Source organism: Haematobia irritans, chromosome 1 (genome assembly GCF_050003625.1).
Source record: "Haematobia irritans isolate KBUSLIRL chromosome 1, ASM5000362v1, whole genome shotgun sequence".
Taxonomy (NCBI): domain Eukaryota; kingdom Metazoa; phylum Arthropoda; class Insecta; order Diptera; family Muscidae; genus Haematobia; species Haematobia irritans.
Window position 1 is genome coordinate 157,299,737 of NC_134397.1, and position 144,179 is coordinate 157,443,915.

At 32.4% G+C, this 144,179-nt stretch overlaps 2 protein-coding genes across 2 annotated transcripts; both read left to right on the forward strand.

The window, feature by feature from the left end:
• The first annotated feature begins 16,944 nt into the window (after positions 1-16,944).
• On the forward strand, positions 16,945-17,673 carry LOC142242869 (uncharacterized). The gene is made up of 3 exons (XM_075314379.1): positions 16,945-17,027; positions 17,106-17,432; positions 17,512-17,673. Exons 1-3 carry the CDS (start codon positions 16,959-16,961, stop codon positions 17,671-17,673), a joined length of 558 nt encoding a protein of 185 aa, XP_075170494.1. The 5' UTR covers positions 16,945-16,958.
• Positions 17,674-27,859: 10,186 nt separating this feature from the next.
• On the forward strand, positions 27,860-98,440 carry LOC142232734 (uncharacterized). Its single transcript, XM_075303384.1, has 5 exons — positions 27,860-27,908; positions 30,773-30,915; positions 36,129-36,296; positions 36,370-36,489; positions 98,342-98,440. Exons 1-5 carry the CDS (start codon positions 27,860-27,862, stop codon positions 98,438-98,440), a joined length of 579 nt encoding a protein of 192 aa, XP_075159499.1.
• Positions 98,441-144,179: the final 45,739 nt, after the last annotated feature.

Here is a 144,179-nt window from a genome sequence, read left to right on the forward strand (position 1 = left end):
CTGGGACAGTTTAAAAGGACCACCCCATAGACAGGACAAGCCCTAAAAACCTGTTTAAAATTGAGCATCTGTTTTTGCACAATATAGTTGTAGTTTTATATAGTTTTGTTTTGATTAAAAATTATCGAATCAATTAAATTTGAATTGAATATTTGTTAAAATTCGACTCAAATTTTAATAAGAATAATATTTGTTCTGTGTGTGTATCAAAGTCCATCATAGACATTATAGTATGAATCATCATAGTCAATTAAAAAATTAATTGTAATAATTAGTCTTCTGATTGATTTTGATTTAAAAAATTAGTGAATCATTTAAAGTTTTTTTTTTTTTTAAATTCGACAAAAATTTTAATCGGAATAATTTTGGCAATATTTTTTTCTGTATATCAAAGTCTCTAAGTATCTACAATTTGCTATAGAACCGATATTAACCGAAGTGTTTTCAAAGGTAGTGGTCATTTAAAATTCGGCGCAGCCGAACTTTTGCCGTGTATACTTGGTTTAGGCTACAATGGTATTTGCACTACTCAAGGACGGGATCTTAAATTAGTTAATACAAATATTGGGAGTCATGAAACCTCGTTTGCCATCTGATGTTTATATATGACAAACTTCTGTGTCAAACATGATAACCGAAACTATAGTGCATCTATTGATGCACTCATACCGTCCTCTGAGATATTTGTGGGAAATAACTATGAAATCCCAATAATTCTACAATAACCACTGTGCTCTTCCGATTGAAGGATTTGCTTTGTGTACACGATAAATCTGAATACATTTCAATGAGTTTCAGTTAAATTATTTATAACAAGGCGATACGCATACACTACGCTAGCAAAAAAGGAGCCTTGGGATCAACGGACAGACGCGCTTAAGCCACGAAACGAATCATGATTTCTAAAGCATACGCAAACACGCATACCTTCATCTCTTTTTGCAGTATTTGGAAGCAAGCACCGAGGTATTGGAGCATAGATGATGGTGGTATCGGCGTGAACAACTCTCTCATATATACACAGTAGGATATCCAGCACCAAATTTGATTTGGTTGGTGGTTCTCCTTATCGCAATTTGGCAATCTTATCGTAAATTGATTGCGTAGGCTGTCCTCTTATTGGATTTAAAATGGTTTGCATTCGATTATTTCTGTTGAAATGCTATTATTTACCAAACATATTACACACACTGCACAATGGCATGGTGTTAGAGAGAATTTATGAAAAGCTGTCATGAAAGACTGATCTAGAGGTTTAAGCCTGCGAAATTTGTCCATAACTTGGTTGCATTCTCTTTTCAGTACACTGACGAACAATTTGTCCTGTTCCAGAGATTTATTTAACCAACATATTGCACAATGGGATGATGTTAGAGAGAATTTAGAAAAAGATGCCATGATAGACTGATCTAGAGGTTTAAGCCTGCGAAATTTGTCCATAATTTGGTTGCATTCTCTTTTTAATACACTGAAAAAAGTTTATCCTGTTCGAGAGATTTTATCTTTATAGCAATAATTTTGGTATTGATTCCGAGACAAAGAAATGGGTAATTGCAGCAGAAAAACGCAATTCTCTTTTTACTTGATACCAAGAAACAAATGCCAATAGTTTTTTTCAATGTGAATTCAATAATGCATAAACTAGTGATCCTATAGCTTTCAATATTTTTATATTTGAAATAAATATGATTTAAATAAAATAATAATAATATAAAAATTACCCATTGTGCTAAAGCATGTATGGTGATTTTCATTGTCGCTATTGCATTTATTGGCTTTATTTAAATGACTTTATTGTACCGTCTTACAAAAAATGGGCCGTGCTCCGAAAAACGAAAGGATGAATTTGATCAAGTTTAAGCCACCGTGTTGCAATGATTGGCATGTTTGTCTTGCATACAAATGGCCGGTCATAGGTTCAAACCCAGTTTCGAACAAACATCGAAGGTGGATTATCCCACCTCAGTAATGCTGGTGTCAAAAGCCTCTCTTAGTGGCTTTACCAGGGCTGTGGAGTCGAGTCAATTTTGGTCGACTCTGGCTCCGACTCCAGTATTTCTTATTAGCCTTGAATCCGACTCCGGAGTTGACTCCAGGTGGTGTACCTAAATCTCATTTTATCAGTATTCCAATTGTAATTTTAAGGTGTAGTGTTCCAAAAATATACCGATATATATATTCTATTTTGCCATATGTTAAACACATACGGCCTAAAGAACCTTAATCTCAGCATTTCAGGGATGTAAAGAACTCTACATTTTAATGTCAGACAAATAAATTAAAATACGTCACAAGACTATAAGGAGACCACATCAAAATATGGGTAGATAACACCAGAATATGTATTTATAAAAACAAAACATTTCAAAAAATAATTAGGCTTCCAGAAGTTTAAAAAGTAAAATCCTGGTATTACTTTATATAGGCATTTAATAAAAAATGAATCTATATAAAAACAAGTAAGGAAAGTTTAAAGTCGGACGGGCCGACTATATTATACCCTGCACCACTTTGTAAATCCACATTTTCGATACTATATCAAATCTGTCAAATGTGTTGGGTGCTATATACATATAAAGGTTTTTGTCCCAAATATATACATTTAAATCTGACTCCATTTGAACAAAATTTAGAATCTATAGACTTAAAATTTAAGTCGGCTAATGCCATGGGATGGTACACTATGTTAGTAAAAACAAGTAAGGAAAGTCTAAAGTCGGGCGGGGCCGACTATATTATACCCTGCACCACTTTGTAGATCTGAATTTTCGATACCATATCACACCCGTCAAATGTGTTGGGTGCTATATATAAAGATTTGTCCCAAATACATACATTTAAATATCACTCGATTGGACAGAATTTAATAGACTTTTACAAAATCTACACGCAAAAAAATAATTCTTTCCTCCCAAACGAAATTTTAGACAAACAAAGTTCGTTTCTCATTTGCTTTTCGTTGAAAGGAAGTACATTTGGAAGAAAAGTATATACTTTTTGTGATAAACGTTTATTCTTTTCCAGGATGTAAAAACAATTTCATAAAGACTAACTCAAAAAAAATTTTTTCTGGCTAATTGCATTTTCCCTCACATCTTTCTCACTTCCACGAAGTTTTTTAGTTCTTAGCACCTTTTTCTGTAATACCAACAATGTAGAAGAAATTATACGATTTTATAAATTTTTAAAATTTTTTTACCTTTCGCCTGGACGGAGAATCGAACCGCGGACCATGCACTTTGTAAGCCAACACACTAACCACTGAGCTATGTACCTGTTATGGTCATCAATAGATAAATATCCATATAAGTTATATTTATATAGCATAGCTTGCGGCGCCCACGAACCGAATAAACAAAGTTTATTTAACAGAAACAAACATTTAGTTTGGCACCGTGGAGCAGTGGTTGCTACGTCCGACTTGCATTCCAAGGGTCCTGGGTTCGATCCCCGCTTCGACCAAAGTTTTTTTTTTGTTTTTTTTTTACATATATTCCAGATATGTTCGGAAGATTCCGAAAAAATGTTCAACATTACATTGTAGTATATTAAATTTTGAACTGTAAACTGTGTCTTATTAAAGACCTAAAGTCGGAAAAGAACAGTGTTTGATATAAACGAAATGGACTGTGTTGTTGTTTCAAAAATAACATTTTTTATTGAAAAAATAAAAATTTTGTAACAAACGAATTTTTTTGGTGATAAAAGTTTAAAATTTTCGAAGCAATTCAAAAAACTCTAACAAAAGAAAAACGTTTTCGGTACACGTTTTCCAAACGTTTTTTTTCTTTGCGTGTATAGACTCAAAATTTAAGTTGGCTAATGCACTAGGATGGAACACAATTTTAGTAAAAAACAAGTAAGGAAAGTCTAAAGTCGGGCGGGGCCGACTATATTATACCCTGCACCACGTTGTAGATCTAAATTTTCGATACCATATCACATCCGTCAAATGTGTTGGGTGCTATATATAAAGGTTTGTCCAAAATACATACATACATTTAAATATCACTCGATCTGGACAGAATTTGATAGACTTCTACAAAATCTATAGACTCAAAATTTAAGTCGGCTAATGCACTAGGGTGGAATACAATGTTAGTAAAAAAATCTGGGAAACATTTAAATCTGAAGCAATTTTAAGGAAACTTCGCAAAAGTTTATTTATGATTTATCGCTCGATATATATGTATTACAAGTTTAAGAAAATTAGAGTCATTTTTACAACATTTCGACTAAGCAGTGGCGCTTTTACAAGGAAATTTTTGGTATTTTGACCATTTTTGTCGAAATCAGAAAAACATATATATGGGAGCTATATCTAAATCTGAACCGATTTCAACCAAATTTGGCACGCATATCTACAATGCTAATTCTACTCCCTGTGCTAAATTTCAATTAAATCGGAGTAAAAGATTGGCCACTGTGGTCATATGAGTGTAAATCGGGCGAAAGACATATATGGGAGCTATGTCTAAATCTGAACCGATTTCAATAAAATTTGGCACGCATAGCTACAATGCTAATTCTATTCCCTGTTCAAAATTTCAACCAAATCGGAGCAAAAAATTGGCCTCTGTGGTCATATGAGTGTAAATCGGGCGAAAGCTATATATGGGAGCTATATCTAAATCTGAACCGATTTCAACCAAATTTGGCACGCTTAGCTACAATGCTAATTCTACTCCCTGTGCAAAATTTCAATTAAATCGGAGTAAAAGATTGGCCACTGTGGTCATATGAGTGTAAATCGGGCGAAAGCTATATATGGGAGCTATATCTAAATCTGAACCGATTTTAACCAAATTTGGCACGCATATTTACAATGCTAATTCTACTCCCTATGCAAAATTTCAACTAAATCGGAGTTAAAAATTGGCCTCTGTGGTCATATGAGTGAAAATCGGGCGGAAGCTATATATGGGAGATATATCCAAATCTGAGCCGATTTCAACCAAATTTGGCACGCATAGCTACAATGCTAATTCTACTCCCTATGCAAAACTTCAACTAAATCGGAGCAAAAAATTGGCCTCTGTGGGCAAATGAGTGTAAATCGGGCGAAAGCAATATATGGGAGCTATATCTAAATCAGATCCGATTTGGCTGATATTTTGCAAGTTTTTCGAGACTCATAAAATATTCGGATGTACGGAATTTGAGGAAGATCGGTTGATATACACGCCAATTATGACCAGATCGGTGAAAAATATATATGGCAACTATATCTAAATCTGAACCGATTTTTTCTAAAATCAATAGGGATCGTCTTTGAGCCGAAACAGGACCCTATACCAAATTTTAGAACAATCGGACTAAAACTGCGAGCTGTGCTTTGCACACAAAAATACACCAACAGACAGACAGACGGACGGACAGACATCGCTAAATCGACTCAGAATTTAATTCTAAGACGATCGGTATACTAAACGATGGGTCTCAAACTTTTCCTTCTTGGCGTTACATACAAATGCACAAACTTATTATACCCTGTACCACAGTAGTGGTGAAGGGTATAAATATGGGGAACATTTTAATCTGAAACAATTTTGAGGCAACTTCACAAAAGTGTATTTATGATTTATCGGTCGATAGATGTGTATTAGAAATAAAGGAAAATTTGAGTAACGTTTACAAGTTTTCGACTTAGCAGTGGCGATTTTGTAAGGAAAATATGGGTATTTTGGTCATTTTTGCCCAAATCGGAAAATCATATATATGGAAGCTATATAGAAATCTGAACCGATTTCAACCAAATTTGACATGCATACTTAGTATCTTAATTCTACTCTCTGTGCATAATTTCACGTAAATCGGACTACAACTTTGAACTCTGTGGTCATATGACGGAAAATCCGGCGAAAGATATATATGGGAGCTATATCTAAATCTGAACCGATTTCAATAAAATTTAGCACACTTGACTACACTTCTAATTGTACTCCTAGTGCAAAATTTCAACCAAATTGGGTTAAAACTGTGGCATCTGGAGCCATATATGTTAAGTACATATTGGGCGAACACACAAAAAAAATAAAATATGAATTTATACATAAATTGGTACATTTTTATAAATTTATGGACTTTTTCATAAAAAATATGTAAACTTACATAATATGTTGTTTTCTTAAATACTTGTTGTGAAATTATGAATTTTTTAATAATATATATGAAACTTTACTTAATATATCAAAAAATACTGGTTTTCTCTTAGCGTGAGAGAACCACAACATAGAGTTACTCTCATATGTAACAATACAATCATATAATACGAGACAAAAAAACAAGTATATATGGCCGTAAGTTCCGCCAGGCCGAAGCTTACACTGTTAGAAAAATATGTTTTTCATATGTTCCGATATAAACAAAATGTGTTTCCGGCACAATTTTTAAACACAATATATTTAAGTGCAAACATGTAATGTTCCTAAACTAACACAAAATGTTTGGGACACATATGTTAATATGTTAGAATATATTATGTTTGGGGCATGAATGTTTCATAAAAATAATATGTGTGAATGTATACATATATAAATTTACAAATTTCGAGTAAACATATATATGTTGTGATACTTTATTCAGAGAGCGACAGAGAGAGAGAGAGAGAGTTAGTATAGAGAAAGAAATAGAGATGGAAACCGGGAGGGTTGAATAAAAAGATATCAACATAACACAGCGAGAATGAAATGAGAGCAATTTCTGTGAAACCGTTTGTATGTTGTTTCGGAAAACTGTTTTATGATAAGGCCAAAACTTTGATATGCTTAAGTCTAAATATTATTTAATTTGAATATTAGAATGAGTATTCGGAATAGAGAGAATAGACATTCGGAACCAAGAGAATAGACATTTGAAAAAAAACAGCATATTTGTATTACAGAAAAAGATGCGAAGAACTCAAAAATTTCGTGGAAGTGAAAATTATCTGAGGAAATGGGCACAATCTTCTTTGAGGAATTCTTCCAAGCATATACTATCTGTGGATTCAAAATGCTTCCAATTATATAATATGCTCACATAAAACAAACATATTAATGTTTCGGCAGTATCCAATAATATATGTGCTTCCTGCAAAATATGTTTGGAACATATGTTAGAGAAGCGTTTTTTTTTTGAGGGTGTAGGTACCCTCCACCATGGATTGCGTAGAAACTTCGACTGAAGACTGTCATCCACAATCGACTTACTTGGGTTGCGGTAACACTTGCCGATGGCAAGGCATCTTAAAACTTCATAACCGATTAAATACGTATATAATTAAGTTTGACAACATTTTCTATAGAAATAAAATTTTGACAAAAGTTTCTATAGAAATAAAATTTTGACAAAATAAAATCTTGACAACATTTAATATAGAAGTAAAATTTGGACAACATTTTCTATAGAAATAAAATGTTGACAAAATTTTTCTATAGAAATAAAATTTTGACAAAATTTTCTATAGAAATAACATTTTGATAAAATTTGACAAAATAAAATCTTGACAACATTTGCTATAGAAGTAAAATTTGGACAAAATTTTCTATATAGATAAAACATTTTGACAACATTTTCTATAGAAATAAAATTTTGGCAACATTTGCTATAGAAATAAAATTTTACAAAATTTTCTATAGGAATAAAATTTTCTATAGAAATAAAACTTTGACAAAATTTACTGTAGAAATATAATTTTGATAGATTATTTTTGGCTCGAATGGCAACCATCATTATGAATCGATATGGACCAATTTTTGTGTGATTGGGGATCGGCTATATATAACTATAGACCGATATGGACCATTTTTGGCATGGTTATTAGCGGCCATATACTAACACCACGTTCCAAATTTCAACCGGATCGGATGAATTTTGCTCCTCCAAGAGGCTCCGGAGATCAAATCTGGGAAACGGTTTATATGGGGGCTACATATAATTATGGACCAATATGGACCAATTTTTGTATAGTTGTTAGAGACCATATACTAACACCACATACCAAATTTCAACCGAATCGGATGAATTTTGATCCTCCAAAAAGTTCCGGAGTTCAAATATGGGAATCGATTCATAAGGGTCTATATATAATTATGGACCGATATGGACCACTTCTTGCGTGTTTGTTAGAGACCACACACTAACATTACGTTCCAAATTTCAACCGGATCGGATGAATTTTGCTCCTCCAAGAGGCTCCGGAGGACAAATCTGGGGATCGGTTTATATGGGGGCTATATATATTAACAACCATGCAAAAGTTGGTCCATATCAGACTTTTGCATAGTTGTTAGAGACCACATACTAATACTATGTACCAAATTTCAGCCGGATCGGAAGAAATTTGCTTCTCTTAGAGGCTCCGGAAGCCAAATCTGGGGATCGGTTTATATGGGGACCATACGTTAAAGTGGACCGATATGGCCCATTTGCAATACCATCCGACCTACATCAATAATAACTACTTGTGCCAAGTTTCAAGTCGATAGCTTGTTTCGTTCGGAAATTAGCGTAATTTCAACAGACGGACGGACGGACCTGCTTAGATCGACTCAGAATTTCACCACGACCCAGAATATATATACTTTATGGGGTCTTAGAGCAATATTTCGATGTGTTACAAACGGAATGACAAAGTTAATATACCCCCCATCCTATGGTGTAGGGTATAAAAAACGAAACATAACGTTTTGAAGGCAAAACCTGTGTTTGAATTTTTCAGTACAGTTTGAGTCGCCGTTGCGATTCGAAGAATTTTTGTTGCTGTAAAAATTGACAAAAAACAATATTAAATGGAAGCGTTGGTGCTCATAAGTACACGGATGAAAAAGACTGTTTTTCATATGCTTGGCTATAAACATTATATGTTTGGAACACAAATTTGTAAACACAATATTTTTGAGTACAAGCATATAATGTTCATAAACTAGCATAACATGTTTGGGACATATATGTTAATATGTTAGAACATATTATGTTTGGGACATAAAATGTTTGTAAATATAATATGCTTGGATGCAAACATATATTAATTTAGAAATAGCCTATAAACATATATGTGTTTAGTAGCTTGGAGCGCTATTTAACAGGGAGCGATATTGAATTAAGTTGGTGGTTGTTGCTTGTTATTACAAAATTAACATTTTATTTTTCCTTGGGCAATTGATCAGCTACTTCTTTGATCCTTACAAACTGTGTGGTCCGCTGTTCGAATCCCCGTCCGGCAAAAGGTAAAATTAAAATAAAAAAAATCATACAATTGAATAATTTCTTCTACAATGTTTGTATTACAGAAAAAGGTGCTAAGAACTAAAAAATCTCGTGGAAGTGAGAAAGATGTGGGAGAATATACAATTGGGCAGAAACAAAATTTTGAGCATTCTGGTCGAAAACCTATGTTGTTAGCACCTATATTACCTGTTTATTTTCATAATTCATTATGATTGTAAATATATAAATAAATAAATAAAAATTTGAGCACAATATTGTTTGGGAGAATTTTTTTTAAGCATATAATATTTTTGGGTGCAAAATGCTTCCAAACATATTATATGGTCACATAATAACATATTGTTTTTTGGAAGACAACATTATTGAATTTGGATGCAAAAATACAAAATGTTTGGAACTTAGACTACCCAAACATATATTGTTTAGACCAATATGCTTTCAAACATATTATATATTGGAAGAGATCAAACATATAAATGTTTGGGCAATACCCAAAAATGTATATGCTTGAAGCAAAATATGTTTGGGAGTATATGTTACAGAAGCGATTTTTTGTGAGCGTGTAGTATAAAATATTATAAAATTATGTTCTTTATTGGTTGGACTATAATGCGGTTTTTAGTAAATGGGTTCATGCATATTGACCAATTATGCAGGCATTAAGAATCAGGGGAAAATGTAAAGGAAAAGTTACATGCATTGCATGACGTGTTTAATAAAGGGTGGTTAAATTGTAAGGGCCGATATTGAATGTGAACCACAACTAAACGCCAAGTTTATTCCCGAATTTTATTTGACATTTCTCTATTTCAGACTTACTCAATGTGAACCATGGAGAGATACACAATCCAACAACGTGTTAAATGGTTCCAAGAAATGGCAACAATGGATGATCAATTTTCGAAGAAAATCATCTTCAGTGATGAGGCATATTTTCACCTCAGTGGATTCGTCAAGAAACAGAATTGCCGCATTTGGGCGAATGAGAATCCAAGAGTGATTGTCGAAAAACCAATGCACTCACAAAGAGTAACTGTTTGGTGCGGTTTATGGGCTGGCGGCATCATCGGGCCGTATTTTTTCCAAAATGAGGCAGTAACTGTGAATGGTGTTCGCTATCGTGAGATGATAACGAACTTTTTATGGCCCGAAATGGAAGATATGGATGTGGACGATATGTGGTGTCAGCAGGACGGTGCCACTTGCCACACAGCTAACGAAACAATGGCTCTTTTGCGCAACAAATTCAAGGGCCGTGTTATCTCACGTAATGGCGATGTCAATTGGCCGCCAAGATCATGTGATTTGACACCGTTGGACTTTTTTCTTTGGAGTTATTTGAAAGAAAAGGTGTACGTCGATCAGACAGCAACAATTACAGAGCTAAAGGATGAGATAATTCGGCACTTTAATGGCATAGAACCTCCATTATGCTTCATCGTCATCGAAAATTTGGACCATCGGATGAAGGTGTGCCACCGAGGTCGCGGGCCCCATTTGACCGATATTTTGTTCCATACATAATTGAGTAATACCAATATATCATAATAAAATAAAATTACAATAATTTCCTAAATAGTTTGTGTTTTATTCAAAATCAACATCGGCCCTTGAAATTTTAACTATGGAAAAGTACATATTTTTCAATGACGAAAAATATGTATATTTCATTTATAATATTAAAAACTCCATTCATATTATGTATACATTCGTATATGAATTTATATATGAATTGTTTTCATATAATTTATGAATCCCTGGTTTGGAAAATTTTTGTGAAGACTATTCATAAAAAAATGTATTATTTTTTTGTGTATGTTTTAGTCGTCGTCACTCTCCTGTTATATCTGAGCAGTGTTGCCAGTATTGGGGATTTTTCCCCAAATCGGGGATATTTTTTCGTGGATGGGGACAAAATTTTTGAGTTGGGGACTTGGGGATTTGGTGGGGAATTTCCACAAATTTGGGGATTTTTGCGGGGAATTTTCGATATTTGTTCAGTATACGAGTAATTATCACAGTAAGAACTATTGTTTATATGAAATTCTTTACATGCTTAAAAAAAGGCTTAATGAAGTACAGAGATTCTCAAAAATATAAAAAAACTTTCCTCCTCTTTATTCCACGGAATTTATTTGGGTGGCCCAAGAGCTTCTTTACAATTTACTCTTTTTCCTAAGAAATTTTTTACTATTGTGAAATTATTTCGTAAGGACTCATATGCGTACATCACTGATTTTGAACATATATCCCATATCCCGCACATACAGAGTAGAGTTCATATCGGACAGCAACGCATTTTGATCGATAAGTCAATTTTATTTCTTGACTATATGTTGACCGAACTCCCATTTTTATTTCTCGAGCGAGGATTTGCATAAGATGACTCGATGACTCTTTATTCCAATAATTAACTCTGATGGGGGCTGGTATCGGATGATATTTTGAGTACCCGTCTCCTGGCTTTGTGATTTGAAATCTTCATTCAATTGCACATTTTTATTTTACTTAAAATGTTTTCTTTTTTTTTTTTAATTTTGTACGGATTTTCTACAGCAGAGTCTATTCGTTTACTTTTTTTTTCAAAAAACTTGGCAAAAATTTCTTGGGGATTTTTATGGGGAATTTTAAATTAAATTGGGGATTTTTGGGGATAAAAGCGATCCATTTTGGGGACAAGAGCTCGGAAAATACTGGCAACACTGTATCTGAGTATTCTATTACTGGTAATCGTATTTATCAAGTCAGTGAGATTTTGGATCTCGGTTTTTTTATACCCTGCGCCACAGTGTGGAACAGGGTATTATAAGTTAGTGCATATGTTTGTAACACCCAGAAGGAGACGAGATAGACACATGGTGTCTGTGGCAATAATGCTCAGGGTGGGTCCCTGAGTCGATATAACCATGTCCGTCTGTCCGTCCGTCCGTCCGTCCGTCTGTCTGTGAACACATTTTTGTGATCAAAATCTAGGTCGCAATTTAAGTCCAATCGCCTTCAAATTTGGCACATGTTCCTAATTTGGGTCAGAATAGAACCCTATTGATTTTGGAAGAAATCGGTTCAGATTTAGATATAGCTCCCATATATATCTTTCGCCCGATATGCACTAATATGGACCCAGCAGCCAGAGTTTTATACCGATTGTAAGTTGTGTTACGATTTTAAAGGCGAGTGCTACTTGTTCAAAAAAAAAAAAAACAAAAACAAAAAAATGAAAAAAATAATTCCGATCTAGTAGTATTTGCGTAGAAAATAAAAAGTCAAGAGAAAAAAAAAGAAGAAAAAAAATCGACAGAGAAGAAGAGGAACGTTAGACACCATTGGAAGAATACGAAAAAAACCGATTTTGGTGTTGGACGCTGCAAACTGAATTTCTTTAAGAGATTAAGGGAAAAGAACACCAGGACTCTCGAAAATCCTGGACAAAAAAATATAACGATTTGGTGTGGAACGAAGACATCTTCTTCTATAGATTGAAGGAACGAGCGGGAATTCATAATCTAAACGAGAATATAATTTGTGGGATAATTCCGCTGTTGATAAAATTTTCAATCCCATCACTCACGCAAAAGCCATATTCAAATTTTTTCAATGATGGATGCAGATAATTTGTAAAGTCTGATGGTAGCAAAGAAAATTGTATGAACTAATAAAAGAATTATCTGCGTAAACCTATTGGATAATGTTTGGCTAATGAAAATGGAAGTCTCTAACTGTGAAGCAGAATACTAAGATCGCAAACTATCACTACGTCAATTTATGAATACCTTAGTATAGTCTTAATTTGCCGTATTTTCATAAACATTGATACATTTAATCAACCTTATTTTAATCAACACACTTTTACCTTGATTGAGCTAAGCATTTTGGAGGCCAATTAATTTTCTTATATATTAACATTATGATGGACCAGAATCCCAATCAACAGGCCTGTGGATAAGGAGGATGTCTGTCGGTAAGTTTCAATATTTCTGTTTTCCTTCCAAATTGTGTTAGCTCAACATTTATTTTACCTTAACAACATACTTAACTATAAGTGTACTTAATTTCCATTCTTCACAAATTATTATTTAATTAATGAAAAAAAAAAATAATTTGATTTCCACTAAATTGAATTGAACCTCTTATTAACTTTTTCAAAATACTATATTAGTTCATATAAAGGGTGATTTGTTAAGAGCTTGATAACTTTTTTTTTAAAAAAAACGCATAAAATTTGCAAAATCTCATCGGTTCTTTATTTGAAACGTTAGATTGGTCCATGACATTTACTTTTTGAAGATAATTTCATTTAAATGTTGACCGCGGCTGCGTCTTAGGTGGTCCATTCGGAAAGTCCAATTTTGGGCAACTTTTTCGAGCATTTCGGCCGGAATAGCCCGAATTTCTTCGGAAATGTTGTCTTCCAAAGCTGGAATAGTTGCTGGCTTATTTCTGTAGACTTTAGACTTGACGTAGCCCCACAAAAAATAGTCTAAAGGCGTCAAATCGCATGATCTTGGTGGCCAACTTACCGGTCCATTTCTTGAGATGAATTGTTCTCCGAAGTTTTCCCTCAAAATGGCCATAGAATCGCGAGCTGTGTGGCATGTAGCGCCATCTTGTTGAAACCACATGTCAACCAAGTTCAGTTCTTCCATTTTTGGCAACAAAAAGTTTGTTAGCATCGAACGATAGCGATCGCCATTCACCGTAACGTTGCGTCCAACAGCATCTTTGAAAAAATACGGTCCAATGATTCCACCAGCGTACAAACCACACCAAACAGTGCATTTTTCGGGATGCATGGGCAGTTCTTGAACGGCTTCTGGTTGCTCTTCACTCCAAATGCGGCAATTTTGCTTATTTACGTAGCCATTCAACCAGAAATGAGCCTCATCGCTGAACAAAATTTGTCGATAAAAAAGCGGATTTTCTGCCAACTTTTCTAGGGCCCATTCACTGAAAATTCGACGTTGTGGCTCGTTAGTAAGTCTATTCATGATGAAATGTCAAAGCATACTGAGCATCTTTCTCTTTGACACCATGTCTGAAATCCCACGTGATCTGTCAAATACTAATGCATGAAAATCCTAACCTCAAAAGAATCACCCTTTATTTATCCTTTGCTTCACGAGTGTAAGACACTGTAAAATCTATAATATATGTTACTTTAAATTTATAATGTCTTATTAAACATTGTCCAATTCTCGAAAGGTGATGAAGGCTAAGTAAAAGATATACACTTTTGGGCTGACCATAATATCATCATAGATGTCAGCAAGGTGGGCGGGTACAGAATAGGGACAGCAAAATTACATCATATGCTACCCTAAAAATTTCACTGGTACATTCTATGCTATATTCTTTCACCTTATTTTTCATAGCTACCTTTAAAAAAAAATTCTTTTATGTTGACTAATCATATCTTCTCTCTGATGGACAAGAACTGCCCCAGACTGAGCACGGCCAGGGCCACAAGGTAGCCAAGTCCAAACGAGAAAGGAACCTTTCGGTAGATCGTCACACGATTTGCTTGAAATTTTGTACAAACATAACACTTAGTCGTATTGTCAAGTGTGCAAAATTTGATTGAAATCGGTTCAGATTTAGATATAGCTCCCATATATATCTTTCGCCCGATATGGACTAATATGGTCCTAAAAGCCAGATTTTTGGCCGAATTTGGTTGAAATTTTGCACAGGGAGTAGATTTAGCATTGTAGCCAAATTTGGTTGAAATCGATTCAGATTTAGATATAGCTCCCATATATATCTTTCGCCCGATATGCACTTATATGGATCCAGAAGCCAGAGTTTTATCCCGATTAGCTTGAAATTTTGCGCAAGGAGTACAATTGGTAATATAGTCATGTGTGCCAAATTTGATTGAAATCGGTTCAGATTTAGATATAGCTTCCATATATATGTTTCGCCCGATATGGACTTATATGGCCCCAGAAGCCAGAGTTTTGGCCCAATATGGTTGAAATTTTGCACTACGAGTACAATTAGTAATATAGTCATGTGTGCCAATTTGATTGAAATCGGTTCAGATTTAGATATAGCTCCCATATATATGTTTTTCTGATTTCGACAAAAATGGTCAAAATACCAACATTTTCCTTGTTAAATCGCCACTGCTTAGTCGAAAAGTTGTAAGAATGACTCTAATTTTCCTAACCTTCTAATACATATATATCGAGCGATAAATCATAAATAAACTTTTGCGAAGTTTCCTTAAAATTGCTTCAGATTTAAATGTTTCCATTTTTTTTACTAAAATTGTGTTCCACCCTAGTGCATTAGCCAACTACAGATTTTGTAAAAGTCTATCAAATTCTGTCCAAATCGAGTGATATTTAAATGTATGTATTTGGGACAAACCTTTATATATAGCACCCAACACATTTGACGGATGTGATATGGTATCGAAAATTTAGATCTACAAAGTGGTGCAGGGTATAATATAGTCGGCCCCGCCCGACTTTAGACTTTCCTTACTTGTTTCTAATTATTTTTATACCCTGCGCCACACTGTGGAACAGGGTATTATAAGTTAGTGCATATGTTTGTAACACCCAGAAGGATACGAGATAGACACATGGTGTCTGTGGCAATAATGCTCAGGGTGGGTCCCTGAGTCGATATAACCATGTCCGTCTGTCCGTCCGTCTGTCTGTGAACACATTTTTGTGATCAAAGTCTAGGTCGCAATTTAAGTCCAATCGCCTTCAAATTTGGCACATGTTCCTAATTTGGGTCAGAATAGAACCCTATTGATTTTGAAAGAAATCGGTTCAGATTTAGATATAGCTCCCATATATATCTTTCGCCCGATGTGCACTAATATGGACCCAGCAGCCAGAGTTTTATACCGATTTGTTTGAAATTTTGTACTTAGTCGTATAGTCAAGAGTGCAAAATTTTATTGAAATCGGTTCAGATTTAGATATAGCTCCCATATATATCTTTCGCCCGATATGGACTTATATGGCCCCATAAGCCAGATTTTTGGCCCAATTTTGTTGAAATTTTGCACTAGGAGTACAATTAGTAGTATAGTCAAGTGTGAAAAATTTGATTGAAATCGGTTCAGATTTAGATATAGCTCCCATATATAACTTTCGCCCGATATGGACTAATATGGTCCTAAAAGCCAGAGTTTTGGCCCAATTTGGTTTAAATTTTGCACAGGGAGTAGATTTAGCACTGTAGCTATGCGTGCCAAATTTGGTTGAAATCGATTCAGATTTAGATATAGCTCCCATATATATCTTTCGCTCGAAATGCACTTATATGGACCCAGAAGCCAGAGTTTTATCCCGATTAGCTTAAAACTTTGCACAAGGAGTACAATTGGTAGTATAGTCACGTGTGCCTAATGTGATTGAAATCGGTTTAGATTTAGATATAGCTTCCATATATATTTTTCGCCCGATATGAACTTATATGGCCTCAGAAGCCAGAGTTTTGGCCAAATTTGGTTGATTTTCCCCATATTTTTTTACTAAAATTGTGTTCCACCCTAGTGCATTAGCCAACTTAAATTTTGAGTCTATAGATTTTGTAAAAGTGGTGCAGAGTATAATATAGTCGGCCCCGCCCGGCTTTAGACTTCCCTTACTTGTTTTATTTCAATATCAATGGAACGTACAAATGCCACTTAAAATAAAGTGGCCCAAGAGACTTTTAATGTAATCACCCTGAATTTCATGATCTGCTGTCATAATTTTAGTGTAGATCAAAACTTTAATTCGATCGGTATGAATACCAGACGAATTCCCTTTATTGTTTCAATAGTCACGATTTGTTTTCAAAATGTAGTGGGTTGGGTGAGTGTGAAATGTCATTGAATCAATTTACGCAACCTTTAATGACAACATTGACTAATCGAAAATATTTTTAAATAGCGTTCTTATATAATAGAAATTGACTCAATCCGTTATGAAGCAGATCGCAACACATTTCGAACACTTTCTATGGACCTAATTGAATCCGACAGTCGTAATAAAATAAATGGATCATTTTCATTTGTTGAAGATATGAAAAAAATAGTTCTCATCAATTGGCTTAAGAGTACAATAAATCGTGGAAGCAAGAATTTGTACAATGTGACTCTAGATGCTTGTCAGTTTTTAGATAAATCTATGCAAAAGGTAAATCCTTTCTACGCAGGCCTATTGAAACTCCTACAAAGATTCATACCGGAAATACCTTCAAAATGCCCTATGAAAAAGGTAATATATTTACATAAAATCAAATATAAAACTTTAAATACTTTTTGTAAATTATATATATTTTTTTTATTTTTATTAGAATCAAATCTATTCACTTAGGAATTTTTATTACAATGAAGAAGTATTTCCACCCTTTTTGCCTGAACTTAATTTTAGTACTGTATTTGGAATGCTTCACAAAAATAAGTATGCTTTTAAAATTTTCATAACAGGTCATGTTGAAGAGAAAAAGAAATTCTGAATCTGAATCACACAACCTGACACTATTATCATAAACTTTATCGTTTTAACATTTGTTTGTGTTTATTCGAAAAGTTTGACATATTTATCTGGTCAAAAATAAAATCTTGCAAAAATAATTCAAATACAAAATACAAATTCTTCTAATGCAATTTGATACCTAAATATAGGAAACTTATATAAACTAAATATTAAAAAACAATAAACATCGGTTTTATGAACCATATACTGGAACGGTCCTATACACTGTTGGTTTGGTGATATTAATGTCATTTTTGGAAGATACCGCCCTTCTTATGGGGAATACGTGGTGAGGATTCGATTATATCTTTTGTCAAAATTTTATTTCTATAGAAAATTTTGTCAATATTTTATATGTATACACTGAATATTAAAGATTATGCAAACTAAATTTTAGGATGCGCAATTAACAAAATATTAAGGACAAACTTCTTTAAAATAATGACCTTTTAGTTAAAACAAAGTTTATAATTTTAACTTCCAAAATTTTTTCCATTCAATTTAGGACACAGATTTTGTAAATTTGCGTCCCTCCGTTAAAGTCGCATGTCTTTGAACTAGGGCAAAATTTCCTTAAAATAAAGAAATCGTCCTTAAATTAACTGAAATATTGAATCTGCACATTTAAGTTAAAAAAATCTTCAAATATAGGCTAAAGGGTGATACGGTCAAAATTTGGTCAATATTAACTTGACGTATTTCTTTCAAGTTTGCATTTAAAAAACCTGAACACCCCTCATTTTGAAGGTGTGTGTGTGTAGAATGTTGCTCCTATTTTGATTTTGGAATTTACTCTTCAGTTGTCAAAACGCCGTCCAAGCAAGAAGAGCAAAGCTGGCTCGCAAAGCTGGCAAAATCGCTAAAAGTTGCCAAATCAACCGTTACAAATGTAATTAAAGTGTTTGGGGAACGTTTGTCGACAGCCAAGAAGTCTGGATCGAAGTCTGGAAATCGAAAACCGGAAGCCGCTGAGACGACAAAGAGAGTTGCCGGTAGTTTCAAGCGAAACCCTAACCTCTCTCTCCGAGATGCCGTAAATAATCTGGGTGTATCGTCTACAACCGTGCATCGAGCCAAAAAACGAGCCGGCCTATCGACTTACAAGAAGGTAGTGACTCCAAATCGCGATGATAAACAAAATACGACGGCCAAAGAGCAATACCGGAGGCTGTACACGACGATGCTGACGAAGTTTGACTGCGTGGTAATGGACGACGAAACCTACGTCAAAGCCGACTACAAGCAGCTTCCGGGACAGGAGTTTTATACAGCAAAAGGAAGGGGAAAGGTAGCAGATATTTTCAAGCACATAAAACTGTCAATGTTCCCAAAGAAATATCTGGTTTTGCAAGCCATTTGTACCTGTGGCTTGAAAACCAGCATTTTCATAGCTTCCGGGACTGTCAACCAAGAAATTTACGTGAAAGAGTGTACGTCTGCTGCCTTTCCAGAAGAAACACGGTTGTTCCGTACTGTTTTGGCCGGATTTGGCATCTTGCCATTACGGTAAAAAGGCCATGGAGTGGTACGCCGCCAACAACGTGCAGGTGGTTCCCAAGGACAAGAACCCTCCCAACACGCCAGAGCTCCGCCCAATTGAGAAATACTTGGCTATTGTCAAGCGGAACCTAAAGAAGACCAAAAAAACTGCTAAGGACGAGCAGCAGTTCAAGGCAAACTGGCTTTCTGCGGCGAAGAAGGTGGACAAGGTGGCTGTACAAAATCTGATGGCAGGTGTCAAGCGTGAGGCCCGGCAATTCGGATTTGGAAAAGCGAAAGGCCATGGAGTGGTACGCCGCCAAAAACGTGCAGGTGGTTCCCAAGGACAAGAACCCTCCCAACACGCCAGAGCTCCGCCCAATTGAGAAATACTGGGCTATTGTCAAGCGGAACCTAAAGAAGACCAAAAAACTGCTAAGGACGAGCAGCAGTTCAAGGAAAACTGGCTTTCTGCGGCGAAGAAGGTGGACAAGGTGGCTGTACAAAATCTGATGGCAGGTGTCAAGCGTGAGGCCCGGCAATTCGGATTTGGAAAATCGAAAGCCTAACTGAATATTTTTCCTGAATTTTATACTAATTGAACTTGATAAAGAAATTTAATTTGATTTTTTAAATAAACGATTTCACCGATTTACACGCGTTTTCCCTTGACCAAATTTTGACCGTATCAGCCTTTAAGACTTGGAAGAGCACATTTTTAACGTTGGTATGTGTGTTAGAGGTGTGCACGTGACACGAAATTGTCGTGACTCAAGAAAATTTTCGCGACTCACGCGTGAGTCGTGAGTCACGCTCATGGCAACGGCGGTGCGCAAGCGTGATTAACAAACCAAAATGTCGTGCGTGAGCGTGAGTAACGAAAATAATATCTTCGTGAGTGTGCCTGAGTAAGGAATTACGCTCACGAAAATATTCCCGCTCACCAACATAAAACTCTTAAGAGTTAAATCCATTTACAATTTTGGTGACACCTGGGATGTTAAGAACTTAATAACGCTTTCGATTTTAATAACACTCATGTTTTCAGACACGTCGCTAAGGTAAATTACCCATAAAATTGTTCGTGAGTCACTACATTTTTCGTGAGTCTCGATATTTTTCGTGAGTCACGGTATTTGTAGTAAATTGCGACATTTTCGTACGTGAATGTCCGTGAGCGTGAGTAAACTATTACTCACGAGCACCCCTCTACACTAGAGGTGAGCACGTGACACGAAATTGTCGTGACTCACGAAAATTTTCGTGACTCACCCAAAAATTCAAATTATAACGGATACCTCAAAGTAAAAATTTTTTCTTAATTCAAAAAAAAAAAAAAAATTAAACCAAAGATGCTCAAAATAATTTGAAGCGCTTTTATCTTAAATTTAAAGATTCAATATTTCAGTTAATTTAAGGGCGATTTCTTTCAATAAAAAATGTGTTTCTTTACTTTAAGGAAAATTGGCCTTAGGTCAAAGACATACGACTTTAACGGAGGGACGCAAATTTACAAAATTTATGTCCTAAATTTAATGAAAAACCTGGCCGAATCTTATGTACCCTCCACCATGGATTGCGTAGAAACTTCTACGAAAGACTGTCATCTACAATCGAATTACTTGGGTTGTGGTATCTTAAATCGTTTTCTAAATTGTTAGTTAGTCCGTAGGTGGTATATATTAGACGAAAAAGGTATGTATAGGTAAGTCTACAAATAATTACGAATCGATATGGACTTTTGCACGGTACGTAGGAGCCAGAATTGAAATATGGGGGTCGCTTATATGGGGGCTATATACAATTATTAAGTTGATATGGACCAATTTTTGTGTGATTGGAGATCGATTTATCTGAGGTCTATATATAACTATAGACCGATATGGACCTAGTTAGGCATGGTTGTTAACGGCCATATACTAGCACAATGTACCAAATTTCAACTGACTCGGATGAACTTTGCTCTTCCAAGGGGCTCCGGAGGTCAAATCCGGGGATCGGTTTTTATGGGGGCTATATATAATTATGGACTGATATGAACCAATTCATGCATGGTTATTGGATACCATATACTAACATCACGTACCAAATTTCAACCGAATCGGATGAATTTTACTCTTCCAAGGGGCTCCGGAGGTCAAATCCGGGGATCGGTTTATATGGGGGCTATATATATTTATGGACCGATTTCGACCAGTTTTTGCATGGGTGTTTGAGGCCATATATTAGCACCACGTACCCAATTTCAACTGAATCAGATGAATTTTGGTCTTCCAAGAGGCTCCGGAGGTCAAATCTGGTGATCGGTTTATATGGGGGCTATATATAATTATAGACCGATATGGACCAATTTTTGTATGGTTGTTAGAGACCATATACTAACACCATGTACCAAATTTCAGGCGGATCGGATACAATTTTCTTCTCTTAGAGGCTGCGAAAACCAAATCGGGGGATTGGCTTATATGGGGGCTATATATAATTATGGACCGATGTGGATCAATTTTTGCATGGTTGTTAGAGACCACATAATAATACCATGTAACAAATTTCAGCCGGATCGGATGAAATTTGCTTCTCTTAGAGGGCCTGCAAGTCAAATTTGGGGGTCCGTTTATATGGGGGCTATACGTAAAAGTGGACCGATATGACCCATTTGCAATACCATCCGACCTATATCAATAACAACTACTTGTGCCAAGTTTCAAGTCGATAGCTTGTTTCGTTCGGAAGTTAGCGTGATTTCAACAGACTGACGGACATGCTCAGATCGACTCAGAATTTCACCACGACCCAGAATATATACTTTATGGGGTCTTAAAGCAATATTTCGATGTGTTACAAACGGAATGACAAAGTTAATATACCCCCATCCTATGGTGGAGAGTATACAAATTTTGAAGTAAAGATTATAAACTTTGTTCTAATTAAAAGGTCATTATTTTAAAGAAATTTGTCCTTGATATTTTGTAAATTGCGCATCCTAAAATTTAAGTTGCATAATCTTTAAAATCACGAAAATATTTTTTCAGTGTAGAAGACGCATTTCTCTGATATAAAGGTTTTTTTACCTTGTCAAAAAGACGGTTAACTTTTCTATAAAGTCGGTTTTTCCTGATAATAAAGTGATTCAAATTAAAAATTGGTATCTTAAAATGAAAGAAAAATTTGTTTTACTAAGGCCAACTTGTCTTTAATAATTGTGAAAATTCTTCAAAATTAAAGAAATTGTTTTTAAAATTGTTTTCTTTTTGCATCTTGACAACAAAGCAAACAAAGCGTTTAAAAATATGAGACGTTTTTCAACACTTTATTTTAAAGACGATTTTTACTTAAGACATAATAATAATAATAGTTTCTACTTGAAGTCGAGTCTGAATTTGAAAAGTTAAGTTGTCGTTAACACTTTTTTAAAGGACTTTAATTGCATATGAAGAAAAAAACAGAAAAAAACGAATAAATTAAAATCTGCTGCCCAGAATCAAGTACGCAAAACTTAAATTTAAAAGACAATTCTGTTTTAAAAATATACTTACTTCAATTCTCCGCTTCTTTGGCTCGGAATCAATACCAAAATCATTAGTGTAAAGACAAAATCTTTGGACCTTTATTCAGTGTAATCATCGCAAATTGGTTCATATCGGTTTATAATTATAAAAAGCTTCCATATAAAACATCCTCAAAGTTTGACTTCTGGAGCCTCATGAAAATTTCTTTCATTTAATTTAGGACACACATTTTGTAAATTTGCGTCCATCCCTTAAAATCGCATGTCTTTGAACTAATGAAAAATTTCCTTAAAGTAAAGAAATACATTTTTGATTTAAACAATTTGTCCTTAAATTAGCTGAAATATTGAAACATAAGATTACGATAAAAACGGTTCAACGGTCTTTGTTTAAAGTTTTTTTTTGGAATTAAGAAAACGTTTTTTACTTTGAAGTATTCGTTATAATTTGGATTTTTATGCTGGCATTTGTTTGTACGTGAGTACCTTTAGTAACCCTCTAATGCCCAAGCCCGCCTTTAGGCGGGCTTCATTTAATAAGGAAGCTTTTAGTAAAACACACCTTAAGACAACAAAAATAGGCAAAACAAAAAGAAAACTTTTTTGAAACTATTCAAGAGGCTTTGCAGCATATGCTGAATTTTACAGTATACATTTTTCTTGCTTAGTTCTCTTGCTTTTGTATCGTTAACATTGAAAATGTAATCAGCTGGCAAAAAAATTGGGGCATTAGAGGGTTAATAAACCGCGAAAAGATAATGAATATTTGAAAAATGAGATATGTATCCTAATTTTAATTTTATTGGTCCTAGATTTAAAGCCAGATAGGTCGCTAATAGAATTATTTATTTTAAAGAAGCCGCATCTTTGGCTCGGAATCAATACCAAAATCCTTAAGGAGAAGTTGGATCCAAGCAAACTTTTTTTGAGGAACCTCCTGCGGTAGTGCTGATTAATGTCCATGGCGTTAACTTTTTGGATCATTTCTGGTGTCGTTAACGTTTTTTTCCACTTTTTGGACGCGATACAACATCAATATTACGGCACCGAGCAATTGTACAAGAAGCCAATTTGTTCACATATAAATAGTGGAGGGTAGCCTAGCGGTAGCCACTTGTGGATTTCCAGCCAAATTAAAGCTATCGCAATATCACGCTTGAATTTCATCACGAATAACTTTATTACTGACTGCAAAAGATCAGAATGATTTTGTAAGCTTGAAAACAATAAAATGAGCTCTCACTGGAAAAAATTTGTCGTCTGTCAGACGAGCAAAATTAAAGTATCCCTAAATTGGTTTCAGTTCATATGAGGCACATTATATATTGGCAGATAGATGGAAAATGTACTGGCTAGACGATGGTCAATTGACCAGTTTGTTAAAATTTTTCTTTGAACTAAACTCTCAAATATTTGAATAAATTCCTCATTTTTAATTTGCACTCCCAAGAAGATTACATTGGCTCCAATATTTTGGTTGAATACTGGTATATATAAAGTAGCTACCCAGCAAAATTGGAAGATCTTCTAAAGGCACAACTTTAAAAGCACTTCTAAAAAAGTCCTCCCAAAGATGTTCTTTATTTCAACTATACAGGAAGTTCTTTTAATTCAATTTTTTTATAACTCTCTTTTTTTCATAATTTCACTGGGATTTTTTAACGTTTTATACCCTGCTCCACACTGTGGAACAAGGTATTATAGGTTAGTGCATATGTTTGCAACACCCAGAAGGAGACGAGATAGACACATGGTGTCTTTGGCAAAAATGCTCAGGGTGGGCTCTTGAGTCGATATAGCGCTGTCCGTCTGTCCGTAAACACATTTTTGTAATCAAAGTCTAGGTCGCAGTTTTAGTCCAATCGACTTCAAATTTGGCACAAGTATGTGTTTTGGCTCAGAATAGACCCATATTGATTTTGGAAGAAATCGGTTCAGATTTAGTTATAGCTCCCATATATATCTTTCGCCCGATATAGACTAATACGGTCCCAGAAGCTAGAGTTTTACCCCAATTTGGTTGAAATTTTGCACAGGGAGTAGAATTAGCATTGTAGCTATGCGTGCCAAATTTGGTTGAAATCGGTTCAGATTTAGATATAGCTCCCATATATAGCTTTCGCCCGATTTACACTCATATGACCACAGAGGCTAATTTTTTGCTCCGATTTAGTTGAAATTTTGCACAGGGAGTAGAATTAGCATTGTAGCTATGCGTGCCGAATTTGGTTGAAATCGGTTCAGATTTAGATATATCTCCCATATATACCTAGTCAGAAATTTACGATGGTTATAAATATTGAGCGTTGTAACAGCGTTGGAAGCCAACGTTGAAACAACGCTTGCTAAACAAATTAATTGACGGTTTTTAAATAGTAAATTTTCCATAAAATTATCGTTGAAAATACATGTTCCATCAATGTCCAATGGTTTTTAATGAGTAATGGATGTATTATTGTTGATATGAATTGATTTATAATAGGATAATGTTCCTTTATTATATAAAGTGAATATGTACATTAACAGTGAAACCACTAGGAACAACAATTTTGGTTAATTTTACAAATGAGGCAACTGTAGAAAGTTTTAACTAAACTAAATGGTGACATCACGCCAAAACCCAAATATAAGTACTTATTTATCGACTAATTGAAGAAATTTTGTTAGACATAATTACTTTTTTTTCACATGTTGAGGTGAGTATTAACTTCGAGTTTAGCCGCTTAATTCGCTAAAGTGAAAACTAAATCAGTAAGAAAAATGCATAAAATTATACACATTTATTGCAAATTTTATTATAACTTGATGGGGAAAAGCCCAAAGCAAATTTTCACAAAGTTTGTATTCCTTAAAACGGATTATTAAAGAAAAGTAAGTTATAATGAAATCTGCAAAAAATATGCATAATTTTATGCCTTTTAAGATTTAGTTTTCACTTTAGTGAAAAAATGCGACTAAACTCGAACTTAATACTCACCTTTAGTGTCGGGAATTTTCTTTGTATAATTTAGGAATGTGAGATGGTAACACTGAAAAAATGCAACTCTGTGTACAAGAAACAACAATTCATAAACAAACGTGAAACAGTTATAACGGCGAAAACAAGCGTCACTTCGAAATAAGAAAATAAAATAAAGAATAAATATTGGTAAAATGTCTCAAAATCTTAACAAAAAGAAAATTAACACTGAAGGTAAGAAGAATGTCGTGCAATAAAGAATTCATTTCTTTATATTTTCAATTTGTTTCTACAGACACTGATAAAAGTTTGGACTCCATTGGAACGATGCCTTTCGTAGGAAAGAATCAAGCAAAGCGACAAAAGCTAAAACACAGAAGAGGTACATTTTGAAATCCTGAATTTATATAATTGTTTTAATTCATTCTTCACTTTACAGATGCTATAGATGATAATTTGGATTTTTTTCGAGACGGAGGATCACAGTATGCCATCCCATTCCGTAAATAAGGATGACGAGAGTAAGGAAATGTATTTCGCCCAATAGAGGCCATTATCAACAAATGTTATTTTTTATCTTTCTATGTAGCTTCATTCGGGGATGAAGTTAGGAGAGAGTTAAGGGCTATTAAGGACGAAATTGGAAAGATAAAAAAATGAAAAAATGAAGAATGAAATTTGAAGTTTACGGAGAAGTTTACTTTATAACTTCAAAAAATGGAGGAGTCTATTATTTCCAACGTGAACACCATATTAAATAACCATATTAAAATATTTTTTTTTACCAATTAGAAATGTCAATCTTAATCTTAGTTATGTATTTTTCCTATTAATTGTTAATTATTAAGTTTTCTGATGTTCCTTTGTAAAGTGTAAAACACTAATATAAATATAACAATAAAATATTCAACGTATTTTGTTTTGTTTCAATAGCGGTTTTAAGGTACTGTAAAATTATAATTCTAACCCTCCTAAAGCATTCTAGAAACAATTGGAAAGACGTATGAAATGTTGTTTTTCAGTGCTTTTTAATGGTTGTAAAAACCATCGATACACCGTATAACGATGTTATCATTTTGGGGTTGTCAAAGCGTTCGTTAAACCATCGGAAAAGCGTATAAAATATTGTTTTCATGACGCGTTGTTAAATACAATCGATACACCGTGGAATGATGTTATCATTTAGGGGTTGTAACAACGCCTTTTGCCACCGTGTATCAACCGTTCACAACGCTTTTACAACGCTTTTCCGATGGTTTTTTTTTCTGACTGGGTAGCTTTCGCCCGATTTACACTCATATGACCAAAGAGGCCAATTTTTTGCTCCGATTAAGTTGATATTTTGCACAGGGAGTAGAATTAGCATTGTAGCTATGCGTGCCAAATTTGGTTGAAATCGGTTCAGATTTAGATATATCTCCCATATATAGCTTTCGCCCGATTTACACTCATATGACCACAGAGGCCAATTTTTAACTCCGAATTAGTTGAAATTTTGCACAGGAAGTAGAATTAGCATTGTTGCTATGCGTGCCAAATTTGGTTGAAATCGGTTCAGATTTAGATATAGCTCCCATATATAGCTTTCGCCCGATTTACACTCATATGACCACAGAGGCCAATTTTTAACTCTGATTTAGTTGAAATTTTGCACAGAGAGTGGAATTAGCATTGTTGCTATGCGTGCCAAATTTGGTTGAAATCGGTTCAGATTTAGATATAGCTCCCATATATACGTTTTTCTGATTTCGACAAAAATGGTCAAAATACCAACATTTTCTTTGAAAAATCGCCACTGCTTAGTCGAAAAGTTGTAAAAATGACTCTAACTTTCCTAAACTTCTAATACATATATATCGAGCGATAAATCATAAATAAACTTTTTCGAAGTTTCCTTAAAATTGCTTCAGATTTAAACGTTTCCCATATTTTTTTACTAACATTGTGTTCCACCCTAGTGCATTAGCCGACTTAAATTTTGAGTCTATAGATTTTGTGGAAGTCTATCAAATTCTGTCCAGATCGAGTGATATTTAAATGTATGTATTTGGGGCAAACCTTTATATATAGCCCAAAACACATTTGACGGATGTGATATGATATCGAAAATTTAGATCTACAAAGTGGTGCAGGGTATAATATAGTCGGCCCCGTCCGACTTTAGACTTTCCTTACTTGTTTTGTTTCAAATAAGCTAAAAACAAAGTAAGAGTTAACAAAATGGTACCAATTATTCATTCGATTCAATTCAACTATGTCGAAAAAAATGGTAAATCCATTCTATAAAATTGCGAATTTTTGAAAATAGTTGAGGTCAAACGTTTCACACAAACGTTAGAATGCATTACAAATCATAAAAAATTATTTATTTGGCAAAATTTCAGAACATTTTTTAATTCACATCTAAAACACTGAATTCGGATGGCACCTAAAGAGGTAATGCAAATTCTTTGCAACGACTGTTGAAATGGTGGACATCCGTCCTGTGGCAAGCCAATTTTAAATGCATCGCTTCTGAGCGAATTTTGCACCTCTTCCAGATCCAAATAGAACATTTTCACTACTCTTTTGCCGACGCTGTGTTTGCTAGGTGAACTAACAAAAAGTTTACTTGGATCCAAAGATTTTGACTTTCCCTTAAGCATTTTGGTATTGATTCCGAGCCAAAGATGCGGCTTCTTTAAAATAAAGAATTTTTTAGCGATTTATCTGGCTTTAAATCTAGGACCAATAAAATTAAAATTAGGATACAGGTCTCATTTACCAAATTTTCATTATCTTTTCGCGGTTTATTTATAAAGGTACAAACTTACAAACAAATGCCAGTTTAAAAATCCAAAATTATAACGGATACTTCAAAGTAGAAATGTTTTCTTAATTCAAAACAAGTATATACGGCCGTAAGTTCGGCCAGGCCGAATCTTATGTACCCTCCACCATGGATTGAGTAGAAACTTCTACGAAAGACTATCATCCACAATCGAATTACTTGGGTTGTGGTATCTTAAAACGTCTTAACATCGTTTTCTAAATTGTGAGTTAGTCCATACGTGGTATATATTAGACAAAAAAGGTATGTATAGGTAAGTCTACAAATAATTACGAATCGATATGGACTTTTGCACGGTACGTAGAGAGCTAGAATTGAAATATGGGGTCGCTTATATGTGGGCTATTTACAATTATGAACTTGATATAGACCAATTTTTGTGTGATTGGGATCTATTTATCTGAGGGCTATATATAACTATAGACCGATATGGACCTAGGTAGGCATGGTTGTTAACGGCCATATACTAGAACAATGTACCAAATTTCAACTGACTCGGATGAAATTTGCTCCTCCAAGTGGCTCCAAAACCAAATCTTGGGATCGGTTTATATGGACTGATATGGACCAATTCCTGCATGGTTGTTAAATATCATATTCTAACATCACGTACCAAATTTCAACCGAATCGGATGAATTTTGCTCTGCCAAGGGGCTCCGGAGGTCAAATCTGGGGATCGGTTTATATGGGGGCTATATATAATTATGGACCGATTTCGACCAATTTTTGCATGGTTGTTGGATACCATATACTAACATCACGTACCAAATTTCAACAGAATCAGTTGAATTTTGTTCTTCCAAGGGGCTCCGGAGGTCAAATCTGGGGATCGGTTTATATGGGGGCTATATATAATTATGGCCCGATGTCAATCAATTTTTGCATGGGAGTTTGAGGCCATATATTAACACCACGTACCAAATTTCAACTGAATCAGATGAATTTTGGTCTTCCAAGAGGCTCCGGAGGTCAAATCTGGTGATCGGTTTATATGGGGGCTATATATAATTATGGACCGATGTGGACCTATTTTTGCATCGTTGTTAGAGACCATATACTTACACCATGTACCAAATTTCAGCCGGATCGGATGAAATTTGCTTCTCTTAGAGGCCTCGCAAGCCATATACTAACACCATGTACCAAATTTCAGCCAGATCGGATGAAATTTGCTTCTCTTAGAGGCCTCGCAAGCCAAATTTGGGGGTCCGTTTATATGGGGGCTATACGTAAAAGTGAACCGATATGGCCCATTTGCAATACCATCCGACCTACATCAATAACAAGTACTTGTGCCAAGTTTCAAGTCGATAGCTTGTTTCGTTCGGAAGTTAGCGTGATTTCAACAGACGGACGGACGGACATGCTCAGATCGACTCAGAATTTCATCACGACCCAGAATATATATACTTTATGGGGTCTTAGAGCAATATTTCGATGTGTTACAAACGGAATGACAAAGTTAATATACCACCCATCCTATGGTGGAGGGTATAAAAACTATAAACCAAAGACGCTAAATACTCAGAATAGGTCTTAGCCTATATATAAAGCGATTTTATCTTAAATCTAAAGTTTCAATATTTCAGTTAATTTAAGGACAAGTTCTTTAAATCAAAAATGTGTTTCGTTACTTGATGGAAAATTAGCCTTTAGCAGATGCCTTAGCCTTTAAATCCTCAAAATAGGTCTTAGCCTATATATGAGGCGATTTTATCTTAAATCTAAAGTTCAAAAATCAAAAATGTGTTTCTTAACTTTAAGGAAAATTAGCCTTTGTTGAAAGACATGCGACTTTAAGGGAGGGACGCAAATTTACAAAATGTGTGTCCTAAATTTAATGAAAAAAAATGTTTAAAGCAAAGATTATAAACTTGTTTTAAATTAAAATTTCATTACATTAAAGAATTTTTTCCTTAATATTTTGTAAATTTCGCATCTTAAAATTTAGGTTGCGTAATCTTTAATATCACGCAAATAATTTTTTCAGTGTGGTAAATTGATAATGTATCACATACATATAACAACTAATGACATATTCCCATTATTTAGCACTTAACTGTTTTCTTGATCAATTAACCTGATTATAAGAAAATAATATAGCAAATTATATAGAAAAAACATAAACATGTAATATGATTGTTTCAGTATATTCAGGGTCACATTACGTTCAAAGTGCACTGTTATTTTGATAAAACTTCAGAACATTGTCACATCACAATGACATTGTATTATAAGCGATTACTGTTTGTTATTTTTATATTGGTAACTTTTTATTATAAAAATATTCTCTGTTTTAAAGTAAAATTTACAAATCTTCAATGTGAATTATTGGATTCATCATTTGCTAGTATTAAAAAATGCCAATTGAGAGCATTGGCAAGAGATGTAGTCAGCTTAAATTTACATGTGGCGCTACATCAACTTCCCGTTGGAAATATTTCAGTAAGTACGATGATTTTCCCAAGTTAATTTGTTAGAAAAAAAGGGTAAACCATCAAAACTCAGTCGAAAAATATTTCACAATAATTTTACTATACTGCAAATAAACCCATACCCGGTTCCAAAGATTTTGTCTTTACACGTATAATTTTGATGATGATTTCGAGCCAAAGAGAGAATTGAAGTAAGGATACATTTACGGCCCACTCCTCTTTTAAATTTTAGTTTTGCGTATTTAATTCTAGGGAACAAATTTTGATTAATTCGTTTTTTTCAGTTTTTTTCTTCACATGCCAAAGTTTTTTAAAAACGTGTTAATAAACACTTAAATTTCCAAATTCGGACTGAACTTCAAGTAGAAACAGTCTTAATAAAGTGTTGTAAACTGTGGAAATACTTCTCCTGTTTTTGGACGCTTTTTTGCTTTATAGTCCAGATGCAAGAAAATAACAAATTCAAAGTCAATTCCATTCATTTTTCAGAACTATTAAAGTTAAGTTGACCTTAGTCAAATAAAATGTTCTTTCATGTAAAGATACCCACTGTTAAGTCGAATGACTAAATTCTAAGGACAAAACGACTTCATTGAAAAGTTAATCGACTTTTGGCCAAAGAAAAACCTTTATATCATCGAAATGCACCTTCTACACTCAAAAAAAAAAAAAGTTTACTTGGATCCAAAGATTTTGACCTTCCCTTAAGGATTCCGAGCCAAAGATGCGGCTTCTTTAAAATAAAGACTTTTTTTGCGGACCTCATTGGCTTTAAATCTAGTATTAATAAAACTGAAATTGGATACAGATCTCATTCATCGAATTTTTATACTCTTTTTGCGATATATTAATAAAGGTATTTATGAACAAACGAATTCCAATTTCAAAATCCAAATTATGCCATGTACTTAAAAGTAAAAACAGTTTTCTTAATGCTAACAAAGCTTTAAACCAAAGATGCAAATCCTTTAAATTATACTTAGCCTATATTTGAAGCGTTTTTATCTTAAATTTAAAATTGCAATATGTCAGTTTAGTTATTATTTGAAGCGTTTTTATCTTAAATTTAAAATTGCAATATGTCAGTTTAGTTACAGACGATTTCTTTAAATTAAAAATGTTTTTCTTTATTTTAAGGAAAATTTGCCTTACTTCAAAGATCTACAACTTCAGGAGAGAGATGCAAAATTTCAATATATGTGTCATAAATTTAATGAAAAAAATTTTTGAAGTAAGGATTATAAACTTTCTTTTAATTAAAATGTCATTATTTTAAAGAATTTTGTCCTTAACATTGCGTAAATTTCGAATCCTAAAATTTAAGTTGTATAATCTTCCATATTAGGTCAATATATTTTTCAGTGTATGCTAAGCCAGATTCGCATTCGTATTTTAAGGACATCTTTGACCATTCCTTAAAATAAAGTCTTCTATATGCTTTTCGGCTTTGTAGCACGGTTGCCACTTCAGCCAAAAATAATCTACAAAAATTTGGAGAAAATTTTACCAAAAAACTATTAAAATTTGCTTAAAATTTTATATCTATAGAAAGTTTTCTCAAAATTTTAGTTCTATAGGTTAGGTTAAGTTATGTGGCAGCCCGATGTATCAGACTCACTTAGACTATTGAGTCCATTGTGATACCACAGTGGTGAACTTCTCTCTTATCACTGAGTGCTGCCCGATTCCATGTTAAGCTCAATGACAAGGGACCTCCTTTTTATAGCCTAGTCCGAACGGCGTTCCACATTGCAGTGAAACCACTTAGAGAAGCTTTGAAACCCTCAGAAATGTCACCAGCATTACTGAGGTGGGATAATCCACCGCTGAAAAACTTTTTGGTGATCGGTCAAAGCAGGAATCGACCCACGACCTTGTGTATGCAAGGCGGACATGCTAACTATTGCACCACGCTGGCTACCCATATAGAGAATGTTGTCAACATTTTATTTCTATTGATTTTTTATATATATATAGAAAAATTGCTCAAGATTTTATTTCTATAGAAAAGTTTGTTAAAATTTTATTTCTATATAAAATTTTATTAAAATTTTATTTCTATATAAAATTTTATTAAAATTTTATTTCTATAGAAAATTTTATCAAAATTTTATTTCAATAGAAAATTTTGACAAACTTTTATTTCTTTAGAAAATTTTCTCTAAATTATATTTCTATAGAAACTTTTCTCAAAAAATCTATTTCTATATAATATTTTATCAACGTTTTATATCTTTGGAAAATTTTCTCAAAATTCTATTCCTATAGAAAATTTGCTCAAACTTTTTTCAAAAATTTTATCAAAATTTTATTTCTATAGAAAATTTCCTCAAAATTTTATTTCTATCGAAAATGTTCCCATAATTTTATTTCTATAGAAAATGTTCTCAAAATCTTATTTCTATAGAAAATTTTGTCATAATTTTATTTCTAGAGAAAATTTTGACAAAATTTTATTTCTTTAGAAAATTTTCTCAAAATTTTATTGCTATCGAACATTTTCTCAAAATTTTATTTCTATCTAAGATTTTATCAACATTTTATTTGTTTGGAAAATTTTCTCAAAATTTTATTCCTATAGAAAATTTGCTCAAACTTTTATCAAAAATTTTATTTCTATAGAAAATTTTCTTCAAAATTTTATTTCTATCGAAAATGTTCCCAAAATTTTATTTCTATAGAAAATGCTCTCAAAGTCTTATTTCTATAGAAAATTTTTTTATAATTTTATTTCTAGAGAAAATTTTGACAAAATTTTATTTCTTTAGAAAATTTTCTCAAAATTTTATTTCTATCGAAACTTTTCTCAAAAAATTTATTTCTATATAATATTTTATCAACGTTTTATTTCTTTGGAAAATTTTCTCAAAATTTTATTCCTATAGAAAATTTGCTCATACTTTTATCAACAATTTTATCAAAATTTTGTTTATATAGAAAATTTCCTCAAAATTAAATTTCTATAGAAATTTTCCTCAAAATTTTATTTCTATAGAAAATTTCCTCAAAATTTTATTTCTATCGAAAATTTTCCCAATATTTTATTTCCATAGAAAATGTTCTCAAAATTTTATTTCTATAGAAAATTTTTTCAAAATTTTATTTCTACAGAAAATTTTATTTCTATGAAAATTTTCATTGGTTTTGTTTTGTTATTGTTGGTTTTGTTCTTTAAGCATTGTTGTTGTTTTTTATTGCAGCTTAAAACCATACATTGACTATACTACAAGTGTAGCTTAACCAACAGAGGAAAAGAATGTTTGTCAAATTTATTTGGGCAAAGCCCTATAGACTGCAAGATGGTTGGATGGACGCACGTTTCGGAAATTTTCTCAAAATTTTATTTCTATACAAATTTTTTTCAAAATTTTACTTCTATAGTAAATTTTGTCAAAATTTTACTTCTATAGTAAACTTTCTCAAAATTTTATTTCTATCTAAGGTTTTATCAACATTTTATTTCTTTGGAAAATTTTCTCAAAATTTTATTCTTATAGAAAATTTGCTCAAACTTTTATCAAAAATTTTCTCAAAATTTTATTTCTATGGAAAATTTTTTCAAAATTTTATTTCCATAGAGAATTTTGACAATATTTTAGAAAATTTGGACAACATTTTATTTCTATAGAAAATTTTCTCAAAATTTTATTTCAATCTAAGATTTTATCAACATTTTTTTTCTTTGGAAATTTTTCTCAAAATTTTATATCAATAGAAAATTTTCTCAAAATTTTACTTCTATAAAAAATTTGCTCGAAATTTTATTTCTATAGAATATTTTATCAAAATTTTATTTCTATAGAAAAATTTTTTAAAATTTTATTTCTATAGAAAATTTTGTCAAAATTTTATTTCTATCTAAGATTTTATCAACATTTTATTTCTTTGGAAAATTTTCTCAAAATTTTATATCAATAGAAAACTTTCTCAAAATTTTATTTCTATAAAAAATTTGCTCGAAATTTTATTTCTATATTGTTTATTTCTATAGAATATTTTATCAAAATTTTATTTCTATAGAAAATTTTATCAAAATTTTATTTCCATAGAAAATTTTCTTAAACTTTTATTTCTATACAAAATTTTTTTCAAAATTTTACTTCTATATAAAATTTTGTCAAAATTTTATGTCTATAGAAAATTTTTTCAAAATTTTATTTCTATAGAAAATTTTTTTCAAAATGTTATTTCTATAGAAATTTTTGTCAAAATATTATTTCTTTAGTACATTTTCTCAAAATTTTATTTCTATAGAAAATTTTCTCAAAATTTTATTTCTATAGAAAATTGTGACAAATTTTTATTTTTTTTTTTCGAAAAATTTCTCTAAATTTTATTTCTATAGAAATTTTTCTCAAAATTTTATTTCTATGGAAAATTTTCTCAAAATTTTATTTCCAAGGAAAATTTTTTCAAAATTTTATTTCTATAAAAATTTGTAAAGTACTTCTTAGAATTTTTTTGAAAAATCCATTGTTGGTAAAATTCCACCAATTGTGACAACCGCGCTTCGTAATCAAGAAGTTTAGAAGTTTAGAGTTATTATATCCAAGTTATCTTTAGTCCAATAAAATTTTCTTTCATGTAAAGATACTCATTTTAAAGTATAATCACCTAACTCTAAGTAAAACGCGCAATAAAAAGTTTACCAACTTTCGATCAAATAAAAATACTTTGTATCAGTGAAATTTGTCTTCTATAATACGCCAAAATGGCAAACGTATTTTAAGGATATGAAATATGTATGTTTATACTAAAATATTTTTTCAATGTAGGCTCCCTTTTTGCACATTCGTGGCCAGATAAATCGCTCGTCCGAAAAGGATTATGTTAGAATTAAATCGGGAATATTTTTGTGCGATTAATTTTTACAACTAACTCAACAACAGAAGATCGATTAACTTAATTAATTTTTTTTGGCGATGAAGCCCCCTTAAGCACCAGTGTTTATATGTATGGTGATCATATGTACCGTGATCACTCCAAGTCGAATTTCATGGAAGTCGTCGAAAATCAGTTGTACCGAGTCTGAAAATTTTGTTTGAATTCTGAAAAAATCTTTAAAATTAATAACATTGTCTTAAAATTTGTTGACCTTTTGAATCTTGACAGAAAAGAAACAAGCATCAATTCAAAAAACTAATAGTGTAAAGACAAAATCTTTAGGAACCGTGCAATCGATTTTTTTTAACAATCAATTTCTTCACATTTTCTTTTCTACAGTTTAATGGACAACTTTATCATCGCGGTAATGGTTACAGGCCTTTTATGTACAATGATACCATAGATTTTTGTTCATTTGTGAAGAAACCAAGTCGCAATATGATTTGGAAAATAATTTATGAAATGTTTAAACCGTATACCAATATAAATCATTCTTGTCCTTATAACGTAAGTAATTTATTATATATATTAAATGATATAAAATAATATTACGTTTATTACGTTTTTTAATTTGCAATAGCATGATTTAATTATCGACAAATGGATATTGAAACCAGAAATGTTCGAATTGATTCCATTTCCGGAAAATGACTACATGGTGGAAATACAAGCTGCCGCTTATAATGTCTATAGGGCAAAAGTAAAATATTATTTTAAAATTTTCCATTGAGATAATTCTCATAGGATTTATAGTTAATAATAAAAAATATATAATATGTCCGTGTTAATGTTCAAAACAAAATACAATTTCAAAATTGATACCGGGAAAATTCCTGCGATACTGACGTAAGGGTTGGAATCAATACCAAAATCATTAGTTAAAGACAAAATATTTGGAACCGGGTAAGCTTTTCTTCAGAGTATATTCGAGCCCACAAGGCGATTCATATGATTTTCCCACGTAGGGAAGCTATGAAACACTCAAAAATGGCACAAGCATTACTAAGAGGACACAATTGTGATGGAGCTCATGATACTGTTGCCATTCTAGCCAAAAATAATCTACCAAAAGTTTAAGAAATTTTTACCAAAAAACAATCAAATAAAAAAGTTTGCAAAATTGTGACAAATTTTGTCAAAATATAATTTCTATGGAAAATTTTTGTCAAAATTTTATTTCTATGGACAATTTTGTCAGAATTTTATTTTTATAAAAAATTTTATCAAACTTTTATTTGTATGGAATTTTGTCAAAATTTTATTTTTGTGGAAAATTTTATCAAAATTTTATTTCTATAGAAAATTTTGTTAAAATTTTATTTATATTGAAAATTTTGCCAAAATTTATTTTCTGTAGAACATTTTTTTGTCAACATTTTATTTCTGTGGAAAATGTTGTCAAAATTTTTAATCTTATAGAAAATTTTGTCAAATTTTTTTTCTATAGAAAATTTTGTCAAAATTTTATTTCTATAGAAAAATTTGTCAAAATGTTATTTCCATAGAAAATTTTGTCAAAATTTTATTTTTACAAAAAATTTTGTCAAAAATTTATTTCTGTAGAAAATTTCGTCAAAAATTTTATTTATATAGAAAATTGTAAAGTCCTCGTGGCGACCAAAATTAAATACAAACGCGCTGGGCAACTTCCAAATTCCAAGTGAAGTTTATTCTGTTCTTCTGACTTAGTTTGTACCTTAACTTACATTGTAACTGTTCTTCTAATAGATGAGCATACATACATATGTATTAGTGTTCTTAAATACATTTAGTAACACTTCACAAAATTAAAATAAATATACTACAATACCCCCTATTTAAATTATTGAATTTAAATTTGTCAAAATTTTATTTCAATGGAAAATTTTATAAATTAATTTTTATAGAAATTTTTATCAAAATTTTATTTCTATGGAAAATTTTGTCAAAATTTTATTTCTATACAAAATGTTGTCAAAATTGTATTTCTATAAAAAAATTATGTCACAATTTTTTTTCTATATAAAATTTTGTCAAAATTCTATTTCTATGGAAAATTTTGTCAAAATTTTATTTCTATAGAAAATTTATCAAAATGTTATTCCTATAGAAGATTTTGTCAAAATTTTAATTCTATAGAAAATTTCGTCAAAATTTTATTTCTATAGAAAATTTTGTCAATATTTTATTTCTATAGAAAAGTTCGTCAACATTTTACTTCTATAGAAGATTTTGTCCAAATTTTATACAATAGAACATTTTCTCAAAATTTTATTTCTATAGAAAATTTTGTCAAAATGTTATTTCTATAGAAAATTTTGTCCAAATGTTATTTCTATAGAAAATTTTGTCAAATTTCTATTTCTATGAAAATTTTTGTCAAAATTTTATTTCTATAGAAAATTTTGTCAAAATTTTATTTCTTAGTTTGTACCTTAATTTACATTGTAACTGTTCTTCTAATAGATGAGCATACATACATATGTATTAGTGTTCTTAGATACATTTAGTAACACTTCACAAAATTAAAATAAATATACTACAATACCCCCTATTTAAATTATTAAATTTAAATTCGTCAAACAACAACATTTAATTTTTATAGAAATTTTTATCAAAATTTTATTTCTATGGAAAATTTTGTCAAAATTTTATTTCTATACAAAATGTTGTTAAAATTTTATTTCTATAAAAAAATTATGTCACAATTTTTTTTTTATATATAAAATTTTGTCAAAATTCTATTTCTATGGAAAATTTTGTCAAAATTTTATTTCTATAGAAAATTTATCAAAATTTTATTCCTATAGAAGATTTTGTCAAAATTTTAATTCTATAGAAAATTTCGTCAAAATTTTATTTCTATAGAAAATTTTGTCAATATTTTATTTCTATAGAAAAGTTCGTCAACATTTTACTTCTATAGAAGATTTTGTCCAAATTTTATTCAATAGAACATTTTCTCAAAATTTTGTTTCTATAGAAAATTTTGTCAAAATTTTATTTCTATAGAAAATTTTGTCAAAACGTTATTTCTATAGAAAATTTTGTCAAAATTCTATTTCTATTTTTGTCAAAATTTTATTTCTATAGAAAATTTTGTCAAAATTTTATTTCTATAGAAAATTTTGTCAAAATGTTATTTCTATAGAAAATTTTGTCAAAATTTTATTTCTATAGAAAATTTTGTCAAAATTTTATTTCTATAGTAAATTTTGTCAAAATGTTATTTCTATAGAAAATTTTGTCAAAATTATATTTCTATGAAAAATTTTGTCAAAATTTTATTTCTATAGAAAATTTTGTCAAAATTTTATTTCTAAAGAAAATTTTGTCAATGTTTTATTTCTAACGAACATTTTATCAAAATTTTATTTCTTTAAAAAATTAGCAAAATTTTATTTCTATAGAAAATTTTGTCAGAATTTTATTTGTATCGAAAATTTTGACAAAATTTTATTTCTATCGAAAATTTTGTCAAAATTTTATTTCTATCGAAAATTTGTCAACATTTTATTTCTATCGAAAATTTTGTCAACATTTTTTTTATAGAAAATTTTGTCAATAATTTATTTCTGTAGGAAATTTTGTCAAAAATTTATTTCTTTAGAAAACTTTGTCAAAATTTTATTTCTATAGAAAATTTTGGCAATATTTTATTTCTATTGGAAATTTTGTCAAAAATTTATTTTGTTAGAAAATTTTGTCAACATTTAATAGAAAAATTTGTACAAATTTTATTTCTTTAGAAAATTTTTTCAACATTTTATAGAAAAATTTGTCAAAATTTTATTTCTGTAGAAAATGTTGTCAAAATTTTATTTCTTTAGAAAATTTGATCAAAATTTTATTTCTTTAAAAAATTGTATCAAAACTTTATTCATTTAAAAAAGAATTTATCAAAATTTTATTTGTATAGAAAATTTTGTCAACATTTTATTTCTATAGACAATTTTGTCAAAATTTTATTTCTATAGAAAATTTTGTCAAAATTTTATTTAAATAGAACATTTTATTTCTATAGAAAATTTTGTCAACATTTTATTTCTATAGAAAATTTTGTCAAAATTTTATTTCTATAGAAAATTTTGTCAAAATTTTATTTCTATAGAAAATTTTTATCAAAATATTATTTTTATAGAAAATTTTGTCAAAATGTTATTTCTATAGAAAATTTGTAAAGAGCCTCTCACAAAAACAATAAAAAAATCTACCATTTTTAGTAGAATTCTACTAACTGTGGCAACCGTGGCTCATGATCCCGTGTACGCAACGCGAATAAACTAACCATTGCACGACCCCTAACTAGTTTTAAAAGAAGAGTTTCAGTTCATTTTAAAATATTGGATTGTAGCAGCAATGAAAAGCAATTTACCATGCTTTGATTTTGGCGATATGGAATCTCCACAGCATTGAGCTAATAAAAGTGGTTTAACATTAACGACTTATTCGTTAGTAGCTGGCTGAGATAGTAACATTACATTTATTTTTTTATTCGATTGTCAATGAAAATTAACGCATTGTCAACTATGGGTAATACTGTTTTTTTTTATAAAATAAGAGAAAAACAAAAATATTGACAGTTTTGTGTCATTGCTGCTGCTTCCGTTAGATGTCAAAAATGATGACGATGATAATAGTGATGATTGGCAGTTGGTGGCTTCTGCTGATGACATTATATACGTTGGCGTTATACCACGATACTAATGCACGTTGCGATTATTTTCAAATGCATTGAAATTATAAGCTCGTTAATGATAATATAGATCTTATACAATTTGCAGAGCCAAAAATTTTACGGTAGATAGGATAGTGAAAACCCACGTATGATGATATATGACATCAAACAGCCATTATTTTTGTAGTCATTAGTTTTTTATTTAATATGATAAATGGAAGTCACCTTTTAAAAATATTGACAATATAAAAAGCAAATATATTCGCTCATCGAAACAACATAATTAGCGAATTTAGGTTCCATCAAAAGGCTAAAGATATTGAAAAGCTCAAACATGAAGTGAGAAACCCCTAATAAGGAAGGAAAACAATGCCGGAAAGTTTAAAAAGAATCAGCCGATACACACAATATTTGGCACAGCTATTTTTGGACATAAAAAAATTTAAACTCCCAGGAAATGGCAATAAAATTGGGATGTCTAGACGTTCATATCGGGAGATCGGTCTATACACATAATATTTAGCACACCTATTTATCCGAAAATACATCTAGATTTCAAACTTCAGGTAAATCAGAAATTTGCGGTATCTACAGGCTCAAGAAGTCAAATCGGGAGATCGGTTTATATAGGTGTTATATCAAAACTTGGAGCGATATATGTAGCTCATCTTCGAATTTGCAGAATAAAAAACGAATCTGTGCCAAATTCTAGCACCATCATAGAAACGTATAGTTTTAATTGGACAACAAGTAATACGGCCGTAAGTTCGGCCAGGCCGAATCTTATGTACCCTCCACCATGGATTGCGTATAAACTTATACGAATGTCTGTCATTCACAATCGAATTAATTGGGTTGTGGTATCTTAAAACTTCCTAACGACGTTTTCTAAATTGTGAATTAGTTCATACGTGATATATATTAGATAAAAAGGTATGTATAGGTAAGTCTACAAATAATTACGAATCGATATAGATTTTTGCACGGTACGTAGAGAGCCAGAATTGAAATATGGGGTCGATATAGACCAATTTTTGTGTGATTGGGGATCTATTTATCTGAGGGCTATATATAACTATAGACCGATATGAACCTAGTTAGGCATGGTTGTTAACGGCCATATACTAACACAATGTACCAAATTTCAACTGACTCGGATGAAATTTGCTCCTCCAAGTGGCTCCAAAACCAAATCTCGGGATCGGTTTCTATGGGGGCTATATATGATTATGGACTGATATGGACCACTTTTGGCATGGTTGTTAAATATCATGTAGTAAATTCACGTACCAAATTTCAACCGAATCGGATGAATTTTGCTCTTCCAAGGGGCTCTGGAGGTCAAATCTGTAGATCGGTTTATATGGGGGCTATATATAATTATGGACTGATGTGGACCAATTTTTGCATGGTTGTTAGAGACCATATATCAACACCATGTAACAAATTTCAGCCGAATCGGATGAAATTTGCTTCTCTCTTATTTTTAGCCAAATCTGGGGATGGGTTTATATGGGGGCTATATACAATTATGGACCGATGTGGATCAGTTTTTATGGTTGCTAGAGATCACATAACAACACCATGTACCAAATTTCAGACGGATCGGATGAAATTTGTTTCTCTTAGAGGCTCCGTAAGCCAACTCGGGGGATCGGTTTATATGGGGGCTATATATAATTATGAACCGATGTGGACCAATTTTTGCATGGTTGTTAGAGACCATATACGAACACCATGTATCAAATTTCAGCCGGATCGGATGAAATTCGTTTCCCTTAGAGGTTCTGAAAGCCAAATCGGGGGATCGGTTTATATGGGGGCTATATATAATTATGGACCGATGTGGACCAATTTTTGCATGGTTATTAGATACAATATACTCACACCATGTACCAAATTTCAGCCGGATCGGATGAAATTTGCTTCTCTTAGAGGGTCTGAAAGCCAAATTTGGGGGTCCGTTTATATGGGGGCTATACGTAAAAGTGGACCGATATGGCCCATTTGCAATACCATCCGACCTACATCAATAACAACTACTTGTGCCAAGTTACAAGTCGATAGCTTGTTTCGTTCGGAAGTTAGCGTAATTGCAACAGCTTGCCAAGGCTATGCCGGCCGTTTGGAGACCATAATTCGTGGCAAATATAGCCAATTCGAACAAATATAGTCTAATTCTAAAATATGTTTTTTCCAATATATATTTCTTGCTTTTGACCAATATAATTTAAAAATTAAAGGAAAATATGGCACTTTACTGTAATTTCGAAGGTCCGAAGACCCCAATGTGAACCTGAAGTTCTCAGTAAGTCAACAAAGCAACTAAGTATTTCGCACCTATCCTAAGTATGTTTAGAAATTTTCGTGGTGCGGGAAAATATGCAACTTAAAATTCCTCACAAAAAACCCAATACTACTTTTGTAAAAAACATGTTTGCCTAGGTTTTGAACTTTTTGGAAAAATTTCAAAAAGTAATAAAAAAAAGTGTAAATAAAGAACAACGCGTGCGATACCCGTTTCCCAATTTTTTTCTGCTTTGTGTGTATAAGGTCCAGAAGAACCATTTTGTTATACCTTCCACCATAGGGTGGGGGTTATATTAATGTTGTCACTCCGTTTGTAACACATCGAAATATTGCTCTAAGACCCTATATTCTGGGTCGTGGTGAATTTCTGAGTCGATCTAAGCATGTCCATCCGTCCGTCTGTTGAAATCATGCTAACTTCCGAACGCAACAAGCTATCGACTTGAAACTTGGCATAAGTAGTTGTTATTGATTTTGGTCGGATGGTATTGCAAATGGGCCATATTGGACCACTTTTACGTAGAGCCGACCCCCAGATTTGGCTTGCGGAGCCTCTAAGAGAAGCAAATTTCATCCGATCCGGTTGAAATTTGGAACGTGGTGTTAGTATATGGTCTCTAACAACCCTGCCAAAATTGGTATATATCGGTCCATAATTATATATAGACCCCATATAATCGATCCCCAAATTTTACTTCGGGAACCTTTTGGAAAATTCATCAGATTCAGTTGAAATATGGTACGTGGTGTTAGTAGTTAGTACGTCTCTAACTACCGTGAAAAATTTGGTCCATATCGGTCCATAATTATATATAGCCTCCATATAAACCGTTCCCTAGATTTGGCTTCCGGAGCCCCTTCGAGAAGCACAATTCATCCGATCGGGTTGAAATTTGGAACGTGGTGTTGGTATATGGCCGCTATCAACCATGCCAAAATTGGTTCATATCGGTCTATAGCCGATCCCCACTCACATAAAAATTAATCCATATCGGTTCATATTCATGGTTGCCACTCGAGGCAAAAAAAATCTACCAAAATGTTATTTCTATAGAAAATTTTGTCATCATTTTGTTTCTATAGAACATTTTGTCAAAATTTTATTCCTATAAACATTTTTATCAAAATTTTATTTCTGTAGAAGATTTTTTCAAAATTTTATTTCTATACAAAATTTTGTCAAAATATTATTTCTATAGAAAGTTTTGTCAAAATTTTATTTCTATAAAAAGTTTTGTCAAAATTTTATATCTATAGAAAGTTTTGTCAAAATTTTATTTCTATAGAAAATTTTGTCAAAATTTTGTTAAAATTTTATTTCTGTAGAAAGTTTTGTCAAAATTTTATTTTTATAGAAAATTTTGTCAAAATTTTGTTAACATTTTATTTCTGTAGAAAATTTTGCCAAAATTTTTTTTCTATAGAAGATTTTGTCAACATTTTATTTCTACGAGTATTGAAAATTTTGTCAAAATTTTATTTCTATAGAAAAATTTGTTAAATTTTTTTTTTTCTATAGAAAATTTTGTCAAAATTTTATTTCTATAGAAAATGTTGTCAAAATTTTATTTCTATAGAAAATTTTGTCAAACTGAATTATATACATGTTTAATCGGCCTTTTGTAAGATTAATATATACCACGTATGGACTAAATTACAACGCAAGTGTTACCGCAACCCAAGTAATTCGATTACGGATGACAGTTTTTAGAAGAAATTTCTAAGCAATCCATGTGTGGTTCGGTAAGTTCGGCCTGGCCGAACTTACGGCCGTATATACTTGTTTTTGTTCTATAGTTCATCCAAAGCTTCTCGTCTATAGTCGCGCCTTACGGATGGTCAAGAAGCAGATCCCGTCGATTTAGATTGTATCCGTTTTGCCCTATACGATGCGATGTTTTTATTTATAATCGCAAAAGATCGATATCCTATACAATCACTACCTTTGGTGGAAATATAAAAATTACGAAAAATACTTGCCTAAACATATTTCGGAAATTTGTTTTCCACATAATTATAGACTGTACCCAATGAATGTGGGTGATATCATTTTTGATAGATGAAAATCACATGAACGATGATGAAAGTTCAATGTAACCATAAACATGTGCCAAAAATAAAAAATATTGAAAAAATCACATTTTTAACGAACATATCAGACGCCATATGAAACAATTGAACTTTTCTTTTGTCATCAAGCCAATATCGAGATTTCAACATTAGCTCTACATCCACCTTCAACATCATCGTCATCCTCATTGAAATCGAAATCGCCGTCACAATCACCATCAATCCCCAGCTAGCACCACCAGTCAAGCTATCTATCAAACGTCAATGGAGGAGTTAACACGCAAAAAAAGGAGTTTCTAAGCTATCTACGCTGGATGCTAAAAAAAGTCACAAAAAACGCGACCAAATAAAACAGCTGGTAAAAGACGGCTACACACCATCAACTATGTTAACAACCTGGCCACAAATAAAGTCAACGTAACATTTGTGGCAAAACGGCCCCGATGAGAAGAAGTGAATTGAAAATGAAATGAAATCAATGGGATTTCAACGCAAATAGGGATGCCAGTTCAGACTTTGAGGTTTCACAGATAGCGGGACATCGAAAATAGCAAACAAACAGAAAATAGGCATTAAGTTCGGCTGCGGTGAAACTCTCGGCCTCTCATAAAAGCGACCAAATAAAACAGTTGATATATGACGCCTAGAACCATCAACTATGTTAGGTTAGGTTAAGTTGTAGAGGATGCCATCAATTTTAGTCTTGAATTCATGGCCACTTAGACCACTATAGGTCTATTGGGAATTATCTCATCCTCCCGATGTGGTCCCCTTGAAAGTAGTCAAAGAACTTCCTGTCCGTCTTCTATAAAATAAATCTTAGAACAACCAACCAGATTCCCTGATGAAGGCAAGTATGTTTCTGAAGCTGCACTCCCCCAGATCAGTGAGAGCCTGAAACAACCAACCAAAGGCGCTCATGATGGCAAGTATGTCCCACAGACAGTGAGAGCCTGAGAGAAAGTTGAGCCCAGTATCTTGCTTCTTCTTGCTTCTGGACAAGGACACAGGAAGTGGTACGAGTCTTCTCTAACTGCCGGGTCCAGACCCTATCTACAGATGCCATCATCTTTAAGACCTATTCTTACCATATGTTCCCCAAGTTTGTTATGTCCTGTAATACTCGTAATGCCAATCATATTTGACGTCTATCCTGTAAATATAAGAAGACAGTGGAGTAAAAACGTCCCCTTCTACATTATTCCTTAGCCAGCACATCCGCCTCCTCATTCCCCATTATTCCACAGTGGCCAGGTACCCAGCTCAGAGTTATATTATGCTGTTCAGTGAAAACCCTTGAGATCTCTACGACAACGACTAAGGCTTTTATAGCTGTTTCGCTGTCGATGCTGATGATGAAGCTGGTATCGCCTCTTCAGTAATGGCCTCATACACAGAGACTCAGCAACTTTTGTGATAGCAGAAATCTCCGCCCGAAAAACACTGCAATCACCATCCAGCATGCAAGGCTTTCGTATTCCTAGTTCACTGTAATAAATGCCGCTGCCACTTGCCTCATCCATCTTTGATCCGCCCGTATATATATTTGGGGTTCCGAAGGGTATCCTCCTGTTCCCCCACTCATCCGTACTTGGTATATGAAACTAATACTGACATCGTTTCTTCAATAATAGCCTTATCAACAGCGACTCAGCAGCTTTTGTGATCGTAGAAATATCCGCCTGAAAAACACTGCAATCACCATCCAGCGTGCAAGACCCTCGTATTCCTAGTTCACCACAATATATGAGCCTACCAGTTGCTTCATCCATTTTTGATCCGCCCTGTATACATATTCGGAATTCCGAAGGGTATCCTCCTGTCTCCCCACTCAACCGTACATGGTATAATATGTGTCGGCTTGTCATGATAAACATGCTCAGTGGCCATATGGTCCGTCTTTCTATAATGCCCGGCAAGAAATTCAGTATTCCTGCAGTAATCTCCAGCCCCTGACATAAAAATAAATGCCGTCGTATTTATCTTATTTATTTTCGACATATGATTTTGGTGGCTCACGATTTTCCACCAAACATGACGATTGTCCACCTATGTGGCCACAGGTCTTACAAACGCAGTATAAAGCCAACTAAAAAGGAAGGCCTGATTCCCCATCTTTCCTCGACAATTTTCTGACAAGAGTACAATGCCGCATAGGCGCTCATCATGCGGTCTGCAGTATTCTGCTTCCAGTTCAGTTTGGACTCCAAGAGATCTCCCAAGTACCTTGCTTATTTCGAGAGGCTCAACTTCGTCCCTTGGAATTCAGGTGACTTGTATCCGGTAACCTTTTTTCTCCTTCGTCCCTTGAAATTCAGGTGACTTGTATCCGGTAACCTTTTTCCTCCTGGTGAAAAGTACTAGGTCCGTTTTTCCAGGGTTAACTCTTAATCTACATCCTCGAGTCCACTCCGAGAGATACTGTAAAGACTCACACAGCACATCCGAAATCGTATCCAGGAATATTCCCGATACCAATATCACAATGTCATCCGCGTATTCCACTACTTTAATGTCCTTGTTGCTCAGTCGACTCAAAACTTCGTTCACCACCAATAGCCACAGCAAGGCTCCCACCCTGTGGCAATCATCTTGTAGTGCTAGCCCTCCTTGTGAAGTTAGCCAGCTCAACCACCAACCTTGTCCCTATTTAGCAACATCAACTCGATCCACTTTATAACGAATTCCTCTAATGCCACTACTACCCTATTAATTTTCGTATAATTGAAGGAACTTTCAATGTTCAGAAACTCCGGCAATGTATAGTCACCATATTTCATAGACTTTTCTATGTGATGCAACACTGAGTGTAGGGCAGATTCCACAGATTTCACTTTAAGGTAAGCATGATGGCAGATCAAGCTTAGCTGACATTTTGCTCTTGAAACCTGTTTGGGGTGATCACATTCCTTCTCTGCGTGAAACATTTATCGCAAAAGGACCTCCGATCAATGTGATTTCAACGCAAATAGGGATGCCAAACGAGACTTGAATATTTCACAGCTAGCAGGACATCAAAAATATCAAACCAGAAGTAAAAATTCATTAAGTTCGGCTGCGGTATAACTCTTGAATCCCTCATCATGGCTTTGACTCAGTGGATAAGGCTGCCCCATAAAGTGTTTTAAAATCCCAGCATTTTGAAGAAATCATATCCATTTGGATCACTCCTAAATAGAGCCGTGTCTGGTGCTGCTGTTGACTAGGTTTCACACATGTATTGTCATCATAATATATGATGATATGGATTGCTTGATTCGTTTTGTTTAGTTGCGTTTTTTTTTCTTCATTTTTGGTCGGGATGTCTTTGGTCTTGTGAAATTTCACAAGTTGCTCGTTTAACTGACATCAATAACAACAACAAAAAGCTTCACTTTCATTGAACTAAATTTCTCTAGAGACTATGCAACAACGACAAGTTTTACGTTTTGTCATTTGAACGCAGTCAGTTGTTTAAATAACAAAACACACAAAAAAAATCACATTGCTCAAACCAAAAAGTAATCAGAAAAACTCCTACTCCATCCTCGACTAGGCGAAACGATATACACCCCACAAAACAAAATCCCAATCCAAAAAAAAAAAATATCTCACAAAATAACAATGATCCGTGAGTGTCTTGTTTTGGCGACAGGCCATATTAGAAGATTTGGCAGACATCAAGGCAGACACTCATTTCAAAAGGCGTTGTTTTTAGTTTTATGGTCTTTCACGGACAGACAAAACCATTGATATGCGAGAGTTAACACAAAATTCAGACAAAGAAAATGTTCATAATTGCAATTAACTTTTTGTTGACGAAACATGTCCACATATACATATTTTAATAAATGCATAAATATATTTAATATCCAATTATGCGGGATGAATGTCCGTTATATATATGTGGGAGATTTTCACCAAAAGTTTATAATTGAAGCATCGAGAAAAACTTATCGAAATCCAGAGATTTTTTCTGCAGCCTCTAATAATGTCGGCGATATTTGCGAATGGTTTCACACATAGGTTAGGAATTGTGGCAGCACTTTATTTTAAGCTCATTCAGGCTATACAGTCCAATGTGATATCATAGTGGTACATTTTTGAGTGCAGCCGGATCCCATGTTTTCCTCAATGACAAAGGACCTTCTTTTTTACAGCTAAGTCCAAGCGGTGGTTGATATTGCAGTGAAAGCCCACTCAGAAATGTCACTTTCGATTCAGTTTTTTTTTTTTGACAAATCTTATAAATTACAATTAATTAATTTGTTAGATAAATGTCACAAAATAAAGAAAGAACATCAATAAACAAGTGAAAACAATGAAAATAAAATTAACAAGTATATATTTCGTTGAATTGCTTATTCTAAATTGTTTTTTTTTTTTTTGCTCATAAAAAAAATTCTTTGTAAGAAAAGGGAATTTCTTTTGTCTAAAATTTCGTTCCGTAGGATTTGATACGGTCGTAAGTTTAGTCAGGCCGAATCTTATGTACTCTCAACCATGGATTACGAAAGTACTACTAAAGACTGTTAAACACAATCAAATTACTTAAGTTCTGCCAATGTGCTATTGTTTCCAATATAAAGCAATTTTGTTTAAGATGCGACCAACCATTCGAAGAAAATAACGGAAACAATAGAAAACAACCCATTTGTCGGATGCATTTTGGCATCAAAAGTTATTACACACTATTTATTCCAGTCAAAAGTAGTTACACAATACAAAATATCATTAGTTTTTCGCCTTCAGGTGAGTTAAGCAGGTGTGTTTTACATAATTCTTGGAGAAGATTACGCAAAATATTAATATTGTCATTTTACTCCACGAAAATGGTTAAATTGATCCGATATTGTGACTCAATTTAGAAAGGGAATTTCAGCTTAAATTTATGCGATTTCGCGGAAAACGGTGTATAATTTAGTAAAAAAAAACTAAGGATACTTGTGGGAATTTATAAGATAACAAGTATATACGGCCGTAAGTTCGGCCACGCCGAATCTTATGTACCCTCCACCATGGATTGCGTAGAAACTTCTACCACAGACTGTCACCCACAATCGAATTACTTGGGTTGCGGTAACACTTGCCGATAGCAAGATATCTTAAAACTTCTTAACACCGTATTCTCAATTGTAAGTTAGTCCATACGGGGTATATATTAAACAAAAAAAGGCGGATTAAGTATCCCAGCAAAAAAAATGGGAAGTTGTTCCACAAACATTTCTTTTAAAGCCCATCCCAGAATCCCCCATCGAGTTTTTTCAACTTCCGATGCAGTCCTTTTGGACAAGTCCACAAACATTTCTTCTAAAGCGCATCGTGGGATCCCCCAATAATTTTTTTTCATTTCCGATGCAGTCCTTTTGGACAAGTGCACAAACATTTCTTCTAAAGCGCATCTTGGGATCCCCCAATGATTTTTTTCTACTTCCGATGCAGTCCTTGTGGACAAGTATTAGAAAGTACGCAATCAGGCTATTTTAAAATTTTGTACAATTAAATTTTACAAAAAATTAGAAAACTAATAAAAACTAAAAAAATAGAAATTAATAAAAAAAAGTAAAAAAAAAAAATAAAAACTAAATTTCATCCCCGCTGGGATTTGAACCTGTGCCGTTTCACTTTTTCGCTTCCATGGAAGTTCTTTTCAGAAGGTTTTGCAAATTACGAGAATTTTAAATTTTTTTTGTTGATTTTTAATGGAAAAAATATATTTATACGAAAATATATGCCGAAAATAAAAATTAAAAACGATGCATGACGTAAAAAAATAATTTTTTAGAAAAATATTTGATAAGAAAATTGCCGCTGGTGAGATTTGAACCTGCGTTTCTTATTTTTTCATTCATACTAATAAAGAACATCTCGAGAAGCAATTAGAATGTTATTCCTTGGTGTCGTATTACGATCATATCACAAACATTTGAATTAACCTTTCGACGCTTTATGTTCAATGGAGTTTGTGGCTGAGTGTGCTAAGGCGTTCTGTTATGGTGCCAGCAAACCCAGGTTCAACCCCAGGTCGGAGCGAAAAAGTTTTTCAAATTGTAAAAATTAGATAAGAGGAAAATAATTGTGTAATAAAACATATAGATGAAAAAAAGTGAAATTGGTTGAAAAAAAAATTTGTTTTCGCTTTTTAAATTTCTTCATTCAAATTAACTTCCAGGGCACAACTTCTAAAGCAATGCAAAGGATCCAAAAAGGGAGTACTTCCGTCCTATGACAAGCCCATGTAAAATTCATTAGAGATGATCCAAGTTTGCACTACTTCCGGATCACAGATTGGGGATCCAAACTACTTTTTTGGAAGCTCTTTTTTTGCTGGGTACGTATATAATACAGTTTGACAAAATTTTCTATAGAAATAAAATTTGGCAACATTTTCTATAGAAATAAAATTTTAACAATATTTTCTATAGAAAAAACATTTTGAAAAAATTTTCTATAGAAATAAAACCTTGACAAAATGTTGTATATTAATGAAATTTTGAAAATTTTATGGACCAATTTTTGCATGGTTATTAGAGGCCACGTACTAAATATCAACCGTATTAATTTTGCACATCCATGAGGCTCCGGAGGTCAAATCTGGGGATCGGTTTTATATGGGGGCTATATATAATTAAGGACCGATGTGGAGCAATTTTTGCATGGTGATTAGAGACCCTATACTAACACCATGTACCAAATTTCAGCCGGATCGGATGAAATTTGCTTCTTAGAGGCTCCGCAAGCCAACTCTGGGGATCGGTTTTATATGGGGGCTATATATAATTAAGGACCGATGTGGAGCAATTTTTGCATGGTGATTAGAGACCATATACTAACACCATGTACCAAATTTCAGCCGGATCGGATGAAATTTGCTTCTCTTAGAGGCTCCGCAAGCCAAATCTGGGGATCGGTTTATATGGGGGTATATATAATTACGAACCGATGTGGAGCAATTTTTGCATGTTTGTTACAGCCTATATGCTAACACTATGTACCAAATTTCAGCCGGATCGGATGAATTTTGCACATCCATGAGGCTCCGGAGGTCAAATCTGGGGATCGGTTTATATGGGGGCTATATATAATTAAGGACCGATGTGGAGCAATTTTTGCATGGTGATTAGAGACCATATACTAACACCATGTAACAAATTTCAGCCAGATCGGATGAAATTTGCTTCTCTTAGAGGCTCCGCAAGCCGAATCTGGGATTCGGTTTATATGGGGGTATATATAATTATGAACCGATGTGGAGCGATTTTTGCATGGTGATTAGAGACCATATACTAACACCATGTACCAAATTTCAGCCGGATCGGATGAAATTTGCTTCTCTTAGAGGCTCCGCAAGCCAAATCTGGGGATCGGTTTATATGGGGGCTATATATAATTATGGACCGATATAGAGCAATTTTTGCATGGTGATTAGAGACCATATACTATCACCATGTACCAAATTTCAACCGGATCGAAATTTCAACCGGATGCAAGCCGAATCTGAACGTCGGTTATATGGGGGCTATACGTAAAAGTGGTCCCGTATGACCCATTTGCAATACCATCCGAACTACATCAATAACAACTACTTCTGCCAAGTTTCAAGTTGATTACTGGTTTCGTGCGGAAGTTAGCGTGATTTCAACAGACGGACGGACGACGGACATGATTAGATCGACTCAGAATTTCACCACGACCCAAGATATATGTATTTTATGGGGTCTTAGAACAATATTTCGATGTGTTACAAATGGAATGACAAAGTTAATATACCCCCCATCCTATGGTAGAGGGTATAAAAAAGGCCGATTAAGTACGTATATAATTTAGTTTGACAAAATTTTCTATAGAAATAAAATGTTGGCAAAATTTTAACAAAATTTTCTATATCAATAAAATGTTAACAACATTTTCTATAGAAATAACATTTTGAAAAAAATTTCTATAGAAATAAAACCTTGACAAAATTTTTTATAGTAATGAAATTTTAAAAAAATTTTTATATAGAAATAAAATTTTGATAGATTATTTTTGGGGATCGGCTATATATAACTATAGACCGATATGGACCAATTTTGGCATGGTTGTTAGCGGCCATATACTAGGGCAATGTACCAAATTTCAACCGCATCGGATGAATTTTGCTCCTCCAAGCGCTCCGAAGGTCACATCTAGGGATCGGTTTAAATGGGTGTTATATATAAGTAAGACCTGTATGGACCAATTTTTGCATGGTTGTTAGAGACCATATACTAACATCACGTACCAAATTTCAACCGAATCGGATGAATTTTGCTCATCCATGAGGCTCCGGAGGTCAAATCAAACCATATACCAAATTTCAGCTGGATCGATTGAAATTTGCTTCTCTTAGAGGCTCCGCAAGCCAAATCTGAGAACCGGTTTATATATGGGCTATATACACTCAAAAAAAAGTGAACTCTCTATTTCACTAAAGCCAATTTAACTTTATTTTAGTTCATAGAAATATTATGTTTGGAGAAAGTTTTCTTTACTCTAATACTTTTTTGTGTACGTTAGTTAAATTAACTAAACCCGAGGAAAAAAATATACTCAAATGAAGCATAAAGATTAACTAAATTCGTGTCTTCCACAAAATAGTTCAGAATTTCTTTAAATTTGTAAATTTTACCAAAAATGCGGCCATCGTGAACTTCGTATGTCACTAAAGACATTCTTGCAATATTGAACTCCAAGTTTTTTCTTCAAACTACAAAATTTTCTTTAACAAGTGAAAAAACTTAGTTATGTCTAATAAATTTTCTTGTATTTGTCGAAAAATATTTACTTATTTTTATGACATCGGCGCGACGCCAACGTTTGTAACACTGTTTAGTTAAAATTTTCTACAAATATTCAAAATTTTCCAAAATTAACCGAAAGTTCTCTTCCTGGTGGGTTCACTGTTTTTTCAGTGTATAATTATGGAACGATATAGACCAATTTTTGCATGGTTGTTAGAGAGTATATACTATCACCACGTACCAAATTTCAACCGCATCGGATGAATTTTGCTCCTCCAAGAGCTCCGAAGGTCACATCTAGGGATCGGTTTAAATGGGTGTTATATATAAGTAAGACCTGTATGGACCAATTTTTGCATGGTTGTTAGAGACCATATACTAACACCACGTACCAAATTTCAACCGAATCGGATGAAATTTGCTCCTCCAAGAGGCTGCGCAAGCCAAATCTGAGCGTCGGTTATATGGGGGCTATACGTAAAAGTGGTCCGATATGACCCATTTGCAATACCATCCGAACTACATCAATAACAACTACATGTGACAAGTTTCAAGTCGATTGCTTGTTTCGTTCGGAAGTTAGCGTGATTTCAACAGACGGACGCACATGCTTAGATCGACTCAGAATCTCACCACGACCCAGAGTGTATATATATATATATATATATATATATATATATATATATATATATATATATATATATATATATATATATATATATATATATATATATATATATATATATATATATATATATATATATATATATATATATATATATATATATATCTTTTATGGGGTCTTAGAGCAATAGTTCTATGTGTTACAAACCCTAATATTTGATTCATGGTGGTGGGTATTTAAGATTCGGCCCGGCCGAACTTACTTCTGTATATACTTGTTTATTTTCGACATGTTTCTATTGAAACAACGTTTTTATCTAAGCCTTGCAGTCAGGTTAAGGTTTTCCACATATATCAAAGCTCAATTAACAATGATTCCCACCACTATGTGGGACATTTGTAGAAATATACCTTGTTGTAAAGTTTTTGACTCGTTTATGATGTCCTTATTATGTCATTATAATGTTCTCAAGTTATTGTGTTATTATTAAATTAACCCTTCGTTGCATGGCATTGCATATATGCAATGTTTGATTCTTGTCTGTTTAGCTCCTATTCTTTTATATATTTGACCATAATTTTTTTTTCTTATTCACCTTTTGGAAGTCGTAGATTATATTTGATAAGGATTTTATCCAGTATCGTAACAATTTCATTTAAATAAATTAAAATAAGTATTTTGAGTATCTCAAAAAATTTAATTTATTTGTTTTAATATTTCTAAAATGGACTACGTAGCTGTTATAGTCACCTGTAGATAATTATCGTTATAAGTTACATTTATATAGCATAGTTTGCAGCGCCCACGAGCCCATGCAAACATAACATTATTTAACAGAAACATACATTTGTTTGCCACGTGGAGCAGTGGTTAGCATGTCTACCTTGCATGCAAAGGGTCGTGGGTTCAATCCCTGCTCCGACCGAACACTTTTTATACCCTCCATCATAGGATGGAGGTATATTAACTTTGTCATTCCGTTTGTAACACATCGAAATATTGCTCTAAGACCCCATAAAGTATATATATTCTGGGTCGTGGTAAAATTCTGAGTCGATCTAAGCATGTCCGTCTGTCCGTCCGTCCGTCTGTTGAAATCACGCTAACTTCCGAACGAAACAAACTATCGACTTGAAACTTGGCACAAGTAGTTGTTATCGATGTAGGTCGGATGGTATTGTAAATGGGCCATATCGGTCCACTTTTACGTATAGCCCCCATATAAAGGGACCCTCAGATTTGGCTTGTGGAGCCTCTAACTGAACCATATTTCATCCTATCCGGCTGAAATTTGGTACATGGTGTTGGTATATGGTCTCTAACAATCATGCAAAAATTGGTCCACATCGGTCCATAATTATATATAGCCCCCATATAAACCGATCCCCAGATTTGGCTTGCGGAGCCTCAAAGAGAAGCAAATTTCATCCGATCCGGCTGAAATTTGGTACATGATGTTGGTATATGGTCTCTAACAACCATGCAAAAATTTGTCCACATCGGTCCATAATTATATATAGCCCCCACATAAACCGATCCCCAGATTTGGCTTGCGAAGTCTCCAAGAGAAGCAAATTTCATCCAATCCGGTTGTAATTTTGAACATGGTGTTAGTATATGATCTTTAACAACCGTGCCAGAATTGGTCCATATCGGTCCATAATTATATATAGCCCCCATATAAAACGTTCTCCAGATTTGACCTCCGGAGCCTCTTGGAGGAGCAAAATTCATCCGATCCGTTTCAAATTAGGAACGTGGTGTTAGTATATGGTCGCTAACAACCATACCAAAATTGGTCCAATCACACAAAAATTGGTCCATGTCGGTTCATAATCATGGTTGCCACTAGAGCCAAAAATAATTTACCAAAATTTTATTTATATAGAAAATTTTGTCAAAATTTTATTTCTATAGAAAATTTTGTCAAAAATTTATTTCTAGAGAAAATTTTGTTAAAATTTTATTCGGTTCATAATAAAATTTTCATAATTGTCAAAATTTTATTTCTATAGAAAATTTTGTCAAAATTTTATTTCTATAGAAAATTTTGTCAAAATTTTATTTCTATAGAAAATTTTGTTCAAATTTTATTCGAGCCAAAAATAATCTACCAAGATTTTATTTCTATAGAATATTTTGTCAAAAGTTTATTTCTATAGAAAATTTTGTTAAAATTTTATTTCTGTAGAAATTTTTGTCAAAATTTTCTTTCTATAGAAAATTTTGTCAAAATTTTTATTTCTATAGAAAATTTTGTGAAAATTTTATTTCTATAGAAAATTTTGTTAAAATTTTATTTCTGTAGAAAATTTTTTCAAAATTTTATGTCTACTTTGTCAAACTGAATTATATACGTATTGGATCGATCTTTTTTATTTAATATATACCACGTATGTACTTACATACAATTTAAAAGATGGTGTTAGGAGGTTTTAAGATACCTTGCCATCGGCAAGCGTTACCGCAACTTAAGTAATTCGATTGTGGATGGCAGTGTTTAGAAGAAGTTTCTACGCAATCCATGATGGAGGGTACATAAGCTTCGGCCTGGCCGAACTTACGGCCGTATATACTTGTTTTTATTTTTAATTTACACATTTATATTTATACTATATTAAATTTTTATATTGAAACTTCGAAATGTGGGTTATTAAAGATTTATAGTCAGTAACAGTGCTTGATATAAACGAAATTGACTGATTTTTGGATAAAATATTATTTTTTTATTGCAAAAATAACAATTTTGTAACAAAACTTTAAAATTTGGAAGGAAAAAAAAGAAGAACGTTGAGTCGAGTATAAACATACATAAATAATTTTATAATATAAACATAAATTTATTTAGGCGTAAACATTTTTTTACAACCATTTAACACCATCGCTCTAAAATGCCTATTTTTCTTTAATAATTCATTTTAAAGAAAATAAACCTTTTAAATTGTTTTAGCTGCAAAACTCGAACTTAATGCCCGCTTTATTTATAAGACCTTGTCATTGAGCTTAACATGGAATCGGGCAGCACTCAGTGATAAGAGAGAAGTTCACCACTGTGGTATCACAATGGACTGAATAGTCTAAGTGAGCCTGATACATCGGGCTGCCACATAACCTAAACTAACCTAATGCCCGCTTTTATATTTGAATGTGTCCGTCAACTCCTCGTGGACTACTTATTAATAAAGAGGAACTAAACTTTGTTTTTATACATTTTACTGTGTAATTTGTCACTATTTCCTCCTTATTTCATTTTACTGTCCCAACTCTAAAAAGAGTATAGTGCCCTTTCGTTATTTTTATGAAGACCCCTGATTTCTTTTAACGAACAAAGAAAAACATTGTGCCCATAATGCCAAAATGATAAACAAAACACATGTCCACACATACTCGTACATAAAATGCTGCTCTCAAGGCGAAAACATATGCTGTTTGTTTTTCAAATGTCTATTCTCTTGGTTCCTAATGTCTATTCTCTTTATTCAAATTAAATAATATTTAGACTTGAGCATATCAAATTTTTGGCCTTATCATAAAACAGTTTTCCGAAACAACATACAAGCGGTTTCACAGAAATTGTTCTCTTTTGATTCTTTCGCTTTGTTATGTTGATATCTTTCGTCAACTCTCCCATCTCTATATCTTTCTCTATACTCTCCGTCTCGCTTTGAATAAAATTTCACGACATATGTATGTTTAGTCGAAATTTGTAAATTTATATATGTTTGCATTCACACATATGATTTTTATGAAACATTCATGCCCCAAACATAATATATTCTAACATATTAACATAGATGTCCCAAACATTTAGTGTTAGTTTAGGTTAGGTTAGGTTAGGTTAAAGTGGCAGCCCGATTAAATTTCAGGCTCACTTAGACTATTCAGTCCATTGTGATACCACATTTAACTAAAAGTACCTATTACATATGGGCACTTCTAGTCTTAACCACTGAACCTTCTCTATTATTTACTTTTGTGGAACCAACCAGATTGCTCCAAAAACATTAACAAACTACTTAAGTTAACGTTTTCCAGGTCAGCCAGTAATCTAAAGCTATATGCTCCTAAAATTCGCTTACGCCTTACACAAAAAGCAGGACACTCACACAAGAGGTGTTTAATTGATTCCTTTTCCTCCACGTCATGACAGCTTATACAATAGTCATTATACTTCGCACCTATAGTTTTTGCAAATTCGCCTATCAGGCAGCGACCCGTTATAGCAGATATTAGGAGTGCTATCTGACGCCTTGAGAACACTAGCATATCTAGTGTGCGGTTTAAGTTTAAATGGGGCCATATTTGCTTGGTGTCGTTACAACCCTTGCAATTTTCCCATCGAATATTGGCCATCATAACAGCCTTCTCACGCAGTAAGAGCTTGCAGGTGGCCAGAGGCATACCAACAGATTCTAGTTCCCCTGGAATATGTAAGGTAGTTCCTAGCCTTGCTAACACATCTGCTTCACAGTTCCCCGGTATGTTCCTATGACCAGGCACCCATATTAGGTGAATATTGTACTGCTCAGCCATCTCGTTGAGAGATTTGCGGCAGTCTATGGCCGTTTTTGAGTTAAGGAACACAGAGTCCAAGGATTTTATTGCAGGTTGACTGTCTGAGTATATATTAATGCCAATATTTGTTGGAACATTACTTCTCAGCCAATTCACCACCTCTCTTATTGCCAATATTTCAGCCTGAAAAACACTACAGTGATTAGGTAATCTTTTCGCTATTCGAATTTCCAGATCTTTAGAATATACTCCGAACCCCACTTGTCCATTCAATTTGGAGCCATCAGTATAGAAATCTATATATCTTTTATTCCCCGGGGTCTGTGTACACCACGCCTCACTATTGGGAATTAGAGTTTCAAACTTTTTGTCGAAAAGTGGTTTTGCCAGGGTGTAATCCACTACGTTAGGCACATCTGGCATTACTTTGAGGACCGAACTATGACCGTACATTTTTTCCGACCACAGCGATAGCTCGCGCAACCGCACAGCCGTTGTTGCAGATGACTGTTTGGCCAAAATGTCTAAAGGCAATAGATGTAGCATGACATTAAGGGAGTCTGTTCCTGTCTTACTAAATGCGCCTGAGATACATAAGCTCGCCATACGCTGAACTTTATCTAAACAAGTCGGTTTCTGAAGTGCCGGCCACCAGACTACAACACCATATAGCATTATAGGTCTAACCACTGCCGTGTATAGCCAATGCACAATTTTTGGTCTTAGTCCCCACTTTTTCCCTATTGCCTTTTTGCACGAGTACAAAGCTACCGTGGCTTTTCTCGCCCTCTCTTCAATATTAAGCCTAAAATTCAGCTTCCTGTCCAAAATAACGCCAAGGTATTTTGCACACTCACCAAAGGGAATTTCAGTACCCCCTAAGGAAATGGGCCTAACCGTGGGAGTTTTGCGATCTTTGCAGTACATGACTATTTCTGTCTTTGCTGGATTTACACCAAGACCATTATCTTTCGCCCATTTCTCAGTCATCCGGAGAGCTCTCTGTATAATATCTCTGATTGTGGATGGGAATTTTCCCCTGACTGCTAGCGCCACATCATCTGCGTATGCCACCACTTTTATCCTTTCTTTTTCTAGAGAAACCAGAAGGTTGTTTATAGCAACATTCCAAAGAAGAGGTGATAGAACTCCTCCTTGGGGAGTGCCTCTGTTCACATACCTTTGTATGTTTGCTTGCCCTAGTGTGGCTGAAATACGTCTCTTTATTAGAAGTTCGTCTAACAGCCTAAGTATACCTAGATCAACATTGAGAGTTGTCAGTCCATTTAATATCGAGCTCGGATGGACATTATTGAACGCCCCTTCGATGTCTAGAAACGCCACGATTGTGTATTCTTTGACAGATAGTGAGCTTTCAATAAAGCTGACCAGTTCATGCAATGCGGTCTCAGTAGACCTGCCCTTCGAGTATGCATGCTGTCGGTTCGAGAGCAAACTTGAATCCACGCTAGTTCTAAGATACATGTCTATCATCCTCTCCAGGGTCTTAAGTAGGAATGAGGATAAGCTGATTGGTCGGAAATCCTTCGCACTCGAGTGAGAGGCTTTTCCTGCTTTAGGTATGAAGACGACTTTTGTTTCCCTCCACTTTTCTGGAATATATGCTAAGTTTACACATTGTTTATATATCACCGTCAACCAGGGGATAATTCTTTCAGCCACTGCCTGTAACTCCGCCGGAGTAATTCCATCAGGTCCGGGGGATTTGAATGGTCCAAAGCTATTTAAAGCCCATTTTATTCTAGATTCCGACACAATTTCCTCGATAGGAAGTGATCGCCGAGCCTCTGTTACACCGCCGGAACATGGTTCAACCGTCTGATTTCCAGGGAAGTGTGTGTCCAAAAGTACCTCCAACGTCTCCTCACTGGACGTTGTCCAATTTCCCTCCGATGTTTTAATGAAACCTGGAGCGGTGTTAGTGGATGCTAGTACCTTCCGTAGTCTGGAAGCCTCTGACGTATTCTCAATACTGCTACAGTAATCATCCCAAGAGTTTTGTTGAGACCTTCTCAGTTCTCGTTTATATTCTCTCAGATTCATCTTGTAAGTGTCCCAATCCTCCGGAGCTCTTGTGGACTTTGCTTTGTTAAAGAGCTTCCTGCAGGATTTCCTCATATTACTTAACTCCGTAGTCCACCATGGCGGCCGATTTTTTCCCCTTGGCTTTCCCCTAGGGCAAGCAGCTTTCAGTGAAATGTTGAAGGCCTTCGTAATCCGCTCCACTGCGTGTTCGATATCTTGCACAGTGCTCATATTTGTCTCCGGCATTTCCGGTATCATCAAATTGAACGATTCCCTATACCTATTCCAATCAGCTTTCCTAACATTTGGCGGAAATATGGTCTTTGAAGTACGAACAGCCAATCTGAAACTGATGTAGCGATGATCTGAGAAGCTATGTTCCCTCAAAACTTGCCACTCAGATATCTTATCATTCAGTTCCGGAGAGGTCAACGTTACGTCCAAAACCTCTTGTCTATTCCTGGTGACGAAGGTTGGTGCATCTCCCTTATTGCAAACTACCAGGTTAGTACGCAAAATAAACTCTATTAGCGACTCTCCCCTTGCATTATTATCACTACTTCCCCAAATACTATGATGTGCATTTGCATCGCATCCCATAATGAGCTTTGTCTTTGTTTTTAGTGACTCCTCAACTAAGGTCTTAACGGCACAGGGTGGCATATCCCTATCATGTCCCATGTAGACCGAAGATACCCAATATTTGCATGTGGATATCTCTAGACTGGCTACGACAGTATCTGCATTGCTCAATGAAGGAAGCAGAAACAAGTTTAGTTCGTTTTTAGCAATTATACATGCTCGATTTATATCGTTACCGGTATTATGCAAAAGTTTGAAACCCGGAGTGCTTAATTCACAGATCTTGTTCTTATATATGTATGGTTCTTGAATAAGAACTATATCTATGTCTCCTTTCATCAGGAGAACTTTTAAGGCAGCACAAGCGGCCTTACAATGGTGAAGATTTATCTGGAGGAACCGTAGAACCATCCAAATTTTCAACCACCGTCACATCAGCCGCTTCAATTGAGTCATCAAGAGCTTCCTCTTCACAGATGTCGGTGACTCTCGCAACAGTCCGCGGTTCAGCTTTGGTGAGGCTTGAGCCTGTAGAAACTTCCCGCATATGATTTTCGCCATAGTCTGCCGGTTTTATGTCTCCTTCGGCTTCGCTAGGAGATTTTTTCACTGCTGACTCTACCGGTGGCTTGTCCGTTTCGGTATCCTTTGGCTGATCGCTTTTGTATACCTTCATATGGATATCATGAAAGCCATAACTTACGCGTCCTTGGGTCTGGGCTAGATGTGGCAGCGACTCTATGTTTAATATAAACACCGCATGTCGTCTTGGTCCATCCACCTCATCCAAACGACCAACCTTCCAATCGGCGGTTGGAAGATCTGGGTTACATTCTTTTAGTCTCTCTAGTATTGACTCAGGATCAGGAGGGTTTGCCGGTATCCATGCATGTGCTCTAGGTTTAGCCGGTATGTCTTTTTTATCGACTAACTCCAAAGCGGCTCCTTCCCAAACTTCACCAATTAGCATCAATGCAGCTTTAAAGCAATCCATAGACCTCTGGTCTGCAAAAGCTATTAACTTATATCGTCCTTGATACCATCCAGCATCTTGCTGTCGAGGACTTGGTCCGGGAAACTTTTTTCGCACCTCTGAGTAGACACCAGACATCGCGTTCTCAATTTCCCCCCATTTTTGCTTTGGAATCATACCGTCCAATGCTCCTTTATTAATAATAGCCATCACAAGGCTGTCTTTTGCAACTGAGGCAAACGATCTTTGATCCCGTTTAGAGGATGGTAGCTCATCCGGTGATCGTTCCCTTTTTTCCAGCTTCAAGAATTCCTTGAGCCCATTTTAAGGAATCGCTTTGCTTAGCCGACAACGTGCTTGGGTCGACTGATCCTAATTTCTTTAGGATAAACAAAGCATTTCTTCGTTCCTTGAATCTCTTTCGAGAGGGATTGCCTCCTTTTGATGTCGTCACCTTAGAAAAGGTTCGACTTGCCAAAGTGTCACCGCCAGTCGACCCGTCTACAGGTCGACTAATTGGGCCTGACTCTTGGTCGCTGCCCAAATTTATAACTTCAGTCGTTACCCGTCCACTGGGCCCTGAAGTTAGCAACCCAGTGGATGACTTTGAATTTCGCTGCATGGTGGTTTATTATTTCCACCACACATGAAATTCGTAATAAGTACTTATTACGATGAAATACTCCGCTATTAGAAAACACGTCCGTTCAGTTCGACGGAAAACAAATTTGTTAGTTTAGGAACATTACATATTTGCACATAAATATATTGTGTTTTAAAATTGTGCCCGAAACACATTTTGTTTATATCGGAACATATGAAAAACATATTTTTCTAATAGTGTAGGACACATAGCGACGAATATGAGTATGAAGACGAATATCGTGATTATGATGGAGATTTAAACACGAAGTTTGATATAAATTGAGGTCGTAGAAGACGCACAAGATGTAAGAGAAGATTCGAGTTGATCCTTGGCCTACATCGTTAGAGAATCGTATGTTATAACATACAAGCTGCTGGGTTGTAATTGTTACACGTATATTCATCGTGATAGATAAGTTAGATGGGTTCAAAAATTGTCTGTGGTGGTCTATCCGTTGTCAATAATGTTGGTGACAATTTTAGGTGTTTCAAAGCTCCTCAAAGTGGTTTCATCATAATGTGAAAGGGCGTTCGAAATTGACTTTAGAACCTTATATGGGATCGAACAGCACTCAATGCACTGAAAAAAAAGCATGGCCGGTTCTAAAGATTTTGTCTTTACTTTAAAATTGTTGGTATTGATTCCGAGCCAAAGAAGCGGAGAATACAAGGATACTTTTAAGACACAATTCTCTTTTAAATTTGGGGTTTGTGTACTTGCTTCTAGGAAGCAAATTTTAATTTTTGGTTTTTTCATCTGTTTGTCTTTATATGCTATCAAAGTACTGTCAAAACGTGTTAACGAGAACTTTATTTTCCAAATTCGGACTCGACTTCCAGTAGAAATTATGCTATGTTTCAAGTAAAAAACGTCTTTAAAATAAAGAGTTGAAAAACATGTCCTATATTTGAACGATTTTTTGCTTTGTAGTCAAGATACAAAAAGACAACAAATTTAAAGACAATTTCATTAAATTTAAAGAATTTTTCTGAATTATTAAAGTCAAGTTGGCCTTAGCCCAAACATTTTTTCTTTCATGTTACGATACCCATTTTTAAGTGAAATCACTTAATTATAAGGACAATACGACTTCGTTGAAAAGTTTATCGACTTTTGGACAAGGAAAACAACTTTATATTAAAAAATGCGTCTTCTATGCTAAGCAAAGTTTGCATTCATATTTTAAAGACATGAAATCTTTGACTTCACGACAATATTTTTTTCAGTGTGATAAACAGAAGTTCACCACTGTTGTATCACAACTGACTGGAAGTGAAAATGATGTTATGGGTCGCCACTATACACTGAAAAACAAGTAAGTAAAGTCTAAAGTCGGGCAGGGCCGACTATATTATACCCTTCACCACTATGTAGACCAAAAATTTGTGTTACCATTTCAACTCCTTCAAATTTGTTGGGAGTTATTATGAAGGCTTTTATTAGAAATATTTATATAATTTATATACAATATGGAGACAATTTTTTGTTCTTCTATAAAATCTCTAGAATTACAATTTTAATCGGCTCACGCCCTGGGATGAAATGCAATGTTAGTTAACATACAAAATATGGGAAATATAAAGCTAGGGCAATTTTAATGCAATTGTACGAAATAATATTTACGATTTATCGAGCGAGAAATACGTATTCGAGATAAAGGAAAATTTAAGTAATATTTAAAATTTTTGCTACAGTGGCGCTTTTACAAGGATATTGGTTAAATCTCGGCATTATATGTGGTCAATTGTGGGTTGTGATATATTATTTGGCCTAGTTTTTTTAGTAAAACTCGACCGTTTTGTGGAAAGTGTGGTATTACAGTGTGAAATATAACTACGAAATCTGAAGCAATTAGATCAAAAAGCATATTAAATATATTCTCTGTGGAAACTATCGAGTCAACTGAAGGAAACTCCCATTGAAAATGGGTCCAAAATATGAAACATTCTACTCAACTCTGGCGTATACACTGAAAAAAGTATTGTCGTGAGGTCAAAGATTTCATGTCTTTAATATACGAATGCAAATTTTGCTTAGCATAGAAGACGCATTTCTCTAGTATAAAGATTTTTCCTTGTCCAAAAGTCTATAAACTTTTCAATGAAGTCATATTGTCCTTATAATTAAGTGATTTGACTTAAAAATGGGTATCATAACATGAAAAAAAAATGTTTGGGCTAAGGTCAACTTGAGTTTAATAATTCAGAAAAATTCTTTAAAATTAATGAAATTGTCTTTAAATTTGTTGTCTTTTTGCATCTTGACTACAAAGCAAAAAATCGTTCAAATATAAGACATGTATTTCAACACTTTATTTTAAAGACGTTTTTTACTTGAAACATAGCATAATTTTTACGGGAAGTCGGGTCTTAATTTGGAAAATAAAATTGTTGTTAACTCGTTTTTAAAGGAGTTTGATAGCATATGAAGAAAAAAAATTAAAAAGCGAAAAATTAAAATTTGCTTCCTAGAAGCAAGTACACAAAACCCAAATTTAAAAGAAGATTGTGACTTAAAAGTATCCTTACTTGTATTCTACGCTTCTTTGGCTCGGAATCAATACCAAAATTTTTAAAGTAAAGACAAAATCTTTGGAAACGAGCATGCTTTTTTTTCAGTGTATATACAACATTTGAAGCAAATCAGGCTTCAACTCTGGCTTTTGTGCAAATCGGACGAAATATATATATGGGAGCTATATCTAAATCTGAACCGATTTTAACCAAATTTGGCACAGTTAACAATATTATTAAACGTACTCCTTGTGCTAAATTTGAAGCAAATCAGGGTAAAATTCTGGCTTTTGAGGCCATATAAGTCCAAATCGGACGAAAGGTATATATGGGAGCTATATCTAAATCTGAACCGATTTCAACCAAATTTGGCACAGTTAATCATATTATAAAACGTTCACTTTGTGCAAATTTTAAGTCAAATCAGGGCAAAATTCTGGCTTTTGAAGCCATATAAGTGCAAATCGGACGAAAGATATATATGGGAGCTATATCTAAATCTGAACCGATTTAGCTGATGTTTTGCAGGTTTTACGTGACCGACAAAACATTCAGATGTACGAAATTTAAAGAAGATCGGTTCATAAGTATGTGAATTATGATCAAATCGGTGATAAATATATATGGCAGCTATATCTAAATCTGAACCGATTTTTTCCAAAATCAATAGCGATTGTCTTTGACCCGAAGAAAGACCCCATGACAAAATTGAGGACGATAGGACTTAAATTGCGAGCTGTACTTTGTGCACCAAATTACATATACAGACAGACGAACGAACAGACAGACAGACAGACGGACATCGCAAAATCGACTCAGAATTTAATTCTAAGCCGATCGGTATACTAAAAGATGGGTCTATGACTATTATTTTTTGGCGTTACATAGAAATGCACAAACTTAGTATACCCTGTACCCGGTTCCAAAGATTTTGTCTTTATTTTAAAAATTTTGGTATTGATTCCGAGACAAAGAAGGGCAGAATACAAACAAGGATACTTTTAAGATACACTTCTCTTTTAAATTTGGTACTAGAAGCAAATTTTAATTTTTTAATTTTTCAGCTTTTTTTTTCGTCATATGCTATCAAAGTTCCTTTAAAAACGAGTTAACGACAACTTTATTTTCCACATTAAGACTCGACTTCCAGTAGTAATTATGCTATGTTTCAAGAAAAAAGTCTTTAAAATAAAGTGTTGAAAAACATGTCCTTTATTTGAACGATTTTTTGCTTTGTAGTCAAGATGCAAAAAGACAACAAATTTAAAGACAATTTCATTAAATTTAAAGAATTGTTCGGAATTATTAAAGTCAAGCTGATCTTAGCCCAAACATTTTTTCTTTCATGTTATGATATCCATTTTTAAGTCAAATCACTTAATTATGACGACTTCATTGAAAATTTTATCGACTTTTGGATAAGGAAAAAAACTTTATATTAGAGAAATGTGTCTTCTATGCCAAGCAAATTTGCATTCGTATTATAAAGACATCAAATCTTTGACCTCACGACAATATTTTTTTTTATTTATGTTTTGATTCTAATTTACATGGGCCCGTATTCATAGCGCCAATTTTATTTAAACCATGTCTGTTTTAAACTTTTAAAAATTTTTTTCTAATGTGAATAGCTTTTAATAAATAATTTCTTATTTATACAAAAAAATATTTACTTATTTGTATCAAATTGTAATTAGTAAAATATTTCAGTTAAAGATTTCATAAATAAACCTAAATTTTCCTTCATGGCGGGTTCACTTTTTTTGGGGGGTATGTGCTAAAAACACTAGTTTCCATCTACTAACCCAGAGAAAGTGAGTAGTCTTATGGAAAATTTAAATTCTGTAAAATACAACCGAAAAGCACTGCCTACTCCACAAAATCTTCCAAAAATCAATAACATCAATTTTCATTACAAATTGAGTCATTTTTGTTATTTATGAGCTATTTATAAAAGTCAATCTTCATATTCTCAATCAACTTCCGCATGTATACCCACAACAAAGATCCTGGAATGGATCAATGAAGACAACAAGAAAAAAATCATCGAACTCCATCCAATATGACCGGTGGTTATGGGCATATGCCATTTGTCGTTTTATTATGAAGGAGAAAACATATTTGAGGAAATATTGCATAAATGTTAAATTGGGTCAGCAAATGTTCAATGAGGAAGAACAGTCATAATGGGCAATGTGAAACGAAAGCCCACAATGAACAATTTCAGCTCATTTATTTTATAGGACGACGTTTTTATTTTTATTTTTTTGCATACATGCATCTGGCCTCATGAAGGAATTTAGCATATAAAATGGCCATAAATAATCCATGTAATTGCATTTTTATAAAAACTGAACATAAATTATGTGTTTTTTCCTTTGCCATGAACGAGTTAAATTTGTTTTTTTAAACAAAGGATGTGTAATTTTTATGGGCACAAAGTTGAGGATTTTCACATAAATATATGGGCAGTAACACTTTCATTATCAATAATAATAAAAGAGGGGACAATTGCCTAAAGGATATATTTTTAAAATTTTTGGTTTCCCTTACCATGTTGTGGCTAAGAATCTCATGCTATCGTGAAGCGTTTACAAGTTTAATTATGAAAGATATCACTGAAGAGAGAATAAGCACATGATGAATATATTCGAAGAATATTCTAGTAAATTAAGATATTTTCATAAAGTCCTTTGGAACCCTTCAATAGTGACTCAGCCTTTTGTCTGCAGGCAGGCCAAGTTAGAAGCAGGGTTGTGGAGTCAGAACAGGAGCCAGAGTCGTAGAAATTTTACTCAACTTCGACTCCGGCAAAACCAAAATTTGAAAAACACTTCATATTTCTTATTTGCACAAATTAGGTTCCATTAAATTCTTCATTCGAACAACGAAAACAAAGTCGTCGAATAAAGCACTTGCTGCTCCCCATATCTAAAATTGATGAAATTTTCAGGTATTATAAAAAATGGTGTGTTTACTGTAATAGCGCTTCAAATGATTGAGATTTCTTTTATTTTTCCAAGTACGTTAGAGTAGCATTTGGGGTGAATTGATCCATTTTATTTTCCACCATCATAACATCCATTCCATCTACCCATATTATACCTTTTACTACTCTGGTATAGAAAATCCGAAATAATTTAAAAATTGTCAAAAGTATACAATTTTTGTCATGCCAGTTAGCGAGTTACCAAAAGATTAAGAAATTCATTGATGAGGTGAGAAATTTCTACCCAAGTCCTCACGAAATTATTTACCAATAGCAAAAAAATATTTTACCCAAGCTTGGTACTTCATTTGCCGTGGACTGAAAGGAACAATTTGTCACATTTTGAGAATGAGCTGTATCACTTTAAGTACTTTTTAACAATATAAAAAAGTTTTTCATATAAACCATTATCCGAAATCTTCTTTGTAATACTAACTGGATTTCCCCACAAAAATTTCCAAATTTCTAGAAATTTCCTATTAAATCCTCAAGTCCCCAACCCACGAAAAATGTCGTAAATTTCGGAAAATCCGCAATACTGACAACCAGTGTTGCCAATATTTTTTGGCTCTTGTCCCCAAATTATGATGCTTTCGTCCCCAAAAATCCCCAATTTAAATTAAAATTGCTCACAAAAATCTCCAATACATTTTTTACAAGTTAAAAAAAGGCTCTGATGTAGAAAATCAGTAATAATTTAAAAATTAAACAAGTATATACAGTAGTAAGTTCGGCCGGGCCGAATCTTAAATACCGACCACCATGAATCAAATATAATAATTTCCTTTGAAAACTTTTGGTCGGTGCGGGTATCTTGATAATATATGTAGGACTTAAGGAGGTTTGATGACAGATATTCTCCTAAGCAGATCAATTCAACCAGTACACTTCCCGAAGATAAATTTAAAGATTCTACCTATGAAGACTAGATCAGATTCTGGATTTATAAGAACCAATTTTGTTTCAATTTTAGAGAAATCATAAACACATCGTGTAAATGATGAATAAAGCCTTGATTTGAAATCTTAAATCTGTAGATTTTTACCGCCATTATTTAAATGATAACGAGGAGTAAACTCTGGCAATTTTACTTTTAGTTGCAAGCAATTTATATGATCAATGCTCCTGATATACCCTCGAGATGTGAAATCGGTCGATCGATCAAATGTCTTACATAATGGAAATAAATGCGATACAAATGTTTGAGGGTCTAAAATACCAGTATATTTACATTTTCAGGCAAAGTAGATAATAACTATAGATTCCAGCAGCCTAAGAAATAAATCCGGGTGGTAGGTCTATATGGGGGCTATACCAAATTGGATAAAAACTACGGATTCTATAAGTCCAAGAAGTAAATTTGGGAGATCGGTCTATATGGGGGCAACAACGAAACAGGGACCTGTACACCCCATTTTTTTTTTTTTTTTTTTTTTTTTTTTTTTTTTTTTTTTTTTTTTTTTTTTTTTTGGGACCTGTACACCCCATTTTCTGCACACCTATTTGTGGTCCTAAAATACATCTCGATTTCCAATTTTAGGCAAATCGAATAAAAACTACGGTTTCTAGAAGCTCAAGACCCCAAATCGGGGGATCGGTTTATATGGGAGATATATCAAAACTTGGACCGATACTCCTCATTTTCGACACACTTATTTGTGGTCTTAAAATACCTCTAGATTTTCAATTTCAAGCAAATCGGATAGAAAATGCAGTATCTAGACGCCCAAGAAGTAATATCGGGAGATCGGTCTATATGGGGGCTATACCAAAACACTGACCGATACATCCCATTTTAGGCACACCTATTTCTGGTCATAAAATACATCTAGATTTCCAATTTCAGGCAATTTGGATAAACACTACGGGTTTTAAAAGCCCAAGACCCCAAATCGGGAGGTCGGTTTATATGGTGACTATATCAAAACTTGGGCTGATATAGCCGATCTTCGAACTTGACCATTATTGAAGGCTGTAGCGTGATTACAACAGACAGACAGGCAGACGGACATGCTTATATAGTCTTAGAATTTCTCCCCGATCAAGAATATATATACTTTATATAGTCGGAAATCGATATTTCGAGGTGTTACAAACGGAATGACAAACTTATTAAAGAATTCGAAGAACAACACCAAAACACCGGTGATCGTCTTCCAAATGCTGAAGATAGGAAAATGGAAGTTCTAAATATTCAAGTAGTAAAATTTGGTAATAGACATGGTTGCCACCAGAGCTGCCAATAAAATTTCAAGAAAAATCGTCACTTTTTTCGATAAAGGTCGTCATAATCGGCACTTACAATTTAAAAATCGTCAAAAAATCGTCAATATAAATAATATTAAAATTAAACATATTTTTTGGGAAAACACAAAACAGAAGTATTTATTTCACATAGAAAACAGAAAATTAATGTACACAACTATGCATTTCAATATAATAAAATGCAAAGAAATCAGGTTTGTATGCAAATAACATTAACATAAAAATCATTTTCTATATTTCGTAATTTTTGTATAAAAAATCTATTTTTCTAAAATATTGTTATTAATTGAGTAACATTTTTATTTAAAAATTAAATATTTTGAAACTCAAGAAAAAGTCCAGTGTTTTCAAAAAGAGGTGATTTTTATGGTGTTTCCGATAGATATGTCTTATACTGTTTATACTGTACTAAAATTTTATCATAATTAGTAAAAAATTTCTACGTGTGCTGTGGAGTATGGAAGAATCATGATTATTTGTACGAATTTTGACAAAACTCGAAAAGCAAAACTACCCCATGTTTTTTTCAGAATTATTCCCAAAATTTTTCAAATTTATTTTAATATTTTCAAAAATTTCTTCAAAATGTAAAAACTTTAACTCCCTAAACTATGTATCTAATGGACGGATTTAAAATCGGAATTGTCCATTTTGTGAGTAAAAAATCGTCACGATGATATTTTATTGTTTGATAGATTGGTAAAATATTTGATGTTTTGGAAGAGTTTGCAATAAATTTTCTATAGAAATAAGTTGTTTAGAAAATGTTAATACAAATAAAATTTTGACAAAATGTTCTGTATGTAAATAACATTTCGACAAAATTTTCTATACAGAAATAATTTTGACAAAATTTTCTATATAGAAATAAAATTTTTACAAAATGTTCTATATAGAAAAAAAACGTTTGACAACGTTTTCTAAAGAAATAGAATTTTGAAAAAAAAAAAATATTTTTTTTGGTAAAATGTTCTCCCAATTTTGGTAGATTATTTTTGGCTCGAGTGAAAACTGTGGTGGTAGATCAATATTAAGGTGAATTATCTTCATCATTTCTATATTTACCGGATATATTGTCCAAATCAGTGATAAACACTGATTACGGCGGCAACGAGTCTAGAAGGATTTTGCAATTGTAGGACAGTATCTTAGTCAAACTGAGTAAAATTAAAAAAAGAGCTTGGGCCCCCGAAAACAAATCCAGTGTCCGTTTCTAGTTCAAATGCTCCGTTTACACCTTTTCGAATACCGTGGAATAAAAAGCAACATAGTTTTCTTTTGTAAATGTTGTAAAAATTTAGAAATTTGATATTATTTTATTGTGTTAAACCGATTTCAAAAAAATTCCCATAAAAATCTCCAAATTTCTGGAAATTCTCCACCAAATTCCCAAGCTCCCAACTGAGAAATTTCGTCCCCATTCAGGAAAAAATATCCCCAATACTGGCACACTGCTGACAACACTGCATTGGAATGCATTACCCGGAGTCGTCAGCAGTGTGCCAGTAGACATATCTACTGGCACACTGCTGACAACACTGCATTGGAATGCATTACCCGGAGTCGACTCCAGATTCGGAGTCGAAAAAGACAGGCAATCTCTGAGCAAATGTTATGTTTTAATTAAGTAATTAATTGGTCCAATTAATAGTTTAATTAAAATTGTTTCACTCACGAAAATGATAGTATCAAAATTAATTAGAATTAAACAATATTCTTGATTAAAAAATTCATTGATTTATTCGGCATTTCAATTAAGTTTTTAATTGATTCAATTAAAAATTTAATTGCGACAATCAATTATCTATTTTATTATTATTTATTTATAATTATTTCACCTTTTAGCGATATAATTTTCTTCAATTTTTATGAATTTTGAGACTATAATGATGGTAGAATGTACATTGAATCTTCTCCAACCTAGAACCACCCATAAAAGCGGACACCTTTTAAAAGTGGTCTTTATGAGACTTTTATAGTATTTACATTAATGTTAGCATCTCATAAGGGGACACCTTCCAAATGTAAAAAAAAAAAAAATTAAGGGGACCGTGGGTATCCACCTCTGAAAAGTTTAACTGTATATAAAATATAATTATTTCCGAACAAAAAATTTAATTATATTTTCTATTTTTTTTTAATGTTAATTTTCCACAATAGCAAATATAAAAATTTCCAATAATTTTCCTAATTGACTTTATGTTTTAATTGGAATAATAACGGCCATGTAGCTCCGTTAGGTTTTAACTGCCAGTTATACAGAAAAAAATTCACTAGAATTTGTACTATTAAAATTTTAATTGAGATTTAAAAAAATATTCAATTAAAAATTTAATTGATTCAATAAATTTTTAAATTGAAACAAAAATTAATAGTATCAATCGAGATTTTTCTGTGATTGGGGATCGGTTTATCTGGGTGCTATATATAACTATAGATCGATACGAACCAATTTTGGCATGGTTGTTATCGGCCATATACTAGCGCAATGTACCAAATTTTAACAAGTTCGGATGAATTTTGCTCCTCCAAGAGGCCCGGAGGTCAAATCTGGAGATCGGTTTATATGGGGGATTATGGACCGATATGGACCAATTTTTGCATGGTTGTTAGAGACCATGTACTAACACCATGTACCAATTTTCAGCAGGATCGGATGAAATTTGCTTCTCTTAGAGGCTCCGCAAGCCAAATCTGGGGATTGCTTTATATGGGGGGATCGGTTTATATAATTATATACCGATATGCACGATTGTTAGAGACCATATGTCAACACCATGTACCAAATTTCAGCCGGATCGGATGAAATATGCTTCTCTTAGAGGATCGGCTTACAATTTCACTACGACCCAGAATATATATACTTTATGGGGACTTATAGCAAAATTTGATGTGTTACAAATAGGATGACAAAGTTAATATACCCCCCATCCTATGGTGGAGGGTATAAAATATTTTGAAGCAAAAACTATAAACGTTCATTTAATTAAAATTTCATTATTTTCTAGAAATTTGTTCTTAATAATGTGTAAATTGCGCATCCTAAAATTGCAGTTGCGTCGTCTTTAATGCCACGTAAATATTTTTTCAGTGCACCCTTAATAGTTGGCACAATCGCCATTACTTCAAAGACATATAACTTTAACGGAAGAACTCGAATGAAAAAAAAGTTGGAATAATATTTTTTCAAAGAAAATAACTGAATCACCAAACTACCTACCAAAAAATGTACCACCTTGTTGTTTCTCTCAAGCTTTTCATTAAACTTTAATTTTCGTATAATTTTAAATTCACTCAGTTAAATTACTATATCCGGTATGCTGAATGACATTTGTAAATTCTGTCTGTTCTCTTTAAAAAGGAAATATCATAGACACTGAATTAGTTATACAGATTGCAATCTAGCCAGGTTTACTGACCATTTGCTAATGTCTACTTCTCCGTCCTATGTTAGAGGATGAGACGCAAATGTGCTTGCTATCTGATGATGGCAATCAATTTTTCCTAATTAATTGCATTGTATGGCCTCGGGCAAAATGGCATACATTCAATACGCATTATAATTTCAATGGCCAGGACGACACATGGAAAAATTTCTACCTAAAAGTATATAAGTAGCAATGTTCGGAAAAATACTCTAAAGAAAATACTCAGGCATAATAACACTATTGAGTTGAATTCGCACTCTGGAAAAAAGCATGTCCAGTTCCAAAGATTTTGTCTTTATTTTAAAAATTTTGGTATTGATTCCGAGACAAAGAAGGGCAGAATACAAACAAGGATACTTTTAAGATACACTTCTCTTTTAAATTTGGTACTAGAAGCAAATTTTAATTTTTTAATTTTTCAGCTTTTTTTTCGTCATATGCTATCAAAGCTCCTTTAAAAACGAGTTGACGACAACTTTATTTTCCAAACTAAGACTCGACTTCCAGTTGATATTATGCTATTTTTCAAGTAAAAAACCTCTTTAAAATAAATTGTTGAAAAACATGTTCTATATTTGAACGATTTTTTGCTTTGTAGTCAAGGTGCAAAAAGACAACAAATTTAAAGAGAATTTCTTTAAATTTAAAGAATTTTTCTGAATTATTAACGTCAAGTTAACCGTAGCCCAAACATTTTTTCTTTCATGTTATGATACCCATTTTTAAGTGAAATCACTTAATTATAAGGACAATACGACTTCATGGAAAATATTATCGACTTTTGGGCAAGGAAAAAAACTTTATATTAGAGAAATGAGTCTTCTATGCTAAGCAAAATTTGCATTCGTATTTTAAAGACATGAAATCTCTGACCTCACGACAATATTTTTTTCAGTGCATACCACTTTTGTGAGTGTGGGAAATTTCCTTGAAGCGAAGTAATATATGTTAGTCTTCAGAGTTTTAATGAGTCACGACATTTCTTTGCCTTAATGTTTCCTCCTGATCATGAGTATTCGTGAATAAAAATGTTCCGCTCGTGAGTGTGAATCTTTGAAAGTTTTTTTGCACGTGAGTGTGCTTGAGTACGAATTTTAATTTCGTGATAATGAGTGAGTGCGGGTCTTACCAAAAATACTGTGTGTGAGTGAATATTTTCCGTCGTGAGTGTACGTGAGTAAAATATTACTTATGTGCATTCTTCACAGCGTTTATAAGTGTGTGAGACTCCTTTATTCCCTAATCACTGGTATTGGCCTTCAGATATAATTGAAGAGAGGTCGAAACTGATAAGAGAGATTCTTTCAGAAGATACCCTCGTGGATGCGATATAGTCTAAGTGATTTACTCCATTTGCAGGTGGGTCAAGAGGAAGCAGCATTTTCCTCCACAGAGAGTATTATAGGCCTATGTTTGTAGATTTTCTTCCGGAGTCGTTGAATGATAACCGGTAGCTACACGCAGTCGGTACTATTTCTAGGTAGGCTGCAACGTATTCTTGTAAATCAATCGATTCAAAGCCGCTGGACCTGGTTATGATCTGGCCAATGACGTTCATATTGAAATGGGAATCAATAAAGGATGAAGATGGCTTCTCAATAAAGTTGTGCAGAGAGATGAGCAATATTGCTCACCTTAGCTTCCATAATGTTCCGTCCTCATGAACAATCGCCCGAATGGGTTATCCAGCGACTGGTGGGAGTTGAGCCTTCGTAAAAATTAAAAAACAAGAAAGAAATTTCTTGTTTGCTTCCACACATCTGTTTAAGTTTGAAAGGTCCTATCCGGAATCATACAGAAAACGCTCATTGTACTCCTCTAGGGGTTTGCACCACTTCCCCCGCAATTTGTGGGAGAAGCAACCTTCATTGCCTTACAAGCACTGTTGCCACTCGAGCCAAAAATAATCTACCAAAATTTGGAGAATATTTTACAAAAAAATACCAGACAAAAATACTTATTTTGTAAATTTTTATTGCTATACACAATTTTGTTTACATTTTATTTCTATAGAAAATTTTTTAAAAATTTTATTTCCATAGAAAATTTTGTCAAAATATTATTTCTATAAAAAAATTTGTCAAAATTTTATTTCTATTAAAAATTTAGTCAAAATTTTATTTCTATTGATTTTTTTTTTATTTTATATCCATAGAAAGTTTTATCAAAATGTTATTTCTATATCAAATTTTGTCAAAATTTTATTTCTATAGAAAATTTCGGCAAAATTTTATTTCTATAGAAAATTTTGTCAAAACTTTATTTCATTAAAAAAATTTGTTAAAATTTTATTTCTAAAGAAATTTTTGTCAAAATTTCATTTCTATAAAAAAAATTTTGGTAAAATTGTATTTCAATAGAAAATTTTGTTAAAGTGTTATTTATATCCAAAATATTATCAAAATTTTATTTCTATAGAAAATTTTGTTAAAATTTTATTTCTAAAGAAAATTTTGTCAAAATTTCATTTCTACAGAAAATTTTGTTAAAATTGTATTTCAATAGAAAATTTTGTCAAATATTATTTCGATAGAAAAGTTTGTTAAAATTTTATTTCTATAGAAAATGTTGTCAAAAATTTATTTCTATAGACAATTTTGTCAAAATTTTATTTCTATAGAAAATTTTGTCAAAATTTTATTTCTATAGAAAATTTTGTCAAAATTTTATTTCTATAGAAAATTTTGTCAAAATTTTATTTCTATTGAAAATCTTCTCAAAATTTTATTTCTAAAGAAAATTTTGTCAAAATTTCATTTCTTTAGAAAATTTTGTTAAAATTGTATTTCAATAGAAAATTTTGTCAAATTTTATTTCGATAGAAAATTTTGTTAAAATTTTATTTCTATAGAAAATGTTGTCAAAATTTTATTTCTATAGAAAATGTTGTGAAAATTTTATTTCTATAGAAAATTTTGTCAACATTTTATTTCTGCATTGCTGTTGTTTTTTATTGCAGCTTAAAACCATATATTGACTAAACTGCAAGTGTAGCTTAACCAACAGGGGGAAAGAATGTTTGTCAAATTTATTTGGGAAAAGCCCTATAGACTGCAAGATGGTTGGATGGACGCACGTTTCGGAATTACCACATTCCTCATCAGCATCCTCTACTTGCAGCAAAACTATCAACCAATTATCAGAATAAATTCAGGCAGTTCATTAAACCCAACAATGAACCACACTTGAACCCTCCGAAAAAAGGGTTTGTATGATAGCCGTCTTATGCCGAAATAAATTCAAAACAAACATATCTCTTTTCCCATTTTATTTCTTTAGAAAATTTGGTCAAAATTGTAATTCTAAAGAAAATTTTGTTTATTTTTTATTTCCATAGAAAATTTTGTCGAAATTTTAGTTCTATAGAAAGTTTTGTCAACATTTTATTTCTACAGAAAATTTTTTCAAAATTTTATTGCTATGAAAAATGTTCTCAAAATTTTATTTCTGTAGAAAATTTTGTCAAAATTTTTCTGCAATAGAAAATTTTGTCTACATTTTATTTCTATAGCAAATCTTGTCAAAATTTTATTTCTATAGAAAATTTCTTCAAAATTTTATTTCTGTAGAAAATCTTGCCATCATTGTATTTCTATTTAAAATTTTGTCAAAATTCTATTTCTATAGAAATTTTTGTCAGAATTACATTTCTATAGAATATTTTGTCTATATTTTATGTTTATAGAAAATTTTTTCAAATTTTGTTTACTATAGAAAATTTTGTAAAAATTTTATTTCTATAGAAAATTTTGTTAAAATTTTATTTCTAAAGACAATTTGTCAAAATTTCATATCTATAGAAAATATTGTCAAAATTTTATTTCTATAGAAAATTTTGTTAAAGTGTTATTTCTATCCAAAATGTTATCAAAATTGTATTTCTATAGAAAATTTTGTCAAAATGTTATTTCTATATAAAAGTTTGGCAAAATGTTATTTCTATAGAAAATTTAGTCAAAATTTTTCTTCTATAGAAAATTTTGTAAAAATTTTATTTCTATAAAACATTTTTTAAAAATTTTATTTCTATATAATATTATTTATGAAATATTTTGCAAAATCTACCATCAAGAATTCTACCAATCTACCGAGCAGTAACAAATCTACCATTTTTGGTAGAATTCTAACAATTTTGGCAACCGTGATTACAAGTCCAGTTTAGGATCATAAAACTTATATATATAGGATCATGAAACGATATTTATTGGAAACTGGTGGAAAGTCATTGGATCCTAAGGTGGGAGTTAACAATTTTTTTCGAAAGAGATTTTTCATCTATAAAACTAACTGCAGCAAGGGTTTAGAGAAACGATGAAAGTAACGTATTCTATTGGAGCAACAACTAAAAATATCCATATTTCAAATTAAGTAGTATGTGTCGGACAAAAAGCGTTGCATTTTAAAATCATCAGAATTCCATATTCTCACAGTGCACCATGTTGCCTTCTACTTTAAATACAACAATGTTATAGTGGCAGTGCAATGCGTCCGCGTATGTAATTTCCTATGAATATAGTTTTCTTTGGGTTTCTTTAACTTAGACTGGGGGTCTATTTTGTACGATTTACACACTTTTTCCTTTTATTGTGACAACTTTAAATGCTAATGAGGAGGAGACGACTCTTCCTTTGTTTGGCAATGTTCATATTGATTGTCGCTAAACAATGATGATTGTTGGTGGATAGTCAGTACATAAGTCTGTCCATATGTCCATTCGACCATCATGGACCTTCTTGGATGAGTTGTTTTTTTTTAATATGGTATGAAGAAATTGCATTTAAATGATGACCAGAAAAATGCCACAATTCAATTGATATGCATCTTTCTCCATTATTTTCTTTGGCATATGGGGTTGGTGTTGCTTTTTTCTTTCATTAAAAATAAGTTAAATATACGTACAGTACATCTTTCTTTTGTGAAGAAAAATAATTGTGTTAGATATGTGATTGTTACAAGTGTTTTTGGAGTGCGATCAATAAACGAAAATTAGAAAAAAATATAGATCTCACGTTACAGATACTATGTCAACAGGTCTTAAAATTTTTTGTTTAAGGCCTATAAAAAAAGGTAATAATGCTATATTAATTTCAATTTAGTTTTATTAAATTGTTACCTCTTTGAACTTAATTAACTTAATTTCATTTGCTCTGATATACAATAATTTTATTTAACTTTTAACCTTATTAATTATTTTGATTTCTTTAATTCACTTTAACTTTGTTTTTTTTTCCTATAATTTATAGAATTGATGAAATGCAAATAAAAAAAAAAACAAATAATTTTATTCAAAGTTGAATTTTTCATTATTAACGCACCAATATTCGAGTAATAGATTTTATTGAAGATCGACGGTGTAGCGATAAGTAGTAAAAGGTGATATTCATCATGAAGTACACAATTGTTCCTCATAACGATGCATAAATAAATGGATTGTCTTACTTCTGATTTCTATGCTTGCAACCGATTTTTTGGTATTGATTTCGAGCCAAAGAGGCGGAGAATTAAAGTAAGGATAAATTTAAGAATTAAATCCCTTTGAAATTTGAAATTTGCGTACTTGATTCTAGGAAAGAAATTTTAATATATTCGTTTTTTCAGTTGGGGTATACGATATTTGTCATTCCGTTTGTAACACATCGAAATCTTGGTATCAAAGTATATATATTCTGGGCATAAGCGTAGGAAGGCCTCTGGGGAGGGGGCTTAGACCCACCAGAAAAATTTTAGCCCCCCCCCCAGAATTTGAAAACCTATTTACGATTTTACATTTTTCTAAAAATTAAACAAGTATATACAACCGCACAAATTTCCGCTAAAGACTTTCATGCACAACCAAATTACTTTGGTTGTGGTAGCAGTTGCCGATGGTAATGTTTGAAATCTGATATTTATAAAAAAATCTGTGGTTGAACTTTTGATTTAGTTGAATAACTAAAGCTCCTTTATTATTTTGTTTAGTCTGGTTTAGTCAATTTAATTTAAAACAAGTATATACAGCACTAAGTTCGGCCGGGCCGAATCTTAAATACCCACCACCATGAACCAAATATTAGGGTTTCCTTTGAAATTTCAGGAGGGCTTGAGGACACTTCCCGAAGATAAATTTAAAGATTTCACCTATGAGGACTATATCAGATTCTGGATTTATAAGAACCATTTTTGTTTGAGTTTTAGAGGAATCATTAACATCTCTTGTAAGTGTGCAAGAAATTATAAAATAACGTCTTGATTTGAAATCTTAAGTCTGTAGAAGTAAAATCTGGAAATTTTACATTGAGTTTCAAGCAATTTTCATGATCAGTGCGCCTTCTACACCCTCAAGAAGTGAAGTCAGTCTATATGGAGGCATTACCAAATGGACCGATAAAAACTTAATTGGATACACGTTTTTGTGAGCCTAAAATACCAGAATATTTACAATTTCAGGCAAATCAGATAAAAACTACGGTTTCTAGAAACCCAAGAAGTTAAATCGGGAGATCGTTCTTATGGAGGCTATACTAACATATGTACCGATACTCACCATTTTCGGCACACCTCTTTATAGTCATAAAATACCTCTAGATTTCAAATTTCAGGCAAATTGGATAAAAACTTCGATTTCTATAAGCCCAAGACCCCAAATCGGGAGGTTGGTTTATATGGGGACTATATCAAAACATGGACCGATACTCACAATTTTTGGCACACGTATTTGGGGTCCTACAATACCTCTAGATTTCCAATTTCAGGTAAATTGAATAAAAACTGCGGTTTCTATAAGCCCAAGAAGTAAAATCGGGAGATCGGTCTATATGGGGGCTATACCAAAATATGGACCGATACTAAAAATTTTTGGCACACGTATTTGTGGTCCTACAATACCTCTAGATCTCCAATTTCAGGTAAATTGAATAAAAACTGCGGTTTCTATAAGCCCAAGAAGTAAAATCGGGAGATCGGTCTATATGGGGGCTATACCAAAACATGGACCGATAATCAACATTTTTGGCACACCTCTTTGTGGTCATAAAGTACCTCTAGATTTCAAATTTCAGGCAAATTGGATAAAAACTTCGATTTCTATAAGCACACGACCCCAAATCGGGAGGTCGGTTTATATGGGGACCATACCAAAACATGGACCGATACTCCTACAATACCTCTAGATTTCCAATTTCAGGTAAATTGAATAAAAACTGCGGTTTCTATAAGCCCAAGAAGTAAAATCGGGAGATCGGTCTATGTGGGGGCTATACCAAAATATGGACCGATACTCACAATTTTTGGCACATGTATTTGTGGTCCTACAATACCTCTAGATCTCAAATTTCAGGTAAATTGAATAAAAACTGCGGTTTCTATAAGCCCAAGAAGTAAAATCGGGAGATCGGTCTATATAGGGGCTATACCAAAACATGGACCGATACTCACCATTTTTGGCACACCTCTTTATAGTCATAAAATACCTCTAGATTTCAAATTTCAGGCAAATTGGATAAAAACTTCGATTTCTATAAGCCCAAGACCCCAAATCGGGAGGTTGGTTTATATTGGGACTATATCAAAACCTGGACCGATATAGCCCATCTTCGAACTTGACCTGCCTGCAGACAAAAGACGAGTTTGTGCAAAATTTCAGCACGATTGCTTCATTATTGTAGACTGTAGCGTGATTACAACAGACAGACAGACGGACATTGTTATATCGTCTTAGAATTTCTCCCTGATCAAGAATATATATACTTTATATAGTCGGAAATCGATATTTCGATGTGTTACAAACGGAATGACAAACTTATTATACCCCCGTCACCATTCTATGGTGGTGGGTATAAAAATAGTAATTGATACTATTCTTTCATAAATTAATATCTTAATAATGCTGCAAAAAAGCATAGCCAAAAAGAAGTGAAAAATTCCTTTTTGGGTCCGGAAGTGGTGCAAAATTGGCGGAGAAGCGATGAATGTAATATGAAATTGTCATAGAACGAATGTCCTCCGTTTCAACAGCCGTTGCAATGAATTTGCATCACTTCTTAAGTTGTGATCCAAATTCAGTGTTTTGAATGTGAATTAAAAAATTTTGTTATATTTCCCCAAATAATTAATTTTTATATTTTTTATGATTTTTAATGCATTCTAACGCTTGTTTGAAACATTTTCCCTCTAATATTTTCAAAAATTCTATAAAAATTTCTGTAATGAATTTAGCATTTTTATGGCAAAATTTGAATAATTTGTACCATTTTATTTATTCTTACTTTTTTTTGAAGAAAACAAAAAATTACACCTGCGTAGTTAAAATAATTAACTTTTTGGTGAGGATATTTTTGGAAGTGCTTTTAAAGTTGTGCTACACGCAAAAAAATAATTCTTTCCTACCCAAACGAAATTTTAGACAAAGTTCGTTTCTCATTTGCTTTTCGCTGTAAGGAAGTGTATTTGAAAGAAAAGTATATACTTTTTGTGATAAACGTTTATTCTTTTCCAGGATGTAAAGACAATTTCATAAAGACAAACTCAAAAAAAGCATTGTTTTCTTGCTAATTGCATTTTCCCTCACATCCACGAGGTTTTTTAATTCTTAACACCTTTTCCTGTAATACCAACAATTTAGAAGAAATTATACGATTTTATAAATTTTTAAAATTTTTTTTACCTTTCGCCTGCATGGAGAATCGAACCGCGGACCATGCACTTTGTAAGCCAACACACTAACCACTGAGCTATGTACCTGTTATGGTCATCAATAGATAAATATCCATATAAGTTATATTTATATAGCATAGCTTGCGGCGCCCACGAACCGAATAAACAAAGTTTATTTAACAGAAATAAACACGGTGCCAAACTAGGCACCGTGGAGCAGTGGTTGCTACGTCCGACTTGCATGCCAAGGGTCGTGGGTTCGATCCCTGCTTCGGCCAATTTTTTTTTACATATATATTTTCAACATTACATTGTAGTATATTAAATTTTGAACTGTAAAATGTGTCTTATTAAAGACCTAAAGTCAGAAAAGAAAAGTGTTTGACATAAACGAAATGGACTGTGTTTTTGTTTCAAAAATAACTTTTTTTTATTGAAAAAATAAAAATTTTGTAACGAACGTTTTTTTTTGTTGGTGATAAAAGTTTAAAATTTTCGAAGCAATTCAAAAAACTCCAACAAAAGAAAAACGTTTTCGGTACACGTTTTCCAAACGTTTTTTTTTCTTTGCGGGTATATACCCCGTATGGACTAACTTACAATTTAGAAGACGGTGTTAAGAAGTTTTAAGATACCTTGCCATCGGTAAGTATTACCGTAACCCAAGTAATTCCATTGTGGACGACTGTCTGTTGTAGAAGTTTCTACGCAATCCATGGTGGAGGGTACAGAAGATTCGGCCTGGTCGAACTTACGCCCATATATACATGTTTTTTTTTCATTTGCTATAGAAGTCCTTTAGAAACATATTTAACGACAATTAAAGTTTCAAAATTTAAAGTCAACTTCAAGTAGAGATTACGCTGTATCTCAAAAACATATTTAAAATGAAGTATTTAAAATGACCTCCTATTTTTAACGCATTTTTGCTTTGTAGTGAAAATACAAAATGTTAACAAACTTTAAGACGATTTCATTAATTTTAAAGAATTTTTCAGCATTATTTAAGCCAAGTTGACCTTTGTTAAACAAAATTTTCTATCATGTAAAGATACCCATTTCCAAGTCGAATCACTAAACATAAGGACAAAACGACTTCAATGAAAAGTTTATCGACTTTTTGACAAGAAAAAATACTTTATATCGGAGAAATGTGCCTTCTATGTCCCTTTCGGACTTAGATACTTAAATGAGGTCCTTTGTTATTGAACTGACCTTTGAGTTTGGCAGAACTCAATGATAAAAGAGAACAACAATATGGTATCGCAATGGACCAGCGTTGCCAGAATTCTTTCACCAAAAATCACAAGATTTCCGAAAAAAAATAGCAAGAAAATTCATATTTTTGATTGAAATTGAAAAAAAAAAACTAATATATTTATTTCACTTATGCCCTATTCCTGTATATCGAAAGAAAGCTTTCTTTCGTATACCGAATAAAAGAAAATTGATTTCAGTTTATCTATCTCGAAAGGCAAGTCACTTTATAGTTTGTTGTTGAGTAATAAACGAATATATACAACATCAATGAATTCTCAGGCCAAAAATTTGAAAACTCTCATTTTTGATAATCAATGTCTTCTCATACAAACGAAACGAACTTTCTATTTAGAAAACCTTGGGGTTTTCTATTTTTGAATTCGAGTCCCTGCCAGCGGTGCCAACTTTGACGATTTTTCGTCATTTTGACAATTTTTATGGTAAATTTGACCTGTGACGATTTGACGACGCTTTTAACCAAAGTAATTACAATTTTTGAAAATGTTCAACTCAAGTGTTTAATTTTAAAAATTGTAATGACAATTTGACGATTTTTATACCCTCCACCATAGGATAGGGGTATAACAGGTTGGCTGATAAGTCCCCGGTCTAACCAAGAAAAACACATTTTTTTGTCAAGATTCGTTTTTATTATTCAACATAGTTCAGTTCAAGAGCGATACAACGATTATAACGACCTTCCAATTTTTTGATACCATTTTGGTAGTACTCCTTCGGTTTAGCCTCAAAATCGGCCTTAGTTTCGGCGATCACCTCTTTATTGCAGCCAAATTTTTTCCCTGCGAGCATCCTTTTGAGGTCTGAGAACAAGAAAAAGTCGCTGGGGGCCAGATCTGGAGAATACGGTGGGTGGGGAAGCAATTCGAAGCCCAATTCATGATTTTTTGCCATCGTTCTCAATGACTTGTGGCACGGTACGTTGTCTTGGTGGAACAACACTTTTTTCTTCTTCATATGGGGCCGTTTTGCCGCTATTTCGACCTTCAAACGCTCCAATAACGCCATATAATAGTCACTGTTGATGGTTTTTCCCTTCTCAAGATAATCGATAACAATTATTCCATGCGCATCCCATAAAACAGAGGCCATTACTTTGCCAGCGGACTTTTGAGTCTTTCCACGCTTCGGAGACGGTTCACCGGTCGCTGTCCACTCAGCCGACTGTCGATTGGACTCAGGAGTGTAGTGATGTAGCCATGTTTCATCCATTGTCACATATCGACGGAAAAACTCAGGTGTATTACGAGTTAACAGCTGCAAACACCGCTAGGAATCATCAACACGTTGTTGTTTTTGGTCAAATGTGAGCTCACGCGGCACCCATTTTGCACAGAGCCTCCGCATATCCAAATATTGATGAATGATATGACCAACACGTTCCTTTGATATCTTTAAGGCCTCTGCAATCTCGATAAACTTCATTTTACGGTCATTCAAAATCAGTTTGTGGATTTTTTTGATGTTTTCGTCGGTAACCACCTCTTTCGGGCGTCAATTACGTTCACCGTCCTCCGTGCTCATTTCACCACGCTTGAATTTTGCATACCAATCAATTATTGTTGATTTCCCTGGGGCGGAGTCCGGAAACAACACATTAACAAGCCAAGTTTTTGCTTCCACCGTATTTTTCCCCTTCAGAAAACAGTATTTTATCAAAAAACGAAATTTTTTCACAATAACAAAAGTTGCTTCACAAAAGACGCTCTATCTCACAAACTATGTAATTGACTTACAGACGTCAAATTTTGACACGAATCATTTGAAGGTTGGTACTATATAAAAATAATATGCATTTAATACTAGCGACGCCATCTATGTGTCAGACCGGGGACTTTTCAGCCAACCTGTTACAGTACTTTTAGATTTCAAGTTTTAGGCAAATTGGATAAAAGCTACGGTATCTATAATATCAAGACCCCAAATCGGGAGGTTGATTTTTATGGGGACTATATCAAAACCTGGACCGATATAGCCCATTTTCGAACTTGATCTGCCTGTAGAAAAAAGACGAGTTTGTGTAAAATTTCAGCAAGATCGGTTCATTATTGAAGACTGTAGCGTGATTACAACAGACAGACCGACATCCAGACAGACGGCCATGGTTATATCGTGTTAGAATTTCTCCCTGATTAAGAATATACTTTATAAAGTCGGAAATCGATATTTCGATGTGTTACAAATGGAATTAAAAACTTTTTATACCCCCATCACCATTCCATGGTGGTGGGTATAAAAAGCCAGATCTAGCGGGAAAAATCCAAATTGGCAATGCTGCAATGGACTGTAGAGTTGGGTAGTTCCGGAGCGAACTAGCTCATTTGAACTATTCCGTGGCTGGAACTAAATGAACTGGATCCGATATCTTTACTCTTTCAGTTCCTCAGTTCCTTATATTCATTTCGTTGTGTACCATTCCATTTCTTTCGGTCTTTATGACAACAGTTCTCACTTAAATTGAAGTTGCCAGATATAAATAAAAAATAAAATAAAAAAATCAGCAAAACCTGTACAATGCGGAAGAATATTTTCCGTAATAGAAACATATTATAAACGAAAGGCGAACTCTTTTGTTCTAAAGTCGGCAAAATATTTTTTTACATAGTAACTTTTGATTTTCTCTATGAAAAAATTTAAACACGATATTTCTAAAATAAATGTTGATCTTTTTATTATTATTGATCTCTGAAAATTTATCTACAGAGTTATACCAAAAATCTTTATTATACAAATTAATGTTCAAGAAATTTGATTAAATTCTTGTGAACTTTTATGTTTTACTTAAATTTAGTGTTCATGTGTTTTATTTTCTTGCGGAGCTAAAAGAAAATGTCAATATATGGGATTCTTTAAGCACTTTTCCTTATCCGGATCCAAAAGGAACTGTGGAACTAAATGATGGAACTAGTTCCTTTTTAGGAGCGGATCTGAAAATATCGATCACTTTAGTGAGCCGGGATCGCCCAACTCTAATGGACTGAACTGGCATCTCTGCAAGGTTCAAATTTCATGGTAATACTCAATACAAACTTCGAAACTTGCTTACTTCGAAACGCAATAACAAATCAATCTTATTGCAATTGGTACATATTCTTAAAGTAAACGGAATCGTTGTATATGTTTTTGGTTTTAATAATTTCTCAGTTATTTGCATCACGATTAAAATGCGAGGAATACGCATTTTTTGCATGCGTTATTATTTTTGTTTTATTTTTTGTTTGCATACATTTTTTTTTGCTGGTTTTCAAGTATACCGGTCAATCAAGCACTGGGTTAAATTGACAGACTGAACTTCATAATGGACCATTGAATGAAATTGAATTGTTTCGGTTCAATTGGTGAATAAACAACATTTTTTTTTTTGCGCTGAAAACTTCTATCGAAAGGGAAAGAAAGATGCCACTTGAATAGTAAACACTTTAAAATATCACGAATATTAAATTGAAATTCACTTCTGCTATTGACTACCGCATTTGATATAGAATATTGGACCTCGAAGCAATATCCATATTTAAAACAAAAATTAAATGATTTTGGTCAGATGGTCAAAATAGATTGCATAGGTCAGAGAAATGAAGAAGCACTGGCATGGGGCTAATAACAAGGAAGAGAAATTTATTTGTTATACTCTCTACGATGTTTAAATTCAGAATGGAATTCCTATGAGGATCCACCTATCCAACTTTTTTACTTTGATTTAAATTTAAATATTAAACCCATGTATTTATTGCCCTATAATAATTTAGGCATTGCTTACAATCCAATCCCTTCATCATTGATCATTAGTATCAAACGCCTACTTTAATAGAAAATTTTCTAGTATTTTCTTTCTTAATATAAAAAAAACAAAAACAATTTCTCCTGTGGTTATGACCACACCAAAAGCCTTGGTCAATGTGATTACATACAAATATCGAGATGCCATGTACCACTCTGGAAAACAATCGCAATTAGGGAAATTGTTTGAAATTTCAAATAAAAATAAACATGGACATGTGATTGCAATCAAGCTTTAGTAATTACAAAAACAAAAAAGAAATTGGATATGCAGTATTGATTTGATTGGACCAAAGCACTCCAGGACGTCGTTATAAACTAATCCAGAACACATGAGTCAGCTGAAAAAACAAATAGTTGGTATGAGTGGGATAATCATATAAAAGAAATGATCATGATGATGGGAAAGGGCTTGTACGTTTATTTTTTGTGGAAATTTCCTACAAATAAAAGAAATTGAATATGAACAAATAAGAAAACATGGGAAACTCCATGGGAGCCTCAAATTGGGAAAGTTGGGGTTCATAAACTGACCAACCCATTGAATTTGCTTATAAGAAAAGAAAACAACACAACAAGGGAAATTGGCCATCAACAAGATCCATAAACGGTCTATTACCACGTCTGTCTTACGACTACTATTTTTAAAATTTTCAATTTTTTCCTCTATACGAATTTTGTCAAAATTCTACTTCTATAGAAAAATTTCGCAAAAAATGTCAATAAAAATTTTTCGAAAAAAATTCTTTTCATACAAATTTTTGCCAATTTCTATAGAAAATTTTCGAAAAAAATTCTTTTCATACAAATTTCTGCCAACCTTTTATTTCTACAGAAAATTTTCTCAAAACTTTATTTTTATAGAAAATTTTCTCGAAAGTGTTCTAAAAATTATATTTTTATAGGCAATTCTGTTAAAATTTAATTTTTTTTTTTACGGTATACGAATTTTGTCCAAATTCTATTATTATAGAAAAATTTCGCAAAAAAATTCTATAGAAAATTTTCGAAAAATTTTATGTCCATACAAAACTGTGCAAACCTTTCATTACTACAAAAAATGTTGTCCCAATTTTATTTCTACTGAAAAATTTCTTAAAATATTATTTCTATATAAAATTTTGTCAAAATTCTATTTCTATAGAAAATTTTCTCAAAATGTTATTTAGAAAATAGAAATATTTCTTTAGAAAATAGGAAATTTGGCCAAAATCTTTAGAAAATAGAAAATTTGGCCAAAATTTTATTTCTATAGAAAATTTTGTCACATTTTCATTTATATAGGAAATTTTGTCAAAATTTCATTTCGATAGGAAAATTTTTCAAAATTTCATTTCTCTAGAATAATTTGTCAAAATTTTATTTCTATAGAAAATTTTTGTTAACATTTTATTTCCATAGAAAATTTTGTCAAGATTTTATTTCCATAGACAATTTTGCCAAAATTTTATTTCTATGGAAAATGTTGTCAAAATTTTATTTCTATAGAAAATTTTGTCATAATATTATTTCTATAGAATATGTTCTCAAAATTTTCTAAAAATTATATTTTTATAGGCAATTATTCGATAGGAAATTTTGTAAAAATTTCCTGTAGAAAATATTTCTTTAGAAAATAGAAAATTGTGCCAAAATTTTATTTCTATAGAACATTTAGTCAAAATTTTATTTCTATCAAAAATTTTGCAAAATTTCATTTCTATACAAAATTTTGTCAAACTTTCATTTCTATTAGAAATTTTGTCAAAATTTCATTTCGATAAGAAAATTTTTCTAAATTTCATTTCTATAGAATAATTTGTCAAAATTTTATTTCTATTTATAGAATTTATAGAAAACTAGCGTAACCCGACCCGCTTCGCTGCGCCTTCCGAAGCGTATTTGGAGGAACATTTTCGTTAACTTAGTCAACTATATCCTTCGTGCGGAAAACAAATTCGAAACAAAACAAATTCGAAAAGATTTGAATTCTTTTAAACAAATCGGACTACTTGATTTTTCGTTTGTAGGTACAAATACGGCGGAAGAGGGTGTACCTTCTTCTATATTTCTTGTGAATTTTAAGTGTGGTTTGTCAAGGTAAGGTATCCTTCTCCTCAACGTATCTGAAAATTAAGCATTATATTATAATAACATACAAAGAATTACTGTTTCCCATCCAATAAATCGGAAAAGGCAAAAGTAGTAAAAAATTTTACCACATTAACATTTGCTAAAATGTTGGAAAATAATGCACCCTCTACGTTGGCTGCCAATTTCATGTAAATTTAAGTTCTTTACTAAAAAGAAGTCTGGCAGAAGCCTGTGCAAGAATCATAAAATTATGTACCGAGTTCCCATTTACGGACAACCCTCTACTTTCAACTTAAGAAAAAAACAAGTAAGGAAAGTCTAAAGTCGGGCGGGCCGACTAAATTATACCCTGCACCATTTGGATTTAAATTTTCGATACCATATCACATCCGTCAAATGTGTTGGGGGCTATATATAAAGGTTTTTCCCAAATACATACATTTAAATATCACTCGATCTGGACAGACTTTGATAGACTTCATCAAAATCCATAGACTCAAAATTTAAGTCGGCTAATGCACAAGGGTGGAACACAATGTTATTAAAATAATAGGGGAAACGTTTAAATCTGAAGCAATTTTAAGGAAACTTCGAAAAAGTTTATTTATGATTTTTTTATATATGTATTAGAAGTTTAGGAAAATTAGAGTCATTTTTACAACTTTTCGACTAAGCAGTGGCGATTTTACAAGGAAAATGTTGGTATTTTGACCATTTTTGTCGAAATCAGAAAAACATATATATGGGAGCTATATCTAAATCTGAACCGATTTCAACCAAATTTGGCACGCATAGCAACAATGCTAATTCTACTCCCTGTGCAAAATTTCAACTAAATCGGACCAAAAAATTGGCCTCTGTGATCATATGAGTGTAAATCGGGCGAAAGCTATATATGGGAGATATATCTAAATCTGAACCGATTTCAACCAAATTTGGCACGCATAGCTATAATGCTAATTCTACTCCCTGTGCAAAATTTCAACTAAATCGGACCAAAAAATTGGCCTCTGTGGTCATATGAGTGTAAATCGGCCGAAAGCTATATATTGGAGCTATATCTAAATCTGAACCGATTTCAACCACGCACGCAGAGCTACAATGATAATTATACTCCCTATGCAATATTTCAACCAAATTGGGGTAAAACTCTGGCTTCTAGGACCGTATTAGTCCATATCGGGCGAAATATATATATGGGAGCTATATCTAAATCTGAACCGATTTCAATCAAATTTGGCACACTTGACTATTGCACTAATTGTTCTTGTGCAAAATTTTAAGTAAATTAGGGCAAAACTCTGGCTTCTGGGTCCATATAAGTCCATATCGGGCGAAATATATATATGGGAGCTATATCTAAATCTGAACCGATTTCTTCCAAAATCAATAGGGATCTATTCTGAGCCAAAACACATACTTATGCCAAATTTGAAGTCGATTGGACTAAAACTGCGACCTAGACTTTGATTACAAAAATGTGTTCACGGACAGACGGACATGGCTATATCGACTCAAGAGCCCACCCTGAGCATTTTTGCCAAAGACACCATGTGTCTATCTCGTCTCCTTCTGGGTGTTGCAAACATATGCACTAACTTATAATACCCTGTTCCACAGTGTGGAGCAGGGTATAAATATGGGAAACATTTAAATCTGAAGCTATTTTAAGGAAACTTCGCAAAAGTTCATTTATGATTTATCGCTCGATATATATGTGTTAGAAGTTTAGGAAAATTAGAGTCAGTTTTTCAACTTTTCGACTAAGCAGTGGCGATTTTACAAGGAAAATGTTGGTATTTTGACCATTTTTGTCGAAATCAGAAAAACATATATATGGGAGCTATATCTAAATCTTAACCGATTTCAACCAAATTTGGCAGGCATAGCTACAATGCTAATTCTACTCCATGTGCAAAATTTCAACTAAATCGGAGCAAAAAATTGGCCTCTGTGGTCATATGAGTGTAAATCGGGCGAAAGCTATATATGGGAGCTATATATAAATCTGAACCGATTTCAATCAAATTTGGCACGCATAGCTAGAATGCTAAATCTACTCCCTGTGCAAAATTTCAACCAAATTGGGCCAAAATTTGGGCTTCTGGGGCCATATAAGTCCATATCGGGCGAAAAATATATATGGAAGCTATATCTAAATCTGAACCGATTTCAATCAAATTTGGCACACATGACTATACTACCAATTGTGCTCCTTGTGCAAAATTTCAAGCTAATCGGGATAAAACTCTGGCTTCTGGGTCCATATAAGTGCATATCGGGCGAAAGATATATATGGGAGCTATATCTAAATCTGAATCGATTTCAACCAAATTTGGCACACATAGCTACAATGCTAAACCTACTCCTTGTGCAAAATTTCAACTAAATCGGAGCAAAAAATTGGCCTCTGTGGTCATATGAGTGTAAATCGGGCGAAAGCTATATATGGGAGCTATATATAAATCTGAACCGATTTCAATCAAATTTGGCACGCATAGCTAGAATGCTCAATCTACTCCCTGTGCAAAATTTCAACCACATTGGGTCAAAACTCTAGCTTTTAGGACCATATTAGTCCATATCGGGCGAAAGATATATATGGGAGCTATATCTAAATCTGAACCGATTTCAATCCAATTTTGCACACTTGACTATACAACTAATTGTACTCCTAGTGCAAAATTTCAACCAAATTCGGCCAAATATCTGGCTTCTGGGGCCATATAAGTCCATATCGGGCGAAATATATATATATGTATATATATATATATATATATATATATATATATATATATATATATATATATATATATATATATATATATATATATATATATATATATATATATATATATATATATATATATATATATATATATATATATATATATATATATATATATATATATATATATATATATATATATATATATATATATATATATATATATATATATATATATATATATATATATATATATATATATATGGGAGCTATATCTAAATCTGAACCGATTTCTTCCAAAATCAATAGGGATCTATTCTGAGCCCAAACACATACTTGTGCCAAATTTGAAGTCGATTGGACTAAAACTGCGACCTAGACTTTGATTACAAAAATGTGTTCACGGACAGACGGACATCGCTATATCGACTCAGAAACCCACCCTGAGCATTTTTGCCAAAGACACCATGTGTCTATCTCGTCTCCTTCTGGGTGTTGCAAACATATGCACTAACTTATAATACCCTGTTCCACAGTGTGGAGCAGGGTATAAAAACGGACAAAAGGGAACCCTTTCTTTACTAATAAGAAGTCTGGAAGAAAGAAGCCTGTGCAAAAATCATAAAATTATATACCGAGTTCCCATTTACGGACAACCCTCCACTTTCAATTTAAGAGAAAAAACCGACAAAAGGGAACTCTCTCCCCACCTTCGCTCCACTCTGACCTGATATCGGACTATCACGTACCCTATATTAATTTCGCAACTACTCAATGGTCCCTATAAATTCTATCGAAGTAAATCGACAGAGTTTATTTCAATTTTCCCCTTCCCCAACCAGATATCGAAAAATCATATATTAATTTAAAAATCATGTATAAATTTCATCACCTCCTCCCACGTTCCCTGTAAATTTCAAGTAGATCGGAGATGTTTAATTTTTGCTCTATTGTTTTAAAGGGACGTCACTTTCCCCGATACAATATCGACAAACACCGTAATGAATAGCACCGCTAACCTTCCCTGAAAATTCTTGAAACTTCCCTTCAAGTGTGGGGCAATGAAGGTTGCCTCTTCATTTATAACCTCTTCCCCCGCTTCCTTTGTAAATTTCAAGAAAATTTAAATTTTTTTATATTTCATGTTAGCCTGATACCGAAACAGGCAATCGACGTCCAAATGCATTATATCTAATTATACAATTATTTTTCGATCTTTATGGACAGATATAGATTAAGGAACATGGTTAATAGAGCCATTTTTTTTTGCAGTTTTAGAGGAGGACCTCCTCCACGACCAAATGTCGAAAAGCGTATCTTTTGTCTCTCTCTCTCTCCCCAGTCCTCTGTAAATTTCAAGTAACTCGGTAAAGTTTAATTGTTTCTCTGTATGTACTTAAGAGAAGCGGATGTCTCCCTATGCCCTTTTATTTTTATTAAAAATCAGGAACCTGATATAAATTTCATAACCTCACCCATTTTTCCGTAAAATTTCAGTCGGGGGAGTCACTATACTTTAAAAAAAGTCGGGCAAAGGGGTGGCCTCCCTCCCCGACCAAATATCGAAAAATAATGTAGCGGATTTTTGTCTAGATGCCAACCCCAACATTCAATGAAAATTTCAAGCAAATCGCATAATTTTGTTCCAAGTTTCAAAAAGTAAGGCAAGGGGGAGGTCCCCCTCCCCGTCCGCATATGAAATCATCAGGTACCCCATATTAATTCCATAACCTCACCGCATGTTCTCTTTAAATCTCAGATAATTTAGAGAATTTTAGTTTTTTCACTGTACTTTAAAAAAAAAAGTAGAACAAAGGAGAGGCCCCCTTCGCCACCAAATACCGAAATATAAAGTAGCGGATCTTTGTCTAGTTGCCAACCCCAACCTTCAATGAAAATTTAAGGCAAATCGGTCAACTTTGGTCCAATTTTCAAAAAGTCCGACAAAGGGGAGGTCCCCCTCCGCGACCAGGTGTCAAAAAATGAGGTACCCTATTTTCACCACATGAACGTCCCCTATGATCTCTGAAAGTTTCAAGTAAATCGGTTCAGCCGTTTCGGAGCCAACTCGGTTCATACAAACAAACAAACAAACAAACAAACAAATAAACAAACATAGATTGAATTTTATATATATAGATTATTTATAGAAAATTTTGTCAAAATTTTATTTCTATAAAATTTTTTTTGTCAAATTCTATTTCTATAGAAAATTTTCTCAAAACTTTATTTTTATAGAAAATTTTATCAAAAAAATTCTAAAAAATTATATTTTTATAGGCAATTTTGATAAAATTTTATTTCGATAGAATTTTTTTGTCAAAATTTTATTTCTATAGAATTGTGTGTCCAAATTTTATTTCTATAGAAAATGTTGTCAAAATTTTATTTCTATAGAAAATTTTGTCAAAATTTTATTCCTATCGAATATTTTCGAAAAATTTTATTTCTATAGGAAATTCATATCTATTGGAAATTTTGTCAAAACTTCATTTTCAGAGAAAATTCTGTTAAAATTTTATTTCTATAGAAAAATTTGTCAAAATTGTATTTCCATAGCAAATTTTGTTAAATTTTTATTTCTATAGAAAATTTTGACAAAAATTTATTTCCATAGACATTTTTGTCAAAATTTTATTTCTATAGAAAATTTTGTCAAAATTTTAGTTCCATAGAAAATTTTGCCACAAATTTATTTCCATGGAAATGTTCTCAAATTTTATTTTTGTAGAACTTTTTTAAAAAATTTAATTTCTATAGAAAATTTTCGCAAAATATTATTTCTATAGAAAATTCCGCCAAAATTTTATTTTTATGAAAAATTTTTATGAAAAAAAAAAACATTTTGCCAACATTTTATTTGTATGAAAAGTTTTTCCAAATCTTTATTTCTATAGAAAATTTTGTCAAAATTTTTCTATTTCTATAGAAAATTTGTTAAATTGTTTTAGGAATAACTCTGCAAACTTTTTAATAGTTCATGAATTTTATCTTCAACTGATCCATCGCAATAAATTTGTGTGATTAGGTTCTCTGTAAAAACCCCTAAACACAACAATGAAGAAATATTTTGGCGTAGGGTACAATAGACAGCGAACAAGAGACAGGCATGTCATTTAATTTGTAGACATTCATCTTATCCAGAGTTTATCACATCCGAGATTACGACGCGACGATGACGTTTTGCTAAATAATCAAACGTGCAAATAGGTGCGGTATGCACGCAATACCTACACACCTATACTTACAGTATGCAATAGCAACAATTGTTGCTTAAGCTCCAAACACTATGCGCTAATACATGTGCAGAGTCCGTGGAGATGCCTATGGATTTTGACTTTAAGTTGGGATAAGAAAATTGTGGAAAATTTTCATTTCCAATTTTGTCTCCTCCTTGATGTTTTGTTTTTATCAGTTTCTTGTTATTTTTCTACATTTTCATTGGTGAAAAACAAACCTGGAAACCGAAATATAAGTGGGTTCGTAGAAAAAAGGAAAATTGTCTATAGCAATAAAATTAACACACAAAAAAATACATTCTTTAGAAATAAAATGTTGAGAAAATTTTCTTTGGAAATAAATTTTTAATAGAATTTTTTATAGAAATAAAGTTTCGACAAAAATTTCTGTAGAAATACAATTTTGAGATACTTTTCGTTAAATAAAATATTGACAAAATTTTGTATAGAAATAAAATTTTAACAAAATTTCCTTTAGAAATAAAATTTTGAGAAAATTTTCGTTAGAAATTTTGACAAAACTTCCTTAATAATAAAATTATGACAAAATTTCCTATGAAAATAAAATTTTGACCAAGCATTCTATGAAAATAAAATTTCAACAAAATTTCCTATTAAAATAAAATTTTGACATAATAAAATTATGAAAATAAAATTTTGAGAAAATTTTCGTTTGAAATTTTGACAAAACTTCCTAAAAAATAAAATTTGGACAAAATTTCCTATGAAAATAACATTTTGACAAAATTTCCTATGAAAATAAAATTTTGACAAAATTTCCTATGAAAATAAAATTTTAACAAAATTTCCTATGAAAATAAAATTTTGAAAAAATTTCCTAAGAAATAAAATTTTAACAAAATTTCCTATGAAAATAACATTTTGACAAAATTTCCTATGAAAATAATATTTTGACAAAATTTCTTATGAAAATAAAATTTTGACAAAATTTCCTATGTAACTAAAATATTGACAAAATTTCCTAAAAAAAATTGACAAAATTTCCTAAAAAATAAAATTTTGACAAAATTTCCTATGAAAATAAAATTTCGACCAAATGTTCTATGAAAATAAAATTTTGACCAAATATTCTATGAAAATAAAATTTTGACAAAATTTCCTAAAAAAATAAAATTTTGACAAAATTTCCTAAAAAATAAAATTTTGACAAAATTTCCTATGAAAATAAAATTTTGAAAAAATTTCCTATGAAAATAAAATTTTGACAAAATTTCCTATGTAACTAAAATTTTGACAAAATTTCCTAAAAAAATAAAATCTTGACAAAACTTCATATGAAAATAAAATTTTGACCAAATATTCAATAAAATAAAATTTTGACCAGATATTTTATGAAAATAATATTTTTACCAAATATTCAATGAAAATAAAATTTTGACCAAATATTCTATGAAAATAAAATTTTGACAAAATTTTCAATTAAAATTAAATTTTGACAAAATTTCCTAAAAAAAAATTTTGACAAAATTTCCTATGAAAATAAAATTTTGAAAAAAATTCTTAAGAAAATAAAATTTTGACAAAATTTCCTATGTAACTAAAATATTGACAAAATTTCCTAACAAAATAAAATTTTGACAAAATTTCCTAAAAAAATAAAATTTTGACAAAACTTCATATGAAAATAAAATTTTGACCAAATATTCAATGAAAATAAAATTTTGACCAAATATTTTACGAAAATAAAATTTTTACCAAATATTCTATGAAAATAAAATTTTGACCAAATATTCTATGAAAATAAAATTTTGACAAAATTTCCTATGAAAATAAAATTTTGACCAAATATTCTATGAAAATAAAATTTTGACCAAATATTCTATGAAAATAAAATGTTGACAAAATTTTCTATGAAAATAAAATTTTGACAACATTTTCTACGAAAATAAAATTTTGACAAAATTTCTATGAAAATAAAATTTTGACAAAATTTTCTATGAAAATAAAATTTTGACAAAATTTCCTATGAAAATAAAATTTTGACAAAATTTTCTATGAAAATAAAATCTTGACAAAATTTCCTATGAAAATAAAATTTTGACAACATCTCCTAAAAATTAAAATTGTGACAAAATTTCCTATGAAAATAAAATTTTGACCAAATTTTCTATGAAAATCAAATGTTGACAAAATTTTCTATGGAAATGAAATTTTAAGAATATTTTCTATAGAAATAAAATTTTGTCAAAAATTTCTCTAGACATAAAATTTTGACAAAATTTTCTATGGAAATAAAATTTTGGCAAAATTTTCTACAGAAATAAAAGTTTTCGAAAATGTTCTATAGCAAAAAAGTCTTATGAATTAAATAGAAATAGAAAATGTTGGCAACCTTTGACCCAACTTAATATTCAATACATGCATGCTATTCCACTGGCTTTTATTTTATTGTTCATTATTTGTGGGTTTTTGGTTTGTTTTATGTTAACATCTTGTCTATCGCAGACTTACAGGCATCAGGCGGCATCATCATCAACATCTCGAGTAAGATCACGGCATCGCCAACACCATTTTAGGCATCAGCAAAACGAGCAACTGCAATAACAACCAATGTTACCAATGTATGGGTGCAAATAGTATGAGTGGATCAAGCAACCACAATAAACAGTGGTTGGTGACCATAGCTGCGAAAGATCTGGTAATGGTGTTGGCCAGAGTCATCATCATCTTTGTTTTAGTTGTTTTTTTTTATTTTTATTATTTTCTCAGTTTGTGGATGCAAATGATGAAGACTAATGTTGTAATAAGCATTTTTACAGCTCAATCAAATGATTGAATTTTTTCATGTTTTCTTCCAGCTCCTTGCTCCTTGGACTGTCACATGTCATTCTTTGGTTATTTGATGATGTTTGTAGATAAAACTGAAGAGTCAGATAAGATTTTTTTTATTTATGGAGCTGTGATAATACTTTGATAGTTGATTAAAAGTTGATATTTGAAATGTCATTGACTATATTAGAGTGGCCCTTAAAATTCTTAATTGTGTTTACGTTGATTGTGTGATGATTTTTATAGAAATAATAATTAAAAAAAATAAACTGAATTGATTCTTTGAAAGGGTGAACCCACAAGGAAAGAAAATTTTACTTGATTTTAGAAAAATTAGTTTAATTTTAGAAAATTTTAACTAAACTATACTAGAAACACAGATTTCACAACGATTTCACAAAATAAGTAAATAATTTTCGACAAATTCAAAAAAAAAAAATATTAGACAAAATTATTATTTTTTATTTAGTAAAGACAATTTCGTAGTTTTCTATAGAAATAAAATTTTGACAAAATTTTCTATAGAGATAAAATTTTGACAAAATTTTCTATAGAAATAAAATTTTGGCAAAATTTTCTATAGAATTAACATTTTGACAAAATTTTCTATAGAATTAAAATTTTGACAAAATCTTCTATAGGAATAAAATTTTGACAAAATTTTCTATTGAGATAAATTTTTGACAAAATTTTCTATTGAGATAAATTTTTGACAAAATTTTCTATAGAGATAAAATTTTGACAAAATTTTCTACAGAGAAAAAATTTTGACAAAATTTTCTATAGAAATAAAATTTTGACACAATTTTCTGTAAAGATAAAATTTTGACAAAATTTTCTATAGAGAAAAAATTTTTACAAAATTTTCTATAGAGATACAATTTTGACAAAATTTTCTATAGAGATACACTGTGGACAAAATTTTCTATAGAGATAAAATTTTGACAAAAGGGATAAAATTTTGACAACATTTTCTGTAGAAATAAAATTATGACAACATTTTCTATAGAGATAAAATTTTGACAAAATTTTCTTTAGAGATTTGACAAAATTTTCTATAGAGATAAAATTTTGACAAAATTTTCTATAGAGATAAAATTTTGACAAAATTTTCTATAGAGATAAAATTTTGACAAAATTTTCTATAGAAATAAAATGTTGACAAAATTTTCTATAGAAATAAAATTTTGGCAAAATTGTCTGTAGAAATATAATTTTACCAAAATTTTCTTTAGAAATAACATTTTGCTAAAATTTTCTTTCTAAGTAAAATTTTGACAAAATTTTCTGAAGAAATAAAATTTTTTAAAAAAGGTTTTTTTTTGCTTGGCTGTTTTTGGCAAAATTTTCTCCAAATTTCGGTAGATTATTTTTGGCTCGAGTGGAACTCAAATCGTGGAATCAGTCGAAAAGGGGGCCATATTAAAACATTGGTCGATACACACCGTATTCGTTATAGCTATTTGTGGACCTCAAATATTTTAATATCCAATTCCAGGGTAATAACATGAAAATTGCGGGTTTTAGAAGTCCTAGATTTCAAATCGGGAGATCGGTTTATCACCTTTACCAAACTATATAAAACCATGACCCAGTACACGCCCTATTCGTTATAACTACCTATTTGTCAAAATACATCTACATTTGCAATTTCAGGCAAATCGAATAATAAAATTTTCTACAGAAATAAAATGTTGGCTAAATTTTCTATAGAAATAAAATTTTGAAGAAAAAAATTATAGAAATAATTTGAAAAAATTTTCTATGGAAATAAAATTTTGAAAAAATTTTCTATAGAAATAAAATTTTGCTAACATTTTCTTTAGAAATAAAATTTTGACAAATTTTTCTGAAGAAATAAAATTTTACAAAATAGGTTTTTTGTTTGGTAGTTTTTTGGTAAAATTTTCTCCAAATTTCGGTAGATTAGTTTTGGCTCGAGTGGCCTACAAGTCCAAGAACTTAAATCGTGAAATCAGTCAAAACATGGACCGATACACACCGTATTCGCTATACCTATTTGTGGACCTCAAATATTTTTAAATATCCAATTCCAGGGTAATAAAATGAAAATTGCGGGTTTTAGAAGTCCTAGATTTCAAATCGGGAGATCAGTTTATCACTTTTACCAAAGTACACGCCCTATTCGTTATACCTATTTGTCAATTTCCGATAAATCGAATAATAATTAAGCAATCTAGAAATCCAACAGTTGGGTGATCAGCCTATTTGGGGGACCTAAAATATTTCTAGATTAAAAAATTCAGACGAAACGGATAGAAAGTGTGTCTCTGGATACTCACGCCACTCCTATTTGTCGACCTAAAATATTTCTAGATTTTTAAGTTCAGGCAAATCTGATACAAATTGCGGTATCTAGATACTCAAGATACCATGTCGGGGGTCGGTTTATGTGTGACTCTATCAAAACAGGGTCCGATACATCTATTTGTGGGTCCACAAAAATTCGTCGAAACTTCCAATTTCATGCAAATCGGATAAAATCTGTGAGGTGGTAGGGCTATATCTTCGATCTTGACCTGCTTGAAGATAAAAACTGAACTTGTGCCAAATTTCAGAACGATATCTCCATTATTAAAGATTGTAGCATGATTACAACATCGATCGATAGTCTTAGAATATCTCCCTAATCAAAACTATTGGGACTCTTTATAGACGGCATTCGATGTATTACATATGACAAATTTATGGTCGTGGGTATTGTGGCCGGCAATATTCAGCAGACGGACGGACGAACAGGCACCGTAAGAGTGAAGGAATCCCTATCTAATAATTCGATGGATTACAATGCGAATGAAAAGGTTAACATAGTTTGATGAAGAGCACCAAAATTATGCATAATAATTGGTGGATAAATTCCAATGAGATACTGAAATTATTATCTCACTTTTCCATATTAAAAATTTTATGATTATTTCGTCAAAAATTCTTTCGCATTTTTTTGCGAACCTACATAAGAGCATAGTCTTAAATTGATGTTATGCTGTAAAAATCAGTAACAGTTGTTTAACCATATATAACACTTTGGGTGCAATTTAAGAATAACAATGCCGCCAAAAAGGCGTAGTAGATTCACTCACATGGCAGCAAATGAAATAAGCGGTATGGCGTAATAAACAATGTGGCACAACGATGTTGACGCATAACTTAAACCTCATTTTCCATAACGAAAATACCAAAAGGCAGCATAACACCATTCACTCACTAGTGATGCCATGTAAGATACATACACTGAAAAAAAATATTGTCTTGAGTCCTTAAAATACGAATGCTTTTTTTTTCTTAGCATATAAGACGCATTTTTCTGATATATATTTTTTTTTTTTCTTTGTCCGAGAGACGATGAACTTTTCTCTAAAGTTGTTTTTTCCTTATAATTAAGTGATTAAAATTAAAAATGGGTACCTTTAAATGAAAGAAAATTTTGTTTGACTAAGGTCAACTTGTCTTTAATAATTGTGAAAAATTCTTAACAATTAAAGATTTTTTGTCTTCAAATTTGTTGTCTTTTTGCATCTTGACAACAAAGCAAAAAGCGTTTAAAAATAGGAGACGTTTTTCAACACTTTATTTTAAAGATGATTTGTACTTGAGACAAATTTCTACTTGAAGTCGAGACCTAATTTGAAAATTTAAGTTGTCGTTAACACGTTTTAAAGGACTTTAATTACACATGAAGAAAAAACAGAAAAAAATTAATAAATTAAAATTTGGTGCCTAGAATCAAGTACGCAAAACTTAAATTTAAAAGATAATTAAAAGTATCCTTACTTCAATTCTACGCTTCTTTGGCTCGGAATCAATACCACAATCATTAGTGTAAAGACAAAATCTTTGGAACCGGGCATGCTTTTTTCAGTTCAGAAACAAAATTTGTACAAATATCAAATGGAAACATCATTGACATACACCTAGAAAAAGAAAACCGTTTTGGAGGATGATTAGAGCAATCATTTAATATTCTGTGTTAAAAGTACTTTTTCTGATATCATTTAAAAAAACAAGTAAGGAAAGTCTAAAGTCGGGCGGGGCCGACTATAGTATACCCTGAACCACTTTGTAGATCTAAATTTTCGATACCATATCACATCCGTCAAATATGTTGGGAGCTATATATAAAGGTTTGTCCCAAATACATACATTTAAATAGCACTCGATCTGAACAGAATTTGATAGACTTCTACAAAATCTATAGACTCAAAATTTAAGTCGGCTAATGCACTAGGGTGGAACACAATTTTAGTAAAAAAAAATATGGGAAACGTTTAAATCTGAAGCAATTTTAAGGAAACTTCGAAAAAGTTTATTTATGATTTATCGCTCGATATACATGTATTAGAAGTTTAGGAAAATTAGAGTCATTTTTACAACTTTTCGACTAAGCAGTGGCGATTTTACAAGGAAAATGTTGGTATTTTGACCATTTTTGTCGAAATCAGAAAAACATATATATATGGAGCTATATTTAAATCTGAACCGATTTCAACCAAATTTGGCGCGCATAGCAACATTGCTAATTCTACTCCCTGTGCAAAATTTCAACTAAATCGGAGTTAAAAATTGGCCTCTGTGGTCATATGAGTGTAAATCGGGCGAAAGCTATATATGGGAGCTATATTTAAATCTGAACCGATTTCAACCAAATTTGGCGCGCATAGCAACATTGCTAATTCTACTCCCTGTGCAAAATTTCAACTAAATCGGAGTTAAAAATTGGCCTCTGTGGTCATATGAGTGTAAATCGGGCGAAAGCTATATATGGGAGCTATATCTAAATCTGAACCGATTTCAACCAAATTTGGCACGCATAGCTACAATGCTAATTCTACTCCCTGTGCAAAATTTCAACTAAATCGGAGAAAAAAATTGGCCTCTGTGGTCATATGGGTGTAAATCGGCCGAAAGTTATATATTGGAGCTATATCTAAATCTGAACCGATTTCAACCAAATTTTGCACGCATAGCTACAATGCTACTTCTACTCCCTGTGCAAAATTTCAACTAAATCGGAAAAAAATTAGCCTCTGTGGTCATATGAGTGTAAATCGGGCGAAAGCTATATATGGGAGCTATATCTAAATCTGAACCGATTTCAACCAAATTTGGCACGCATAGCTACAATGCTAATTCTACTCTCTGTGCAAAATTTCAACCAAATTGGGGTAAAACTCTGGCTTCTGGGACCGTATTAGTCCATATCGTGCGAAAGATATATATGGGAGCTATATCTAAATCTGAACCGATTTCAATAAAATTTGGCACACTTGACTACAGTACTAATTGTTCTTCTTGTGCAAAATTTTAAGCAAATTAGGTTAAAACTCTGGCTTCTGGGGCCATATAAGTCCATATCGGGCGAAATATATATATATATGGGAGCTATATCTAAATCTGAACCGATTTCTTTCAAAATCAATAGGGATCTATTCTGAGCCAAAACACATACTTGTGCCAAATTTGAAGTCGATTGGACTAAAACTGCGACCTAGACTTTGATTACAAAAATGTGTTCACGGACAGACGGACATCGCTATATCGACTCAAGAGCCCACCCTGAGCATTTTTGCCAAAGACACCATGTGTCTATCTCGTCTCCTTCTGGGTGTTGCAAACATATGCACTAACTTATAATACCCTGTTCCACAGTGTGGAGCAGGGTATAATTATCATCCAAACTGACAAAAATATTTACGTGATATTAAAGATTAGGAAACCTAAACTTTAGGATACGCAATTTACAAGGTATTAAGAACAAATTTCTTTAAAATTTTAATTTTATTTAATATAATGTTTATTATCTTTGCTTCAAAAAATTTGTTCATTAAATTTAGGACACAAATTTTGAAATTTTGGGTCCCTGCGTTAAAGCCGCATGTCTTTGCACTAAGACAAAATAAAGAAACACATTTTTGATTTAAAGAAATCGTCCTTAAATTAACTGAAAAATTGAATCCTTAAGATAAAAACGCTTCAAATATAGGCTAAGACTTATTTTTTACATCTTTGGGTATTTTTTTTTTTTGGATAAAGAAAATATGTTTTACTTTGAAGTATCCGTTATAATTTGTCTCCGGAGCCTCTTGGAGGAACAAAATTCATCCGATCCGGTTGAAATTTGGAACGTGGTGTTAGTATATGGCCGCTAATAACCATGTCAAATTTGATCCATATCGGTTTATAGTTATATATAGCCGATCCCCAATCACACAAAAATTCCCAGCAAAAACTCCTATTACCGGGTATGAGTACAAGTATGCCTGCGCCAAATTGGTAACAACTTCCTCGTACATATATCAGTAGTAATACTTTTACACGGGCATGACATTGGAGGAAAGTACTTCCGTGCAAGCATACCAGCAGTCGAAAAATAAGTACTTCTTCGCAAGCATACCAGCTCTCCAAAAATAATATCTGTACCACAAAGATACCCAAAAAGTGCGAACTCACCCCTGTTGTTTTGTTATCTAACACACTATACCACGCTCCACGACATGGATCTATTCAATGATGTTATTTTGTAATATAAATTATGTACAATACAACTTTAGAAAAAAAAGGTATATTTTATTGGCAATTTTTTTCTGAAATGTAATTTGGTATTACTTTTCGCTACTATTAACGGTGCCCACTGTAGAGCCGAACCCGGACCTCAAGATATGATTTTGATTACCGGTATTAATAGAAAGAATCACTTTTCGCCTACGCAGGTAAGTTATTATTTTTAAATCCCAGGTAATACTGCAAGTAGTAACTTTTTGATTACCGGTATTACTGAAAGAATCACTAGTGCTTACCCAGTTTTTGCTGGGATTGGTCCATATCGGTTCATAATCATGGTTTCCACTCGAGCCAAAAATAATCTACCAAAATTTTATTTCTATAGAAAATTTTGTCAAAATTTTATTTCTATAGAAAATTTTGTCAAAATTTTATTTTTATAGAAAATTTTGTCAAAATTTTATATATATAGAAAGTTTTTCAAAATTTTATTTCTATAGAAAATTTTGTCAAATTAAATTTCTATAGAAAATTTTGAAAAACTTTTATTTCTATTTTTTTTTGTCAAAATTTTATTTCTATAGAGAATGTTGTCAAAATTTTAATTCTATTGAAAATTTTGTCCAAATTTTACTTCTATAGAAAATGTTGTAAAAATTTTATTTTGTCAAAATTGTATTTCTATAGAAAATTTTGTCAACATTTTATTTCTATAGATAATTTTGTCAAACTTAATTATATACGTATTTAATCGGCCTTTTTTAGTGTAATATATACCCCGTATGGACTACCTTGCCATTTAGAAGACGGTGTTAGGAAGTTTTAACACGCAGAGAAGGAATATGATCACCTCAAACATGTTTCAAGAGCAAAATGTTATTTTTATATGGTGACCATGTAACATGTTTGTCACTAAAATGTTATATTCTCGTCAAATATAACCTGCGTGCCGAAATCAGATACATGATTTCCGAGAAAATAACATGGTTGCGAAAGCCATGTTACATGGTCACCACCCAAAAATAACATTTTGCTCTTAAAACATGTTTGAGGTGATCATATTCCTTCTGTGGGTGAAGATACCTTGCCATTGGCAAGTGTTACCGCAACCCAAGTAATTCGATTGTGGATGACAGTCTTCAGTAGAAGTTTCTACGCAATCCATGGTGGAGGGTACATAAGCTTCGGCCTGGCCGAACTTACGGCCATATATACTTGTTTACTTTGAAGTATCCGTTATAATTAGGATTTTTAAAATGAACTTTGTTTGTAGTTTTATTAATATACCTCGAAAAGAGAGTGAAAATTTGATAAATGAGATATGTATCCTAATTTTATTGATCATAGATTCAAAGCCAGATAGGTGGCTAAAAATGTCCTTATTTTAAAGAAGCCGCATCTTTGGCTCGGAATCGATAACAAAATCCGTAAGGGAAGGCCAAAATTTTTGTATCCAAGTAAACTGTTTTTGAGTGCAGAGCCATCAGCCAGCTCCCCATGAAGAATATAAACCTATACTTTTGTATGATATGATTAAATTTTAAGATATAAATCAAGGGTTTTTATTAAAAATTTACCAATGTAAGCCATATTTATATTACTTATTTATTTATTTTGTGTAAATGAATTTACAAAAATATAAAAAAAGCATTAAGGCTAGTTGATAGGATCTATGCCTACGTAAGCTTTTTTCGAAACCCTAATATTTGATTTCTTTTGATTTTTTGAGGCAGAATGTGACAGACTCCTGTCGACAAAAAATTCCCTAAATGTAGAACGTAACCTTTTATCTTCCCCTCAAGGAACTGTTATCCGCATATACAGTAGAACTCTGACTGTAATAGGGAACCCATAAATGTTTAAAAGGAGGGAGGCAAAACTTCAACTTGAGAAATCAACATTTCCATGAAAATCCTCGTAAAATTCAAATTTTTATATGAAAAACTTATTTTGACCATATCTCTTATCGCATATCTTAAAAATATGCGTTCTAGAGCGAAAGGGACGTTAATTCGTAATCACCCCTACAAATCAAAATTTCTTATGAAAATCCTCGAAATATTCAAATGTTTATATGAAAAACTTATTTTGGCCATATCTCCTTAAATAAGACGTTAATTAGTGGCCACCCCTAGAAATCCAAATTCCTATGAATATACTCGAAAAATTCAATTTTTTATATGAAAAACTTATTTTTGCCATATTTCCTTAAATATGCGTCCTAGAGCGAAAAGGACGTTAATTCGTAATCACCCCTACAAATCAAAATTTCTTATGAAAATCCTCGAAAAATTCAAATTTTCATATGAAAAACTTATTTTGGTCATATATTTTTAAATATCCATTTTAAAGCGAATTGGATGTTAATTCGTGCCTAGAAATCAAAATTTCCATGAAAATTCTCGAAAAATTCAAATTTTTATTTTGGCTATATCTCCTTAAATATGCTTCCTAGAGCGAAAAGGCCATTCAATCCATTTACAATATTGACTGATATTTAGCACAGGGCTGTGCTTGTTCTCCTGCCGAGCGGAAAATATGCTGAGGTTCTGCGAAATGGGAAAACTAATAACATTCAGAATCATCCTCATGGGGGATAGAAGAGTACTTGATCGATACAAGTCTCCCACACCCAGAGAAGGAATATGATCACTTCAAACTTGTTTCAAGAGCACCATGTTACTTTTTCACAGCGACCATGTAGCATTTTTGTCGCAAAAATTTTCTTTTCTCGTCAAACATAACATGCTTTCCGAAATCAGATAAATAATCTCCGAGAAAAGAACATGTTTTCGACAAACATGCTACATATTTTCCGTGAAAAAGTAACATTTTGCTCTTGGAACAGGGTTGGGGTTATCATATTCCTTCTCTGCGTGCAGAAGAACTTTTTCTCCTGTTTTCAGTACATTTCATTCTGAAAGCTTTTATAGCCTGAAACCTTTGCCTTCCTAGCCTAACGCGATTTACCAAAAAAAAAAGTTTGTGTCCCAAACGAAATGCAAATGAAAATTTTACCATGAAAAAAATTGTTCGCATTGGATCCCACTCAATTGTTGAACCGGTCGATCTGTCTAGAATTGAGCTTAAGTTCTCCGATTTGCTTCAAATTTTCAGGGAAGGTTGAATGTGGCATCAAACATTCGCTACTTTATTTTTCGATATTTGGTTGGGGAGGGGACGGGGAACTCTTCTCCGACTTTTTTAAAGTACAGTGTAAGAATTTAACCTCCACCTCCACCTTGCCCGACAATTTGAAAATTTTGAAATTATGTTTTCAAAACATAACTCCCATACTTCGATATCTGATGGGGATGGGGACGTCCCTTTTTTATAAGAATGGAGCAAAATCTAAACATATCCGATCTACTAATTCCCACAAGAATCGAGGGAGAAGGTGATAAAATTAATTCAGTGAACACGATTTGATATCTGGTCGAGGAAGGAGAACTCCTCCTCTTTGTAATATTGCAAAATCTAAACTTTTTCGAGTTACATGGGAGCCACCGTGGTGCAATGGTTAGCATGCCCGCCTTGCATACACAAGGTCGTGGGTTCGATTCCTGCTTCGACCGAACACCAAAAAGTTTTTCCGCGGTGGATTATCCCACCTCAGTAATACTGGTGACATTTCTGAGGGTTTCAAAACTTCTCTAAGTGGTTTCGCTGCAATATGGAACGCCGTTCGGATTCGGCTATAAAAAGGAGGTCCCTTGTCATTGAGCTTAACATGGAATCGGGCAGCAGCACTCAGTGATAAGAGAGAAGTTCACCAATGTGGTATCACAATGGACTGAATAGTCTAAGTGAGCCTGATACATCGGGCTGCCACCTAACCTAACCTAACCTAACCTACATGGAATTTGACAGGAGGGAGGTTATGAAATGAATATGGGGTTCGTGATTTTTCGATTGGAGAGGAAATAGTTCCTTGGTCCCTAAATGGGAATTCGGTATTTAATTTTTATACCCACCACACTTAAAAACAAGTATATACGGCCATAAGTTCGGCCAGGCCGAATCTTATGTAGCCTCCACCATGGATTGCGTACAAACTTCTACGAAAGACTGTCATCCACAATCGAATTACTTGGGTTGTCGTATTATCGCAACTTCTTAAAACTTCTTAACATCGTTTTCTAAATTGTGAGTTAGTCCATGGTCCACGTGGTATATATTAGACAAAAAAGGTATGTATAGGTAAGTCTACAAATAATTACGAATCGACATGGACTTTTGCACAGTACGTAGAGAGCCAGAATTGAAATATGGGGGTCGCTTATATGGGGGCTATATAGAATTATGAACTTGATATGGACCAATTTTTGTGTGATTCGGGATCGATTTATCTGAGGGCTATATATAACTATAGACCGATATAGACCTAGTTAGGCATGGTTGTTTACGGCCATATACTAGTACAATGTACCAAATTTCAACTGACTCGGATGAAATTTGCTACCTCCAAGAGGCTCCAAAACCAAATCTCGGGATCGGTTTATATGGGGGCTATATATGATTATGGACTGATATAGACCACTTTTGGCATGTTTGTTAAATATCATATACTGCCACCACGTACCAAATTTCAACCAGATCGGATGAATTTTGCTTCTCCAAAAGACACCGGAGGTCAAATCTGGGGACCGGTTTATATGGGGGCTATATATAATTATAGACTGATATGAACCAATTCCTGCATGGTTGGTAGATAGCATATACTAACATCACGTACCAAATGTCAACCGAATCGGATGAATTTTGCTCTTCCCAGAGGCTCCGGAGGTCAAATCTGGGGATCGGTATATATGGGGCCTATATATAATTCCTGACCGATTCCGACCAATTTTTGCATGGGTGTTTGAGGCCATATATTAACCCCACGTACCAAATTTCAATTGAATCAGATGAATTTTGGTCCTCCAAGGGGCTCCGGAGGTCAAATCTGGTGATCGGTTCATAAGGGGGCTATATATAATTATGAACCGATGTGGACCAATTTTTGCATGGTCATTAGAGACCATATACTTACACCATATACCAAATTTCAGCTGGATCGAATGAAATTTGCTTCTCTTAGAGGCCCCGCAAGCCAAATCGGAGGATCGATTTATATGGGGGCTATATATAATTATGGACCGATGTGGACCAATTTTTGCAAGGTTGTTAGAGACCATATACTAACACCATGTACAAAATTTCAGCCGGATCGGATGAAATTTGCTTCACTTAGAGCAATCGCAAGCCACATTTGGGTGTCCCAATTTGTATTCGATTTGTCTGACATTTCAAATCTAGAGATATTTTGGATTCATAAACAAGTGTGCGGAAGATGGTGTGTTTCTGTCCGTATAGCCCGATATCTTGATTTGACTTCTTGGGCTTCTAGAAACGGCAATGGTTGTCCGATTTGCCCGAAATTAAAAAGCTGGAGGTGGTTTAGGACCACACATAAGTGTGCCGAATATAGGGCGCATCGATCCACATTTCGATGAACCCCCAATATAGACCGATCTCCCGACTTGACTTCTTGGGTTTCTAGACTATAGGTGTGCGCGTGACACGAAATTGTCGATACACGCGTGATTCCCGCGTGAATCACATGCGTCGTGAACAAAATCTGAAGCAGCTCAGTCCCATTCACGCACATTCACTGAAGCAAATATGTCGTGCGTGAGAAATAAAATCGGTTCGTGAATGTGCGTGAATAAAATTTCTGCAAAATCACGCTCACGATAAAAAAAATCAAGATTTAATTCTTACTCATATCTTAGCAGCTGTCCAAATATTCTATTTATGAACTTTGTTTTCTTTGCTCATTCCCGACGGTTGGAAAGTCGTAAGTCTCGTGAATTTGTCGTGAGTCACGTGAATTGTCATGGATCGTGCGTGATCGTAAGTCTTTACAAGTAGTTCGTGTGTGAGTACTGGTTTTAATTCCGTGAATGTGTGAGTGGCTACCACACATATCGTGCGTGTGCTTGCGTGAATAAACATTTTGCTTCGTGAATGTGCGTGGTGTGCGCACCTCTATCTAGACACTGCATTTTTTCGATTTGCCAGAAATTCAAAATTTAAAGGTAGTTTAGGCCCGTAAGTAGGTGTGACGAATATGGTGTGAATCGGTCCATGTTTTGGTGTGGATCAGGGTTGGCCTGTCGCAAAGCGTGACTTTTGCGACATACGTTTACGACGGTATTATACGTATGTCGCAAAAGTCGTAAAACTAATATAAAAAACCTCATTTTGAAATTAATAAATTGTGAACATTTTTTAATTTAATTTAGTTGGGCTCCCCGATAAAAGGGATGAAAAATGCTTTATGTTATATGTATTTATTCAAAACTCTACTAGTTCTACATCTCTCATTCTCAACTTCAAACTATTCTTGGTTTGCGTCGTCCATAATGTCCACCTAAGCCTTAGTTGCATCAGCGAATGACTAGCTACAATTTTGAAAAATTTTAGTTAGTAAGGAAATTAGCTCTAATAAGCCAAAACGTGATTTTATAAAATTCTCTCTATAACAAAAATTCACTTTTGTCATGTTGTAATACTTCCTTCCACTTTCTGCAGAAATTTTGGAAAGAAAGGATAAGCGAATACCGACCGTGTCACGTTTACTGCACCATCAAGTAGTTCATTGTAATTTCGGCTTGGAGTCTCCAATTGAAATAACTCTATTCTCAAGTTTTTTAAACTCGTTAATAACTTTATGAACATTCTTGAGAATTTAAATTTCTTCGCACATATTATCATCTTGGATATCATTTGATGCCTAGCTGAAGGGACTGAAGTAGTTTGAGTTTGCGACGTTTGCTACTTTTCTTACATTTACGACGCGTATGTGACGTTTACAACATTACAACAGTTGCAAACCTAAAATAGCTTGATACAGACCATCTCTGGTGTGGATCCCATGTGCTAAGTCTCCCGATTTCCCTGTTGGTGTATATCATTGCTTGGTGGAGTATCTGTCCAATCAAATCCACCTGAAATTCTAATATTTTCAAGTAACCCGACAGAGAGTTTTCAAAGGATACAATTGTATTATTCGATTCATGGTGGCGGCTATTTAAGATTCGGCCCAGCCAGATTTTTTGAGAGAAAAATTTAAATTTACATGGAAGTAATAGATAACATAGAGGGTACACCGAAAAAAAAGTTTACTATTTTTTATGAAAAATGAACTAACCCATAGTAAGAATGACCATGATTTGGCGCCAAAGATTTTTTTCATCTAGATAAGTTCATGATTTTCTTATAAATTAGTTCATGTATTGCATCGTATTTTAGTTCATTATTACTATGCTGTGGGAAGAATATACTTAAACTCATTCAAAATATTCCTGCTATCCAGAAAAATGAACAATTTTTTGGGAAACCTGTATTAAGAAATTGGTTTGAAATAAACTGTTTGTCAGTATAATTTTCAAAAAAGTAGAGAAATTGAGGAATCAAAGGTACAACAAGCCTCTATACAACTAAGAAATTTTTCGTACAAAGCAAGTCAATTTTCTATAACCACCAGTATTTTATTTCAAAAAAATTTTATAATATTACACAAAACTATGGCTTATGATATACAACAAAGGAAATATTTTTATTCGTACGTTGGATGCAGTTACTTGTCGGTAGTTAGTAATTGCTTCTTCAAAAGAGTAATATTCTATGTTAATAGTACTAAAGTAATTAATTTAAATTTCCATGTTTTCTATCCATATGAAAGATATATGTGGCATAAGTTGCTATATTCAATTGAATTGTCCAATTTAATCGATTTTGGCTAACTTTTGTTGGGCGGATTTGTCTTTTAAACATCTGAAATTGCAAAGTTATACAAAATATAAGAAAAATATTATTAATTAATTAATTCTATCGTTCATATTGATTTTTAACTTACGGTTTTCAAGAGTATTTCTTAGAGCCAATAAGGATATCAGCTTAATTAGCATTAAAAGTAATAATATTCAAAAAATTACCATTACAAGACCTGTCTAACTGCAATTGAAAAAAATTATTTTTAATAAATTGAAATTTTGGTTTTATTAAAAACGGACAAAATACCGTTTATAGAAAAACTTACCACATTGAAAAATCCATCCTGTAGGTATTGGAATCATATCCATGGACTAATGGGACGTTTTTGAAATTATTCTCAGAATATATTTGAAATAAAAACCAGTAAGGAAAGTCTAAAGTCGGGCGGGGCCGACTATATTATACCCTGCACCACTTTGTAGATCTAAATTTTCGATACCATATCACATCCGTCAAATGTGTTGGGGGCTATATATAAAGGTTTGTCCCAAATACATACATTTAAATATCACACGATCTGGAAGAATTGGATAGACTTCTAAAAAATCTATAGACGCAAATTTAAGTCGGCTAATGCACTTGGGTGGAACACAATGTTAGTAAAAAAAAATATGGGAAACGTTTAAATCTGAAGCAATTTTAAGGAAATTTCGAAAAAGTTTATTTATGATTTATCGCTCGATATATATGTATTAGAAGTTTAGGAAAATTAGAGTCATTTTTACAACTTTTCGACTAAGCAGTGGCGATTTTACAAGGAAAATGTTGGTATTTTGACCATTTTTGTCGAAATCAGAAAAACATATATATGGGAGCTAAATCTAAATCTGAACCGATGTCAACCAAATTTGGCACGCATAGCTACAATGCTAATTCTACTCCCTCTGCAAAATTTCAACTAAATCGGAGTTAAAAATTGGCCTCTGTGGTCATATGAGTGTAAATCGGGCGAAAGCTATATATGGGAGATATATCTAAATCTGAACCGATTTCAACCAAATTTGGCACGCATAGCTACTATGCTAATTCTACTCTCTGTGCAAAATTTCAATTAAATCGGAGTAAAAGATTAGCCTCTGTGGTCATATGAGTGTAAATCGGGCGAAAGCTATATATGGGAGCTATATCTAAATCTGAACCGATTTCAACCAAATTTGGCACATATAGCTACAATGCTAATTCTACTCCCTGTGCAAAATTTCAATTAAATCGGAGCAAAAAATTGGCCTCTGTGGTCATTTGAGTGTAAATCGGGCGAAAGCTATATATGGGAGCTATATCTAAATCTGAACCGATTTCCACCAAATATGACACGCATAACTATAATGCTAATTCTACTCCCTGTGCAAAATTTCAACTAAATCGGAGCAAAAAATTGGCCTCTGTGGGCAAAGGAGTGTAAATCGGGCGAAAGCTATATATGGGAGCTATATCTAAATCTGAACCGATTTGGATGCTATTTTGCAAGTTTTTCGAGACTCATAAAATATTCGGATGTACGGAATTTGAGGAAGATCGGTTGATATACACGCCAATTATGACCAGATCGGTGAAAAATATATATGGCAGCTATATCTAAATCTGAACCGATTTTTTCCAAAATCAATAGGGATCGTCTTTGGGCCGAAACAGGACTCTATACCAAATTTTAGGACAATCGGACGAAAACTGCGAGCTGTACTTTGCACACAAAAATACATCAACAGACAGACAGACAGACGGACAGACAGACAGACAGACAGACGGACATCGCTAAATCGACTCAGAATTTAATTCTATGACGATCGGTATACTAAACGATGGGTCTCAGACTTTTCCTTCTTGGCGTTACATACAAATGCACAAACTTATTATACCCTGTACCACAGTAGTGGTGAAGGGTATAAATATTATAAAATTAGACATAATTTCCACTTGTCAGTATAGCATTTAGTATTTAAGTTGGACATTAAGTTCGAGTTTAGAGGCTAAAATCGCAATTTTCATGACAAGTTTTCTTTAATAATCCATTAAAAAAAATAATCTTTATAAAAAACTTGGTTTGGGCTATTCTCCATCAAGTTATATTTAAATTTGTATCGAAGACGTACAATTTTATAATTTTCTTAGTGATTTATTTTTAATTTTAGCGGCTAAACTCGAACTTAGTACTCACCTGTAGGAATTGCTGTAACATAAAAAAAATAGATTCCAAAAAATAGACTCCAACCTGTGATCCAGATGTGGAATAAATATAGATCATGCTATTACCACTCATGTTGTACATTTTTTATGTAAATCAATTAAAAATCCGCACTAATTTTAAACTATTAACAGAAATATACAGTTCCTTAATCTATTATTAGTTTTTTTTAATCAATGAAAAGCGTTTTTGATTTCTGTAACATCACATTCACTTCTCAGTTTCTAAAATGTTTCGAATAAATGTATCTTCATTAATAAACACCAATACCGCACGTACAATTTTGCAAAATTAAATCCACGTGTGCACTTCATAAATGCATCAACATAACTGAATGCAACAATAAAACTCAAAGACACAAATAGTCATAAAGAATACATAGGTGCCGTAAAGAAAAACAACTCCACACACACACACACGATCCCTTTCTGATCTATTGCAAGAAAACAACTCTCACCACAAAAGATACCAACAACACACAAGGAACATTCCATTGTCTCTAGAATCAAAACAACCAACAACAGCATAAATGACGCAATAACAAACACAAACAATCATACGAGATATACACAAAATGTCTCTAAAAACTCCCTCACATGATGCACTCACATTTTCCAGTAGCACGTTTATTGATTAGTTGGAATTCTATCTATAAGTTAAGGTTAATTATATACCAAATCTATGAGGAATCTATATAAAATTATATACACCCGTCAAGGATTATATTAACTACTTTTTATTCTACTTTATCTAAAATTTTCAATGTAAGTAAAAACACTCCAACATATAGTAAAAAGGGAAATAATCTGTAGGTAGCCATCGTACGAATCGGTAATGTCGTTAAGTTAATTTTTACTACAAAAATTTTTTTCCATACAAAATTTTTTCTTAGTAAATTGTCCACATTTCGTAGTATGATTTTTATATTGCCCATGTATATTTATAATAGAATCAACGATGCATTAACTACTGTGTTGGAAATTTATTTAAGGAAAAATCCTTCCCATTTCGTAGTTAGTGAACTAAAAAACATTTACTGAATTTTTATAAGTTTTCCTTTAGCTAAGTTAATTTTCGTTGTGGATACGAAAAATTAACTATATTAGAGTAAATTTGTTGAACTATGTGGAAGTTAAAATGGTCCTTAAATTTACAAGACACTTTTTTTTCTGTGTACTTCATTTCGCGGCATATGTTCGGGAAAGGCATCTTCTACTTGCCCGACGTTTTAAATTTGTTTTTTTTTAAGTAACTTTAAATATTTTAATATTTAGCCTAAATGATTTGACAGGAAATATTTATTGTATGTATGCAGATGAAATTCACAGGAAATGAGGAGGATAGTCCAACAACTTGAATAAGGGACATATGTATGTTGTAAAGAAAGTTGGTTGGCAAGGACCAGCCTCTCCCTGACTTTTTTGTTAAAATGGACCATTTTATTATATTACCAGGCTTAGGTTAGGTTAGGTGGCAGCCCGATGTATCAGGCTCACTTAGACTATTCAGTCCATTATGATACCACCTTGGTGAACTTTTCTCTTATCACTGAATGCTGCCCGATTCCATGTTAAGCTCAATGACAAGGGACCTCCTTTTTATAGCCGAGTCCGAACGGCGTTCCACATTGCAGTGAAACCACTTAGAGAAGCTTTGAAACCCTCAGAAATGTCACCAGCATTACTGAGGTGGGATAATCAATCGCTGAAAAACTTTTTGTGTTCGGTCGAAGCATGCTAACCATTGCACCACGGTGGCTACCAGGCTTATTATCTCATCATTCAAAATATTCTGTGAAGGATAGGGTTGACTAAGTTAACCCAAATTGGTTCTTCGAAGTAAATTCGATATTTTTTAATAGTCTCTTAATTTTCAAAAGTTAACAATGAACATATAAATATTTATCCTAAATAAATATTCGATGGGGTCTATGTATTATAAATATATTGTTTTTATACCCACCACCATAGAATGGTGACGGGGGTATAATAAGTTTGTCATTCCGTTTGTAACGCATCGAAATATCGATTTCCGACTATATAAAGTATATATATTCTTGATCAAGGAGAAATTCTAAGACGATATAACGATGTCCGTCTGTCCGTCTGTCTGTCTATCTGTCTGTCTGTCTGTTGTAATCACGCTACAGACTTCAATAATGAAGCAATCGTGCTGAAATTTTGCACAAGCTCGTCTTTTGTCTGCAGGCAGGTCAAGTTCGAAGATGGGCTATATCGGTCCAGGTTTTGATATAGTCCCCATATAAACCGACCTCCCGATTTGGGGTCTTGGGCTTATAGAAATCGTAGTTTTTATCCAATTTGCCTGAAATTTGAAATCTGGGGGTATTTTATGACCATAAAGAGATGTGCCAAAAATGGTGAGTATCGGTCCACGTTTTGGTATAGCCCCCATATAGACCGATCTCCCGATTTTACTTCTTGGGCTTATAGAAACCGCAGTTTTTATTCAATTTACCTGAAATTTGAAATCTAGAGGTATTGTAGGACCACAAATACGTGTGCCAAAAATTGTGAGTATCGGTCCATATTTTGGTATAGCCCCCATATAGACCGATCTCCCGATTTTACTTCTTGGGCTTATAGAAAACGAAGTTTTTATTCAATTTACCTGAAATTGGAAATCTAGAGGTATTGTAGGACCACAAATACGTGTGCCAAAAATTGTGAGTATCGGTCCATATTTTGGTATAGCCCCCATATAGACCGATCTCCCGATTTTATTTCTTGGGCTTATAGAAACCGCAGTTTTTATTCAATTTATCTGAAATTGGAAATCTAGAGGTATTGTAGGACCACAAATATGTGTGCCAAAAATTGTGAGTATCGGTCCATATTTTGGTATAGCCCCCATATAGACCGATCTCCCGATTTTACTTCTTGGGCTTATAGAAACCGCAGTTTTTATTCAATTTACCTGAAATTGGAAATCTAGAGGTATTGTAGGACCACAAATACGTGTGCCAAAAATTTTGAGTATCGGTCCATATTTTGGGATAGCCCCCATATAGACCGATCTCCCGATTTGGGGTCTTGGGAAACCGTAGTTTTTATCCAATTTGTCTGAAATTGGAAATCTAGAGGTATTTTAGGACCATAAAGAGGTGTGCCGAAAATGGTGAGTATCGATCCATATTTTGGTATAGCCCCCATATAGACCGATTTCCCAACTTTACTTCTTGGGCTTCTAGAATCCGAAGTTTTTATCCTATTTGCCTGAAATTGGAAATCTAGAGGTATTTTCGGGTCACAAAGAGGTGTGCCGAAAATGGTGCGTATCGGTCCATATTTTAGTATAGCCCCCATAAGAACGATCTCCCGATTTAACTCCTTGGGTTTCTAGAAACCGTAGTTTTTATCTGATATGCCTGAAATTGTAAATATTCTGGTATTTTAGGCTCACAAAAACGTGTATCGGATTAAGTTTTTATCGGTCCATTTGGTAATGCCTCCATATAGACCGACTTCACTTCTTGAGGGTGTAGAAGGCGCACTGATCATGAAAATTGTTTGAAACTCAATGTAAAATTTCCAGATTTTACTTCTACAGATTTAAGATTTCAAATCAAGACGTTATTTTATAATTTTCTTGCACACTTACAAGAGATGTTAATGATTCCTCTAAACCTCAAACAAAAATGGTTCTTATAAATCCAGAATCTGATATAGTCCTCATAGGTGAAATCTTTAAATTTATCTTCGGGTTGTGTCCTCAAGTCCTCAAGCCCTCCTGAAATTTCAAAGGAAACCCTAATATTTGGTTCATGGTGGTGGGTATTTAAGATTCGGCCCGGCCGAACTTACTGCTGTATATACTTGTTTTTCACATAATTGAGTTGAATGTTCAATGATGTGACAATGTTAAAGAATATTCTTTTTCTGAGTGTGAAGAAAATGTTTAAAAAACAGCAACATTTTTTGCAAAAGAAACTCATAAATAACCCTTAAATGGAAAACAAAACAAACAACAAACACAAATAATAAATTAAAGTTTGTAGGTTTGTTTTCCTACTACAGAAATTATTGCCATTTGGTTGGTTTGTAAAAAAAAAATAGCAGCAAAATAGAAATAAGTGAGACTAGTTCATCAACGATTTTTTGTTTTTTCAAATCCAATGACGACCATGACGAGTTGTTCGGGTGGCAGTAATGTTTTGATGTTGCAGTCTTCTTGGGTGCTTGTTGATCTTGCGCTTTTTGTTTTCTTCTCAATCTCTAAATGCTAAGCTACGGCGGCTGATTGTGGCACGGTGGCGTTGGCGTTCATCGCGGTGATGCAAAAAATCATGACGAAAATCAACTGCATGAAAATGACGCCATTTAGTCTCGTCGAGCATTATTCAGACTAACATTTTTCCAAGCCAACAAACAATAGAATGACTTGGCTATTGCTGCCACTCACTGTATTTGGGCTTTGTGAATGGAAAACGTGAAATTTGTGATTTGAAACTGAAGCAGAAGGTTATATTGAAAATGACAATATAATGACTGACATTCGACTTAGATTACAGAGTAATTCGTACGCCAACAAAAACAAAAAACAACATGTGTTTGCGGCTTTCTAAAACAGCCTTTGAATTTGCAAAATTCAAATTGTTTGTTTTATTTTGTAGTTAGTGAATCAGACTACATGACAAAGACCATGAGTACCAATAGGCAGAATGTGTCGAATAAAAAAAGGCTAGGTTTTGGACAACTTTGGATATTATGATCAAACTGAGCTATATACAAAGTCCAAGATTTGATAAAAAATAAATATTGGCTAGAAAACTCAAGACATTCTAAACATATGTCTTTAAGATAAAAAGAGTATAAGGAATAAAGGGAAAATGTGGGGACTAAAATCGAAAATTGTGAGCATTCCTAAGAATTGAACTTCTTCGCAAATACACGCAAAGAAAAAAAAAACGTTTGGAAAACCGAAAACGATTTTCTTTTGTTAGAGTTTTTTGAATTGCTTCGAAAATTTTAAACTTTTATCACCAAAAAAATTCGTTTGTTACAAAATTTTTATTTTTTCAAAAAAAAGTTATTTTTGAAACAACAACACTGTCCATTTCGTTTATATCAAACACTGTTCTTTTCTGATTTTATGTCTTTAATAAGACACATTTTACAGTTCAAAATTTAATATAGTACAATGTAATGTTGTTTTTCGGAATCTTCCGAAGATATCTGGAATATATGTAAAAAAAAACATTGGTCGAAGCAGGGATCGAACCCACGACCCTTCGCATGCAAGTTGGACGTAGCAACCACTTCTCCACGACGCCAAACTAAATGTTTGTTTCTGTTAAATAAACTTTGTTTATTCGGTTCGTGGGCGCCGCAAACTATGCTATATAAATATAACTTATATGGATAATTATCTATTGATGACCATAGCAGGTACATAGCTCAGTGGTTAGTGTGTTGGCTTACAAAGTGCATGGTCCGCGGTTCGATTCTCCGTCCAGGCGAAAGGTAAAAAAATTTTAAAAATTTAGAAAATCGTATAATTTCTTCTACATTGTTGGTATTACAGGAAAAGGTGTTAAGAACTAAAAAACCTCGTGGATGTGAGAAAGATGTGAGGGAAAATGCAATTAGCAAGAAAACAATGTTTTTTTATGATTTTATGTTTTTACATCCTGGAAAAGAATAAACGTTTATCACAAAACGTATATACTTACCTTCCAAATACACTTCCTTACAGCGAAAAGCAAATGAGAAACGAACTTTGTTTGTCTAAAATTTCGTTTGGGAGGAAAGAATTATTTTTTGCGTGTACCATCGTCTTGGATATCATCGAATTCGCTGGCTAGCTGACGCGACTAAAGTATTTTGAGTTTGCGACTTTTTTTTGTTACTTTTTCTACACTTACGAAGTGTATGTGACGCTTACAACTTTGCGCCAGTCGCAAACCTAAAAAAGATTGATGCAGGCCATCTCTGTGTATTATACCCTTCACAACAGTGTATTTCAGTACCATCTCAAATCAATCAAATTTATTGCGAACTCTATAAAGCTCTAAATTGGAATATACATGTATTTAAATCTGAGGCGATTTGGACACTTTTTTACTACTCTACAATTAAAAGTTAAATCGACTAACGAAACACCACGTTAGTAAAAATATATGGGAAATATGGGAATGATTAAGCCATTTTTATGCAATTTGACAAAAGTGAAGTTATGGTTTATTGAGCGATACCTACACTCAAAAAAAAGTTTACCTGGATCCAAAGATTTTGACCTTCCCTTAAGTATTTTGGTATTGATTCCGAGCCAAAAATGCGGCTTCCTTAAAATAAAGACATTTTTTACGGACCTCCCTGGCTTTAAATCTAGGATCAATAAAATTAAATTGGATACAGATCTCATTCATCGAGTTTTTATTTTCTTTTTGCGATATATTAATAAAGGTATTTATGTACAAATAAATTCCAATTTCAAAATCCAAATTATGCCAAGTACTTCAAAGTAAACACAGTTGTCTTAATGCTAAAAAAAACTTTAAACCAAAGATGCAAATCCTTAAAATAAGTCTTAGCCTATATTTGAAGCGTTTTTATCTTAAATTTAAAAATTCAATATGTCAGTTGAGTTAAAGACGATTTTTTTAAATTAAAAATGTTTTTCTTTATTGTAAGGAAAATTTGCCTTACCTCAAAGATCTACAACTTCAGCAGAGAGACGCAAAATTTCAAGATTTGTGTCCTAAATTTAATGAAAATAATTTTTGAAGCAAGGATTATAAACTTTCTTTAGATTAAAATGTCATTGTTGTAAAGAATTTTGTCCTTAGCATTGTGTAAATTTTGAGTCCTAAAATTTAAGTTGCATAATCTTCCATATTAGGTAAATATTTTTTTCAGTGTACGTTCGAGTACTTTATATAGTCGGAAATCGATATTTCGATGTGTTACAAACGGAATGACAAACTTATTATACCCCCATCACCATACTATGGTGGTGGGTATACAAAACACTCTAATTCTCATCACACCATAAGAAGTGATGCAATTTCAGTTCAACGGCTGTTGAATTAGTGGACATCCGTTCTATGACAAGCCCATGTTAAATTCATCGCTTCGTTTGCTGGGATAATACTATACTAAATGTTTACTATGAAACTTTAAAATGTGTCTCATTAAAGATTCAATTTTCGCGGAAGTTTAAAAAACTCTAGCAAAAGAAAAACGTTTTCGGTACACGTTGTTGTTTTTTTCTTTGCGTGTAGAAGCCTAAAAATCGGGATATTGGTTCATATGGTGGCTATACCAAACCATGGACCCATGCACACCATATTCGGCAGACCTATATGCAGTTGTAAACAACGTCTAGATTTCCATTTTCGAGGAAATCAGAAAAAAATTCGTTTTGTAGGAGCCGAAGGCCCCTAATCGGTGTTCAGTGTGTATGAGAGTGCGTATTAGAAATTTATTGTATAAATTGTTTAAAAATTTTAATTATAACAGAAACTTTAAAGAATAACATGTTTTCGGAAGACAATATAGATGGGGTTGAATATAGGGCGAAATATATATCGGATCTATATCTAAATCTGAACCGATTGCTTCCAAAATCAATGGGGTTATATTCAAACAATTACTTGTGCCAAATTTGAAGTCGTTCGGATTAAAACTGCAATGCCGGCCCTTAGCATTATTGCCAAAGACACTATGGATCTGGAAGAACTGATTTCTTAGGAACGAAATATTAGACAGGCAAAGTTTTCTTTTGATGCAAAAACATTGTCTTTAATAACCAGTTTAGGGACAATAGTTATTTGAATCTGTAATAATAATAAAATTGTTATAAGAAAGGAGAATTTCGTTTGTCTAAAATTTCGTCCCGGAGGAAAGTATTTTTTCTTTTGGGTGTACCACGTCTTCTTTTGGGTGTTGCAAACAAATGCACTAACTTATAATATCGCTATTGTAATTTACAGAGAAGAATTTATTGTGCTATGCGTTTTAGCGGTTCACATCAAGTTTTTTATACCCTCCACCATTGGATGGGGCTATATTAACTTTGTCATTCCGTTTGTAACACATCGAAATATTGCTCTAAGATCGCATAAAGTATATATATTCTGGGTCGTGGTGAAATTCTGAGTCGATCTAAGCATTTCCGTCCGTCCGTCTGTTGAAATCACGCCAACTTCCGAACGAAACACGCTATCGACTTGAAACTTGGCATAAGTAGTTGTTATTGATGTAGGTCGGATGGTATTGCAAATGGGCCATATTGGACCACTTTTACGTATAGCCCCATATAAACCGATTCCCAGATTTGGATTGCGGAGCCTCTTAGAGACGCAAATTTCATCCGATCTGGTTGAAATTTGGTACGTGGTGTTAGTATATGGTCCCTAACAATCATGCAAAATTGGTTTATATCGGTCTATAATTATATATAGCACCCATATAAACCGATCCCCAGATTTGACATCCGAAGCCTCTTGAAATAGCAAAATTCATCCGCTCCGATTGAAACTTAGTAAATGCTGTGAGTATGCAAAAATTCGCCCATATTGGTTCATAATAATATATAGCCCCCATATAAACCGATCCCCAGATGTGACCTCCGGAGCCTTTTGGAGAAGCAAAATTTATCCGATCCGGTTGCAATTTGGTACGTGGTGTTAGTATATGGTCTTTAACAACCATGCCAAAATTGGTCCATATCGGTCTATAGTTCTTATAGCCCCGATATAAACCGATCCCCAGATTTGGTTTTGGAGCCTCTTGGAGGAGCAAATTTCACTCGATTCAGTTGAAATTTGGCACACTGTGCTAGTATATATCCGCTAAGAATCATGACAAACTAGGTCAATATCGGCCTGTAGTTATATATAGCCCTCAGATAAACGGACCTCCAATCACACAAAAATTGGTCCATATCCCCAAAAATAATTTACCAAAATTTTATTTCTATAAAAAATGTTGTCAAAATTTTTTTTCTATAGACAATTTTGTCACAATTTTATTTCTACAGAAAATTTTATCAAATTTCATTTCTATAAAAATTTTGTCAAAATTTTATTTCTATAGACAATTTTGTCAAAATTTTATTTCTTTAGAAAATTTTGTCAAAATTTTATTTCTATAGAAAATTTTGTCAAAATTTTATTGCTATGGAAAATTTTCTCAAAATTTTATATTTATAGAAAATTTTGTCAAAATTATATTTCTATAGAAAATTTTATCAAAATTTTATTTCAATAGAAAATTCCGTCTAAAGTTTATTTCTATAGAAAATTTTGTCAAAATTTTATTTCTAAGAAAATTTTACCAAATTTTATTTCTATAAAAAATTTAGTCAAAATTTTATTTCTATAGACAATTTTGTCAAAATTTTATTTCTTTAGAAAAATTTGTCAAAATTTTATTTCTATAGAAAATTTTGTCAAAATTTTATTTCTTTAGAAAATTTTGTCAAAATTTTATTTCTATAGAAAATTTAGTCAAAATTTTATTTCTATAAAAAATTTTGTCAAAATTTTATTTCTATAGACAATTTTGTCAAAATTTTATTTCTTTAGAAAAATTTGTCAAAATTTTATTTCTATAGAAAATTTTGTCAAAATTTTATTTCTATGGAAAATTTTCTCAAAATTTTATATTTATAGAAAATTTTGTCAAAATTATATTTCTATAGAAAATAAGTCAAAATTTTATTTTTATAAAAAATTTCGTCAAAAGTTTATTTCTATAGAAAGTTTTGTCAAAAATTTATTTCTATAGAAAATTTTGTCAAAATTGTATTTCATAATTATATGATGATATGACCTCCGGAGCCTCTTGGAGGACCAAATTTCATCCTATCTGGTTGATTTGGAACGTGGTGTTAAAATATAGTCTCTAATAACCATGAAAAAATTGGTCCATATCGGTTCATAATTATATATAGCCCCCATATAAACCCGTCCCCAGATTAGACCTCCGGAGCCTTTTGGAGAAGCCAAATTCATCCGATCCGGTAGCAATTTGGTACGTGGTGTTAGTATATGGTCTTTAACAACCATGCCAAAATTGCTCCATATCGGTCTATAGTTATATATAGCCCCCATATAAACCGATCCCCAGATTTGGTTTTGGAGCCTCTTGGAGAAGCAAATTTCACCCGATTCAGTTGAAATTTGGCACATTGTGCTAGTATATATCCGCTAAGAACCATGCCAAACTAGGTCCATATCGGTCTGTAGTTATATATAGCCCTCAGATAAACGGACCTCCAATCACACAAAAATTGGTCCATATCCCCAAAAATAATCTAACAAAATTTTATTTCTATAAAAAAATTTTGTCAAAATTTTTTTTCTATAGACAATTTTGTCAAAATTTTATTTCTTAGAAAATTTTGTAAAAATTCTATTTCTATAGAAAATTTTGTCAAAATTTTATTTCTATAGAAAATGTTGTCAAATTTTTATTTCTATAGAAAAATTTGTCAAAATTTTATTTCTATAGAAAATTGTGTCAAAATTTTATTTCTATAGAAAAGGTTGTCAAAATTTTATTTCTATAGAAAATTTTGTCAAAACGTTATTTCTAAAGAAAATTTTGTCAAAATTTTATTTCTATAGAAAATTGTGTCAAAATTTTATTTCTATAGAAAATTGTGTCAAAATTGTATTTCTATAGAAAATTTTGTCAAAATTTTATTTCTATAGAAATTTTGTCAAAATTTTAGTTCTATTTCTATACTTTATTTCTAAAAATTTTATTTCTATAAAAAATTTCGCCAAAATTTTATTTCTATAGAAAAATTTGTAAAAAATTTATTTCTATAGAAAATTTTGTCAAAATTTTATTTCTATAGAAAATTTTGTCAAACTCGGCCTTTTTTTTACTATATACCCCGTATGGACTAACTTACAATTTAGAAGTCGACAAGTGTTACCCTAACCCAAGTAATTCGATTGTGGATGACAGTCTTTAGTACAAGTTTCTATGCAATCCATGGTGGAGGGTATATATGTTAAGATTCGGTCTGGCCGAACTTGCGGCCGTATATACTTGTTTTCGTTTGGTCTCTGGGTATAAAACAGTTCGACTGAACTTTTGCACCGCCAAATCCATCAATAGATTTATCAGATTGATATATAACAAGACATCGATAATTGTGATGTGTCAATTTGATTTCAACTCTAAATTGGGTCGCAATCGTTTCAAGTCAATTAATCGTTCAACTTTGATTGTCGAAATTTAAAATTTCCTAAAATGAGTAATGAACATGTTTGAAACGCCTGGTAATTAAGCAAATGCCGAACCAAATGGTAATGTAATTTTTGCAAAACGCAAAAATATCAATTGTATTCAAAAACACATGCATAATCGTACATATATCGAACGAATTTGACATTTAACATATAAAATATGTTTTTGACATTTTGTCCAAATTTGGCAAAAGCTATAAAGATTTAATGCACAAATGTAATAGCCTCCAAAAGTGGAGAATAACAAATAAAACGCATACAAATACAAAAAAAAAACATTGCCATATTTCAAATGCCCGTATTTGAGTCATAAACTATTCTAAAATGCAAATAACCATCATTTGAAATGCATATACGTGAGTTTAAAAGCACAAATAAATCGTAATGAAAAATTTTTGTCGATAGAAATGAAAAACCATATGTCCGTCCGTCCGTCCGTTCATCTAGTCATTCATCTATCTGTCTGTCAAGGATTGGCAGTGTTGAATGAACACTCAATGCAATTTATGTGGCAACCGAAAATATGTATTAATCCATAATAGAGCCAATCTCTAATGGAAATAGGCAGAAAAACAGGAGATACGCAAAAAAAGGTATTAAAAATGTTCATATATTGAAATAATAATGAATATGGTAGCTTAGGTGGGGGGTGGTGGTGGAAGTAGGAGGAGATGCATAGTGATATGGGATCTCCATATTTAAGTTTGTCTAATATTACATTAGCTGTCAAAATGTATAAAAACTAATTTAACATATTGATTTATGCCTTCTTAGTCATATGGCACAAAACTATCTTATTACTCACCCTATTCGTGGTATATTGCTATGATACTTGATAGTGATAACGGTTGTGAAGAGAGTTATGAAGGCTTGTTGACAAAACAAAAATCACAAACTCATACTACTGGAAGCGTATCATTTTTTGGTCATATCTTGCAAAATTCAATGTGACTTGCAATTGTTTTGATGCACATTTTGTAGTAATTGACACCGCCTCTGTAAGAAAATGTAAAAAAGAAAATTATGTAAAAACGTTTACTTCGATCCAAAATTGTTTGTTTTTTATAGTTTCTAATTTAAGGATATGCTTTCTTTACATACATAAAATATAAGAGAATAAGAGAAATCAATGCAACTTAATGTCAAAATGTCATATGTACTACAACAAAAACCATTTGCCCTGAAAAGAAAGACTATTCAAACTAAATTTTGAAATGCGAGATTCGACCAATACTGGCTTAGAATGGGAAGAGGATTCAGGTTTCCCTTCGTCATGTCGGCTGTTATAGCATATTTCCAATTCCAATTAATTTTTATTTGAAATATCTTCAATTACAGAAATTATAATATCAATTAAAAAATTAATTGAAAGTCAATTAAAAAATTAATTGATCCCATTAAACAATTAATTTATATAACTAATTTTTGGGATTGATTATACCCACCACCATGTCTTCTCTAAAACTCAAACAGAATTGCTTCTTATAAATCCAGAATCTGCTCTAGTCTTCATAGGTAGAATCTTTAAATTTATCGTCGGGAAGCGTACTGGTTGAACTGTTCTGCTTGGGAGAATATCTGTCATCAAACCCCCTGAAATTCTATATATTATCAAGTAGCCCGCCACGACTAAGCGTTTACAAAGTAATCTATTATATTTGATTCATGGTGGTGGGTATTTAAGATTCGGCCCGGCCGAACTTACTACTGTATATACTTGTTTTTGTTTCAATTAAAAAATTTTTTGAATCAATTAAATTTTTAATTTAATATTTTTTAAAACTCAATTAAAATTTTAATTGGAAAAATGTTCGTGATATTTGTTTATGTATGGACAGTACAAATATCGACACCATTTTTTATACGTATAATGACACTCAATACTACTTCTTATTGGGAGCCAACGTGGGCATGTCCGCTTTGCATACAAAGGATCTTTGTTCCAGTTCCAGGGTGTCATTTCTGCTTCTCTATAAAAAGGAGATCCTTGTCATTGAAGTTAATATAGAATCGGTCAGCACTTGTTGATATGATAAGAGAAGTTCACCACCTATGGCATCACAATGGACTGATTAGTATATGCAAGCTCGAAATAACGGGCTGCCTCAACAACGTTGCATGGATGATCTTATACAATGGACCAGTATTCATCGATGGTATGATGAATTCCACCAATTGATTCAATTGATATTGCGAGATGGTAATGGTACATTTCGTGAAATTGAGACAACAACTAATCGCTCAAAAAAAGCACGGGGTAGATTGTAAGGGCAAAAGTCACCATGCAGCTCGTTTTTGCCCACAAGGGTCAGGGAGAAGGAAAGTATTGTTATTCCAATATTATTCATTTGGAATAGTATTATTGAAGAATAAATTATGAGTTATCCTATTAAATTATTTCTTTTGTTTTATTAAAAGTAAAACAAAATTCAATAACGTTTCCCGTGAAGTTATATTTTTGAATGTATAGGAAATTAAGAGGATAGCGTCATCTATTGGTTTTGAAAAGACAACAATCATTTTGAGTAGCTGGATAACAGAATAGGGCAGTTGGTTGGCGATCGCCAAAGAGTTAAGACCTAATTTTAGTTGATGCGGAGTAAATCTCAGCTTCAAGTAAAATTAATACAAATCTCAAAAGAAGATCTCCCACCCAGCGCAGCTCGGCCAGCGAAGTATAATCTTCATCTGATACCTCTCCCCCTTCATCAACGAAGTATAGTCTTCGTCTGACATTCCTCCTAAGCGAAGTATAATTTTCGTCTGACACTCTCCTCACCCTTCATCATCGAAGTACCCGCTGAGTTTATCCCGGCTAATAGCATATGAGCCCGAAAGTAAACAGCAGTCCACCTGTATGGGTGTTTCAAGATGAGCCAAATCCAACAAAAGGTACACAGAGAAAAAATTAAAATCTTAATTGAGTTTTAAAAAATATTCAATTAAAAATTTATTTGATTCAACAAATTTTTTAATTGAAACAAAAATCAATCACGTAAATTAATAGTATCAATTAATTTTTTAATTGGATCAATTATTTGTTTACTTGACTGTCAATTAATTTTTTAATTGATACTATCATTTCTGTGATTGAAGATGTTTCAATTAAAAAATTAATTGGATCAGTTAATTATGTGATTGAATCAGAAAAAACTTTTTTTGTGTGTACTCGCGCACCAAGTACTTCCAAGCAAATGAGTCATCTACATAGAAAAAAATTCACGAAAATTTTTCCAATTAAAATCTTAATTTAGTTTTAAAAAATATTCAATTAAAATTTAATTGATTCAACAAATTTTTTATTTGAAAAAAAAGTCAATCACGCAAATTAATAGTATCAATTAATTGTTTAATTGGATCAATTATTTGTTTAATTGGCTGTCAATTATTTTTTTTAATTGATACTATTATTTCTGTGATTGAAGACATTTCAATTAAAAAATTAATTAAGTCAATTAATTTTGTGATTGAATCAGAAAAAAAACTTTTTTTTGTGTACTCCCGCACCAAGTACTTCCAAGAAAATGAGTCATCTACATAAAAAATAAAATAAGAGGACAACGTTTTTTCGACGTCTGAAGAAGCGGTTGTTACGTTCAGAATGCATATTTTAGAGTTAAGACCTAATTTTAGTTGATGCGGAGTAAATCTCAGCTTCAAGTAAAATTAATACCAATCTCAAAAGAGGATCTCCCACCCAGCGCAGCTCGGCCAGCGATTAATTTTTTAATTGGATCAATTATTTGTTTAATTGACTGTCAATTAATTTTTTTAATTGATACTATTATTTCTGTGATTGAAGACATTTCAATCAGAAAATTGAATCAGAAAAAATTTTTTTTGTGTACTCGCGCACCAAGTTCGTCCAAGCAAATGAGTCATCTACATAAAAAATAAAAAGAGGACAACGTTTTTCGACGTCTGAAGAAGCGGTTGTTGCGTTCAGAATGCATATTTTAGAGATACCTCAATCGGAGTGGCAAAAGTGCTTCAACATTTGGTTCAAACGCATGCAAAAATATATATAGATTTTAATACACACAAAAAAATTTTTTTCTGATTCAATCACGAAATTAATTGATCCAATTAATTTTTAATTGAAATGTCTTCAATCACAGAAATGATAGTATGAATTAAAAAATTAATTGAAGGTCAATTAAAAAGTTAATTGACCCAATTAAAAAATTAATTGATACTATTATTTTTGTGATTGATTTTTGTTTCAATTAAAAAATTTGTTGAATCAATTAAATTTTTAATTGAATATTTTTTAAAACTCAATTAAAATTTTAATTGGAAAAATTTTCGTGAAATTTTTTTGTGTGTAGGGAATATTTTGAAAAACAACAAAACAATTTTCGATGATTAATTTTTGTTTTTGTTCTCCAATTCCTATCGTATAATCGTGCTGAAATTGTACATAAACTCGTCAATTGTCTGCTAGAAGGTCAAGTTCGCAAATGGGTTACATCGATCCATGTTTTGATATAACCCCCATATACACCGATCTTCTGATTTGACATTCTGAGCATATAAAACCCGCTTCATTTATCCAATTTGCTCGAAATTAAAATGTTTGTGCTTTAGGTTTATAAAGAGATTTGCCAAGACCGGTCCATGTTGTCATACTATAATATTTGTTTCAGTGCGACAACATTTATGACAAGAATGATGTTATTTATCAGTATAATATAAACACGTTTGCAACTCGAGCCAAAAATAATCTACCAAAATGGGGAAAAATTTTGGTAAAAAGCTAAAAAAAAGAATCTTATTATATTTTATATAATATTATTTTATAGAAAACTTTGTAATTTTTTTTTTTAACTTGTGTCAACATTTTATTTCTATAGAAAATTTTGTCAAAATTTATTCCTATAGAAAATTTTGTCAAAATTTTATTTCTATAGAAATGTTTGTCAAATTTTTGTTTCTATAGAAAATTTTGTCAAAGTTTTATTTATATAGAAAATTTTGTCAAAATTTTATTTATATAGAAAATGTTATCAAAATTGTATTTATATAGAAAATTTTGCCAAAATTTTATTTGTATAAAAAATTTTGCTACAATTTTATTTGTAGGAACATTTTTGAAATTTTTACTTCTATAGACAATTGTTGCAAAATTATGTTTCTGTTGAAAATTTGTTCAAAATTTTATTTCTACTGAAAGTTTTTTCAACATTTCATTGCTATAGAAAATTTTGTGACAATTTTATTTCTATAGAAAATTTTGACAAAATGTTATTTATATAAACAATTTTGACAATATTTTATTTCCATAGAAAATTTTTGCAAAATTTGTAAAAAATTATTTTATTTTGGAACTTGTGTCAACATTTTATTTCTATAGAAAAATTTGTCAAAATTTATTTCTACAGAAAATTTTGTTAAAATTTTATTTCTATAGAAATGTTTGTCAATTTTTTATTTCTATCGAAAATTTTGTCAAAATTTTATTTATATAGAAAATTTTGTCAAAATTTTATTTATATAGAAAATTTTGACAAAATTTTATTTGTATAAAAATTTTTGCAAATTTTTAGTTGTAGTAAAATATTTATTTCTATAGAAAATTTTTGCAAAATTATGTTTCTGTTGAAAATTTTTTCAAAATTTTATTTCTACAGAAAGTTTTGTCAACATTTCATTGCTATAGAAAATTTTGTCAACATTTTATTTCTATTGAAATTTTTGACAAAATGTTATTTATATAAAAAGTTTTGACAACATTATATTTCCATAGAAAATTTTTGCAAAATTATATTTCTGTTGAAAACTTTATTTCTATAAAAAATTTTCTCAACATTTTATTTCAATATAAAATTTTGTCAAAATTGTATTTCTGGTGAAAGTTTTGTCAAAATTTTATTTCTCTATAAAATTTTGTCAAATTCGATAAAGAAAATGTTCTCAAAATTTTATTTCAATAGAAAATTTGTTGGAGAAGAATTGCTTGCAAAATCTGTCAAAGCAGCAAGCATTCAACCAACTACACGCACAGAAAAAACATGTTTGGACATGGTTGCCGCATCCATTTAATGCTTATTTAGAGTATGTAATTGTCGCGAAAACCATGTATTTTGTCTTTGTAAAAATAATTTTCGAGCGGAGAAAAATATATGTTGGTAATAAGCATTTAAATGGTTCTCAAATGCCGCAAACATGTTCTATTATTTAAATGATAGAATTTGAGACCATTATATGGTCAGGAAAATCATGTATCTGACCATTCAATTTTTTGACTTTTTTGCAGAGAAAAAAATATTTTTATAGTTTACGTATAGACATGTCTACAACCATTACATGGCCATAAAGACCATGTACATTGTTTTCGTGACCATTTAATTTTTTAATTTTTTTGCAGCGACAAGAATTTTATAAAAACATTGAGCAGGTACACACGATTTTCATTTTGCGCGTCAGTCGTGTGTTGATTGTTTCTTGAAATGGACGGAGAATACGGAATTATTGTGTTTTGTGTTAATTTATTTATTCAGAAATGGCACGTGGTTTTATGTGAATGCAAAAAAGGAAAGTGTAATTCAAAAAAAAAAATATACCTGGTTTTTGTTCTGCATTTTGATATATGGTTTTATTTTATTTTTATTTGCAGTTACATGATGTCTGCGTTTGTACATTTGATGGGCACGAAGTAAATATGGAATGATTACTTATTGTTGAAATTGAACCAAACTAGAGTGTGTAAAAATATGTGAAGTTTGCTTGCACGACATTATAAATACAAATAAACAATGAATTAGTTTATAAATAAATAAAAACAAATAATTAAAGTTGATTTTGTGTTTTCTTTTCTCAAGTGGCGTCCTTTTTTCGACGACGAAAAAAGTTTTTTCATAAAAATCAAAACATTTTAGGTTGTGACCATGTTCTTTTAACTAGAAGAAAAACATTTTTGACGAATAACATAACATTTTAGATCGTGACCATTGTCTTTTAATGGAAACAAAATTCTTTTTATCAATATAATAACATTTTAGATGAGGACAATTGTATTTTTCTTAGAACCATGTTCACTGAGCCAACATGGTTGCAGGTTAAAATGTTACATGGTCGCCGCAAAAATAGCTGCTATCATATTATTTTGCTCTTCGAATATGATTGTGGCAATCATGTTTCTTCTCTGCGTGTACCAAACCGTAAAAAGTCTACCATTTTTTATTCTTCCAACTGTAGCAACTGTGGTTATAATACCATGTGCACAGTAGGGGTGATGGATAAAATCACTAAGATTAAATGAAAACCCCGCGAACCAATTACTTGATATCCTGAATATTCTTCAAAAGAATTTTGTGACAAATATTCCTTAAGTTCTCCTGAAGAGCTGTTGAAATCATCACGCCTTTACCACATGTTCCCAAGGATATTCAATTTTAAAAATTGATACTGACATTCAGAATTTATATCTGCATAACAGAGAATATTACTTTATTCCATGCTAGAGATTGTCCACATCAAGCACACATGCCTATAACTTCACGAAGATAGTTCTGCTGTCGATGACGATGATCATCATTATTGGTAACTGGTTTGGTGGTATCTTAAGTTCATCATATTATGGAACCAAATAGACACCATACAATATTAGGTTAGATAGACCATATTCCCACTATCAATAGGTGTTAAAGTAAATAACACTAAATCAATGGGATATCATTTACCTCTTTACTTTACAATGAGGCTCTTATATGCACTCAGTGCCTTGTGGGACATGAAGGCAAAATGATCGCAAAGCGGTGTGTTTGGCTATGACTATGGATGAATGCACCGTCAAATGCAGTCCAGCCAACTTATATTCAACTGCCACGCAATAAGTGAATGTTTTTTTTTTTAAGAGCCCTTATGGTGGTAAAGAGAAGCTTTACAGATTTCTGCATAAAGAAGTCATCCACAACCTACACACAAAAAGCGATTTTTGCTTCAAAGGAGTAATTGGAAAAATTGCCATAAATATCGATGGCAGAGACGAAAAATGACATCATTTGGCAACGGAAGGACGGACGAAGATACCTGTGTCCAGAGTAGGAAAAAACCATAATAACGACACATATGATTCTGATGACTCTATAGAAATTCAAGGTGTTTCTATGGATCCAATGAAGCGTCCTCTTCTCACTATCGCTTTATTGATTCCATATAAAAATAGAAGTCTGAAAAGCCCACCACTTGTCTTCTGGATAGAAAATAAGGTGCGAACAAAATTGTAAGGAAAGCGAAAAACAAAAACTTTGATTATGAAAAATCAAGTGTAGGTTTATTAGAGTTGAGTAGATGTACTATGGACAAATTTACACCAGGTGAAAGGAGTGTAACGACTGGGATGCCACAAAGTTGAAATAGAATCAGGGTGTTTTGATTGTATACAAAAATAATGTACCACAATTTGAGGAAAATTTTACCTAAAACTACCAAATAAAAAAAATCTGATTTTTACAAAATTCTACTTCTATAGCAAAGTTTGTCAATATTTTACTTCGATAGAAAATTTGGTCAAAATGTTAGTTCTATAGAAAATTTTATCACAATCTCCAGATAATTCCGTCAAAATGTTATTTGTATAGAAAATTTTGTTAAAATTGTATTTCTATAGAATATTTTGTCAAAATTTTATTTCTATGGAAAATTTTGTTAAATTTTTTTTTTTTTGGAAAATTTTGTCAATTTTTTTTTCTATGGAAAATTTTGTCAAAATTTTATTTCTATAGAAAATTATGTCAAAAATTTATTTCTATAGAAAATTTGGTCAACATTTAATTTCTATAGAAAATTTTGTCAACATTTTATTTTAGTTCTATAGAAAATTTTGTCAAAATTATATTTCTATAAAAAATTTTGTCAAAATTTTATTTCTATAGAAAATTTTTTCAAAATTTTATTTCTATAGAAAATTGTGTCACAGTTCTTCTTCCTATAGAAAGAAGTTTTATCAAAATTTTATTTCTATAGAAAATTTTGTCAAAATTTTATTTCTATAGAAATTTTTTTCAAAATTTTATTTCTATAGAAAATTTTGTCAAAATTTTATTTTACTTCTATAGAAAATTTTGTCGAAATTTTATTTCTATAAAATTTTTTGTCAAAATTTTATTTCTATAGAAAATTTTTTAAAAAATTTTATTTCTATAGAAAATTTTGTCAACATTTTATTTATATAGGAAGTTTTATCAAAATTTTATTTCTATAGAAAATTTTGTCAAAATTTTATTTCTATAGGAAATTTTATCAAAATGTTATTTCTATAGAATATTTAATCAACATATTTATTCTATAGAAAATGTTGTTAAAATTTTGTAGAAAATTTTATTGTTATAGAAAATTTTGTCAAAATTTTAATTCTCTTATATAAAAAAATTTATCAAAATTTTATTTCTATAGAAAACTTTATCAAAATTTTATTTCTATAGCAAATTTTATCAAAATTTTATTTCTGTAGAAAATCTTGTCAAAATTTTAGTTCTATAGCAAATTTTTTCAAAATGTTATTCCTTTGAAAATTTAGTCAAAACTTTATTTCTATAGAAAATTTTATCAAAATTTTATTTCTATTGCAAATTTTATCAAAATTTTATTTCTATAGAAAGTCTTGTCAAAATTTTAGTTCTATAGCAAGTTTTTTCAAAATGTTATTCCTTTGAAAATTTAGTCAAAAATTTTATTTCTATAGAAAATTGTGTCACAGTTTTATTTCTATAGGAAGTTTTATCAAAATTTTATTTCTATAGAAATTTTTTCAAAATTTTATTTCTTTAGAAAATTTTGTCAAAATTTTATTTTACTTCTGTAGAAAATTTTGTCAAAATTTTATTTCTATAAAATTTTTTGTTCAAGTGTGGTTCATTGTTGGGTTTAATGAACTGCCTGAATTTATTCTGATAATCGGTTGATAGTTTTGCTGCAAGTAGAGGATGCTGATGAGGAATGTGGTAATTCCGAAACGTGCGTCCATCCAACCATCTTGCAGTCTATAGGGCTTTGCCGAAATAAATTTGACAAACATTCTTTTCCTCTGTTGGTTAAGCTACACTTGTAGTTTAGTCAATGTACGGTTTTAAGCTGAGATAAAAAAAAAACAACAACAATGCTTAAAGAACAAAACCAACAATAACAAAACAAAAAAATGTATTTCTATAGAAAACTTGGTCAACATTTAATTTCTATAGAAAATTTTGTCAAAATTTTATTCTACTTCTATAGGAAATTTTATCAAAATTTTATTTCTAAAGAAAATTTTATCAAAATTTTATTTCTACAGAAGATTTTATCAACATATTTATTCTATAGAAAATGTTGTTAAAATTTTTTACTTCGATAGAAAATTTTATTGTTATAGAAAATTTTGTCAAAATTTTATTTCTGTAGAAAATTTTGTCAAAATTTAATTTCTATAGAACATTTTGTCAAAATTTTATTTCTATAGAAAATTTTATCAAAATTTTATTTCTCTAGCAAATTTTATCAACATTTTATTTCTATAGAAAATCTTGTCAAAATTTTAGTTCTATAGAAAATTTTTTCAAAATGTTATTCCTTTGAAAATTTAGTCAACCTTTTATTTCTATAGAAAATTTTGTCAAAATTTTGTTTCTATAGAAAATTTTGTCAAAACTTTATTTCTATAGAAAATTTTGTCAAAATTTTATTCGTTTTCTCTGTTGGTTAAGCTACACTTGTAGTTTAGTCAATGTATGGTTTTAAGCTGAGATAAAAAAAAACAACAACAATGCTTAAAGAACAAAACCAACAATAACAAAACAAAACGAACGGAAAATTTTATTTCTATAGAAAATTTTGCCAAAACTTTTATTTCTATAGAAAATTTTGTCAAAATACTATATCTATAGAAAATTTTATCAACATTTTATTGCTATAGAAGTTTTTATCAAAATTTTTTGTTCTATAGAAAATTTTGACAAAATTTTACTTCGATAGAAAATTTGGTCAAAATGTTAGTTCTATAGAAAATTTTATCACAATCTCTAGAAAATTCCGTCAAAATGTTATTTGTATAGAAAAATTGGTCAATATTTTATTTCTATAGAAAATTTTGTCAAAATTGTATTTCTATAGAACATTTTGACAAAATTTTATTTCTATGAAAAATTTTGTCAAAATTTTTTTTCTATGGAAAATTTTATCAAAATTTTTTTTCTATGGAAAATTTTATCAAAATTTTATTGCTATAGAAAATTATGTCAAAATTTTATTTCTATAGAAAAATTTGTCAACATTTAATTTTTATAGAAAATTTTGTCAACAATTTTATTTCTATAGAAAATGTTGTCAAAATTTTGTTTCTATAGAAAATGTTGTCAAAATTTTATCTCTATAGACAATTTTATCAAAATTTTATTTCTATAGAAAATTTTGTCAACAATTTTATTTCTATAGAAAATGTTGTCAAAATTTTATCTCTATAGACAATTTTATCAAATTTTTATTTCTATAGAAAATTTTGTCAAAATTTTATTTCTTTAGAAAATTTTATCAAAATTTTATTGTTATAGAAAATATTGTCAAATTTTATTTCTATAAAAAATTTTGTCAAAATTTTATTTCTATAGAAAATTTTATCAAAATTTTATTCTTATAGAAAATTTTGTAAAAATTTTATTTCTATAGAAAATTTTGTCAAAAATTTTATTTCTATAGAAAATTTTGTCAAAAATTTTATTTCTATAGAAAATGTTGTCAAAATTTTATTTCTATTCAAAATTTTATCAACATTTTATTTCTATAGAAAATTTTGTCAAAATTTTGTTTCTATAGAAAACTTTGTCCAAATTTTATTTTTATAGATTTTTTTTTTAATTGTATTTCTATAGAAAATTTTGTCAAAATTTTATTTCTATAGAAAATTTTGTCAAAATTTTATTTCTATAGAAATTTTTGTCAAAATAGTATTACAAATAAGTGTACAATTTTTAGTAGAATTCTAGCAACTGTGGCAAATGTGATTGCATCCTGCTCCCTTCTACAATTTTCCTTTACAAGCCCATATTCAACTTGCACTTTTCTTCGAGCTTATCAACGAAGACAACCACCAGTGATTTGATTGCTTTTTTCCTTGAGTACTTCTACCAATCGATAAAGTCAATCGTTGTTAATATAAAGACATTTGCACATTGAATTATCATAAAAAATAGCGTGCGATCGATATTTGGTGGAATATTTACAGCAACTCCTCTTGTCTTGTTCTATAGACAATAAAAATGACACTTGACAGAATGACAGCCATAAAAATGGGTGACATGTGACTTGGTAAGCGTGTGAGTGCAAATAAAACTAGAATTGAAGAAGACATGAAGTTGAACGAATTGTGCATTGAGGATGAACCACAAAAAACTATAAAACTGAAACTCCAATAACCAATAATGTTCGATTGAATTATTGAAATGCCAAGAATTTTAAGTAGGTGCTTTTTCCACAGAACAAAGTAGGCAATTTGTTTTATGGGCCAAAAAGAACAATGATTTATGCCTTTAAATATCACATTGGAATGTATTATGGGAAAAATTCAAAAAAAAAAAAAAAAAAAAAAAACTCAGCCATGACGAACCTCTACCACCGACTTGATATTTTTCAAAATTATTTTCTATATTTTTCTGAAATTGCGTCGCCATCCTAATGTCGCAATTCCTACGGTTCTTTTCGTCCAATTTCAACATGGTTAACTCGCATCCTTCCGAAGAGACCCAGCGTCCTCCCAAGTTCATCATATTTGACATGAATCCTGTAAAGATATGAAGACAGTGGAGGAAAATCTTCCGCAGGGACATCTGCATGATAATTTTGCATTATTCCACAGTGCCCAGGTACCCAGCACGGAATTACATTATGCTGTTCAGTGAGGACCCTTTACGACAGCGACTGACTACCAGGGACCATATGGCCGCATTGTTCAAGGCTTTAATAGCTGCTTGACTGTAGATGAAGAAGTTAATATCGCTTCTGAATAACGGACTCATCAACGACGCACTAGCTGTTCTCACGCACTAGCTGTTTGATTCTTTATTGGATATGTAGTACAAAAAGCGTTGACTTATAAACTGTACTGTCTAAAATTTTAACAGAAGTAAAATTTTTCCTGAAATATACTGCAATCGCTATTTAACGTTTAAAATTCTCGTATTCCTAGTTTACTGCAATAAATGCCGCTATGTTCCTTCGTCCATTTGCGATCCGTCTGTATACATATGCATAGTTCCGAAAGGTATCCTCCGTTTCCTCCCACTCTTTCATACTTGACATAATATATCTCGGCATAAGGTGACAAACAAGCTCAGTAGCCATATAGTCCTTCTTTCTATGTTGCTCGGCAATAAGTTTCGTATGTCTGCAAACAGTGCTCTCCAGTGTATTCAAGCTTTTAAGTGCCACCTCTGCTGCTGTTTACGTGAGTACCTCCAAAGAGGCAGTGGCTCTTATCATATTAAAAAACTGCCGTTCTACGTATATTATTTATTTTCAATATGGTACATATACGATTATGGTTGTTCGGATTGTCCATCAAACGTGGCATCCATACACTGACCAAAAATATTTACGTGATATTAAAGATTACGCAACCTAAATTTTACGATGCGAAATTTACAAAATATTAAGGAAAAATTTCTTTAAAATAATTAAATTTTACTTAAATTAAAATTTATAATCTTTGCTTTACCAATTTTTATACCAACCACCATAGAATGGCGGGGGTATAATAAGTTTGTCATTCCGTTTGTAGCACAACGAAATATCGATTTCCGACTAGGTTAGGTTAGGTTAGGTTATGTGGCAGCCCGATGTATCAGGCTCACTTAGACTATTCAGTCCATTGTGATACCACAGTGGTGAACTTCTCTCTTATCACTGAGTGCTGCCCGATTCCATGTTAAGCTCAATGACAAGGGACCTCCTTTTTATAGCCGAGTCCGAACGGCGTTCCACATTGCAGTGAAACTTAGAGAAGCTTTGTAACCCTCAGAAATGTCACCAGCATTACTGAGGTGGGATAATCCACCGCTGAAAAACTTTTTGGTGTTCGGTCGTAGCAGGAATCGAACCCACGACCTTGTGTATGCAAGGCGGGCATGCTAACCATTGCACCACGGTGGCTTCCGACTATATAAAGTATATATATTCTTGATCAGGGAGAAATTCTATGACGATATAAGCATGTCCGCCTGTCTGTCTGTTGTAATCACGCTACAGCCTTCAATAATGGCGCTATCGTTCTGAAATTTGGCACAGATTCGTTTTTTGTTTGCAGGCAGGTCAAGTTCGAAGATGGGCAATATCGGTCCAAGTTTGATATAGTCCCCATATAAACCGATTTCCCGATTTGGGGTCTTGGACTTATAAAAACCGTAGTTTTTATCCAATTTGCCAGAAATTAAAACTCTTGAGGTACTTGAGGACGATAAAAAGGTGTGCCGAAAATGGTGCCCATCGGTCCAAGTTTTGGTATAGCCCCCATATAGACCGATCTCCCGATTTCGCTTCATAGGCGTCTAGAAACTGTATTTTCCATCCGATTTGCCAGAAATTGGAAATCTAGAAGTATTTTAGGACCATAAAGAGGTGTGTCGAAAATGGTCCGCATCGCTCCTTGTTTTGTTATAGCTCCCATATAGACCGATCTTCCGATTTTGCTCTTGGGCTTCTAAAAACTGTATCTACTATCCGATTTGCCTGAAATTGGAAATCTAGAGGTATTTTGGGACCACAAAGAGGTGCGTAGCAAATGGTCCATATCCATCCATAGTTTGGTATAGCCCCCATATAGACCGATCTCTCGATTTTGTTTCTTGGGCGTCTAGAAACTGTATTTTCCATCCGACTTGAAAATCTAGAGGTATTTTAGGACCATAAAGAGGTGTGTCGAAAATGGTCCGTATCGGTCCATGTTTAGGTATAGTCGCCATATAGACCGATCTCCCGATTTTTATTCTTGGGCTTCTATAAACTGTATTTATTACCCGATTTGGAATTGGAAATCTAGAGGTATTTTGGGACCCCAAATATGTGTGCCGAAATTGAGTTGTATCGGTCCATTTTTTGGTATAACTCCCATATAGACCGATCTCTCGATTTTACTTCCTGGGCGTCTAGAGACTATATTTTCTAGCCGATTTGCTTGAAATTGAAAATCTAGAGGTATTTTAAAATCACAAATAGGTGTGTCGCAAATGGTGCCTAGTGGTCCATATTTTGGTTTCTCTATTTCTTGGGCTTCTAGAATCCGTATTTCTTGGGCTTCTAGAATCTTAGGACCATAAAGATGTGTGTCGAAAATGGTCCGTATCGGCCCATGTTTTGGTATAACCCCTATATAGACTGATCTCCCGATTTTTCTTCTTGAGCTTCTAGAATTCATAGTTTTCACCCAATTCGTCTGAAAGTGGAATTATAGAGGTATTTGAGGAACATTAAGAGGTGGTGAGTATTGGTCCCTGTTTTGGTATAGCCCCCATATAGACCGATCTCCCGATTTTACTTCTTGGGCTTCTAGAATCCGTAGTTTTTATCAAATTTGCCACAAATTTGAAATCTAGAGGTATTCTAGAACCATAAAGAGGTGTGCCGAAAATGGGGTGTATCGGTCCATGTTTTGGTATAGCCCCCATAAAGACCGATCTCCGGATTTAACTCCTAGGGCTTCTACAAATCGTAATTTTTATCCGATTTGCACAAAAATTTAAATATACTGGAATTTTAGACCCTCAAAAATATGTATCGCATTTATTTTTACCGGTCCATTTGGCAAGGCATCGATATAGACCGAGGGTACACCCAAAGAAAAAATATTTTCCTCCGGAATGAAATTTTAGACAAACGTATAAAGTATTTTCGTTTAGGGCAAACTAATCCGAATTTTTGATAAGCGATTCAACGATAGTCTCTAAAATTTGTGTCAAAAGAAATCTTTGCTTGTCTAAAATTTCGTTCCTCAGAAAAGAAAACACTTCTTTGAGGGTATAGCAGTCGCACTGATCATGAAAATTGCTTGCAACTGGAAGTAAAATTTCCAGATTTTACCCATCGTATTCATTTAAATAATGGCGGAAAAATCTACAGATTTAAGATTTCAAATCAAGGCGTTATTTCATCATATACACGATATGTTTACGATTTCTCTAAAACTAAAACAAAATTGGTTCTCATAAATCCAGAATCTGATCTGGTCTTCATAGGTAGAATCTTTAAATGTTTTCTTCGGGAAGCGTACTGGTTGAAGTGATTTGCTTGAGAGAAGATTTGTCATCAAACCCCCAAAATGCTATATATTATCAAGTAACCCGCTACGACGAAGAGTTTTCAAAGTAAACTATTGTGTTTGATTCATGGTGGTGGGTATTTAAGATTCGGCCAGGCCGAACTTACTGCTGTATATACTTGTTTTCATTAAATTTAGGACACACATTTTGTAAATTTGCGTCGCTCCGTCGCATGTCTATGAACTAAGCGTAATTTTCCTTAAAGTAAAGAAACACATTTTTGATTTAAAGAAATTGTCCTTAAATTAACTGAAATATTGAAACTTTAGGCTTAAGATAAAAACGCTTCAAATACAGGCTAAGACTTATTTTGAGGATTTAGAGCCTTTGGTTTAAAGTTTTTTTGGAATTAAGAAAACATTTTTTACTTTGAAGTATTCGTTATAATTTGGAAACTGGCATTTGTTTGTACGTGAGTACCTTTATTAATAAACCGCGAAAAGAGAATGAAAATTTCGTAAATGAGTTCTGTATCCTAATTTTAATTTTATTGGTCCTAGATTTAAAGCCAGATAGGACGCTAAAAAATGTCTTTATTTTAAAGAAGCCGCATATTTAGCTCGAAATCAATACCAAAATCCTTAAGGGAAGGTCAAAATCTTTGGATCCAAGTAAACTTTTTTTGAGTGTATATGGAAACACATCTTATAACCGCAGTAGAAAGTCTGTTAAAAAGGGTAGGTCGCATTCCCATTGGGCCCTGATCAATGTCTGACAAAATTGGTCCCTGATCAATGTCTGCCGCATAAGCCTTCCTTATGGTGTCTGTAGTATTTTCCATCCAGTTCAGTTTAGAGTCCAAGAGAAAATCTGAATCGTCCCTCGAAAATCTGAATCTTTTTTCTGATGAAGAGTACTATCTCTGTTTTTTTTTTTTCAGTGTTTACATCCAATACACATCCTCTGGTGTATTGGAAATATACTATAAAGCCTCACTCAACACATCTGAGATCGTATCCAAGAATTTTCCCGATATTAATATTGCGATGTCTTCGGGGTAAGCCCAATTAAAACGTCGTTTACAACAGTCGCCATAGCACGGACGCAATCCCCTTGTGGTCCTAACCTTTCTTGTAGAGTTTTCCAGTTCAACTTCTATGTTCCTATGAAGTAACATTACCTCGATCTTACTTTATAATTAACTCTTTCACACCATTATTCTATAATGCCAGTATAATCTGATCAATCTCGTATTATTAAAAGCACTTTCCATATCCAGAAACGTCACCAGAGTGCAGTCACCGTATGTCATAGACTTCTCTATGTTAGGTTAGGTTAGGTTAGGTGGCAGCCCGATGTATCAGGCTCACTTAGACTATTCAGTCCATTGTGATACCACATTGGTGAACTTCTCTCTTATCACTGAGTGCTGCCCGATTCCATGTTAAGCTCAATGTCAAGGGACCTACTTTTTATAGCCGAGTCCGAACGGCGTTCCACATTGCAGTGAAACCACTTAGAGAAGCTTTGAGACCCTCAGAAATG

Excerpts from the sequence above, each read along its gene's own strand:
- LOC142242869 (XM_075314379.1), top strand. The coding sequence starts at position 16,959 with ATGAATACCAGACGAATTCCCTTTATTGTTTCAATAGTCACGATTTGT. Across the intron at positions 17,028-17,105 it reads TTCAAAATGTAGTGGGTTGG|CGTTCTTATATAATAGAAAT; the intron begins GTGAGTGTGAAA and ends ATTTTTAAATAG. Across the intron at positions 17,433-17,511 it reads CAAAATGCCCTATGAAAAAG|AATCAAATCTATTCACTTAG; the intron begins GTAATATATTTA and ends TATTTTTATTAG.
- LOC142232734 (XM_075303384.1), top strand. The coding sequence starts at position 27,860 with ATGGTACCAATTATTCATTCGATTCAATTCAACTATGTCGAAAAAAAT. Across the intron at positions 27,909-30,772 it reads CAACTATGTCGAAAAAAATG|TAAAATTTACAAATCTTCAA; the intron begins GTAAATCCATTC and ends TCTGTTTTAAAG. Across the intron at positions 36,490-98,341 it reads ATAATGTCTATAGGGCAAAA|ACTTACAGGCATCAGGCGGC; the intron begins GTAAAATATTAT and ends TGTCTATCGCAG.